Here is a 144,179-nt window from a genome sequence, read left to right as displayed (position 1 = left end):
GGAGTGTCTGGGCGAACGCTGGGTGTGTTTGTGACGTCAAACCAGGAACGACAAGCACTGAACTGATCGCAGATGCCGAGTAAGTCTGAAGCTACTCAGAAACTGCTAAGAGGTGTGTAGTCGCAATTTTGAGAATCTTTCGTTCGCAATTTTACTATGCTAAGATTCACTTCCAGTAGGCGGCGGCTTAGCGTGTGCAAAGCTGCTAAAAGCAGCTTGCGAGCGAACAACTCGGAATGACCACCCATGTGCACAGCAGGTGGGGGGCAGATATAACATGTGCAGAGAGAGTTAGATTTGGGTGGGGTGTGTTCAAACTGAAATCTAAATTGCAATGTAAAAATAAAGCAGCCAGTATTTACTCTGCACAGAAACAAAATAACCCACCCAAATCTAACTCTCTCTGCAAATGTTATATCTGCCACACCTGCAGTGCACACGGTTTAGCCCAACTGCTAATAAATTTGCTGCTACGATCAGGTCTGAATTAGTACCATAGGGGGTGATTCAGACCTGATCGCACGCAGGCTTTTTTTTGCAGTGCTGCGATCAGGTCGTTTTCCGCCTACAGGGGGAGGGGGTACTTGATGTGCAGGGGCGCAAACGCTTGTGCAGAGAGCTGCACAGCTCAGGACTTACTCAGCCGCTGCGATGATCCGGCCAGGAGCTGATGTGAGGAACACCTGCGTTCTCCTGGACACTCCTTAAAAATGGTCAGTTGACACCCACAAACGGACGCTTCCTGTCAATCTTCGTGCGATCGCTATCTTTGTTAAATCCGTCGCTGTCCGGCAATCCCAGTCGCCGGCGGCTGACGCGGAGCATGCGCAGTTCAGACCCGATCGCACCGCTGCAAAAAAAGCTAGCGTGCGATCGGCTCTGAATGACCCCCATAGTTAATGAGGTTGAAAAAAGACAAATTGTCCATCGAGTTCAACCTTTATTTTTGATCTTATACTAGTCTCTATATGGGTATGGGACTTAGGGTCGACAGTGTCTAGGTCGATAGACATAAGGTTGACGCCTATTGGTCGACAATGACTATGTCGACACCAGAAATAGGTCAACACTGCCATTAGGTTAACATGAACAAGGTTGCCATGGAAAAAGGGCGACATGAGTTTTTTATGGGTTTTTTTTGGTGTTGTTTTCTTCGTAAAAGTGACCAGGAACCCCAAATAGTGCACCATGTCCCCTCACATGGCTCGAGAGCTTCGGGCAAGGTGTCTCACTACGCTACCGCTGCGCTCGGTACAGGTTACCGTCAGAGGCATAACTGGGGGTTTTGGAGCCCAGGGCAAGATCAATAATGGCGCCCCCTCCCCCCCCCAAAAATAAAAATAAAAAAAAACTACAAAGGAAAGTATGTGCGCACACTACCGGCACGCACTGAAAAAAATGGTATGAGCCGAAATTCACATACCAGCACACAGTATGAGCCGAAATTCACATTATACCACACGGTATGAGCTGAAATTCACATTATACCACACAGTATGAGCCGAAATTTACATACTAGCACACGGTATGAGCCGAAATTCACATACTAGCACACGGTATGAGCCGAAATTCACATTATTCCACACGGTATGAACCGAAATTCACATACTAGCATACGGTATGAGCCGAAATTCACATTATACCACACGGTATGAACCGAAATTCACATTATAGCACATAGAATGAGCCGAAATACACATTATAGACTGAGTCAATCCTACCCCCTTAATTAACAAGGCCCGCGGGGCACTGTGGTGAGGGAAGCCTACCCCCTTAATTAACTAATCCTGCGGGGCACTGTGGTGAGGGGAGCCTACTCCCTTAATTGACTAATTGCAGAGTTTTGCAGTGGAAGGGTTGCAGCGATTTCTCACCCCAAGCTGCGGCGCTTCTGCCACCTCCGACACTCCACGTCTTCGGCGCCACCCGGGATGCAGAGCACCGCACCAGGGATGCACCCTTTTCAGTGTGGTCTGCTGCACTCCGAAGGGGGATCTTCTCTCCAGCTGCAGGATCCCGATCTGCGCCGTCCTCCCCGCTGTTCCGCGCTGTCTTTTTTAAGCCAGCCTGGTAAGCGGTAAGCGGTAAGCGGGTGTCCTCCGTGATGCCGGTGCTGCCGTCGCTGGTCAGTCTCCTCCCTTGCTGCAGGGTCCCGGTCCGGTGAAGGCTGGCTGGACTCCTCTTCTGCGGCGTCTTCTCCACTCAGCGCGGACGGCTCTGGTCGCTTCGGTGACAGGCGCAGACATGGGTAGCTCCTCCCTGGCGTTGGTCCTCTCCTGGTCCTGCGGCTCGCTCCCTCGTATCTCTTCATCCGGTGTGCAGGTCTCCGCTCCTTCTTCAGTCTTCGGTGTGACCCAGCACTGTTTTCCTGCAGCGGCCAACTCCTTCTTCCAGGGTGAGTCCTCCAGGACCTTCGGCCTCCTTCCTACACGCTGCTGTCTGCACACTGCTAATTACAAAATAAATAAATATATATATATATATATATATATATATACTTCCGGGTCTGTGGAGAAGTGCCGGTATGCCATAGCGCAGCATACCGGCCCACTTCTACCACTGTGTATATGTGTGTGTATATATGTGTGTATATATATATATATATACATACATACATACATACACACTTATACACACACACAGAAAACATACATGGAACACATACACACACACAAATTACACAATTATACACAAACACACTGAACATATACACACAGATAGATGAAAATATACACACACGTAGAAGTCATACACACAAACATAGACAAACACACACACTGTCACTGACACCTGGACGAGGCTGAGGTATGCTGCAGGAGATCACTGGCAGTGCTGTGCTGACTGGAGGCTCGGGCAGGACCAGGGGAATGCTCATCGCTAGGCTCCGCCCCCCCCATGGTCGTCTGCCGTGATTTGCGGGTCAGTGGGAGGAGGGGAGGAGCGAATATGACACCCTTCAATGAGAAACGTCATGTTGGCTCCACCACTCACTGACCCGTGAATCGCGGCATATAGCCGTGAGGGGGCGGGGCTCCAACCGCTATCTGCTGCCTGGACCCTGACGCGGCGGTGGGCGCATGAGGCGAGCGGGCCGCGCAGGTGCTGGTGGCGCCCCCCCCCTCTGCTGGGGCTGCCACGGCGCCCAGGGCACGTGCCCTGCTCGCCCTGTGCTAGTTACGCCTCTGGTTACCGTTCCCAATCGTAGTCCACGTGAATCGTAAAGTATGAAAAAGGTCAAAAAAATGTAAACATTTGAAAAACTCATGTTGACCTTGTTCATGTCGACCTAATAGCAGTGTTGATCTTTTTCTGGTGTCGACTTAGTCACTGTCAACCTAATGGGTGTCAATCTAAGTGCTGTTGACCTAGAGTCTGGATACCCTCTATATAACCATAGATTTACCCATGAGGACAACTAGAATGCATGATTTTTCTAAAATATATTCATTTTAGATGCTATAACCTTGGATATCTTTTTCAGTTAGAAATTTGTTTAACCTGTTTTTTAAATTGAATAACTGAGTCCACCATTACTACCTTCTCTGGCAAAGAATTCCAGATCCTTACTGCCCTTACTATGAAGAACCCCCTCCTTCGCTGGGTATGAAATTTCATCTCTTCTAACCTCAAAGGGTGTCCGCGTGTCCTGTGTAGAGATCTCTCAATAAACAGATCTCCTGTTAGCTCCATGTATTGTCCCTTTATATATTTATAAATATTTACAATGTCTCCTCTTAAGGTTGGTGCTCTATGAGCGTTGTCGTATAGTGTTTCCCCTCCCGGGCCAGGGCGGTCAGTGGGCGGGCATACACACTGAGCGATATGATATTCATATCGCTCAGTGACTTCACGCAGCGGCCGGGCCGTGCAGGCAGTTCTTGGACGAGAGTCCAAATTGAGCTGCCTGCACGGCCGACAGCGAGGGTTGTTAACGACCCGCAGCGCCGCGTATCACTGGTCGGCGGTGGCATACATACTTGCCGAGAAAGTGAGCGACGTTGCTCAGGAAGGATGAAAATGAGCAACATCACTCATTTTCTGGGCAAGTGTGTATGCACCTTTAGATGCCTCTTTTCAAGTGTAAACATATTTAATCTAGTACACCTTTCCTCATAATCCATTGCCTCTAACCCCTTTATCAATTTTGTAGCTCACCTCTGAACCCTTTCAAGCTCTACGATATTTTTTTTATAATGTGGGCCCCAGAATTGTACACAATATCCAAGATGTGGCCGTACCAATGATTTATATAATAGTAGGATTACACTCTCATCCCTGGTCTCAATTCCCCGATTTATGCATGCTAGTACCTTATTTGCCTTTGTTGCTGAAGTTTGACATTGGGTACTATTGTTAAGCTTATTATCAATGAGCACCCCCAAATCTTTTTCTGATACTGTCTCCCCTAAATTCTCCCCATTTCATTTGTAGGTTGCATGATTATTTTTAGCCCCAAAGTGCATGACTTTACATTTTTCTATACTAATCCTTTTAGCTGCCCATACTTCCAGTTTAAATAAGTCGCTCTGTAGGAACTCTGAATCCTTTTCTGAGTTAATTACCCTACATAGTTTGCTATCATCTGCAAAAATTGATACTGTGATTTCCAGACCTATTCCTAGGTCATTAATAAATATATTGAACAGCAATGGCCCGAGTACTGACCCTTGCGGTATTCCACTGAATACAGTGACCCAGTTGGAGTACATCCCATTAACCACAACTCGCTGTTCCCTGTTATCCAGCCAATTACTTTCCCAAGTAGAAATAGTGTTTCCTAGGCTGAGCTCTCATAGTTTGAAAATCAGCCTCATGTGAGGCAGTATCAAAGGCTTTAGCAAATCTAAATAGACCACATCAACTATGTTTCCCAGTCAAGATTATCACTCACTTTCTCATAGAAGCTAACTAAGTTAGTTTGGCATGACCTGTCCCTCACAAAACCATGCTGATTCCTATTAATAACATTGGATGTTTCCAAGTACTCCTGTATGCAAACCCTTAATATTCTGTCAAATAATTTCCCCAATATAGATGTCAAACTAACCGGTCTATAGTTGCCAGGATGAGTTTTGATTCGAGTTCTGAGCTTAGCTCCATAAGAACCCTTGGGCGTAGTCCATCTGGACCAGGAGATTTAATAATCTTAATTTTGTTTAGTCTCTCACGGACTACTTCCTCACTCAAACAAGTACTCAGCAATAGTACATTGTCAGTACTTATGTTATTCACTAACTCCACCACCTGGTCCTCTTTAGTAAACACTGATGAAAAACATTTGTTCAATATTTCTGTGTTTTGTTTGTCGTCATTAATCAATACTCCTAACTCTCCTATTAAAGGTCCTATATTCTCTTTTTTTTTTAACCTTTTACCATTTATATACTTAAAAAAAACTTTTTAGGGTTTGTTTTACTCTCCTTAGCTATTTGCTTTTCATTTTCCGTTTTAGCTGCTCTTACTTTTTTGCATTTCTTGTTACATTCCTTGTAGTAGTGGAGTGACCCCGCCCGCCTATCTGATTTGAATTATTTGAAAGTGCGCCTCTTTTTATCCATTTCTTCCATAACCTTTTTATTAAGCCACATCGGTTTGTATTTAGAACTCCTGTGTTTGCTGCCCATGGGAATGAATTTCTGAGTATATTTATCGAGCAAACTTTTAAGAGCATCCCACATTTCAGCAGTGTTCTTACCATGAAACAAAGTATCCCAGTCAATGTCCCTTTAGTGCTTGTTTCAGCATATCGAAATTAGCTTTTCTAAAGTTAAAAGTCGTTGTTGAACCCTTATAGCGATGCTTTTGAAAACTAATATCGAATGTGACCATATTATGATCGCTGTTTCCCAAGGTCTCCCCTACTTTAGTATTTGATATAATCTCCACATTATTAGTTAGTACTAGGTACAGTATATTCCTGGTTCTAGTAGGCTCCTCGATTACTTAAGACAAGTAGTGATCTTTTAGCATATTCAAGAACCTGTTTCCCCTAGCTAGATACGTTGTTCTAATTTATGTCAGAATAATTAAAGTCCCCCATGATAAGGACCTCCCCCAATCCTGCAGATTTTTCAATTTGCTGCAAGAGTTGTTCCTCCTCAGTCACATTAATGTTAGGTGGTTTGTAGCGTGTCCCTATTAATAACTTTTTTTATCTGTTTCCCCTACTTGAAATTTCAACCCATAATGCCTCCACATTATCTCCAGTCCCCTCGTACATAAGCTCCTTCAAATATGTTTTTAAGAATGGTTTAACGTAAAGACATAAACCTCCTCCCCTTTTGTTAGCCCTGTCTCTTCTGAAGAGAGCATATCCCTCCAAATTTGCTGTCCAGTCATGAGAATCATATTGGTCTTCTAATGCAATAATTTATAATTGCCCCTTTTACAGTACTTGATAGCCTTCTTGCATTTGCAAGTATAAACTTTAGTTTAGTTATTCCCTTTTTCTTTTCTTTTTTTGTTGATTCTTTTTCTTTGCTTAAATTACTCTTTCTTGATTTACCGATGCTGCTTGATTTTCTCTTCCCCCTTCTCCACCCCCAATATACTTAATACACCCCTCATTGCTGCTCTCACTGATAAACCCCGTTAATTCTTTCTAGTTCCTCCCCCCAGACACCTAGTTTAAAATCTCCTCCAACCCTCTAACCATAATGATTTATAATTTTGGATACTTCAATAACAGACAGCTCGTCTGTTCTGCAACAGTGCACACTGAGATTGTGGGCCTGCTGCCAGTGTGTATGGCTAGCTGAAGGCTAATACCAAAGCTACCTCTCTCCTTCTGCCTGTTCCCATCTTGCCCACCTTCTCAATCTCTCCCTCTCATCAGGCACTGTCCCCTCTGCCTTCAAGCATGCTCTTGTCTCCCCTATTCTTAAAAAAACCTACCCTTGATCCTAACACTCTCTCCAACTATCGACCCATCTCTCTCCTCCCCTTTGCCTCCAAACTTCTTGAGCGTATTGTCTATAATCGCCTCACTGCCTTTCTTTCCTCTCACTCACTGCTTGACCCATTCCAGTCTGGTTTCCGCTCTCTCCACTCCACTGAAACTGCCCTCACAAAAGTCTGCAATGACCTCTATGCCGCCAAATCTAAGGGCCACTACTCTCTGCTTATTCTTCTTGACCTCTCTGCTGCTTTTGACACTCTGGACCACCCTTTCCTTCTGCAAATCCTTCACTCTCTTGGTCTATGCGATACTGCCCTCTCCTAGCTGTCCTCCTACCTCTCTGATCGTTCCTTCTCTGTCTCCTCTCATGATGCTACCTCACCCCCACTTCCACTAACTGTTGGTGTCCCCCAAGGTTCTGTTCTTGGTCCTCTCCTATTCTCTCTCTATACGTCCTCTTTAGGTGAACTCATTAGTTCTTTTAATTTCCAGTATCACCTCTATGCTGATGACACTCAAATCTACCTCTCCTTCCCTGATCTCTCCACGGCTCTCCTCACTCGTGCCTCTAACTGTCTTTCTGCTATCTCTTCCTGGATGTCCCAGCGCTTTCTTAAACTCAACATGTCTAAGACTGAGCTGATCATCTTCCCACCCTCCCGCACAACCTCGCCTCCCACAATCTCATTATCCATTGATGGCACGACTATCTCCTCTAGTCCCCAAGTATGCTGTCTTGGTGTAATCCTTGACTCCTCCCTGTCCTTCAAACCACACATTCAGCACCTCTCACAAACCTGTCATTTTCATCTCAAAAACATTTCCAGGATCAGACCTTTTCTCACCCAGGATGCCACTAAGATCATTATTCACTCACTGATTATTTCCAGACTGGACTACTGTAATCTCCTCCTAACTGGCCTCCCTGACAATTACCTCTCTCCACTTCAATCTATCCTCAATGCTGCTGCCTGGCTTATCTTCCTCACCAAACGCACTACGTCCACCTCCCCTCTCCTACAAGCCCTTCACTGGCTTCCCTTCCCTTTCAGAATCCAATTCAAACTTCTCACACTCACTTACAAAGCACTCACCCACTCCTCTCCCATCTACATCTCTGACCTTATCTCCCTTTACACTCCCATCCGTCCTCTTCGCTCTGGTAATGAACGCCGACTCTCCTGTCTTCTGATTACTTCCTCCCACTCCTATCTCCAAGATTTTTCACGTGCTGCTCCCTTCCTCTGGAATTCTTTACCTCTCCCCCTCAGACTCTCCACCTCTCTACAAAACTTCAAACGGGCTCTTAAGACCCATTTCTTTACCAAACCCAGCCAAATCTCATCCTAACCCTCTGTTCCACGCTCTCTATGTACCCCATCTGTGTCACCCCTGTCTGTCTACCCCTCCCCTTAGAATGTAAGCTCTCACGAGTAGGGCCCTCTTCCCTCATGTGTTTATCCTTTTCTTACTTTAATAATCCTCAACTGCCCAAATCACGCAGTTTTGTGGCCACCTGGAACTTATCTCTGTCATTTACTTGTGTAGTTATGCTTAGTTACCCTGTACTTGTTCTAAATTGTCTTCAACTGTAAGTCACTGTTTTCCTGTTTTGATTATGTGCATATGTACTCTGTAATTGGGCGCTGCGGAACCCTTGTGGCGCCATATAAATAAAGGATAATAATAATAATAATAATATGTATGGATATAATAGCATACCTCCCAGCCGTCCATATTTTGACAGGACAGTCCGGATTTCAGAGGCCTACTGTATCTCATCACCTCTCAATCAAAAACGTTTATGATACTTATGTTAATAACACCCACCTAAATTACCATCATCTGAGGTTAGAATTTAGAAAATATATTATTATTATTATTATTATTATTATTATTATTATCATCATCTTTAATTTATATGGTGCCATAAGGTATGTGCAGCGCGGAGTTACGGAGTACATAAACAAAAAAGCAAATCAAGAAAACAGTGACTTACAGTTCGAGACAATATAGGACAAGTACAGGGTGTATAAACATATCTGCGCAAGCAGATGACACTGAAATAAGTATTAGGGTGGCAGAAAACCCAGGTAGTTGGTGCAGTCGAAGGGAGTATGGAGTAGAAGATGGTTAAGTAAGAGAAGGAAAAGCACATGAGGGAAGAGAACACTGCTTGTGAGAGCTTACATTCTGAAGGGGAGGGACAGACAGACAGGGTTGATACAGATAAGGTCGTCAGTAAGCGTGGATCAGAGGGCTTAGGATGAGAGTTGGCTGGGTTTGGTGAAGTCTTGTAGTAGAGGGGAAGACTCTGAGGGGGTGTGGTATAACAGATAGACAGTGTCTAGTTATCTGGTCAATAGATGGACACCACACGTTAGACAGTCAAAAGGTCGACAGGATCAAAAGGTCGACATGAAAATGGTCGACATAAAAAAAGGTAGACACCATTTTGTTTGCATTTTTGATGTTTGTGTGGATAGTTTTGCCATGTGGGAGCCCCAGAAAGGAATCCCCTCACGGGGATCGCCGGGCTTGCCACAAGGTTTATAATCAACTCTATGCCGACATGGATAGAGAAGGTATGAAAAAGTCCAAAAACATGTAAAATTTTTAAAGAGGAGCAACATGTGAAAAATCTTGGCGATAGGATTGGGAAGAGGTAATCAGTAGGCAGGAGAGGCGACGTGCATTAGGCATTAGCAGAGCTAAGAGGATGGGTGGGAGAGTAAAGGGAGATAAGGTCAGAGATGTAAATGGGAGAGGAGTGGGTGAGGACTTTGTAAGTGAGTGTGAGAAGCTTGAATTGGATTCTGAAAGGAAAGGGGAGCAAGTGTAGGGCTTGTAGGAAAAGGAAGGTGGACGTAGTGCGTTTGGTGAGAAAGATGAGCCAGGCATTGGAGAGAGGCATTTGTCAGAGATGCCATATAGGAAGAGATCACAGTAGTCCAGTCTGGATATGACCAGTGAATGGATAAGGGTCTTAGTAGTTATGAGCATCTCTATTTATTTTTGCTCCAAAGAATACGGCCTCATCTAGAATACCGTGTTCAGTTCTGGAGGCCATATCTTCAGAAGGATATTAAGACATTAGAGACTGTAATAAGAAGGGCAACTGAAATGGCCTACATCACAAAACATACCCAGAAAGACAAAAAAATCTCAGTATGTACAGTTTGGAGCAGAGAAGGGAAAGGGGGGACATGATAGAGACTTTCCAATATATCAAGGGTTTTAAAAAACATTCTTCAAATAAAGAGAAGTATTAGAACACGAGAGCAAGCACTGAAACTGGAGGGGGGAAGGTTCAGGGGAAATTTGAGGAAAAATTACTTCACAGAAAGGGTAGTGGACAAGTGGAATAGCCTCCCATCAGAGGTGGCAGAGGCTAAGACAGTAGAGCAATTTAAACATGCATGGGATAGACATAAGGATATCCTTTCAAAGAAATAAGGATCAAATAAGGTTTGAGGTAAGAATATGGTAAAAAGGGGCAGACTAGATGGGCCAAGTGGTTGTTATCTGCCGTCACATTCTATGTCCCAAATGTATTAAGCCTTACAAGAGATAACTTGGATAAAGAGTGACAAATAACCAGCCAATCAGCTCCTAAGTGACATTTTTCACAGCCTGTTACATAGCAGTTAGGAGCTGATTGGCCTGTCATTTATCACTCTTTATCTGTCTCCACTTTGTCTCTTGTTAAGGCTTAATAAATTTGGGCCCATGCTTCTAATACTATAATAACATAATATTCACTGTATAGACAAATGTACTAAGTACAAGTAGCTCCCATTACACTGGCATGGTGGTGAGTGTGTGTCCCATGTAGGCACCCAGATTAGGGCCTCATTTACAGTTGGACATATTTTTGTGGTGTGAATATACGCATCTCCAAACTGAGCATGTGCACCAAACTGCAATAGATTCATTATTCTTGTTTATCTTAGAGGTATATCCTCTTACGCCAACATGCAAGTATACTCATAAGAGTAGCACGCTCCTTGGAGATTTGAGCTAAAATCCAGAAATAGGATGCTTACCCAGAATCCTTGGAGGCATATCTTCTGTGGATACTGAAAGCCTGGTGTAATTATCTGTGGTAATGATGATGACACCGGCTGTACTATCTAGCCATTTCTGATTGGCTGTTTGACCGCTCCATCTGATAGTCCTTCATTCATTAATGTTGCAACTACAGTATAGTATATCAACTCGAGGCTCTGCTTTTAATACTAATTTCTTAGTAATAATTTTATTTAAATATTTACATATGGATTATTGCACCAGTTACATCCAAAACATGGCGTCTGAGTCACTACTGCTGTGTCCAGTCTGCGCAGCCACAGACCAACCCTTAGCTTTGATAGTCTTCGTTTTTGTATAAGGGGCCTAATTCAGAGTTGATCGCAGCAGCAAATTTGTTAGCAGTTGGGCAAAACCAGGGTTGTCATTCCGAGTTGATTACTAGCTGCATTCGATGAGGCAAAAAATCGGCACTTCTGCGCATGCGTATGCTGCGCAATGCGCACGCGCGACGTACTATTACAACGAACTATGTAGTTTCACATAGGGTCTAGCGAAGCTTTTCAGTCGCACTGCTGGCCGCAGAGTGATTGACATGAAATGGGCGTTTCTGGGTGTCAACTGACCGTTTTCAGGGAGTGTTGAAAAAAACGCAGGCGTGCTGGGCGAACGCAGGGCGTGTTTGTGACGTCAAAACGGGAACTGAACAGTCTGAAGTGATTGCTAGCGCTGAGTAGGTTTTGAGCTACTCTAAAACTGCACAAAAAAACTTTGTAGCCGCTCTGCGATCCTTTCGTTCGCACTTCTGCTAAGCTAAAAAACACTCCCAGTGGGAGGCAGCATAGCGTTTGCACGGCTGTTAAAAACAGCTAGCGAGCGATCAACTCGGAATGACCACCCAGGTGCACTGCAGGGGGGCAAATATAACATGTGCAGAGACAGTTAGATTTGGGTGGGGTGTGTTCAAACTGAAATCTAAATTACAGTGTAAATATAAAGCAGCTAGTATTTACCCTGCACAGAAACAAAATAACCCACCCAAATCTAACTCTCTCTGCAAATGTTATATCTGCCCCACCTGCAGTGCACATGGTTTTGCCCAACTGCTAACACATTTGCTGCTGCGATCAACTCTGACTTACCCCCATAGGGGGTCATTCCGAGTTGATCGATAGCTGCATTTGTTCGCAGCGCAGCGATCAGGCTAAAAAACGGCAGTTCTGCGCATGCGTATGCGGCGCAATGCACACACGCGACATACGGGCACAACGAACGATGTCGTTTTGCACAGGGTCTAGTGATGTATTTCAGTTGTACTGGCGGCCGCAGACTGATTGGGTGGAAACTGACCGTTTTCAGGGAGTGTTTGGAAAAATGCAGGCGTACCAGAAAAAACGCAGGCGTGGCTGGGTGAACGCCCGGCGGGTGTGTGACGTCAAATTCGGAACTGAATAGGCTGAAGTGATCGCAAGCGCTGAGTAGATTTTGAGCTACTCTGAAACTACACATTTTTTTTTTACATGCTGTCACAACTGAGGGCCTGAGCTGACGGGAGGCAGCCTCAGTTGTAGGGGCTGAGATGTACCGGAACCTGGGAGGTTGTATCAGACCCCTGGACACAGAGGCGGAACTACCGGCAGTGCAGGCAGTGCACTGCACTGGGGCCCGCCTCTGTCCAGGGGCCCAAGCATGTAATGAGTCAAACTGACTCATTACATGCCGCTGTGCGCTGCAGGCAACCGCTGCCCGCAGCGCACAGCCGCCCGGAGATAGGAGCTGAGCAGCGGTACAGACGGGGGAAGGAGGAGGGAGCCGGAGGACGGAGCCGCAGCAGCGCTTTGTTACTAGTGGAGGCGCTGCTGCTGCTGCTCCTCTGCTTCCCTATAGGCTGTCTTCCGAGAACAGCCTAGAGGGAAGCAGAGGGGCAGCAGCAGCAGCGCCTCCACCAGTAACAAAGCGCTGCTGCGGCTCCGTCCTCCGGCTCCCTCCTCCTCATTCTCTACTGCCCGGGAATCGTCGTCTGACGCAGCTGCACCGAGGAGCCTGAGGGTAAGTATAATTCTTCTTTCTTTCTTCTTTCTTTCTTTCTTTTTCTTTCCTTCTTTCTTTCTTGTGCCTGCCTGCCGCAATGTGTAAAAAGGGGGGACTACTGGCCGCACTGTGTAAAAAGGGGGGACTGCCTGCCGCAATGTGTAAAAAGGGGGGACTACCTGCCGCAATGTGTAAAAAGGGGGGACTGCCTGCCGCAATGTGTAAAAAGGGGGGACTACCTGCCGCAATGTGTAAAAAGGGGGGACTGCCTGCCACAATGTGTAAAAAGGGGGGACTGCCTGCCGCACTGTGTAAAAAGGGGGGACTGCCTGCCGCAATATGTAAAAAGGGGGGACTACCTGCCGCAATGTGTAAAAAGGGGGGACTGCCTGCCACTATGTGTAAAAAGGGGAATCTGCCTGCCGTAATGTGTAAAAATGGGGACGCTGTCTGCCGTAATGTGTAACAAGGGCACGCTGTCTGCCGTAATGTGTAACAAGGGCACGCTGTCTACCGTAATGTGTAAAAAGGGCACGCTGTCTGCCGTAATGTGTAACAAGGGCACGCGGTCTGCCGTTATGTGTAAAAAAGGCACGCTGTCTGCCGTTATGTGTAAAAAGGGCACGCTGTCTGCTGCAATGTGTAAAAAGAGGAATCTGTTCGCTGTAAGGTGTAAAAGGGTCTCTACCTGGTGTAGTGGTGCTACTGTGCGGCGTAATTTGAATAATGGAGACTACTGTGTTGGTATTATTTTGTGGCCACACCCCTTCCCCACGAAGCCACGCCACTATGTATTTTTGCGCGCGCCTACGGCGCGCACTGCCCCCGGGGTGGACTTGGATGGGGGGGGGGGCCCAAAGCATTTTGTCGCACCTGGGCCCACCGCTTGCTTGTTCCGCCACTGCCTGGACATGTAAGTAACATGAATAATAACTGCCCGAAGGCGTGACCACGACAACTTGGATAAAAGTCAATGATGTTTATTATGACAACTCCGCAACACAGCAGCAGTAAAAGAAAACGTAAAAGTCAGCAAAGAATAAATACAGTTCCTGGGTACTACAGGATGGCAGGAGCCACAGGGCACTGGTAGTGTGAGATAGTTCTTATGATCTTCTAGATGGAAAGTCCTTACCAGGCCCGACTGTAGCAATGGAGATAACCCAGGATTGTGCCAGCTGGTGTTCCAGGAAAAGCTGGGTTGCTGAAGATAAAACAGCTGCTGTGGATACTGGCTGGAACCAGACTGTTGTTAGCACGGAGTGGATACTGGCTGGAACCAGTTAAATAATAAATGAACTTGGGAGCGATGAAATATGAACTGAAATGTAGAACTTGAGAGCGGAGAAATAATAATACCGGTGGAGAGTGGTAAAGTGTAGAAAGGACACCGGCCCTTTAAGGGAAGCTGTACTCTGCTGGAAGCTGAGCTGGAAGCAGGTAATGTTGTAGCTGGAAACAGATGAATCCACAATGGATTGGAGAGTCAGGCTACACCGCAGGTGGAATGCTGGTGCGGGTCTCTATGGTGGAAGTCTTGAGACAGGAGCTGGAACCTGGAAGACAATCACAGGAGAGAGACAAACAGGAACTAGGTTTGACAACCAAAGCACTGACGCCTTCCTTGCTCAGGCACAGTGTATTTATACCTGCAGCAAGGAAGGGATTGGCTAGGCAATTATGCAGATTATCAATACTGTGAACAGATTGGTGGAAATGATCAGCTGACAGAATCCAAGATGGCTGCGCCCATGCAGACACTTGGAGGGAAGTTTGGTTTGTAATCCATGTGGTAATGAAAACAGTAATGGCGGCGCCGGCCACCGGAGACATCTGGCCTGACGAGGGTTGAGACATTGTGCGCCCTTCAGGTATAAAAGGTTCTTGTGGTCTGTAAGTATGGTGATTGAATGAGAAGCTCCCTCCAACAGATACCTCCACTCTTCTAGAGCGAGCTTGATGGCTAGCAACTCCTGGTCGCCAATGGCATAGTTGCGCTCAGCTGGGGAGAACTTCCGGGAGAAGAAACTGCAAGGGTGTAAATGGCCATCTTTAGCCCTCTGAGATAACACCGCTCCTACTCCAACGGAGGAGGCATCCACCTCTAAGATGAAAGGAGAGTCGATGTCAGGCTGTTTCAGAACAGGCGCAGAGATGAACCTTTGTTTTAAAAGATGAAATGCTTGCATGGCTTCTTCAGACCACTTGGACGGGTTAGCACCCTTCTTAGTGAAAGCAGTAATAGGCGCCACAATGGTGGAAAAGTCTCGTATAAACTTTCGGTAATAGTTGGCGAACCCTAAGAACCTCTGGACCCCTTTGAGGGTTAAGGGTACCGGCCAATTTTGGATTGCTTGTAGTTTCTCAGGATCCATCTCTAGTCCGGAACCGGACACAATGTACCCTAGAAACGGAATGGACTTGACTTCAAAGACGCATTTTTCTAATTTGCAATAGAGATGATTGACACGGAGACGGGACAGAACCTCTTTAACCCAAAAACGATGTTCCTCTAAATCGTTGGCAAAAATGAGGATATCGTCTAGATAGACCACGACATGACGGTATAGAATGTCTCTGAAGATCTCATTGACAAAATGCTGGAAGACAGCTGGAGCATTGCTCAATCCGAAGGGCATGACGAGGTACTCATAATGTCCGTCACGGGTGTTAAAGGCGGTCTTCCACTCATCACCCTCACGGATCCGGATGAGATTGTATGCACCTCGCAAGTCCAGCTTTGTAAAGATGGTAGCTCCGCTAACTCTGTCAAAGAGCTCAGTAATCAGGGGTAAAGGATAACGGTTCTTGATGGTAATGTCGTTCAAACCTCTGTAGTCGATGCACGGCCGCAGACCACCATCTTTCTTTTTTACAAAAAAGAAGCCTGCGCCGGCTGGAGAAGAAGAAGGTCGAATGAACCCCTTTGCTAGGTTCTCTTTAATATATTCCTCCATAGAATGCGTCTCAGGCAGAGACAACGGATAAGTTCGGCCTCGAGGTGGAACCTTCCCTGGAACGAGATCAATCGGACAGTCCCATTCTCTATGAGGAGGAAGGATATCAGCAGAAGCTTTACTGAACACATCCGTGAAATCTTGATATGGAGGAGGTGGAACATCAGACGACCTGGGGGAGGAAGAACAGACAGGCAATACTTTAAACAAACATGTCTCAGCACAGGAGGAACCCCATGCCAGGATTTGCGTAGTCGTCCAATCAATTGTAGGATTGTGAAGACGGAGCCATGGAAGGCCCAGGACCACAGGATGTGTGGCTCTTGGAATCACTAAAAAAGAAATAAGTTCGGAATGAAGAACTCCCACTCTCAGACGAACTGGTAGAGTCCTTAAAGAAATAACTGCATCAAAAATTTTGCTGCCATCCACGGCAGTTAAAGAAATGGACGAAGGAAGTCTCTCGGTGGGTAGGGACCACCGTTTAACATAGGCTTCGGTAATAAAGTTCCCAGCTGCTCCGGAATCAAGGAGGGCAATGACGTTCCGATAACGTTGAGCAACTTGAAGCGAGACTGGGAGATTACAATCTTGAGGAGATGGAGAGGAGATCATTACTCCTAGCCGGCCCTCTCCTTGGCGAGCTAGGATTTGGAGTTTCCCGGACGTTTGGGACAGGCATTAATGGTGTGAGACGGAGCTGCACAATAGAGACAGAGAAACTCGGAGAGACGTCTTCGGCGCTCAGCAGGAGTTAAACGGGAACGGCCAAGTTGCATGGGCTCATCTTTAGATGGTGACAGTTGACGAGGAGGAGGAGCAGAAGATTTTGGAGCAGATGATCTTCCACGCTCAGTTGCTCTCTCTCTGAAACGTAAATCAACTTTCGTGCAGAGTGAGATTAGCTCATCTAACTTAGAAGGTAAGTCTCTGGTAGCTAACTCATCTTTAATACGCTCAGATAAGCCATGCCAGAATGCAGCATACAGGGCCTCGTCGTTCCATGCCAGTTCGGATGCCAGGATCTGGAACTGTATCAGATATTGTCCTACAGTACGTGACCCCTGGCGTAAACGGAGAATCTCGGATGAAGCTGAGGTTACCCGGCCTGGCTCGTCGAAGATGCGCCTGAATGTTGACACGAAGGCAGTGTAGGAAGATAGCAGGGTGTCGGACCTCTCCCATAACGGTGATGCCCAATCAAGGGCTGAGCCACTGAGAAGAGAAATAATGTAGGCAATTTTTGTACGGTCACTGGGAAAATTGCCAGGTTGTAGCTCAAACTGAATCTCACACTGGTTGAGAAATCCCCTGCAGAATCTTGGAGATCCGTCAAATTTTGCTGGCGTTGGAAGATGAAGACGTGGAGCAGAAATGGGTAAGGTGGGTGGGGTTATAGCTGGAGTCACTGTGGTTGACGCACCAGACGCGCCTGATCCACGGAGAGTTGTCTGAATCCCATCCAGCCGAGTAGAGAGATCCTGGAGACAGCGGATGATGTGGCCCTGTGCAGCCTCCTGATGTTCTAGTCGGGCTGCCAGTTCTTGCATCGGCCTGGCCGCTTGATCCTGGTCTCCGGCTGGATTCATTAGGTCAGTGCTTACTGTCACAACTGAGGGCCTGAGCTGACGGGAAGCAGCCTCAGTTGTAGGGGCTGAGATGTACCGGAACCTGGGAGGTTGTATCAGACCCCTGGACATGTAAGTAACATGAATAATAACTGCCCGAAGGCGTGACCACGACAACTTGGATAAAAGTCAATGATGTTTATTATGACAACTCCGCAACACAGCAGCAGTAAAAGAAAACGTAAAAGTCAGCAAAGAATAAATACAGTTCCTGGGTACTACAGGATGGCAGGAGCCACAGGGCACTGGTAGTGTGAGATAGTTCTTATGATCTTCTAGATGGAAAGTCCTTACCAGGCCCGACTGTAGCAATGGAGATAACCCAGGATTGTGCCAGCTGGTGTTCCAGGAAAAGCTGGGTTGCTGAAGATAAAACAGCTGCTGTGGATACTGGCTGGAACCAGACTGTTGTTAGCACGGAGTGGATACTGGCTGGAACCAGTTAAATAATAAATGAACTTGGGAGCGATGAAATATGAACTGAAATGTAGAACTTGAGAGCGGAGAAATAATAATACCGGTGGAGAGTGGTAAAGTGTAGAAAGGACACCGGCCCTTTAAGGGAAGCTGTACTCTGCTGGAAGCTGAGCTGGAAGCAGGTAATGTTGTAGCTGGAAACAGATGAATCCACAATGGATTGGAGAGTCAGGCTACACCGCAGGTGGAATGCTGGTGCGGGTCTCTATGGTGGAAGTCTTGAGACAGGAGCTGGAACCTGGAAGACAATCACAGGAGAGAGACAAACAGGAACTAGGTTTGACAACCAAAGCACTGACGCCTTCCTTGCTCAGGCACAGTGTATTTATACCTGCAGCAAGGAAGGGATTGGCTAGGCAATTATGCAGATTATCAATACTGAGAACAGATTGGTGGAAATGATCAGCTGACAGAATCCAAGATGGCTGCGCCCATGCAGACACTTGGAGGGAAGTTTGGTTTGTAATCCATGTGGTAATGAAAACAGTAATGGCGGCGCCGGCCACCGGAGACAGGAGGCGCCAGGCTGACAGATGCACATCCAACCACGCGGACACAGCGGAGGCCGCGGCTGACGTAATCGCCACTCAGACACTCTGCATGCAGAAGTTCAGGGACGGCGGCGGAGGCCGCGGGAGACGCCATGCCAGGTGTAATATGGCGTTTACTGTGACAGCGTCCCAGAGTGACAGGAGAGGATACAGGAATGTACACATCAGGATAACAGATGGGATCCGGTCCTGGAGCGCTGAGCCAGCCTTAGGAGGCATCTGATGGGTAAGAAATGGCGTCCAGATACCCGGATCGTGACACATGCGCTCTGCGATCCTTTCATTCGCACTTCTGCTAAGCTAAAATACACTCCCAGTGGGCGGCGGCATAGCGTTTGCACGGCTGCTAAAAACTGCTAGCGAGCGATCAACTCGGAATGACCCCCATAGTCCGCTAATGTGTACACAATTGTGAATGAGTGTGCAATGGCTCCGGTTGGCATCTCTCTTCATTCCTGGACGGCAGCTTCACTCGCTAACATTAGCAGTTCCGTAACCTAGAAAATCGCAATTGCATTTGGGTACAAACATGAATTAGGCCCAGTGCTACAGCAAGGCCTATGAAATTCTTATAGCCCCACCGCAGTGATCATTATGGTTAAAATGAGAAGAACTAGAGTAACAGAAGCACACTCAACATGGTAACATAACAAGACAAATATGTCAAGTATCCTAATAAGTGCAACCTGTGACCCACATGCAACTTATATAAACTAATTGCCTTACTGGAAACACGGATTATTCCTTAATTCTTGCCAAAATGAGGACTGAAACAAACGCTGATACAATATGTTTGTAATTACCTGTCACAAATGATTATAGTTTATTAGTACTTTAACACAAACTAAACACAGTTTTTATTTTCCCTTTGTATTTTTGTATGATGTTTCTGTGGCACAGTGACTGTATGGCAGAGAGAGGACCTGCCCATGTCACACGCAGCCCTAACAGCACGCTAACAGAATCACACGTGCCAACATACTGTATGTCTGACTCCTGTAAGATCAGCACAGTGGTTACAGGTTGTGCTGTTTCCACCTACTTCACAAGTCAGCAGTGTCGTATCTGTAATCAGTGCAGGGTACGCAGTGGACATGGGCCCCTGGGCCCGGGGGAGGGGGGGGGGGGGGGTTGGGGGGTAGCAAACTGCACACACTGCAACCATTTCTTCGACACTTATACCCCTCCGGAGTACCGCTTCAGTGGCATCAGCCCTGCACAAATCGCCAGGAAAATGGATTGACGGACATTTTTCCTGTGTTTCACACATGCGCAGTAAGCAGATCACCTGGAAAATGGCCGCTGCACTATCTTTCCAGAGACCTGTGCATGCGCACTAGACTCTGGAACAGCACTAAGTTCTACCAATTACCCTAGTGCTCACAGTCTACTGTGCTGCCAGCTAGAGAAAGAGTGGGCCCGGACAGAAACTGTGCACAGGCCCCCTCTTTTAATATGCCCCTGCAAGTGAGGGTACCCTGAAGATAAAGACTGAGGGGCAGATTTATTAAGCCTGGTGAAGTGATAAAGTGGAAGGTGATAACGCACCAGCCAATCAGCTCTTAACTTCCCTGTTATAGGCTGGATTTGAAAAATGACAGTTAGGAGATGACTGGCTGGTGCAGTTATCACCTTCCACTTTATCACTTCACCAGGCTTAATAAATCTGCCCCTGAATACAGTGAGGGGTAAATTTACTAAGATTTCTATTTAAAATGGGATGTTGCCCATAGCAACCAGTCAGATACTAGGTGTTATTTTCTAGAAGGTGCTAGATAAATGAGATGTAGATTCTGTTACAGAATCTACATCTTCTGAGTGGTTGTTATGGGCAACAGCCAATCTTAAATAGAACTCCCATCTTAGTAAATTTACTCCTAAAGGCCCATACACACTGGGTGATTTTGAGCTGAAAGCAGATCACTTTTGGTGTGTTGAGCTGCGTTCAGCTCAAAGCCGCCCAGTGTGTATGCCCTAACGATGAGCGCTGATGCGCACTCCCGCTTCATCGCTGGCGCTCGCCGTTCATCTACTGGTATTACCAGTAGATGAATGGCGGGGTGAGCGGCTTTCCATAGTGTCCTGCTATGGAAAGCCGCTCACCCCCGCTGACATCGCTGGGCAGGTGGGAAAAGCGCTCAGTGTGTATGCACTGAGCGCTTTTCAGCCCAGCGATGTCAGCGATCATCACTATGCATACACACTGGGCAAAAACAGTGTGTATGGACCTTAAGTGTCTCATCACATCCTAATCTAATGCATACTTGCCTACTCTCCCGGACGCTGTGGGAGGCTCCCGTTTTTTGGGGTAGCCCCCCACACCCCTGGAAGAGTAGGCAGGTCTCCCGCATCCTGCTCACATACTAGTGATGCGGGCAGGATGGAGAGATACTTCTTTGTTCGCGGGTCCGTGGAGTGGGGAAGGGGTTAAAATGATGCGAATCGCATAATTTTAGCCCCCCCCCCCCTTCCCGCAGACCCGTGAATTGCGGCATTTACTGGATGTGGGGGCGTGGCTTGTAGTTGTCACAGTCTGGCCCCGCCCCCTGAAGCCTCCTGCAGCGTCTCCTCTCTGGGCTTCTCCCGGAGAGGAGAATTTCGGCAAGTATGATCTAATGCACCTTTAAACAAATTCTATTTCCCCTCATAATTATCTCCCAAATAGCAAGACCAGCACTGACTAGGAGATAGAGTGGGATCTCAAAACTGCTTGCTTATGGAACAAGAATTATTGCAGAGGTTCTCAAATGCAGTCCTCAAGGAACCCCAACAGTCCAGGTTTTAGGTTTATCCATGCTTGGCCACAAGTGATTTAATCAGCACCTCAGTTAATTTGATTTAACCATCTGTGCTAAGCCATGGATATACCTAAAACCTGGACTGTTGGGGTGCATTGAGGACCGCGTTTGTAAGCTCTGAATTAGAGTAAATATAATTTAATTTGCACCTGGTGAGACGTCTGAAATCCACGTGCGTTATTGTAGCCCTTGGAGAAGTGTCCTGTTTCGGCTTACACAAATCTTGAAATACTGTATGTTAACTATGAATTGTAGTATGAACTGGATGCAATTTTTGAGGTGTCAATGATAATTGAGGCATCTTTGCCCCAAGCGCATCTACTGTATGCATTTGATTTAAAGCTGCACATACAGTATATTAAGATGTGTGCAACTCCATATGCCAATGTGCGAGTGTTCAGTTACACATATGTGCTGTACATAGGCTTACTATGCTATCCCTTTAAACCAGGACACACATGAATTACACAGGTTCTCTGACATTTACAACCAGGTAAAACGCAGACTTGAAGTCAGCCAGCCACAGAACCTGTGTAATTCATGAGTGTTCCAGTTTAAAGGTATAGCATGGTAATCCTACTCATACACAAACCGAGAATCTTTGTTTCCAACTGTGAATCAAGTCCAAAATACTTGTAGTTCTGAATTCTTCCTCCCAAACTAGATCCATGCTGTTTGATCTATTGTCCCATGGTATCTGCACTAGATTATTGCTTAAATCTAAAGCTACTGTAAACACACACTATACAAATATTGGGTCAATTTTCTAATAATCGGGACATCGGCCGGTAAATCGGGAAAATGTTGGCCACAAACACGAACGATCGATTTTCCGATGTCTTTCCAAAGCAAAAATCTCGGCCACAATCTCCACATATTGGCCAGTGTGTGCATTTTCAATAATCATACCATATGTCTTCTGATTTTTCCATTGCCCAATTTCTTGAGAAAGCACAGATATTGGCCTCCCCTCTAGGCGAATAATCTTAGAAAATTTGCAATCCAGATGAGAGTCAGTGGGGGAGATTCAAATGTTTGAAAAGTCAGTTGGGAGTCTGTTTTTTCCTATCTAATAGCAAAAAACAGACACCCAACCGACTTTTCAAACATTTGAATTCCACCCAGTGAATGTGTCAAATCCAGATAATTGGCATAACAGTAGCAAAGTGCTGCAGATCATTATGTCTGCATTATTCATTAGGGAAGCGGTGAAGATCCCGCTGCACGGGATCCCGGCGATCAGAATGCCGGCGCCAGGATCCCGCACAGCGGTACAATTCCGGCACTGAAATACCGGCGCCACAGGCTTTTCTCCCTCTATGGGTGTTCCTAATTCTGCAGATAAATGTGAATATACAGTAGATCACTGCATTAGAAAATAAGGTTATCCCCTATCCCTAAAGTGGAGGCACCAAACACCAAGTTCTTTAATTTTGACATTGACAATTAGTTGTATATAATAAATATAGAATTGTTCAGATTTTAAAATCTAACTAGATCAGTTTTTCATAATGACCTTTTTGTAAGAGAGAGAGAAAGAATTGCACAGACGGAATAAAATAATCACCAAGAAGTAATTGAGGACAGCTGACATTTGTGCTTTAGATTACGTCTGTTCCTCGTGGTTTGGAGAATTCCATCCGTTTGGTCCCTCTCCAGAACATCGCTCTAGAATCACATAAAGCTGTATAGACAGACAGAGATTTGCTCTGGTGGGGACGACATTTTCTGAGATCACAGACATCTAAAGCTTTACTCATGACTACAAATCCATATTTAAGTACAGGCAGAACCTTATATTCGCAGACACTGGTATCTGATACATTGATGGACACTAACACCCTCAAAGGATTAGTGAGACTGAACTCTGTCAGTCTGGGTTCTGAACCGGGAGTCAGACACAAGAGATTCTCACTTACTAGTGTAATCTCTATTAAGTAGTACAGTCCTTCACCGAGATAACTTTCATAGTATGGCTGGGCTTAATGTCCACTTTCTTCATAGCTGCCAGTTACCATGACTTGCATCATGTATTAACAATATTTAGTGGCTTCTAACACCTATGTTTGAATTGAGATTTCTTACCTGCTGTAGAATCCACATCACTCTGTGTGTTATGCTATGGAAGTTCATTTACTGATGAGAACATCTTGATTCATTTATTGATATCTCATGAGAAGATGTTTTTGTTTTAATAAGGGAGCACAAATGAAAAGTAGCTTTGCTGATACATACACTCAGGGCAGGGCTTTGGTGATACATACACTCAGGGTTGGGCTTTGGTGATACATATACCCAGGGCTAGACTTTGGTGATACATACAATCAGGGCTGGACTGGTCCACCGGGGCACAGGGGAAATCCCCGGTGGGCCCCACTGCCTGGAGGCCCACCTTCTCCTCTAGGGATCAGGTTCCAGACTGTGCACTTGAATTATACATATGATGGCTGGCCACACCCCCTCTGGAGATTAGCCACACAGATTGGCCACACCAATCATACACCAGTAACAACCAGTACATCCATTAGGCAGTACAAAAATTCTAATATCATCAGCGTATGGAACCGGCCAGCATTAATATGATGTTAGTCTACTAAAACACATAAGCAAAATGATCCCATAAAACATAATAACGTAATAAAGGTGGTTACGCCCCAGCACCTGCTTTACAATGACGGTAATCACATCATCACGCTCCTGCACCACCAACTTCAGCAATACCATGGTCCCCTTCTTGCCCACCTGGCTGCCATCCTCCTCGAGTAAAGTTCCGCTCATATGAATCATGGTTCTGATACAAAAAATAGACATTAAAAAGATAGACAGTCATTAGGACGACAGTAAAAGGTGGACAGTCAAAAGGTCGACAGGGTGAAAAGGTCGACACACGCAAAAAATGTGGGTGTTTTGTGTATTTATTTCTTTTTTTATCCCTTCGCGGGCTCTCTCTCCATGCTTTGGGCGCTATGGTTCACTCCGCTTTGCTTGCAATAAGGTTACTAATAGTGATAATTGTGACATGGATAGTCAATTTTATGAAATGCGTCCCCTCGTGGGCTCACTTCGCTCGCCACGCTATGGGGCTCGGTAGCTCGCTCCGCTCGCCACAAGGTTACTGAAGGTAATAGTTTGTGACATGGATAGTAAATGCAGCAAAAGTTGTATACATTTTAAAAAACACTAAAAGAAGTCTACATTTTGACCCTGTCTACTTTCCTATCTCCATCCTATGCAGCAGAGGATGTGTCCTGAGCAAAAACTATGTATTAGAGAAAAAGACTCTGGCCTGACCACTGGCTATATATGTACAGTATATTCACAGGTGTTTGCTTCACTACAAAGCACACAACCAGCGATAACACCACATATTCCTGGCTGGATCTGTTGCACCTGTAGCATTCCTGCATTGTATACCTATTGCATACCACAATTAATCCTGTGTTATCCTGCAGCCTGTTCTGCCTGGTGAAAAATCAAAACCTAGTTAAGTTGTTCATCATGTGACTTGCCCTCCCTCAAACACTGCTGACACCTATACCAACATCTATAGGTTCTGCCAATAGGAAATGGGCCCAGACCACCAGTGTGAGAAGAATAATGACAAAGAGAATGCAGCTACAGCACTTGGAATAAAATGATCTGAGTGAGTACAGAAAAGTACTTTATTCATATTTCGGGTGCAAATGTCCAGTGCAGATGCTAATAAGAACTTAGCCAAGTTAATGGGATCAGTGAACTATGCTACATGGAAAGTCAACGTGGAGATGCAGTTAAAGAGATACTAGTGATAATCCCTACCCAGATGATGTAGATAGAGTCAGGGGGACCATAGACTTAGCTGTTAAGCAGCACGTCTATTCCATCATTCATGGAAAGGTGAAAGCACCCAAATTGTGGGTGGCTTTGCAGATGTACTATCCAGACAAAAGCTTAATGAGAAGGATCAACCTGAGTTGCACTCTGTGCGGCATGAATGTGCAATGAATATATAGATAGAATACTGTCTATCTCTCAGCAGTTGACATCAGTAGCCATCCAAGTGGACAATGAGGAGGTTGCAATGACAATGCTGCAAAATCTTACACAAGAGTATGATTTTCTAGTAGCAGCTATATATCCATGCGCTGTAAAGCTATCAATGGAGCTGCTGCAGTTTCAAGAGTGCATTGCTTTGGGGACCAATGAACAGAATTCTGCCTTGCTAACAAAGGGTATAAAAGTCCAAGTACAAGTGTTTCAAGTGTCACAAACAGTAGCACCAATGGGGGAGCGGACTATTTATTCGGGCCCATGCCTGTTGGAGGGGCCCAGCAGGGGTCTGGGACCTGCCCATGCTACCCCCCCATGCCACCCTATTGCAGGGACTGAGAGAAGACTGCTGCTATAGCTGCCTCTCTCCCCAGCTCAGCACACGCTGCTGTGCACTGGGCTGGGGAGAGACCTCAGTCAGTCCTCTCTTTTCCTGCGTAATGTGCTGGGGGCCCTGCGGCTACACATAAAGTGTCATTTTTTTATATTTTATAAGGATGGGGCCTGGTTACACTTCCCTGAGTTGGTCATGCCCCCTCTCAGTACCGGAGCCTGGCGGAGCTGGCGGTAGCCCTGGTCACAAAATGTGATATAGGACTTCAGAATGCAGAGCAAGTGTACTGAGTGTTACTTCATTATGGAAGCATGACAAAAAGAAGGAGTCAGCAATAAATGTAGCTTACAGTCACCACAAATTTTGCTGGTACATGGACTTAGGAGCCATGAAATACCTCAGCTGCAATGAGAGTTGATTTAAGCAGTGCCAGATTAAGGTCCACATGGGCCTGGAGCTGAAATTCATGAAGGGCCTATCTTGTGCCACTGCAGGAGGTACAAGAAATGCGGTACAAGTGCTGCAGATATGTGTGCGCTATATAAATAGCGGGCCATCAAGATAGATACAGTACATGTATTATGACGAAGACACTGTCTATTTGGGACTGGTTTTTGTAAATATTGACACCTCATGAGAGGTACTGTCATGGTTTTGTGCACAAGATTACCTGGGTCAGGTGATGACCGATGTCCAGGGTCTGAGGCTTGGAGCTGGAGTCGAGGAGGCTGAATATAGCTCTTTTGCATGGGATTTGGGTAGCAGTGAAAACTGCTTTTGATATGAGTTCAAGGTTATGTACCACACAGTGGTAATATACCGGACTGGTTAGCGGCTGAAGAAAGCTGGACCAGACTGGCTACCTGCTGAGGAATACAGCTGGACCGGACTGTCTACCAGCTGAAGAGATGCTGCTAGACCAGACTAGTTACCAGCTGAGGATATGCAGGACCAGACTGGTTACCAGCTGAGAATATGCAGGACCAGACTAGTTACCGGCTGAGAATATGCAGGACCAGACTAGTTACCGGCTGAGGCTATGGAGGACTGGACTGGTTACCCGCTGAGGAATATAGCTGGACCGGACTGGCTACCAGCTGAGGAATACAGCTGGACAGAACTGGCTACCAGCTGAAAAGATGCTGCTGGACCGGACTGGCTACCGACTGAGTAATACAGCAGGACTGGACTGGATACCAGCTGAGGAATACAGCAGGACCGGACTGGCTACCGACTGAGCAATACAGCTGGACTGAACTGGCTACCAGCTGAAAAGATGCTGCTGGACCGGACTGGTTACCAGCTGAGGATATGCAGGACCAGTCTGGTTACCAGCTGAGGATATGCAGGACCGGACTGGTTACCAGCTGAAGATATGCAGGACCGGACTGATTACCAGCTGAGGATATGCAGGACCGGACTGGTTACCGGCTGAGGATATGCTGGGCCACATGGAAGAAACAAAGCACTTGTTACACTAACTAACTATGTGAGTAGTTGCACTGGCACTGATTACTGCACCTTGACTTCCATTAAGCCCCCTGCTTGACTGTGATTGGCTGCAGGGCAACTGGCTGACCGGACTGAGACTTAGGTTGGCGAAGAGATCAGCTGGAAATCATGGAAAGCAGCAGTGTCAGGGAATATCATAGACTGCACACAGGAGCTTGAATAAACCTCAGGCACACAAGTAGTTAACAATTGTTCTCAGAACACTGCTGGGATCTGAAGTCTGTGCTCCTGTGCAATCAGTCTGGGAAGGTGCTGTAGATTGGAAACTAGCATGCACAGTAGAGATGAGCGGGTTCGGTTCCTCGGAATCCGAACCCCCCCTAACTTCAGCCTTTTTACACGGGTCCGAGGCAGACTCGGATCTTCCCGCCTTGCTCGGCTAACCCGAGCGCGCCCGAACGTCATCATCCCGCTGTCGGATTCTCGCGAGGCTTGGATTCTATCGCGAGACTCGGATTCTATATAAGGAGCCGCGTGTCGCCGCCATTTTCACACGTGCATTGAGATTGATAGGGAGAGGACGTGGCTGGCGTCCTCTCCGTTAGAATAGATAGAGACACTTGAGTTGATTACTTAGTAATTTTGGGGAGCATTAGGAGTACTCAGAGTGCAGAGTTTTGCTGATAGTTACTAGTGACTGACCACCACCAGTTTTATTTATTATTTAATATAATCCGTTCTCTGCCTGAAAAAAAACGATACACAGTCACATACCATATCTGTGCTCAGCCTCAGTGTGCTGCATGATAATATCATCTATATGTATATCTGACTGTGCTGAGTGCTCACTGCTCACACAGCTGAATTGTGGGGGAGACTGGGGTGCAGTTATAGCAGGAGTACAGTGCACACTTTTGCTGCCAGTGTGACTGACCAGTGACCACCAGTATATTGTCTGCCTGAAAAAGTTAAACACTCCTGTGGTGTTTTTTTAATTTATTCTATAAACGCATTCTGCTGACAGTGTCCAGCAGGTCCGTCATTCATTATATTATATAAATATTTACCTGCAGTAGTGTTATATTTTTTTTGTTCATCTCTATCATCTTTATCATCTCTATATTAGCAGACGCAGTACGGTAGTCCACGGCTGTGGCTACCTCTGTGTCGTCAGTGCTCATCCATAATTGTATAAATACCTGTGGTGGGGTTTTTTTTTTCTATCTTCTTCATACTAGTAGTTTAGGAGTCTGCTGACAGTGTCCAGCAGGTCCGTCATTATATTATATATACCAGCAGTAGTGATATATATATATTTTTTATATCATTATCATCTCTATACTAGCAGACGCAGTACGGTAGTCCACGGCTGTAGCTACCTCTGTGTCGTCAGTGCTCGTCCATAATTGTATACCTACCTGTGGTGGGGTTTTATTTTCTATCTTCTTCATACTAGTAGTTTAGGAGTCTGCTGACAGTGTCCAGCAGGTCCGTCATTATATTATATATACCTGCAGTAGTGATATATATATATTTTTTATATCATTATCATCTCTATACTAGCAGACGCAGTACGGTAGTCCACGGCTGTAGCTACCTCTGTGTCGTCAGTGCTCGTCCATAATTGTATACCTACCTGTGGTGGGGTTTTTTTTTCTATCTTCTTCATACTAGTAGTTTAGGAGTCTGCTGACAGTGTCCAGCAGGTCCGTCATTATATTATATATACCTGCAGTAGTGATATATATATATATTTTTATATCATTATCATCTCTATACTAGCAGACGCAGTACGGTAGTCCACGGCTGTAGCTACCTCTGTGTCGTCAGTGCTCGTCCATAATTGTATACCTACCTGTGGTGGGGTTTTTTTTCTATCTTCTTCATACTAGTAGTTTAGGAGTCTGCTGACAGTGTCCATCAGGTCCGTCATTATATTATATATACCTGCAGTAGTGATATATATATATTTTTTATATCATTATCATCTCTATACTAGCAGACGCAGTACGGTAGTCCACGGCTGTAGCTACCTCTGTGTCGTCAGTCACTCGTCATCCATAAGTATACTAGTATCCATCCATCTCCATTGTTTACCTGAGGTCCCTTTTAGTTGTGCCTATTAAAATATGGAGAACAAAAATGTTGAGGTTCCAAAAATAGGGAAAGATCAAGATCCACTTCCACCTCGTGCTGAAGCTGCTGCCACTAGTCATGGCCGAGACGATGAAATTCCATCAACGTCGTCTGCCAAGGCCGATGCCCAATGTCATAGTACAGAGCATGTAAAATCCAAAACACAAAATATCAGTAAAAAAAAGGACTCAAAAATCTAAAATAAAATCGTCGGAGGAGAAGCGTAAACTTGCCAATATGCCATTTGCCACACGGAGTGGCAAGGAACGGCTGAGGCCCTGGCCTATGTTAATGGCTAGTGGTTCAGCTTCACATGAGAATGGAAGCACTCAGCCTCTCGCTAGAAAAATGAAAAGACTTAAGCTGGCAAAAGCACAGCAAAGAACTGTGCGTTCTTCGAAATCACAAATCCACAAGGAGAGTCCAATTGTGTCGGTTGCGATGCCTGACCTTCCCAACACTGGACGTGAAGAGCATGCGCCTTCCACCATTTGCACGCCCCCTGCAAGTGCTGGAAGGAGCACCCGCAGTCCAGTTCCTGATAGTCAGATTGAAGATGTCAGTGTTGAAGTACACCAGGATGAGGAGGATATGGGTGTTGCTGGCGCTGGGGAGGAAATTGACAAGGAGGATTCTGATGGTGAGGTGGTTTGTTTAAGTCAGGCACCCGGGGAGACACCTGTTGTCCGTGGGAGGAATATGGCCATTGACATGCCTGGTGAAAATACCAAAAAAATCAGCTCTTCGGTGTGGAAGTATTTCAACAGAAATGCGGACAACATTTGTCAAGCCGTGTGTTGCCTTTGTCAAGCTGTAATAAGTAGGGGTAAGGACGTTAACCACCTCGGAACATCCTCCCTTATACGTCACCTGCAGCGCATTCATCATAAGTTAGTGACAAGTTCAAAAACTTTGGGCGACAGCGGAAGCAGTCCACTGACCAGTAAATCCCTTCCTCTTGTAACCAAGCTCACGCAAACCACCCCACCAACTCCCTCAGTGTCAATTTCCTCCTTCCCCAGGAATGCCAATAGTCCTGCAGGCCATGTCACTGGCAATTCTGACGAGTCCTCTCCTGCCTGGGATTCCTCCGATGTATCCTTGCGTGTAACGCCTATTGCTGCTGGCGCTGCTGTTGTTGCTGCTGGGAGTCGATGGTCATCCCAGAGGGGAAGTCGTAAGACGACTTTTACTACTTCCACCAAGCAATTGACTGTCCAACAGTCCTTTGCGAGGAAGATGAAATATCACAGCAGTCATCCTGCTGCAAAGCGGATAACTGAGGCCTTGTCATCCTGGGCGGTGAGAAACGTGGTTCCGGTATCCATCATTACTGCAGAGCCAACTATAGACTTGATTGAGGTACTGTGTCCCCGGTACCAAATACCATCTAGGTTCCATTTCTCTAGGCAGGCGATACCGAAAATGTACACAGACCTCAGAAAAAGACTCACCAGTGTCCTAAAAAATGCAGTTGTACCCAATGTCCACTTAACCACGGACATGTGGACAAGTGGAGCAGGGCAGACTCAGGACTATATGACTGTGACAGCCCACTGGGTAGATGTATTGACTCCCGCCGCAAGAACAGCAGCGGCGGCACCAGTAGCAGCATCTCGCAAACGCCAACTCTTTCCTAGGCAGGCTACGCTTTGTATCACCGCTTTCCAGAATATGCACACAGCTGAAAACCTCTTACGGCAACTGAGGAAGATCATCGCAGAATGGCTTACCCCAATTGGACTCTCCTGTGGATTTGTGGCATCGGACAACGCCAGCAATATTGTGTGTGCATTAAATATGGGCAAATTCCAGCACGTCCCATGTTTTGCACATACCTTGAATTTGGTGGTGCAGAATTATTTAAAAAACGACAGGGGCGTGCAAGAGATGCTGTCGGTGGCCAGAAGAATTGCGGGACACTTTCGGCGTACAGGCACCACGTACAGAAGACTGGAGCAACACCAAAAATGCCTGAACCTGCCCTGCCATCATCTGAAGCAAGAAGTGGTAACAAGGTGGAATTCAACCCTCTATATGCTTCAGAGGTTGGAGGAGCAGCAAAAGGCCATTCAAGCCTATACAACTGACCACGATATAGGAGGTGGAATGCACCTGTCTCAAGCGCAGTGGAGAATGATTTCAACGTTGTGCAAGGTTCTGCAACCTTTTGAACTTGCCACACGTGAAGTCAGTTCAGACACTGCCAGCCTGAGTCAGGTCATTCCCCTCATCAGGCTTTTGCAGAAGTAGCTGGAGACATTGAAGGAGGAGCTAACACTGAGCGATTCCGCTAGGCATGTGGGACTTGTGGATGGAGCCCTTAATTCACTTAACAAGGATTCACGGGTGGTCAATCTGTTGAAATCAGAGCACTACATTTTGGCCACCGTGCTCGATCCTAGATTTAAAACCTACCTTGGATCTCTCTTTCCGGCAGACACAAGTCTGCAGGGGTTCAAAGAACTGCTGGTGAGAAAATTGTCAAGTCAAGCGGAACGCGACCTGTCAACATCTCCATCTTCACATTCTCCCGCAACTGGGGGTGCGAGGAAAAGGCTCAGAATTCCGAGCCCACTCGCTGGCGGTGATGCAGGGCAGTCTGGAGCGACTGCTGATGCTGACATCTGGTCCGGACTGAAGGACCTGCCAACGATTACGGACATGTCGTCTACTGTCACTGCATATGATTCTCTCACCATTGAAAGAATGGTGGAGGATTATATGAGTGACCGCATCCAAGTAGGCACGTCAGACAGTCCGTACGTATACTGGCAGGAAAAAGAGGCAATTTGGAGGCCCTTGCACAAACTGGCTTTATTCTACCTAAGTTGCCCTCCCACAAGTGTGTACTCCGAAAGAGTGTTTAGTGCCGCCGCTCACCTTGTCAGCAATCGGCGTACGAGGTTACTTCCAGAAAATGTGGAGAAGATGATGTTCATTAAAATGAATTATAATCAATTCCTCCATGGAGACATTCACCAGCAGCAATTGCCTCCACAAAGTACACAGGGAGCTGTGATGGTGGATTCCAGTGGGGACGAATTGATAATCTGTGAGGAGGGGGATGTACACGGTGATGAATCGGAGGATGATGATGAGGTGGACATCTTGCCTCTGTAGAGCCAGTTTGTGCAAGGAGAGATTAATTGCTTCTTTTTTGGTGGGGGTCCAAACCAACCCGTCATTTCAGTCACAGTCGTGTGGCAGACCCTGTCACTGAAATGATGGGTTGGTTAAAGTGTGCATGTCCTGTTTATACAACATAAGGGTGGGTGGGAGGGCCCAAGGACAATTCCATCTTGCACCTCTTTTTTCTTTAATTTTTCTTTGCGTCATGTGCTGTTTGGGGAGTGTTTTTTGGAAGGGCCATCCTGCGTGACACTGCAGTGCCACTCCTAGATGGGCCAGGTGTTTGTGTCGGCCACTAGGGTCGCTTATCTTAGTCACACAGCTACCTCATTGCGCCTCTTTTTTTCTTCTTTGCGTCATGTGCTGTTTGGGGAGTATTTTTTGGAAGGGCCATCCTGCGTGACACTGCAGTGCCACTCCTAGATGGGCCAGGTGTTTGTGTCGGCCACTAGGGTCACTTATCTTAGTCACACAGCTACCTCATTGCGCCTCTTTTTTTTCTTTTTTGCGTCATGTGCTGTTTGGGGAGTATTTTTTGGAAGGGCCATCCGGCCTGACACTGCAGTGCCACTCCTAGATGGGCCAGGTGTTTGTGTCGGCCACTAGGGTCGCTTAGCTTACTCACACAGCTACCTCATTGCGCCTCTTTTTTTCTTTGCGTCATGTGCTGTTTGGGGAGTGTTTTTTGGAAGGGCCATCCTGCGTGACACTGCAGTGCCACTCCTAGATGGGCCAGGTGTTTGTGTCGGCCACTTGGGTCGCTGAGCTTAGTCATCCAGCGACCTCGGTGCAAATTTTAGGACTAAAAATAATATTGTGAGGTGTGAGGTGTTCAGAATAGACTGAAAATGAGTGGAAATTATGGTTATTGAGGTTAATAATACTTTGGGATCAAAATGACCCCCAAAGTCTATGATTTAAGCTGTTTTTTAGGGTTTTTTGAAAAAAACACCCGAATCCAAAACACACCCGAATCCGACAAAAAAAATTCGGTGAGGTTTTGCCAAAACGCGTTCGAACCCAAAACACGGCCACGGAACCGAACCCAAAACCAAAACACAAAACCCGAAAAATTTCCGGTGCACATCTCTAATGCACAGCAGATACTGGAGTCAGAGAGTGAAGCAAGGCTGAGCAAACTCTGGAATACTGTAGGATATCCTGGCTTACGCCGGAGCCTTCCTGTCAGAGGACCCGACGGACCCCGCACCGCACCTGCAGTGACATTGGTGAGTGTTTTGGGTGCTGATACTGGTCGCACGTCATGACAGGTACATCTACATACTCCATTAAGATCAATGGTCTCCCACATGTGCATACTGTCCCTCCATCCTACTCCACCCTCCTCAGCTGGCTCCAGTGTATTTTCTGGTCATCTTTATTGAACTGAGTGTGATGAGAATACAAATATTTGGAGCTTCATACACTATTTGCGTGATTTGTGTGTTATAGTGGGAGTTTGAAGTAGCGGGTATAGAAAATTTAAAGTAATTTTTTAGTAACTGCAATGGCAACCCAGTGCCAACAACTGTATACAGGGCCGGTGCCACCATTAGGCTGCTGCCTAGGGCGCAAGCATCTTGGGGACATTGATAAGGCCTCCGACAACAAAAACATATTGGGTGAACAACATATGGGAACATATTTAGCAATATCAAATATTTCCTTTTAGATTAGAACAAACTGGAATAACAGCTTTGCTGGGAAGGGTGGGGGGTAGTGCCTGGAGCTTTGTGAGGAAGAACCTTGCACCAGCCTTTAGTGTACTGTATATCCTGGACTCTGAGGAGTGTTGTGCGATGGCATCTTCTGATTCCAACCAGTCCATGGAACTTTGGTATAGGAGACTAGGGGATTAATTAACTAAGCATTGGAGGGAGATAAAGTGGACAGCAAGTTTGAAAAATGACAGGAGCTGGTTGGTTGGTACTTTATCTCCATCGACTTTCCCTCCATCCAATGCTTAGTGAATATCCCCCTATGTGTATAAGCGGCACTACTGTGTGGCGTAATGTGAATAAGGGACACTACTATGTGGTGTAATGTGAATAAGATTGTGCTACTGTGTGGCGTAATTTGAAATGTGTGTATTTTTGTGTGGCCATGCCCATTCCTTGTGAGACAGCACCCCTTTTTTGAAGCACATTATCCTTTTGCAAAGTATGGGAGGGAGGGCGAAAATTTATAGTTTTCAGGGGGGCACCGAACACCCTAGCACCGGCCCTGCCAACATCTATGGGTTCCACCAATACAACCAACTAAGGACACACAAAAGTCGAGTACAAGGATCAACACTGATTACAAGGGACGGACTGGGGCTGTTTAGCAGCCCTGGCATTGAAGTATGGGCACACTTTTCTCAAGCCACTGGGGCCTGGCTTCGCGGCACGTGCCTGTGTTTCTGTATGCTGGGTGGCTGAGCAGAGCGCTGGGAGGCCGGCTGTTTTCTATGTGGGCCGGACCGCCGAGTAGAGTGCTCGCCCAGGCGCGGTCTCTCTGCATGACCCGATTAGACCATCAAGCCATTGGCCCTTCGGCACTGTCAGATGGGCAGTTCGGCCCTTCCCAATTAATCTGTTTTGATTGACAGGGCGAAGGAGGATGGGCTTGCAGCTGTTAACGATATTGAATAAATCCGTATTGATTAGAGATGAGAAGAGAGGTGTGAATTTACATTTCTACAACAAAGCAGAGTGTTACACATCTGAGTTCTGTCCAGATTGAATGGCTATTGCACGTGTTTCTCAGATCTTTAAGCAAAACAAAACATCATTCTCACATGATCAGATCTTGCAAAGTTTCCACCAGCCCCGGTTTATGAGCTCATGCGAGCTGAAGCAGGTCTCAGGTCTCTGAATATATTTTAATTTTGATTGATTTATTGCAACTCGGTTTCATGTGTTTGATGTCCCATTTGTTTGTATGGTTTGCCATGCCCTGGTACTGTGACCAATGTTTGTTATGAATCTGTTGTTCTAAACTGTACACTCCTGGAAATTTAAGGGCTTTTACTTTTAATTTTCCATATACTGTCTGTAATGATGACACTACTCAACAGCCATTTGCATCTGACATGATATATAACAATTAAACTCTCCACGGCCGCTGCACTCACACTCCATACACACCCACTTAACTAAATAAATAAATACATGGACCACTGTAATTGTGGTGAAATGGTGTCAGCTTTTTATTGAAAGGGTTTAAACTAACTATTTAAGTTTTAAGCTAACTAAAGTATGGTGGCAGGATAAGAACGGCCTAGCATAAGCAAACACTTAACATTAACTGTAAGAACCAGGGCCAACTGCCCGACAGGCAAGGAAGAGCCAACTGTCACCTTCCTTGCCTATCCGACTCGCCAAGGCAGGGCCATCTGCCCAAGCCTTCTGGGACAACACCACAAACCGATGAGGCCATCTGCCCACATCAGCATCGACTTGAGGCAGCAGTTCAGCCATATAGAAGGAAAAAGGACGGCCCACCTGGTCCGGTGATGCCCTCAGGTCGGCCACTGATTGTCCATGCCCAGACTCCTCTATGACTGAACTGCCCCCCAGGGAACAATTTACCTATCCTAACAAGAATTACACATAAGCCGTTCTGAGACCAGTCACTCCTAAACCCATTCAACAACTAGCCGACACATAACAACAAAACCAAGAACCAAGGGAGGGACGGGAGGATAACGTCTCAGGAGAAAGAGACTGATTCTCTAATAACACCCTGGCTTAACTTTACACAAGTACAACCCCTTCTAACTGAACCAATTAAAATTCCCTAGCAACTTGTTTATTCCCTCCCAATAAAAATGTTAACCCCTGGTGTGCCTAAAGGAATCATGAGTACACATAGCCGGGAGGTTTATGACACTCCTGTCATATATTAATGCCCTCCATGTTCTTTCCATGTAATTTTGTGAGTAGAACCCAAATATACCATGAGAAAATTGTAAGTGCTCGGCAAGACTCCTTTCTGCCTGCGCTATGGAATACACAAACTACCCAGACTCCTCATCCACTATGTCATCACAATCCCCCTCCTCATCTTCCTCATTCTCCTCCATGTGCTGGTCCTGGGGCAGAACCCTCCTCTTAGCATTGGGTGCCATGTTGCTTGCTGGCTCCTGTCCCATAAAGAAGTGGACACAGAGTGAACACTATGCTGCTGGAGAGAAAAATCCCAGGTTCACTCCATTGGTTGAGCGGCACAAAACCATTTTATGTCCACTTCACATTAAATTAGGCCTAATGAAGAGTTTTGTGAAAGCTCTGGATAAAGAAGGCCAGGCTCTCAGTTATCTGAAGGAAAAGTTTCCAAACAAACCAAAGCTAAAAGAAGGCATACAGTAGTTGTAGTCTCCAAAATAAGGAATCTGCTTACAGATGAAATAGTATAACTAAATTGGCGGAAATGGGAGTCTGCTGTTTGGTCCTCCTTTAAGGCTGATGTGCATGGAGTGGGGTGTGGATCATAGGGTCAACCACACATAGGTCGACAGTGTCTAGGTTGACCACTATTGGTTGACACAAGCATTAGGTTGACATGAACAAGGTCGACATGGCAAAAGGTCGACATGAGGTTTTTTTTGTGGAAAATTGGTGTCGTTTTCTTTGTAGAGTGATCTGGAACCCTAATTAGTGCACCGTGTCCCCTCTCATGGCTCACGAGCTTCGGGCAAGGTACCTAACTGCGCTCGGCACAGGTTACCTTTCCCAATTGTAGTCCACGTGGATCGTAAAGTATGAAAAAGTTCAAAAAATGAAAAAAAAATAGTGAAAAACTCATGTCGACCTAGAAAATGGCAAACTAGTAACCATGTTGACCTAGAAACCATGTCGACCTAGTGCATGTCGACCAATAGTGGTCGACTGAATGCATGTCGACCTAAGTGTGGTCGACCTAAAGACTAGATACCATGGATTGTTAGGGAACAGAAAGGGGCCAATTACGTGTCCATTGGTAATGAACTATTAGACAACTACAGGAATATGGGTTTTAGATTGTCACTTAAAATTCACTTTTTACATTCCCATCTAGACTTTTTTCCTGACAACCTGAGTAATGTAAGTGATAAACAGGGAGAACGCTTTCACAAAGACATTCTGGCTGGTTATTGTTAAGGCAGGGGGGCCAGGGCCATCTTTTCATATGGACTCAATGGGCAGTTGCCCAAGGGCCCCAGGAGTATAAGGTCCCTGGACTGATAGCTGAGGGTCCCCTTTTTCCAGGGGAACAAAAAAAAATTAAATCGGCCCTGGGGACCCGGAGATACCGGACTTCAAAGCAGTGGTCACCATCGAAGCCTGTTAATTGCTCTTCCCAGACAGATATCTTGGGTTCTGTCTGACTTTGCTGGGACTCTCCCCTTTCGGTGGACAATGGCAGCTTGTCTCTACTATGCCCAGAACCAGAGATATCAGCCTTCCAGCAGCTGCTCCCTGCTCCAGCTCCACACGGCTGGTATGCAGTTTTATATTTTCGTTGGTGGATTGTTCTGGCTCCTGAACTCTGATCCCCAAGTCCCCAGTACCTACTGAAAGATGAGATTGTCTTGCTTTGATATCTGCAGTCAAGCAAGCTGCCCTCCCACTGGAAAATTATAAAGATAAATCCCACTCCACTATCCACCCCTCCCCTGCATATTAAACACCCCCTACCACCCTGAAAGTCATCTACCGGGGCCCCTTCATTCAGTCTCATGCCCCCTTCTACAGTTTAGTGTTCTCCCTGTCGCCCCATCTCCCACCATCTGTGCAGTAAAGGAGTAATTAGCAGAAATTGCTGCTCCAGGTCCTACATGCTGAGCGGAAGATAGAACACCCCCGCCCCCCCCACACGCACACACACCGCCCGCATGGCTATCAAATCGGCTGCTGATAGCACCCCCCTCCCCTACCGCTGGATGATGGGTAGAGGCCCAGGTGCATTGCATTGCCCAGGGGCCTACACTGCTGTTAAGACGGCCTTGAGGGGGACCCCTATACTGTGTGTCTCCTTGTGAAATACATAGGAGGTCGGCAGTCAGGATGCTGGTTGTCAGAAGACCGACATCGGCATCCTGATGCTCAGAATCCTGATAGGGGTGCGGTAAGTATACTCACTGTCTCCCTGTACCCCCCTCCCCAAACCTTAACCCTCTCTACCCGATGCCTAACCCTCCCCACACCCCTGTAGCTTAACTCTAACCCTCCCCCTTAATGCCTAGCCCTCCCTCCCAGCAGTCTAACCCTCCCATCCCGCAGCCTAACCCACTCCCTAGTACCCAAACCTAATCTCCCGCCACCCATTGGCCTAACCCTGACCCATCCCGGCATCCCGCTGGCATTGAGATTGATGTCAGTGTTCCCACATCCCCTCCCTGCTATTACATTATGCCCCTGGCTGGATCAGCCCGGCGCTGGATATTGGAGAGTAGGGTGAACCCAACCCCCCCCACACACACACACACACACACACACACATTTTCCAATACCAGCCCAGGCTGAGAGGTCTGGGGCTGGTTATTGATTTGGTCAAGGACATTTTTTTCGTTAACCATGTACTTCCTGTGTTCCAGAACAAAGCCTTGCAGAACAGTGTGATGTGTGCAGTGCTTCAGGCAAACGCAGCTCACAGCCACACCTAAACGTCAGCTGTCATGTTTCTGCGGCTTCTATTGGGTGTACTCATCTGAGGGATAGTAAAACCGGGGTTTGTATTACAGTACTTTCTATTGGAATTAATTGATGTGTGTATCGACGGTCTATTGTTGTCTAAAGTCATTTTTTTTAGCATTTCCCGTCGGTGTTGCCTTTAGTAAATCTTTGTTTTGCAAAAAAGGCGGAATAAAAAATAACCCAAAACTCACAAATGAACACTTAGTAAATTTAGCCCTGGGATTTGATAGGGGTGTGTACTAACTCAAATCTAAATTGCAGTGTAAAAATAGATTAGTACTACATGCGAAGCAGCCAGTATTTACTCTACATGCAAAACATGCAAAAAATAAAATAAATGTATTGTCGCCCTTTGCACGGCAACATGGTTTATTTCAGATACAAAGATATTTGCTTTTGGGGTTTTTTTTTTGTTTCATCTCAGAATCAGCCCATCCATGTGCAGTGCTGCAAAAATATAGGGGTAAATGTAATAAGGTACGAGAAGCCGGAGGTCATTATCAATATCACAAATCATTGACCTCATAATATCCATACATCATGATCACACCCATATCAGGATCATATATAAATATACAGTGCCAATCTCCTTTATAACTGAGATGTTCACATAACATCCAGACACGACTAACAATAATAATATTATCATTATCTATCAATATCATTCATTCTACCCAGGGCCGGATTTACCACAAGGCAACCTTAGGGCCCGGCGGGGTCCCAATGGTCCCGTGGCCGGGCTCCACAAATTCTGGTACGATCATCACATAGACTGGTTTCTGGTTGTCTAGAGCCACCATCTTGGCTGAGCAGCCTGCAGTCGCCACCTGGACTGGACTGGAGACCGTACCGGAGGTAGAACGGGGCTTGATGAGCCTAGCCTTGCTGGCAGATAACTCTTCCCCCCCCCCTCCACCCCCGCCCACCCATCGTGATGTTCCCACCCCAAGCCCAGCAGAGGATGAGCTTCATCACCCAGCTCAACTCCGGCCTAGTGCAGCGCCGAAGGACTGGTTGGAGACAGGGAATGGGAAGATCATGAAGATGGGGACAGGACCGGTGGACAAGGAGGCCAGGCTCACCCGCATGGAGGAGGCGCAGCTGCTGAGGCTCAAAGACGGGTGATTATTATATATACACTGCATGTTAGTATTATTACTGTCATGTGGCTCTAGCACCTTTATGTGTGAGGAGCACTGGACATTATTATACTGTCTAATATTATTTTTGTATTATTATTATTAATGTTAATTTTATATTGATGGTATCCCTTTTCACATTATTTTAGTATCACCTGAATGGATCAAAGGGCTTTTGGAGCAGTTTTTTTAGTGACCAAGATTACATTTCCTATACTTATAATATGAAATGCGATCTGGCCGAATGTACTATAAAACAAAATGAAGAAAAAAAAACTCCACAGTAAGCCCTGCGATAATTACGCCAGCTTCAGCTGGCATCATCACAGGGCTCATTGCGGATTGTGTACTTCTGCACAGCTTTGCAGGACGCCGGGAGTGTGATCAGCTCTGTGTGTCCGATGGATACACAAGCTAATCACTGTGTAAAGAAAACAAACAAATGAGAGTAAAATAAGACAGAAAAAATATATATACCTACCCAAAGTCCGGTGATCGGTGCAGGACGCCGGGAGTGTGATCAGCTCTGTGTGTCCGATGGATACACAAGCTAATCACTGTGTAAAGAAAACAAACAAATGAGAGTAAAATAAGACAGAAAAAATATATATACCTACCCAAAGTCCGGTGATCGGTGCGGGCTGCCGGTCATCGGGGCTCATCGGAGCGGTGATGCCGGCGGCGGCGCATGCGCAGCATGACATCAGGGTATTTTTCACAAAAAATACCCTGATAATGCTGCAGAGTGACGTCGCAGGGTCAGAGCTTGCTATGTAATCAATGATTGCAGTGCGGATTGGGTCGATTTTATCACATTCCATCCACATTCTCGGGTGTGAATGGTGATAAATTGGCCCCTTAGGGTTAGTTTAAGGGGTTGGGTTAAGGTATTAGGGATAGGGTGTTAGGGTTAGTGTAGCAGTTTAGGTTAGGGTATTAGGGTTAGTTTAGGGGGTTGGCTTAGGGTATTAGGGTTGGTGTAGTGGTTTGGGAATTAGGGTTAGTTTAGGGATTTGGGTTAGGGTATTAGGGAGAAGGGTATTAGCGTTGGTGTATTGGTTTGGGTAAGGGCATGAATCTCAATCTATACCTCATCTCCTGGTAAACTAATCAGCTCTTTTGGATTTCATGTACACAGATGATACTCAAATCTCCCGCATTGATTATTGCACTAGTCTCCTAACTGGTCTTCCCAAAACGAGACTCTCACCACTACAATCCATTCTGAATGCAGCTGCGAGGCTAATCTTCCTTATAAGACGTTCATCGTCTGCAGATCCGCTCTGTCAGTTCCTCCATTGGTTACCTGTATTCTAAAGTATTCAATATAAAATACTTTCACTCACACACAAGGCCATTAACCAAACTACACCAACGTACATCACTTCGCTTATCTCAAAATATCTCCCAACCCGACCTCTTTGCTCTTCACAAGATCTGCGTCTCTCATCCACACTCATTAATCGCTCCCACTCACGATTGCAGGACTTTCTTCGGGCTGCACCCACTCTGTGGAATGCCCTACCGGGCACAATAAGACTCTCCTCTAGTCTACAAACCTTCAAGTGTTCCCTGAAAACTCACCTCTTCAGGCAAGCTTATCAAATTCCAGAACCACCCACATAACCTTCATAAACCTTCCTATCAAATTGCATCCACTCTGCACAGTCCACACATATCCTCACATGTCTTCTCATTTTTCACTTTCCCTTCCTCCAGACCCCAGGTTCATCATTGCTGTGTGACCATATCATTCAGCCCACCAAGAACCTTTGTAATCTGGTGGACAACTATGCAATAGATAGGCATGGATACTAGAGATGAGCGCCTGAAATTTTTCGGGTTTTGTGTTTTGGTTTTGGGTTCGGTTCCGCGGCCGTGTTTTGGGTTCGAACGCGTTTTGGCAAAACCTCACCGAATTATTTTTGTCGGATTCGGGTGTGTTTTGGATTCGGGTGTTTTTTTCCAAAAACACTAAAAAACAGCTTAAATCATAGAATTTGGGGGTCATTTTGATCCCAAAGTATTATTAACCTCAAAAACCATAATTTACACTCATTTTCAGTCTATTCTGAATACCTCACACCTCACAATATTATTTTTAGTCCTAAAATTTGCACCGAGGTCGCTGTGTGAGTAAGATAAGCGACCCTAGTGGCCGACACAAACACCGGGCCCATCTAGGAGTGGCACTGCAGTGTCACGCAGGATGTCCCTTCAAAAAAACCCTCCCCAAACAGCACATGACGCAAAGAAAAAAAGAGGCGCAATGAGGTAGCTGTGTGAGTAAGATTAGCGACCCTAGTGGCCGACACAAACACCGGGCCCATCTAGGAGTGGCACTGCAGTGTCACGCAGGATGGCCCTTCCAAAAAACCCTCCCCAAACAGCACATGACGCAAAGAAAAAAAGAGGCGCAATGAGGTAGCTGTGTGAGTAAGATTAGCGACCCTAGTGGCCGACACAAACACCGGGCCCATCTAGGAGTGGCACTGCAGTGTCACGCAGGATGGCCCTTCCAAAAAACCCTCCCCAAACAGCACATGACGCAAAGAAAAAAAGAGGCGCAATGAGGTAGCTGACTGTGTGAGTAAGATTAGCGACCCTAGTGGCCGACACAAACACCGGGCCCATCTAGGAGTGGCACTGCAGTGTCACGCAGGATGTCCCTTCCAAAAAACCCTCCCCAAACAGCACATGACGCAAAGAAAAAAAGAGGCGCAATGAGGTAGCTGTGTGAGTAAGATTAGCGACCCTAGTGGCCGACACAAACACCGGGCCCATCTAGGAGTGGCACTGCAGTGTCACGCAGGATGTCCCTTCCAAAAAACCCTCCCCAATCAGCACATGATGCAAAGAAAAAGAAAAGAAAAAAGAGGTGCAAGATGGAATTATCCTTGGGCCCTCCCACCCACCCTTATGTTGTATAAACAAAACAGGACATGCACACTTTAACCAACCCATCATTTCAGTGACAGGGTCTGCCACACGACTGTGACTGATATGACGGGTTGGTTTGGACCCCCCCCAAAAAAGAAGCAATTAATCTCTCCTTGCACAAACTGGCTCTACAGAGGCAAGATGTCCACCTCATCTTCACCCTCCGATATATCACCGTGTACATCCCCCTCCTCACAGATTATCAATTCGTCCCCACTGGAATCCACCATCTCAGCTCCCTGTGTACTTTGTGGAGGCAATTGCTGCTGGTCAATGTCTCCGCGGAGGAATTGATTATAATTCATTTTAATGAACATCATCTTCTCCACATTTTCTGGATGTAACCTCGTACGCCGATTGCTGACAAGGTGAGCGGCGGCACTAAACACTCTTTCGGAGTACACACTTGTGGGAGGGCAACTTAGGTAGAATAAAGCCAGTTTGTGCAAGGGCCTCCAAATTGCCTCTTTTTCCTGCCAGTATAAGTACGGACTGTGTGACGTGCCTACTTGGATGCGGTCACTCATATAATCCTCCACCATTCTATCAATGTTGAGAGAATCATATGCAGTGACAGTAGACGACATGTCCGTAATCGTTGTCAGGTCCTTCAGTCCGGACCAGATGTCAGCATCAGCAGTCGCTCCAGACTGCCCTGCATCACCGCCAGCGGGTGGGCTCGGAATTCTGAGCCTTTTCCTCGCACCCCCAGTTGCGGGAGAATGTGAAGGAGGAGATGTTGACAGGTCGCGTTCCGCTTGACTTGACAATTTTGTCACCAGCAGGTCTTTCAACCCCAGCAGACCTGTGTCTGCCGGAAAGAGAGATCCAAGGTAGGCTTTAAATCTAGGATCGAGCACGGTGGCCAAAATGTAGTGCTCTGATTTCAACAGATTGACCACCCGTGAATCCTTGTTAAGCGAATTAAGGGCTGCATCCACAAGTCCCACATGCCTAGCGGAATCGCTCCGTGTTAGCTCCTTCTTCAATGCCTCCAGCTTCTTCTGCAAAAGCCTGATGAGGGGAATGACCTGACTCAGGCTGGCAGTGTCTGAACTGACTTCACGTGTGGCAAGTTCAAAGGGCATCAGAACCTTGCACAACGTTGAAATCATTCTCCACTGCACTTGAGACAGGTGCATTCCATCTCCTATATCGTGCTCAATTGTATAGGCTTGAATGGCCTTTTGCTGCTCCTCCAACCTCTGAAGCATATAGAGGGTTGAATTCCACCTCGTTACCACTTCTTGCTTCAGATGATGGCAGGGCAGGTTCAGTAGTTTTTGGTGGTGCTCCAGTCTTCTGTACGTGGTGCCTGTACGCCGAAAGTGTCCCGCAATTTTTCTGGCCACCGACAGCATCTCTTGCACGCCCCTGTCGTTTTTTAAAAAATTCTGCACCACCAAATTCAAGGTATGTGCAAAACATGGGACGTGCTGGAATTTGCCCATATTTAATGCACACACAATATTGCTGGCGTTGTCCGATGCCACAAATCCACAGGAGAGTCCAATTGGGGTAAGCCATTCCGCGATGATCTTCCTCAGTTGCCGTAAGAGGTTTTCAGCTGTGTGTGTATTCTGGAAACCGGTGATACAAAGCGTAGCCTGCCTAGGAAAGAGTTGGCGTTTGCGAGATGCTGCTACTGGTGCCGCCGCTGCTGTTCTTGCGGCGGGAGTCCATACATCTACCCAGTGGGCTGTCACAGTCATATAGTCCTGACCCTGCCCTGCTCCACTTGTCCACATGTCCGTGGTTAAGTGGACATTGGGTACAACTGCATTTTTTAGGACACTGGTGAGTCTTTTTCTGACGTCCGTGTACATTCTCGGTATCGCCTGCCTAGAGAAGTGGAACCTAGATGGTATTTGGTAACGGGGGCACACTGCCTCAATAAATTGTCTAGTTCCCTGTGAACTAACGGCGGATACCGGACGCACGTCTAACACCAACATAGTTGTCAAGGACTCAGTTATCCGCTTTGCAGTAGGATGACTGCTGTGATATTTCATCTTCCTCGCAAAGGACTGTTGAACAGTCAATTGCTTACTGGAAGTAGTACAAGTGGGCTTACGACTTCCCCTCTGGGATGACCATCGACTCCCAGCGGCAACAACAGCAGCGCCAGCAGCAGTAGGCGTTACACGCAAGGATGCATCGGAGGAATCCCAGGCAGGAGAGGACTCGTCAGACTTGCCAGTGACATGGCCTGCAGGACTATTGGCATTCCTGGGGAAGGAGGAAATTGACACTGAGGGAGTTGGTGGGGTGGTTTGCGTGAGCTTGGTTACAAGAGGAAGGGATTTACTGGTCAGTGGACTGCTTCCGCTGTCACCCAAAGTTTTTGAACTTGTCACTGACTTATTATGAATGCGCTGCAGGTGACGTATAAGGGAGGATGTTCCGAGGTGGTTAACGTCCTTACCCCTACTTATTACAGCTTGACAAAGGGAACACACGGCTTGACACCTGTTGTCCGCATTTCTGGTGAAATACCTCCACACCGAAGAGCTGATTTTTTTGGTATTTTCACCTGGCATGTCAACGGCCATATTCCTCCCACGGACAACAGGTGTCTCCCCGGGTGCCTGACTTAAACAAACCACCTCACCATCAGAATCCTTCTGGTCAATTTCCTCCCCAGCGCCAGCAACACCCATATCCTCCTCATCCTGGTGTACTTCAACACTGACATCTTCAATCTGACTATCAGGAACTGGACTGCGGGTGCTCCTTCCAGCACTTGCAGGGGGCATGCAAATAGTGGAAGGCGCATGCTCTTCACGTCCAGTGTTGGGAAGGTCAGGCATCGCAACCGACACAATTGGACTCTCCTTGTGGATTTGGGATTTCAAAGAACGCACAGTTCTTTGCGGTGCTTTTGCCAGCTTGAGTCTTTTCAGTTTTCTAGCGAGAGGCTGAGTGCTTCCATCCTCATGTGAAGCTGAACCACTAGCCATGAACATAGGCCAGGGCCTCAGCCGTTCCTTGCCACTCCGTGTGGTAAATGGCATATTGGCAAGTTTACGCTTCTCCTCCGACAATTTTATTTTAGGTTTTGGAGTCCTTTTTTTTCTGATATTTGGTGTTTTGGATTTGACATGCTCTGTACTATGACATTGGGCATCGGCCTTGGCAGACGACGTTGCTGGCATTTCATCGTCTCGGCCATGACTAGTGGCAGCAGCTTCAGCACGAGGTGGAAGTGGATCTTGATCTTTCCCTAATTTTGGAACCTCAACTTTTTTGTTCTCCATATTTTATAGGCAGAACTAAAAGGCACCTCAGGTAAACAATGGAGATGGATGGATTGGATACTAGTATACAATTATGGACGGACTGCCACGGTTAGGTGGTATAAAAAAACCACGGTTAGGTGGTATATATTGTAATACAATTATGGATGGACGGACTGCCTGCCGAGTGCCGACACAGAGGTAGCCACAGCCGTGAACTACCGCACTGTACACTGGTTGATAAAGAGATAGTAGTATACTCGTAACAACTAGTATGACTGACTATGACGGTATAAAGAATGAAAAAAAACCCACGGTTAGGTGGTATATATTGTAATACAATTATGGATGGACGGACTGCCTGCCGAGTTCCGACACAGAGGTAGCCACAGCCGTGAACTACCGCACTGTACACTGGTTGATAAAGAGATAGTAGTATACTCGTAACAACTAGTATGACTGACTATGACGGTATAAAGAATGAAAAAAAAAACACGGTTAGGTGGTATATATTATAATACAATTATGGATGGACGGACTGCCTGCCGACTGCCGACACAGAGGTAGCCACAGCCGTGAACTACCGCACTGTACACTGGTTGATAAAGAGATAGTAGTATACTCGTAACAACTAGTATGACACTATGACGGTATAAAGAATGAAAAAAAAACCACGGTTAGGTGGTATATATTATAATAATACAATTATGGATGGACGGACTGCCTGCCGAGTTCCGACACAGAGGTAGCCACAGCCGTGAACTACCGCACTGTACACTGGTTGATAAAGAGATAGTAGTATACTCGTAACAACTAGTATGACTGACTATGACGGTATAAAGAATGAAAAAAAAACCACGGTTAGGTGGTATATATTGTAATACAATTATGGATGGACGGACTGCCTGCCGAGTTCCGACACAGAGGTAGCCACAGCCGTGAACTACCGCACTGTACACTGGTTGATAAAGAGATAGTAGTATACTCGTAACAACTAGTATGACTGACTATGACGGTATAAAGAATGAAAAAAAAACCACGGTTAGGTGGTATATATTATAATACAATTATGGATGGACGGACTGCCTGCCGACTGCCGACACAGAGGTAGCCACAGCCGTGAACTACCGCACTGTACACTGGTTGATAAAGAGATAGTAGTATACTCGTAACAACTAGTATGACACTATGACGGTATAAAGAATGAAAAAAAAACCACGGTTAGGTGGTATATATTATAATAATACAATTATGGATGGACGGACTGCCTGCCGAGTTCCGACACAGAGGTAGCCACAGCCGTGAACTACCGCACTGTACACTGGTTGATAAAGAGATAGTAGTATACTCGTAACAACTAGTATGACTGACTATGACGGTATAAAGAATAAAAAAAAAAAACCACGGTTAGGTGGTATATATTGTAATACAATTATGGATGGACGGACTGCCTGCCGAGTTCCGACACAGAGGTAGCCACAGCCGTGAACTACCGCACTGTACACTGGTTGATAAAGAGATAGTAGTATACTCGTAACAACTAGTATGACTGACTATGACGGTATAAAGAATGAAAAAAAAACCACGGTTAGGTGGTATATATTGTAATACAATTATGGATGGACGGACTGCCTGCCGAGTTCCGACACAGAGGTAGCCACAGCCGTGAACTACCGCACTGTACACTGGTTGATAAAGAGATAGTAGTATACTCGTAACAACTAGTATGACTGACTATGACGGTATAAAGAATGAAAAAAAAACCACGGTTAGGTGGTATATATTATAATACAATTATGGATGGACGGACTGCCTGCCGACTGCCGACACAGAGGTAGCCACAGCCGTGAACTACCGCACTGTACACTGGTTGATAAAGAGATAGTAGTATACTCGTAACAACTAGTATGACACTATGACGGTATAAAGAATGAAAAAAAAACCACGGTTAGGTGGTATATATTATAATACAATTATGGATGGACGGACTGCCTGCCGACTGCCGACACAGAGGTAGCCACAGCCGTGAACTACCGCACTGTACACTGGTTGATAAAGAGATAGTAGTATACTCGTAACAACTAGTATGACACTATGACGGTATAAAGAATGAAAAAAAAACCACGGTTAGGTGGTATATATTATAATACAATTATGGATGGACGGACTGCCTGCCGACTGCCGACACAGAGGTAGCCACAGCCGTGAACTACCGCACTGTACACTGGTTGATAAAGAGATAGTAGTATACTCGTAACAACTAGTATGACACTATGACGGTATAAAGAATGAAAAAAAAACCACGGTTAGGTGGTATATATTATAATAATACAATTATGGATGGACGGACTGCCTGCCGACTGCCGACACAGAGGTAGCCACAGCCGTGAACTACCGCACTGTACACTGGTTGATAAAGAGATAGTAGTATACTCGTAACAACTAGTATGACTATGACGACGGTATAAAGAAAGAAAAAAAAATACCACGGTTAGGTGGTATATAATTATACAATTATGGATGGACGGACTGCCTGCCGAGTGCCGACTGCCGACACAGAGGTAGCCACAGCCGTGAACTACCGCACTGTACTGTGTCTGCTGCTAATATAGACTGGTTGATAAAGAGATAGTATACAACAATATACTACTATACTGGTGGTCAGGCACTGGTCACCACTAGTCACACTGGCAGTGGCACTCCTGCAGCAAAAGTGTGCACTGTTTAATTTTAAATTAATATAATATTATGTACTCCTGGCTCCTGCTATAACAACCTGCAGTGCTCCCCAGTCTCCCCCACAATTATTATAAGCTTTTATACATTGATGTGCAGCACACTGGGCTGAGCTGAGTGCACACAGACTGAGTCACACTGTGTGACTGCTGTGTATCGTTTTTTTCAGGCAGAGAACGGATATAGCAGAGAACGGATATATTAAATAAAAGTTAACTTAACAACAACTGCACTGGTCACTGTGGTAAACTCTGTCTGCACAATCTCTCTCTCTCTCTCTCTCTTCTAATCTATTCTAATGGAGAGGACGCCAGCCACGTCCTCTCCCTATCAATCTCAATGCACGTGTGAAAATGGCGGCGACGCGCGGCTCCTTATATAGAATCCGAGTCTCGCGAGAATCCGACAGCGTCATGATGACGTTCGGGCGCGCTCGGGTTAACCGAGCAAGGCGGGAAGATCCGAGTCGCTCGGACCCGTGAAAAAAAAAGTGAAGTTCGTGCGGGTTCGGATTCAAAGAAACCGAACCCGCTCATCTCTAATGGATACACCAGGATAGGTGCTATTTCCCTATAGATTGTAAGCTTGTGAGCAGGGCCTTCCTACCTCTATGACTGTTTGTTATCACCCAGTTTTGTTATATTATTGTTATTTCCAATTGTAAAGAGCAACGGAATTTGCTGCGCTATATAAGAAACTGTTAATAAATAAATACAGTGCTATGGATTGTTTGAGGGGCCTCCAAACCTGTATCTTTCCTAGGGCCCCATGAGGTCTAAATCCAGCCCTGATTCTACCACATACCTTAACCATGAGAAGGAGTGCATACACGTAGGTTCCAAGAGGAGAAATGACACACACTTCAGAAAGATGTTAAACCACTGATAGAGGTAAACTCTCTACAAGGGGTTCACTACGATATGCCGGTGGTCGGGCTCCCGGCGACCAGCATACCGGTGCCGGGAGCCCGACCGCCGGCTTACCGACAGTGTGGCGAGCGCAGATGAGCCCCTTGCGGGCTCGCTGCGCTCGCCACGCTACGCGCACCACACTATTTTATTCTCCCTCCAGGGGGGTCGTGGACTCCCACGAGGGAGAATAAGTGTCGGTATCGGTATGCCGGCTGTCGGGCTCCCGGCGCCGGTATGCTGGTCGCCGGGAGCCCGACCGCCGGCATACTGAAGACCACCCCTCTACAAGGTATGCCAATTATACAGTACATATTGTAACATAACATATATTGGATGAAGATTTTAACATTTTCTGCAAGATCTGGTATCCATCACCTCACATCAGCGTGTTCTGAATATGATGAACAAAGAATAGTGTTTGGCATTTTCAAGATATTGTCTTGAAAGATTCTATGTAAGTGCTGACAAAGCTACACAATTCAGATGGTGGATAGCATCTAATGCTATGCAGGGGTGCGGTTCATCAGACCATGAGTATTTTAGGGTCGGTGGCCACTTCCACAGAATCAGGAAAGAGTACACATGACATGAAAGAGCTATAAATAAATCTACTGCGCAAATGGTGCAAAATGATTGAGTCACTGGGAAATCCGGTGCAGGTGTCGGCAGATAGAAGATAGCCTCAGATGGTGGTGGCCCTCAAGAGCACACTCAGGAAAAGGCACATATTGGCCTCAGTAAGCTGTACCAATAGCAGATGTGGTCTCACTGCGTTCACTACAACTGAACTCACTGCCACTGGTCGGCCATAGTTCTCTGTCATTCATTATACATCAGAAAACTGAAGGTGCTAAGGAACTATTTCACCAATATTACTGAGCAAAGTGATTAAAATGCAATGCAACTACAATAGCACCGTCTGTTGCCTGTACAAAGAGAAATGTGTTTATTTTATTAACAGTTATTTATAGCGCACACATTTTCCGCAGCAGTTTACACAATATTTGTCTAGTCACATTAGTACCTGTCCCAAAGGAGTTTACAATCTATATACAAGTATACAAGTACACACTAAGGTCAATTTTTGTCAAAAGCCAGTTATCCTACCAGACTATTTTTGGAATAAGCACTGGGAGAACATACAAACTCCACATAGATAGAGCATTGCTGGGAGTCAGACATGCAGCGTCGAGTTCATGACAGAATGGGAGAGACCATGAACTAGGCATAATATTACTTACTGTTGATCTCAGATGTTCACACAAAACATAGGTTAGCCAGTGGCTCAATTATGACAATAGTAATAATATATAAGACAATTACTAGAGCTGCCACCGCAACATGCAGTTTTAGAGACAGATTGGAGCTGCTGTTCATGTCCAGTGACAGCAGCTTCTTCTACCAAATTTGCTGTGTGTGTGGATCTGAGCGCTCAATCGGCGCACTGGACCAGAGCGTAGCTGCCAGGAAGAAGAGACAGGAGCCTCACCATAAGGTGGGAGAATGAGTGCTTAGAAAATGCAGTTCTGTCTCCTACCTGTTCTAATATGTTTGAGTATTTTTTTTTATCTATTTTATACAGCTTATACCACAGACCATCTATAGTGTAATTATTAATACTGTCGTGTGTGTGTGTGTGTGTGTGTGTGTGTGTGTGTGTGTGTGTGTGTGTGTGTGTATATATATATATATACATAGATAGATAGATAGATAGATAGATAGATAGATAGATAGATAGATAGATAGATAGATAGATAGATAGATAGATATAATCTATATATCTATGTTCAGGGTCCGTATAGGTTCTTCTACCACTACACCAGATGTCCGCACTCCAATGTTCCGCAGAGTGGGAGATTGTGGATTGCATTTGGAACCCCCCACCACCCCACCCCCTAGGATCCCCCCGCCACGCCACCCCACCTTACGTTTGCCCCTGCAAAAGGGGAAGAAAACAGAATGTAGATACTCTGAGCAGAAGGTAAACTTAGATTCTTTTGTGAAGCTAACAAATAGGGATTGCCATAGATAGGCTTGCCATAATACACCTACTGTATGATTTACACAAATTCTGTGTCTTGCTAAATTCAAGCCTGCTTTCCTCCTGAGGATGTCCCGCCACTTCCCAATTTCTTTGCGCATACACTACCAGAATCAAAGTAAGATCTCATGGTTTTGAGAGTGCCTGCTGGGAGACATTCTGTATCGCATCAGCACTAGGCGGTGAGGTGAGTTATTGTACCACCACTTAAGTGACTTCCCTTGTAATATACCTCAGCTCTAAGTACAGTAGTAATGCAGGATGTCTCTTAGCACTGAGTAAAGGAGTCAGAATAATATATTTGTCCCTTAGACTGTAAGCTACACTGGGGCAGGGAATGAATGATGCGTCATATGTGTGCACCGGAACTCACTGGCAGTAGGTGTGGCCCCCCCTGGTTCGAATTTTGAACTACGCAGCAGCCCAACCTTTGGAGCTGCCACTGGCAAGGAAGTCCAGGGACAGAGCGTTTTGTACCTAATGGAATGGGTCATGTTGGAGAGTATGAGACTCCTCCAAAACAACTGCAGAATGTAAAGCTATCGACCATTAGAGATTGAAGCAGATGACATTATTGATGTTCCCATCTAATAATGAACCAGAACCACCCCCTTTATCCAGAAACGTCATCTGCTTCAGTAACTCCTGTCCAATGGCATTAAATCAAGTGATCGGCAAATCCTTTAAATGTCACAAGCTATTTTTTTTTTCACAAATGAAATAATGCATTGTAGATTATTCTATTGTAATTATTAAACCAAGAAGGCATAATTTAAAACCCAATGTTAACATGATGAATTATGTTTTTCAGAATTTGGTGACATTTATTGATTTATGCATCTTTTTGCATTTTATTTTTGTATTTTTTACTTTTGTAACACTCCTTAGAATGAAATAACATGGTGTTTTTCTTTAATCATATTGGGTATACAGCCTGCACGGTAAAATATATGGTCATTCTGCTTTGTCACATTTCATTGACACTACGAGCCGCTGCCAGAAGGTTTCAGGGTAAATGATACAGCCGGGATAATCCAACTAACATCCAACTCTGAAGACATGTGTTTGATAGATATGAATGTTACATGGAGCCACAAAGTCCGCGTGGTTTTATGTCTGACATTGAGGCAGAACATTTCAGTTTAGGATAGTCATACTATGAAGAAATGCTAAACTACATTATATCACCCTATACGCCCTTGATGCAACCCTTCGGCGTGAATTAAAACTCTTACGTCAAATTTCTCAAATCTATATTTGATGTTTTAGATATATTGGTATTGTTCAATTCTGTAATGATAAATTCAATATAATAACCCACATGCTTTATGCAAAAAAGTCATAAAACCGTAAGCAGTAAAACTAAACACCATTGGCTAAATGTAAGAGTTGCGGGAATTTTGTGCGAATCTGCCCTTTTTTTTTAAAGCAGCAGTCATTTACAAAGCAAACCAACCTTGTTTTGCCGTGTAAATGTTTGGTGCTTTAAAAAAATTGGTAGATTCGCACAAAATTCTCGCACCTCCGGAACTTGCTGGCTATTCCATTTGGCCGCTTAAAGGAAATTGACCCAACAATAATAAAAGAGAACTGATCGAAAGTAAGTAAAAGGATAAAAGCATTACACAAAACAAATATGGTCCATATTTCTTTGTGTGTAAAAAAAAAAAAAAAAATGATAATAACTAAATACAGTACCTTCAGCAAACCTTCTTTCGGGATACCGACACAGGGATTCAGAGCAGTGTCAGGATCCAGTGTCAGTATTTTGACTGTCAGTATCCCGAATGCCGGAACCTGACAGGATCCCTAAATAGGCAACCAGCCCCTGTGCTTACATTATATAATAAAAATTACTTAATTCGCAAATTGTTACCAATGATCACCACAAAATACTCTGTCATGTAAAATAATATTTACAAAAAAACTCTAAAGCTTTCACTTAATCATTATAAACTACAAAACTGACTATAACTGCTTGTGTAAGAAATGACCTACTTTGCTAAGATACACTATATACATCTTGTTGCAATGTGTTGAGGGCCGTCCTAACAATTGAAGACCTTGAGCAAATCAGTGCACTGGGGCACCTACACACCCATTCATGGGAATACATTTAAAAAATAAATCTGAACTTACTCGTACCTTCTCGTACCTTCTCTCTACCGAATGGCTGTCGACACTCTGATTGGTGGATAGCTTCCGCCGTCCACCAACCAGCAAGCTGACAAGCCATTCGGTATCTTGCTGCAGCATGAACTGAAGGTTGTGAATGCTACCTAGCCGCTCTGATTGGGTGTAATTCACAATCAGAGCAACAGAACAGCATTCTCTACCTGTCTCCCAAGAAGCTTCAGATGCACCAGCCCAGGAAGCAGATGCACTCTGGCCAACCCAACCCCACTCGTAGGCCCCTAGAATCGTGGGGTCCAGGGCATCTACCCAATATGTTTATATGTTAAGATGGCCCAGATGTGTTGGCTTTAGAAGTTACAAAATGAATTGAGTGGAGTTCAGTTGCGTACATTTGATTTTTTTATTTTTTAAATACACTTGTCTGCGGGATATTGATGCGGCATTGATGCCCCTTTCCCATCCCCCTCCAGGTCTTAAACTACGTTCTGAAGTTTAGGATCTTGCACATGCGCATACCAGCGTACATGCATGCGCAGATGTGCGGAAATCACTTCATAGCAAGTTTTGCACATCAGCCTAAATGTCTGAATCGGACCCTGTGTTTTCTGCAAGCCTAACACTGCATCATCCCATTGACAATATATCTGCAGTGAAACTTGTTTGAGGGATTGAAAATGTCATAATAGTTGGTGACATAGATGGAGAAAAATTTTAGCATAAAATTCGCAGCACTCTGTGAGATTTAGGAATAAAGAAATATACCTGTCAAACACAATTATAGCAAAAAAAAACAAAACATTGTAGGGTCTGAAATACTGTGTTGTATCTATAGAAAGTAGTGCACATGGGCCTCTGTGTCCTACCGTGTACTGAAAACCGGCCCCACTGTGTGTGTGTGTGGAGAATTAGGCCCTATACCTGCTGGTGATGGCCATGTTTTGGGCGATATTTCTAATAGATGGCCGCCAGCAGCAGGCACGGTGGTGGTAGTGAAGGTGTGCGTGTGTGGGGCGGGATGATCAGGGAAAGGGGACAGTTTCTGCACACAGGCCCCTTCAGCATAAATACATTTCTGCTCAAATACTATATATATATATTTAGCTTTTTTCAATTCTCATTGAATTGCGTCATCCAAACTCCGTCTCCACAATTATGGCACCACGCCCCCGGCGATTGGAATGGATTGTCCCCTCTGGGACTCTCCTAGTGGGGGTTTAATGAAAGTCAGCAAGTATGACACAAATTTAACAAGTTATCTGTTTATTTGTAATTAATAAAGAGAACATTTTAGAAATGGAGAAATTTGTGTTGTCCAGTGTGTAACATGGTTGTAGAAATGAGGATTCGCGACAGGCAAGTTCACAGTGAAGCAGTGTCTTTAATAGACATAAGCCTGGACAAACAGGTACATCAAATTAAACAGACTGGTGCAAACAAATGCCCCAGCGCTAAAGTGCTTAATGGTCAGACTGCTACAATGGCATGATGCAGCCCCAATCCACTGTGCTTCTCTGGCATAGCTAATATCATCAGACCCTGACACTAAGGAGACTCTGGCCTACTAACTGGTCGCTGCCGGCATCAGTGCACAGAACTCTGGGTGAATGGGAGTTTTAAACTCCTCCTGTTCTATATGTAGAAATATCAGGAGCTTTAGGGGCAAGTACCCCCCTCTCCTCGCCTCCCCCTTCCTGTCCTTGCCGGCTGCAGGGCATCAGAATTTAAGCACGTGACATGGGTACTGCATTTCAAATACTACTTTCCAATAAATAATTTCCAATAATTATTAAGAGGCATGTTTAACATGTTTAACGATATTCTTGTTATCACTCATTATGAATGTTTAATGGTGCTCCAGCAAATTGGATCCTGTCGTTTCTCAAGCACATGACAGTTGGGAGCTGATTGGCTGGAGCACCATTTAGCATTCATAACGAATGATAGCAAGACTATCACTCATTGTTAAATCTGCCCCTAAGTTCAAAAACCAATAAAATGTAATAGCCAGGGATAATCGCATTAGAACAGATGTGTACTTATACATTGTTGCTACCGGCTCGTCAAATAGCCCCTCCCGGGTGACTCGGTTGCGCCGAGCATCTTTCTGACTCAAAATGTACATTTGATTTGATTAAATAAAACAAATGGGAGCCACAAAACTACATTGCTAGAATGCACTGATCAATTTGATGTGTGACACTTGTATGTCCGTGTGTGAGTCTGAGTCTGTATACAAAGTGCTACGATGCAGTGGCCACGGCTTTTTCTCACTTCAGGTTCTGTTGGGCTTCATCTGTGACTTTGTACATGTGTAAAACATTCCTGTGTGGTTACAGGGGCGGCTCTAGAGGTGGGGCTGCAGCGCAGTACAAAATTCAAATAGGGGAGCCACACCTACTGCCAGTGAGTCAGTTTGATATGGCAGTTGGTGGCAGTTTGTGTGGCTCCCCTATTTGAATTTTGGACTGCGCCCACACACTCTGGAGCCGCCACTGGTGGTTAGTGTCGCAGACTCGCATCTGTAGTACTCTATGAGCAGCTTTTTGCTGATTCTGTGATGCATATAAGATGCAACATTTTATGAAAAGAGTGGTACGCTTCTATTCTCCAAGTGTCCCACTCATGCCGGGCGTCTTGCACTTTGGGGGCCATTCCGAGTTGATCATAGCTGTGCTAAATATAGCACAACCACGATCATTCACACTGACATGCGGGGGGACGCCCAGCACAGGGCTAGTCCGCCCCACATGTCAGTGCCAGGCGCCAAACCCCCCCCCCCCTGCAACAGCGGCGATGCCTTTGCACTTCAAGAGTAGCTCCCGGCCAGCGCAGCTTTAGCGTGCTGGCCGGGAGCTACTCATCGCTTCCCGGCCCGCAGCGTCTGCGTGTTACGTCATGCAGCCGCTACAGCCCGCCCTCCGTTCAGTCCAGCCACGCCTGCATTGGTAGGACCGCTCCCACGAAACGGCGACCAAACGCCGCCGTTCTGCCACCTCCCGCCCAGCGATGGCCTCTGCCTGTCAATCAGGCAGAGGCGATCGCAGCCCTGCTACGGCCATCGGCCGTCTGACATGCGCCGGCACACTACGATGCTGGCGCATGTGCAGTAGGGACCCGTTCGCTCGGCTGCAACAAAAAGCAGCGAGCGAATGGGTCAGAATGACCCCCTTTATCTTGTATAGATGCTAGGTGTATAAGGACACATCTAGATACTATTGAAATAGATAAATACTACAATGAATTTAGTCAATTAGAAAAAGGAAATGACATTGTTTCTTGACATTAGGTATATCAGGCAATTATGGTAAGGATGTAGGAGGAAGGCCGTCCTGAGTACATCACATTTACTGGAACCTTTGGTGGGAAGACTGTGATAACAAGATAACAAAGTTATCGTACCTACCTACTAGGTGTAAGGATGAAGCCATGGGGCTGTCAGACTGTCTGCACCCCCAGGTAAGTTCTAGGTTTTCTTTGCTGAAGCCACACCACACAGTCTTTTTCATTCCAGTTCCTGTACGACTTGGCTTGCACTGAGCGTCATTTTTACCTGAATGTGGCCATACACCTTAACATTATCTGTCCAAGCATCCAACCAATTTGCTAGCTGGAATGAAAATCTGGAAAATGGATGGGTGCAAATGGCAATCACCTATTTACTCCCAGATTCTGGAAAATGGACAAAAATGATAATTCAGACATACTGGTTAAATCAAACGGAGTTAACCAATTTGTCTGAATGACCGTTTCAGTCCACTTTCCAGCGTTTGGGAGCAACTGGTTGATTGAAGATTGTCATCTATTAAGGGGCCTGGTGCTTGCCAAGAAAAATTCCCCACCCCGTTACCGTACACCAGCACCTGCCTCACTGCTATCACAAATTCATTGTTTACAGCAAATTCTGACGCTACCGTCTGCATGTCGTAGCAGACTTCGAGATTCATCAGACCAGGCATGGTTTTTCCAATCTTCAGCTGTGCAGTGTTGGTGAATCTGTGAACCCTGTAGCATCAGGTTCCTGTTCAAAGCTGACAGTAGTGAAACCCGGTGTGGTCTTCTGCTTCCGTAGACCATCCACTACAGCGTTCAACGTGTTGAGCTTAGAGAGATACTCTTCTGCATAATACTGTTGTAACATATGGTTATTTGAGTTACTTGCTGTTAGTTTAAATCAGTCTGGCCATTATCCTCTGAACTCTATCATTAAAAAGGCATTTTCACCCACAGAACTGACACTCTCTGGATGTTTTTTTTTTCTTGCTCTGCGCTTTATTGTCTGTAAACGTGAATGTAGTACATAAAAATCCCAGGAGATCAGCGGTTTCTGCAGTGCTCAAACAACCCCATCAGACACCAGTAATCATTTCACAGACAAAGCCATACAGAGTAAAAAAAATTCCCACTCTGGTGTTTGGTGTGAGCAACAACTGTACCTCTTCACCATATCTGCATGCTTTTATACATTGAACTGCTGCCACATTAGTTTATTAGGTACTTGCAATAACTAGCAGTTGAATGGGTATACCTCATAATGTGGTCACTGGTCCTGATTTGGATTTGGAAGCAAAGCAGAAAAAACGCACGTTAAGTTTGTATCTGGAACAAACCATTTGCAATGCAAGGGGAGGAAATACATTCATATTTTTTCTGTGCAGGGTAAATACTGTCTGCTTTTGGATGTAGGCCACAAATTCTAGATAGCTTTATTTTTACACTGCAATTTATATTTCAGTTTGGACACAGCCCACCCAAATCGAAATCTGTCTGCATAGTTGGATATTAAGGTACTGTACAAGTCCTACATTCCAGTCTCATAACCCTTTTTCACTAGCTAAATTTACCCGTGTTTGTGTTTTTGCACGGGGGCGCGCATCAACAAGGTTTTTTAGTAAGTGGAAACGGCTCAACACGGGTTGAGTGACCCTGGAATCCTACCCGGGTAGCTACCTGGGTTGAACACAGTAACACGGTAATAACCCAGGTAACTGTGCAGTGGAAACGGTCATTACCCGTGTTTCAGAACCGAGTAACTAGTGACATCAATAGGCTTTTACAGAGCTTACCCGGGTTAAGTGGAAACAGATCCGAACCGGGAATAACCCACGTCGAAGTGCAGTGAAAACGGCGGGGCCGAAGCGGGTTGTAGCCGGGTTAAACATCCCAGATCGGACCCGGTACTCAGGTGGAAAAGGGGTATAACAATAATAAACTGTGTATTGTACAATAGTACCGTCTTTACAACTGGGAAAGTTAACAGAGCCTGTACTAACATGTTAAAATGTAATACAAACAGATAAAAAATGAAAGACACTGTATTTTGTGACCATTGATCCAGTTTATAGGTTAGACTGTAACCGGTTGTTGATGTCTTAAGATAAAATGTGTCTTTTGCTTAAAGTGCTAATTTAACCAAATCATTTATTTGAATTACATAATGTGATTTTAAATGTAACTTTTCTTTCCCCTAATCAGTAGCAGCCATTTGAAAAGTATTTATGGTAGAAATATAAAACAAATCTCCGATCACTGGAAACTACTACGGAGGTCTTCTATGTAGGAGAACTCCTTCCATTTTTCTTCTTTCACACAACATAAAATACATCAATACAGTGTCTTAAGAAGTAAGGAGTAGATTCCTATCACTATAATATTTGCTCATGATCCTGCCACCCCCGCTAGCATAATCCAGGGGAGGTCATTCAGCTGTAAATCAAATTGTGGTATTCTAGAAAGCTGCTCAGGGAATTTCTGTGTAATCCAGCAAGTGGCAGATAATTATGGCTCTGTATAATCACCGTTGTTCTTTAGATATGTGTATCGATCATTAATGTAACATTTTGCATCAACTTGAGATTCACTTTCATTTATTTTAGATTTTCCACTAAAACATATTAAAAAAACAACAACTTTTTAACATTTTATTGTTTGGACATCACCAAGGGAAAGCCAATTGCTAATTATTGGATATATAAGAAATGTTGTTGCTTTGCTTGTAATATGTTCATTGGTACTAGATGGCGCCCGACGGAGCAATTCAAGTGTTGCTCTGTTTGGGCGTGCACAGCCGCTGGCGCTGACATTACTGTTATGTTGTTCCGTGATTTTGACGGGCTGGTAATTAGTAATAGCTTTAGAATGTAAGCTCTCACGAGCAGGGCCCTCTTCCCTCATGTGCTTATCCTTTCTCTTACTTTAATAATCTTCAGCTGCATCAACTTCAGTAGTCCTCTGCCACCTAATACTTATACCAGTGTCATCTGCTGATGTAGTTATGTTTATTTACCCTGTACTTGTCCTACTGTATATTGTTGTCAACTGTAAGTCACTGTTTTCCTGTTTGGCTTATGTGCATATGTACTCTGTAGCAGAGCCGGCCCTAACCAATAGGATGCCCTAGGCAAGATTTTGGCTGGTGCCCCATAGCATCACCACTAGTACCGCCTCTGACCCTGCACCCCTTTCCAAGCACCATCACCCCTCACCCATAGCAGTCCTCATTTTGGTGCTTCTATTTTAAATATGAACAGTGAGCACATTTGGCTCACAGCTCAAATAGGGGCGTGTTCTTGCTGGGAAGGGGTTTGGCCACACAATTGTACCCCCAATTCAAATTAGGCCACACAGTAGTGAAACGTTATTCACATTTTATGATCATGTGATAGTGTCCCTTATTCATGTTAGATCACACAGTAGTACCACTTTACCTTATATATGTTATTCCTCACAGTAGCGCCTCTCATTCACATTACATCACACTGAATTGCTCCTTATTCACATTACACCACACCATAATGCTCTTTATTCACATTAGACCACACAGTAGTGCCCTTTCTATATGTTACGTCACACAGTAGAGCACCTATACACATAATGCCACACATTAGTAATGCATTTATACACATAATACCACACAGTAATGTCCCTTACACATATGACACACATTATTAATGTCATTATAAACATAATGTGCCTTACACATTATGCCAACCTTTTTTAATGCCATTATACACATAATGCCCCTTACACATATGCCGGACACTACTGCACAACCAACCCACCCGCACACAGCACTCACATGGCCACTAACACTGTGACCCCTGCCTCTGCTTGGATACAGATGTGTCATCATACATTCTGCCTCAACACACTACAGCAGATGCCTAGCGCAAGTCAGCTGCCAGCTCCCAGCCAGCTATGCTAATGCCGGGCTCCTTGTTTGACAGTGTAATGTAGCATTTTGTATGCAGATACAGCCGCAATCACACACAGAATACAGGCATGCCACATATCATTTTAATCAGCAGAAGCTGCTTGTGCCCCTAGGCATACCAAATGCCCTAGGCATTTGCCTAGTTTGCCTATGCCTAGGGCCGGCTCTGCTCTGTAGTTGGGCGTTGTGGAACCCTTGTGGCGCCATATAAAGGATAATAATAATAATAATAATAATAATACTACAAAACAAACGTACTCACAGAACACAGACTGTAGAACCATAACGGTACCTGGGTTTACAGAGCTTAGTAGGATAAACTACAGAGTATGGGGCAGATGCACTAATCCTTGGAGAGAGATAAAGTGGAAAGAGATAAAGTACTAGCCAGTCAGCTCTTAGCTGTCATTTTACAAACACAGCCTGTAACATGGCAGTTAGGATCTGATTGGCTGATACTTTATCTCTATACACTTTGTCACTCTCAAAGGCTTAGTACATAGGGGCTGATGCAGCATCAGCATTTTGTTGATTTCCGCACTTCTGCTCATGTTTAAGAGCCGAAGGCATCAATGCTGCGTTTTGTGGTCGTCCAAGCACCATTAAGGGGGTGCGGTCCAGACAACACACACAGGGCTCGTATGTTAGCGGGGAGGGGCAGGATCCGGCATGCGGGGTGGCTTTGCCCTGTGCTGTACTGCCCCCCACATGCTACTTTTAGAAAAACTACAACTCATGCTGAATTAGGCCCTTAGACCGCTATATTTAAGAAAAGATACATTTATTTTCCTATTCCTTGATTTTTCAATAGATGTAAATGCATAGTACAGCAAATTAATGAAATCTGCAAACACTGAGAAAACCCATTCCCAGATGGTATACCAATGCCTTTACTACTGGAAATGTTTCTATGCATAACATTGGTGGCATGAAAACACAACCTACTGTACATAGTTACACCACCACCGTCCACCACTACTACTGCGATGTTAATACCTGGAAAAAACATACTGTACTTGGTCTGTGTCCAGTTTACATGCTGCTTAACCTTCTGCAACCTAACTGTCCTGCTTTTCACTGACAGGAATAGAATTTGGTGGCTGCTGTTGACAGAGCATGAAATGGGGGATGTATCAAGCCCAGGAGAGAGATACATTGGAGAAGAGGCCTATGGCAGAAAATCAGCTTCTTCCATTTATCTAGCACATTCGAAATTACAGGAGCTGATTAGTTGCTTTGGGCAACTGCTCCACCTTATCTCTCTCCAAAGCTTGATACAACTCCCCCCATAGAGTAAGTTTTAATACAGTATGTCACTTTTGGTGCTAGATATAAATTAACTGACTATAGTCCCCATGTTGTTCAATACAAATAATCACCATAACTCCTCACAGCAAATTTCTGGGGGACCCTGCTACGGTATAAACCAGAGCTGGCCAAACCAGTCCTCGAGATCTACCAACAGTTCACATTTTCCAGACCTCCTAGCTGATGCACAGGTGTAGTAATTACTAATTAAGATGTGCTGCATTCATTCCTAACTGACAGTTCTACAGATCTCCAGGAGGCCTGGAAAACATGAACTGTTGATAGATCTCGAGGACCGGTTTGGCCAGCCCTGGTATAAACAGTAGGCATTGAATGCGGCACATCTGTGGACAGCCAATTCATCAAGTATCACATTCACTGCACTTGTTCTTTAGAGTTTCCGTTCTGGCACACTTAGCTGCGTGTGACAAAAATATAGGGGCGTGGCTTCATGGCGAAGGGCCGTGATCACAAAATACCAATTCATATTACGCCGCACACTAGCACCACTTACACACATTACACCAGGTAGAGCCCCTTTTACACATTAAGCCAGGTAGAGCCCCTGTCACACATTACGCCAGGTAGAACCTAATTTTACACATTACTCCAGGTTGATCCCCCTTTTACACATTACGCCAGGTAGAGCACCCTTTAACACATTATGCCAGGTACAGCCCCCTTTTACACATTACGTCAGGTAGAGACCCCTTTTACAATGCCAGGTAGAGCCTCTTTTACACATTGTGCCAGGTAGAGCCCCTGTTACACATTGCGCCAGGTAGAACCCACTTTTACACATTCTGCCAGGTGCAGCAATCTGCCAGGTATACACATAACACCAGGTAGCCCATTATATACATTGCACCATGAAGTCTCATACTCATTGCACTAGGTAGCCCCTTATACACATTGCACCAGGCAGTCCCTTATACTCACTGCGCTAGGTAACCCCTCATACACATTGCACCAGGTAGCCCCTTATACACATTGCACCAGGTGACCCTTTATACACATTGCACCAAGAAATCCCTTATACTCATTGGTCTCGGTCAGCGATGGCTAACCTTGACACTCCAGCTGTTGTTGAACTACACATCCCAGCATGCCCTGCATCAGTTTTAGCAATGCCAAATAGCAAAACTGTAGCAGGGCATGCTGGGATATGTAGTTCAACAACAGCTGGAGTGTCAAGGTTAGACATCACTGCTCTAGGTAGCCCCTTATACACATTGCACCAGGTAGCCCTTATACACATTGCACCAGGACCTCCCTTATACTCATTGCGCTAGGTAGCCCCTTATACTCATTGCACCAGATAGGCCCTTATACATATTGTGCTAGGAAGTCCCTTATACTCATTGTGCTAAGAAGCCCCTTATACACATTGCGCCAGGTAGCCCCTCATACACATTGCGCCAGGTAGCCCCTCATACACATTGCGCCAGGTAGCCCCTTATACACATTGTACCAGGTAGCCCCTTATACACATTGTGCCAGGTAGCTCCTTATACACATTGCACCAGGAAGTCCCTTATACTCATTGCACCAGATAGGCCCTTATACATATTGTGCTAGGAAGTCCCTTATACTCATTGTGCTAAGTAGCCCCTTATACACATTGCGCCAGGTAGTCCCTCATACACATTGCGCCAGTTAGCCCCTTATACACATTGTACCAGGTAGCCCCTTATACACATTGTGCCAGGTAGCTCCTTATACACATTGCACCAGGAAGTCCCTTATACTCATTGCGCTAGGTAGCCCCTTATACACATTGCAGCAGGTAGCCCATGATATACATTGCATCAGGTAGCCCATATTCACATTGTGCCAGGAAGTCCCTTCTACTCATTGTGCTAGGTAGCCCCCCTTATACACATTGCACCAGGTAGCCCCTTATACACATTGTGCCAGGAAGTCCCTTATACTCATTGCACCAGGCAGCCCCTTATACACATTGCGCCACATAGCCCCTTATACACATTGCGCCACATAGCCCCTTATACACATTGCGCCAGGTAGCTCCTTATACACATTGCACCAGGTAGCCCCTTATACACATTGTGCCAGGTAGAGCTTGAGTGTGGGCAGCAGCGGGCAGTGCGGGCAGCAGTGGCCCGGCTGGGGACAGAAGTGCAGCGCTGTAGCGGCAGGAGGTGGGTGGTGGTGATTCAGCGAGCAGCCATGAGGGTGGTGCTGCCAGATTGTGCGCCCACCCCAGAGTGCATATGCACTGTGTGGGCAAGGCACCACTGGCACACACCTAGTTACGGCCCTGCTAGAAAGACACTGAAAGCGTAGGAGTCTGTTATTGATATGATCTATTGGTGGAATCAGGGTGATCTCAATGGGTGCACAGCAGAATGTGAAATGGAGGTTGGTCCACACAGAGTCCTTAACCAGGCTTGCAGGTTTATTGGTAACAGCGGTAACACAAAGCATTAACAGCAGTATGCACTCAGTGATACAGGTTAAACAGCGGTGGCTAGTACTAGTGGTAATGGTGGTGGTGACAGACGCTAATAGAAGATAATATGGGTTTCACCTCAGGATTGTGTTGACACTTAACAGAATGGCGTGTGCCCGGTCACTTATGTGCTGTGACATCATCCTACCGGGGACACTGCAGGATAGAGAGGAGGAGACAGTGCAGGAGCACACTGCCCTCTAACACCTGTGAGCTTATGTGCTATGACATCATCCTACCGGGGACACTGCAGGATAGAGAGGAGGAGACAGTGCAGGAGCACACTGCCCTCTAACACCTGTGAGCTTATGTGCTATGACATCATCCTACCGGGGACACTGCAGGATAGAGAGGAGGAGACAGTGCAGGAGCACACTGCCCTCTAACACCTGTGAGCTTATGTGCTATGACATCATCCTACCGGGGACACTGCAGGATAGAGAGGAGGAGACAGTGCAGGAGCACACTGCCCTCTAACACCTGTGAGCTTATGTGCTATGACATCATCCTACCGGGGACACTGCAGGATAGAGAGGAGGAGACAGTGCAGGAGCACACTGCCCTCTAACACCTGTGAGCTTATGTGCTATGACATCATCCTACCGGGGACACTGCAGGATAGAGAGGAGGAGACAGTGCAGGAGCACACTGCCCTCTATCACCTGTGAGCTTAGTAAAGTACATCTACTGCTGGGGGTTGGTTGATCAATCTTGCTCATGTTACCAAATGAGCAGGTAGATAAAGCGATGTATAGAGTCCTTCTTAGCTTCAAAGACCTTCATTACGATTTATCCACCTGCTCTTAGCTCACAGCTCCAACTTCTACTGAACATGTAAAATATAAGAAACTATTAGATGAAGACATGTAATATGCAACCACTTTAACTATTGTATATCTCAAATTTACATTTTACATTGGCGAAAATAATGCAGATTGGCTTTCATAGTAAAATAAATTAATAATAATAATAAATCAGTAATGGTATCTGATACGGCAAAACATATGTGATATGCCATAATAATTGCTTGACAATAATCATGCTTGCAATCAAAGAAGACAGTATTTGTTACTAGTTTCATCCAATTAGCTTCTGGACTGTAGCCTTTAAAATAAAATACTATTTATTTGCAAATAGAAGAAAGCACTATCTGTTCCAATTTCTAAATACTAAAAAGGACAACATCACTTGAATTCTGATACTCAGATAATAGATAGAAAAGTTATTAGTGTTTAGCCAGGACATAGTAAAAACGCTACAAAGTACTCCAGTCGTTAAAGGGTTAAATAACTTTTGTATCACTTCAAAATATACTGTACATCATGGGGAGTTCCATTCATAAGTCCTGGGCATTTACAAAGGGGACAGAGCTAGACTGTGATAATCCACAAGTCATCCAGCATTAAACACTGGATGAGGCACAAATGCTTTCCAGGCTCTGTATGAGACAACAAAATGTGAATCCGGCAGATATAGGGCTTAATGGGATAACGCTTTCTTTTCCAGCTTTGTAAATGGTCTCATTATGCAGCATGGAATAGATTCATTTAGTTTGCTAATTCCATAGAGAATATAAAGTGAGGTGACGTGTGTCTCTCTCCTGATCTCCCACTACTCCTGCAGTCACACTGGCTGTGTTACTACCGTATACCAAGACGTAACCAGCAGCTAACCTGCCCCTAACACTAACTAGTACTTACTAGTGCCAAACTTTCACCTAACTTACACTAATGGCTACTACAGCCCTACCCTATACACAGCCACTGACACTAACCAAGCAACTGTTACCCGAAAAGGAATTAGGGGTCTATTTACTAAGCCTTGGATGGAGATAAAGTACCAGCCAATCCGCTCCTAACTGCCATTTTTTTTTTCAAACGCAGTCTGTGAAATGTTAGTTAGGAGCTGATTGGCTGGTACAGATGGAGCCGCGCTCTTCTGAGGCGGCTCCATCGCAGGCGTGCACTCCCGGCGTGACTAGGCGATCCGTCCGCCGAGTCACACCAGGAGTACACAGAGACGCACCCATTGTGAGCGACTCTGTCCGGCCGCGCGGAAGGAGATGCTCTCCATTCAAGTGGCGCACCTAGTCACAGACGGAGCCACGACTAGCGTGGCTCCATCTCAGTGACATGCGGTGAGGTCAGTGGCTGCTGGGGAGGCACTTGCTGATGAATACTCCCCCCCCACTATATATATATATATATATATATATATATATATATTAGAGATGAGCGGGTTCGGTTCTCCGAGATCCGAACCCCCCCCAAACTTCACCTATTTTACACGGTTCCGAGGCAGCCTCTGGTCTTCCAGCCTTGCTCGGTTAACCTGAACGCGGACGAACGTCATCATCCCACTGTCGGATTCTCGCGAGATTCATATTCTATATAAGGAGCCGCGCGTCGCCGCCATTTTCACTCATGCATTGGAGATTGAACGGAGAGGACGTGGCTGCGTTCTCTCCCTGAAAAGCTCCGTAATCTGTGCTCAGTGTGCTGCAAATATCTGTGCTCAGTGTGCTGCAAATATCTGTGCTCAGTGTGCTTTATTGTGGGGACTGAGGACCACCAGTATATAATTATACTTATAGTAGTACAGTACAGTAGGCCATTGCTGTATCTTGCAGCTCTGTGTCACTGCAAGTATCCATTCCATATCTGTGCTGCATTTTTGTGAGCAGTATATATAGTATTACAGTGCAGCATTTTGGTGACACAACAGTATATAGTTGTGTACAGTAGGCCATTGCTGTATCTTGCAGCTCTGTGTCACTTCTAGCATCCTGATCAGTGCTCAATATCTGCTGCATTGTTGTGACCAGTATGTATACTGTACTATGCGACGTGTGTTATACACTAGAGATGTGCACTTGAAATTTTTCGGGTTTTGTGTTTTGGTTTTGGGTTCGGTTCCGCGGCCGTGTTTTGGGTTCGACCGCGTTTTGGCAAAACCTCACCGAATTTTTTTTGTCGGATTCGGGTGTGTTTTGGATTCGGGTGTTTTTTTTCAAAAAACACTAAAAAACAGCTTAAATCATAGAATTTGGGGGCCATTTTGATCCCAAAGTATTATTAACCTCAAAAACCATAATTTCCACTCATTTTCAGTCTATTCTGAACACCTCACACCTCACAATATTATTTTTAGTCCTAAAATTTGCACCGAGGTCGCTGGATGACTAAGCTAAGCGACCCTAGTGGCCGACACAAACACCTGGCCCATCTAGGAGTGGCACTGCAGTGTCACGCAGGATGGCCCTTCCAAAAAACACTCCCCAAACAGCACATGACGCAAAGAAAAAAAGAGGCGCAATGAGGTAGCTGTGTGAGTAAGCTAAGCGACCCTAGTGGCCGACACAAACACCTGGCCCATCTAGGAGTGTCACTGCAGTGTCACGCAGGATGGCCCTTCCAAAAAACACTCCCCAAACAGCACATGACGCAAAGAAAAAAAGAGGCGCAATGAGGTAGCTGTGTGAGTAAGCTAAGCGACCCTAGTGGCCGACACAAACACCTGGCCCATCTAGGAGTGGCACTGCAGTGTCACGCAGGATGGCCCTTCCAAAAAACACTCCCCAAACAGCACATGACGCAAAGAAAAAGAGGCGCAATGAGGTAGCTGTGTGAGTAAGCTAAGCGACCCTAGTGGCCGACACAAACACCTGGCCCATCTAGGAGTGGCACTGCAGTGTCACGCAGGATGGCCCTTCCAAAAAACACTCCCCAAACAGCACATGACGCAAAGAAAAAAAGAGGCGCAATGAGGTAGCTGTGTGAGTAAGATAAGCGACCCTAGTGGCCGACACAAACACCTGGCCCATCTAGGAGTGGCACTGCAGTGTCACGCAGGATGGCCCTTCCAAAAAACACTCCCCAAACAGCACATGACGCAAAGAAAAATTAAAGAAAAAAGAGGTGCAAGATGGAATTGTCCTTGGGCCCTCCCACCCACCCTTATGTTGTATAAACAGGACATGCACACTTTAACCAACCCATCATTTCAGTGACAGGGTCTGCCACACGACTGTGACTGAAATGACGGGTTGGTTTGGACCCCCACCAAAAAAGAAGCAATTAATCTCTCCTTGCACAAACTAGCTCTACAGAGGCAAGATGTCCACCTCATCATCATCCTCCGATATATCACCATGTACATCCCCCTCCTCACAGATTATCAATTCGTCCCCACTGGAATCCACCATCTCAGCTCCCTGTGTACTTTGTGGAGGCAATTGCTGCTGGTCAATGTCTCCACGGAGGAATTGATTATAATTCATTTTAATGAACATCATCTTCTCCACATTTTCTGGAAGTAACCTCGTACGCCGATTGCTGACAAGGTGAGCGGCGGCACTAAACACTCTTTCGGAGTACACACTTGTGGGAGGGCAACTTAGGTAGAATAAAGCCAGTTTGTGCAAGGGCCTCTAAATTGCCTCTTTTTCCTGCCAGTATAAGTACGGACTGTCTGACGTGCCTACTTGGATGCGGTCACTCATATAATCCTCCACCATTCTTTCAATGGGGAGAGAATCATATGCAGTGACAGTAGACGACATGTCCGTAATCGTTGTCAGGTCCTTCAGTCCGGACCAGATGTCAGCATCAGCAGTCGCTCCAGACTGCCCTGCATCACCGCCAGCGGGTGGGCTCGGAATTCTGAGCCTTTTCCTCGCACCCCCAGTTGCGGGAGAATGTGAAGGAGGAGATGTTGACAGGTCGCGTTCCGCTTGACTTGACAATTTTCTCACCAGCAGGTCTTTGAACCCCAGCAGACTTGTGTCTGCCGGAAAGAGAGATCCAAGGTAGGTTTTAAATCTAGGATCGAGCACGGTGGCCAAAATGTAGTGATCTGATTTCAACAGATTGACCACCCGTGAATCCTTGTTAAGCGAATTAAGGGCTCCATCCACAAGTCCCACATGCCTAGCGGAATCGCTCCGTGTTAGCTCCTCCTTCAATGTCTCCAGCTTCTTCTGCAAAAGCCTGATGAGGGGAATGACCTGACTCAGGCTGGCAGTGTCTGAACTGACTTCACGTGTGGCAAGTTCAAAGGGCAGCAGAACCTTGCACAACGTTTAAATCATTCTCCACTGCGCTTGAGACAGGTGCATTCCACCTCCTATATCGTGCTGAATTGTCTAGGCTTGAATGGCCTTTTGCTGCTCCTCCAACCTCTGAAGCATATATAGGGTTGAATTCCACCTCGTTACCACTTCTTGCTTCAGATGATGGCAGGGCAGGTTCAGGCGTTTTTGGTGTTGCTCCAGTCTTCTGTACGTGGTGCCTGTACGCCGAAAGTGTCCCGCGATTCTTCTGGCCACCGACAGCATCTCTTGCACGCCCCTGTCGTTTTTGAAAAAATTCTGCACCACCAAATTCAAGGTATGTGCAAAACATGGGACGTGCTGGAATTTGCCCATATTTAATGCACACACAATATTGCTGGCGTTGTCCGATGCCACAAATCCACAGGAGAGTCCAATTGGGGTAAGCCATTCCGCGATGATCTTCCTCAGTTGCCGTAAGAGGTTTTCAGCTGTGTGCGTATTCTGGAAACCGGTGATACAAAGCGTAGCCTGCCTAGGAAAGAGTTGGCGTTTGCGAGATGCTGCTACTGGTGCCGCCGCTGCTGTTCTTGCGGCGGGAGTCCATACATCTACCCAGTGGGCTGTCACAGTCATATAGTCCTGACCCTGCCCTGCTCCACTTGTCCACATGTCCGTGGTTAAGTGGACATTGGGTACAACTGCATTTTTTAGGACACTGGTGAGTCTTTTTCTGACGTCCGTGTACATTCTCGGTATCGCCTGCCTAGAGAAGTGGAACCTAGATGGTATTTGGTAACGGGGGCACACTACCTGAAGAAATTGTCTAGTTCCCTGTGAACTAACGGCGGATACCGGATGCACGTCTAACACCAACATAGTTGTCAAGGCCTCAGTTATCCGCTTTGCAACAGGATGACTGCTGTGATATTTCATCTTCCTCGCAAAGGACTGTTGGACAGTCAATTGCTTGGTGGAAGTAGTAAAAGTGGGCTTACGACTTCCCCTCTGGGATGACCATCGACTCCCAGCAGCAACAACAGCAGCGCCAGCAGCAGTAGGCGTTACACGCAAGGATGCATCGGAGGAATCCCAGGCAGGAGAGGACTCGTCAGAATTGCCAGTGACATGGCCTGCAGGACTATTGGCATTCCTGGGGAAGGTGGAAATTGACACTGAGGGAGTTGGTGGGGTGGTTTGCGTGAGCTTGGTTACAAGAGGAAGGGATTTACTGGTCAGTGGACTGCTTCCGCTGTCGACCAAAGTTTTTGAACTTGTCACTGACTTATTATGAATGCGCTGCAGGTGACGTATAAGGGAGGATGTTCCGAGGTGGTTAACGTCCTTACCCCTACTTATTACAGCTTGACAAAGGCAACACACGGCTTGACAAATGTCCGCATTTCTGTTGAAATACTTCCACACCGAAGAGCTGATTTTTTTGGTATTTTCACCAGGCATGTCAACGGCCATATTCCTCCCACGGACAACAGGTGTCCCCCCGGGTGCCTGACTTAAACAAACCACCTCACCATCAGAATCCTCCTTGTCAATTTCCTCCCCAGCGCCAGCAACACCCATATCCTCCTCATCCTGGTGTACTTCAACACTGACATCTTCAATCTGACTATCAGGAACTGGACTGCGGGTGCTCCTTCCAGCACTTGCAGGGGGCGTGCAAATGGTGGAAGGCGCATGCTCTTCACGTCCAGTGTTGGGAAGGTCAGGCATCGCAACCGACACAATTGGACTCTCCTTGTGGATTTGTGATTTCGAAGAACGCACAGTTCTTTGCGGTGCTTTTGCCAGCTTGAGTCTTTTCATTTTTCTAGCGAGAGGCTGAGTGCTTCCATCCTCATGTGAAGCTGAACCACTAGCAATGAACATAGGCCAGGGCCTCAGCCGTTCCTTGCCACTCCGTGTGGTAAATGGCATATTGGCAAGTTTACACTTCTCCTCCGACATTTTTATTTTAGATTTTTGAGTCCTTTTTTTACTGATATTTGGTGTTTTGGATTTTTCATGCTCTGTACTATGACATTGAGCATCGGCCTTGGCAGACGACGTTGCTGGCATTTCATCGTCTCGGCCATGACTAGTGGCAGCAGCTTCAGCACGAGGTGGAAGTTGATCTTGATCTTTCCCTAATTTTGGAACCTCAACATTTTTGTTCTCCATATTTTAATAGGCACAACTAAAAGGCACCTCAGGTAAACAATGGAGATGGATGGATACTAGTATACTTATGGATGGACGAGCGACTGCCGACACAGAGGTAGCTACAGCCGTGGACTACCGTACTGTGTCTGCTGCTAATATAGACTGGATGATAATGAGATAAAATTAAAATATATATATATATATATCACACTAGTACTGCAGCCGGACAGGTATATATTATGTAATGACGGACCTGCTGGACACTGTCTGTCAGCACTGCAGACTCCTAAAGTAAGCTACTAGTATCAAGAAGATAGAAAAAAAAAATAAACCACGGGTAGGTGGTATACAATTATGGATGGACGAGCTACTGCCGACACAGAGGTAGCTACAGCCGTGGACTACCGTACTGTGTCTGCTGCTAATATAGACTGGATGATAATGAGATAAAATTAAAATAGATATATATATATCACACTAGTACTGCAGCCGGACAGGTATATATTATGTAATGACGGACCTGCTGGACACTGTCTGTCAGCACTGCAGACTCCTAAAGTAAGCTACTAGTATCAAGAAGATAGAAAAAATAAATAAACCACGGGTAGGTGGTATACAATTATGGATGGACGAGCGACTGCCGACACAGAGGTAGCTACAGCCGTGGACTACCGTACTGTGTCTGCTGCTAATATAGACTGGATGATAATGAGATAAAATTAAAATATATATATATATATATATCACACTAGTACTGCAGCCGGACAGGTATATATTATGTAATGACGGACCTGCTGGACACTGTCTGTCAGCACTGCAGACTCCTAAAGTAAGCTACTAGTATCAAGAAGATAGAAAAAAAAATTAACCACGGGTAGGTGGTATACAATTATGGATGGACGAGCGACTGCCGACACAGAGGTAGCTACAGCCGTGGACTACCGTACTGTGTCTGCTGCTAATATAGACTGGATGATAATGAGATAAAATTAAAATATATATATATATCACACTAGTACTGCAGCCGGACAGGTATATATTATGTAATGACGGACCTGCTGGACACTGTCTGTCAACACTGCAGACTCCTAAAGTAAGCTACTAGTATCAAGAAGATAGAAAAAAAAAAATAAACCATGGGTAGGTGGTATACAATTATGGATGGACGAGCGACTGCCGACACAGAGATAGCTACAGCCGTGGACTACCGTACTGTGTCTGCTGCTAATATAGACTGGATGATAATGAGATAAAATTAAAATATATATATATATCACACTAGTACTGCAGCCGGACAGGTATATATTATGTAATGACGGACCTGCTGGACACTGTCTGTCAGACTCAGCACTGCAGACTCCTAAAGTAAGCTACTAGTATCAAGAAGATAGAAAAAAAAATTAACCACGGGTAGGTGGTATACAATTATGGATGGACGAGCGACTGCCGACACAGAGGTAGCTACAGCCGTGGACTACCGTACTGTGTCTGCTGCTATTATAGACTGGATGATAATGAGATAAAATTAAAATATATATATATATCACACTAGTACTGCAGCCGGACAGGTATATATTATGTAATGACGGACCTGCTGGACACTGTCTGTCAACACTGCAGACTCCTAAAGTAAGCTACTAGTATCAAGAAGATAGAAAAAATAAAATAAACCACGGGTAGGTGGTATACAATTATGGATGGACGAGCGACTGCCGACACAGAGATAGCTACAGCCGTGGACTACCGTACTGTGTCTGCTGCTAATATAGACTGGATGATAATGAGATAAAATTAAAATATATATATATATATATCACACTAGTACTGCAGCCGGACAGGTATATATTATGTAATGACGGACCTGCTGGACACTGTCTGTCAGACTCAGCACTGCAGACTCCTAAAGTAAGCTACTAGTATCAAGAAGATAGAAAAAAAAATTAACCACGGGTAGGTGGTATACAATTATGGATGGACGAGCGACTGCCGACACAGAGGTAGCTACAGCCGTGGACTACCGTACTGTGTCTGCTGCTAATATAGACTGGATGATAATGAGATAAAATTAAAATATATATATATATATATATATATATATATCACACTAGTACTGCAGCCGGACAGGTATATATTATGTAATGACGGACCTGCTGGACACTGTCTGCAGAATGCATTTATAAAAACACCACACGACGAGTGTTTAACTTTTTCAGGCAGACAATCACAATATACTGGTGGTCAGCAGACAATCACAATACTGGTGGTCAGTGGTCACTGGTCAGTCACACTGGCAGTGGCACTCTGGCAGCAAAAGTGTGCACTGTACTTAAAATATGTACTCCTGCTATAACTGCTCCCCAGTCTCCCCCACAATTAAGCTGTGTGAGCAGTGAGCACTCAGCAGTCAGATAATGATATACAGTATATGATGCAGCACACTGGGCTGAGCACAGATATGGTATGTGTGACTGTGTCACACTGTGTATAATTTTTTTTCAGGCAGAGAACGGATTCATTAAACTGGTGGTACTGGTCACTGCCACTGGTCACACTATCAGCAGCAAGTAGTACTCCTCCTATATTATGCTCCCCAAAATTTGTGTCTCTCTCTCTCTAGTACTATTAGTCACTCTAAACGGAGAGGACGCCAGCCACGTCCTCTCCCTATCAATCTCAATGCACGTGTGAAAAATGGCGGCGACGGGCGGCTCCTTATATAGAATCCGAGTCTCGCGATAGAATCCGAGCCTCGCGAGAATCCGACAGCGGGATGATGACGTTCGGGCGCGCTCGGGTTAACCGAGCAAGGCGGGAGGATCCGAGCCTGCTCGGCACCGTGTAAAAAAAGCTGAAGTTCGGCGGGTTCGGATTCAGAGAAACCGAACCCGCTCATCTCTATTATACACCTGTTGATTATACATCCTGTAATCAGTACTGAACGATGTGTGAGATACACCTGGGGATTATACACCCTATATACTGTACTGTGCGATGTGTGAGATACACCTGGGGATTATACACCCTATATTATTATTATCCTTTATTTATATGGCGCCACAAGGGTTCCGCAGCGCCCAATTACAGAGTACATAAATAATCAAACAGGAAAACAGCAACTTACAGTTGATGACAGTATAGGACAAGTACAGGGTAAATACACATAGTTACATCAGCAGATGACACTGGAATAAGTATCAGGTGGCAGAAGACTGCTGGATGTGGTACAGTTGAAGATTATTAAAGTAAGACAAAGGATAAGCACGTGAGGGAAGAGGGCCCTGCTCGTGAGAGCTTACAATCTAAAGGGGAGGGGTAGACAGACATGGGTGACACAGATGGGGTACGTAGAGAACCTGGAACAGAGGGTTAGGATGAGATTTGGCTGGGTTTGGTGAAGAAGTGGACCCCCAGAAGGCACAAGTCAATACTTAACATTGCAACATTTTACTGGGCTAAGCAGGAGAAAATTAAAAATAGGGGGGGGGGGAAAGAATCGATAACTTCTACCGCTTTCCATAAGGTCAATGGAAGCTGAAATAATGGACAACTACCTCATGGAAGCCAGATACAGTATACCAAACAGTACTTAGCAGAGTTAGGAATGAGTGCTTATGAAATACAGTAAAAAATTTTCATAATGTTTCAGAAACTGCATGGCTGGTCTCTTGCACTCTTTTGCTCTAATACACCACCTGCTTTAGGATTTATATTCAAAAACATTTTGGGGTATATTTACTAACATTCGTAATTCTCCCGATTTGGTGGGAGAATAATCACGAATGACATCGAAAGTGTAAAACTGCAAATTTTTGAATTTGTTACGACGGATTTACTAAGCTGTCGTATTCGGGTTTTTCTTTTGTTCCGATGTCGATGTCATTCGTGTTTTTTTTTTACATTTTTACGGCAGTGATTAGCAAAACACTGCCGACTTTTTTACAATGAATCTCGGCCGGATCTGTGTGATCCGTGCTGGGGTTCATTTTTTTTTTTTTTTTTTTTAAATTAAACACTGTAAAATCCCCCAAAAAAATTGCGTGGGGTCCCCTCTCCTAAGCATAACCAGCCTCAGGCTCTTTGAGCCGATCCTGGTTGCAAAAATATGGGAAAAAAATTGACAGGGGTTCCCCCATATTTAAGCAACCAGCATCGGGCTCTGCGCCTGGTCCTGGTTCCAAAAATACGGGGGACAAAAAGAGTAGGGGTCCCCCGTATTTTTAAAACCAGCACCGGGCTCCACTAGCTGGACAGATAATGCCACAGCCGGGGGTCACTTTTATATAGTGCCCTGCGGCCGTGGCATCAAAAATCCAACTAGTCACCCCTGGCCGGGGTACCCTAGGGGAGTGGGGACCCCTTCAATCAAGGGGTCCCCCCCCCAGCCACCCAAGGGCCAGGGGTGAAGCCCGAGGCTGTCCCCCCCCATCCAATGGGCTGCGGATGGGGGAGCTGATAGCCTTTTGTGATAATGAAAAGATATTGTTTTTAGTAGCAGTACTACAAGGCCCAGCAAGCCTTCCCCGCATGCTGGTACTTGGAGAACCACAAGTACCAGCATGCGGCGGAAAAACGGGCCCGCTGGTACCTGTAGTACTACTACTAAAAAAATACCCAAAAAAAGACAAGACACACACACCGTGAAAGTAAAGATTTATTACATACATGCACACAAACATACATACATACTTACCTCATGTTCACACGAGGGTCTGTCCTCTTCTCCAGTAGAATCCAAGGGGTACCTGTTGAATAAATTCTACTCACCAGATCCCGGGTCCCAGGGTCCTCGGGGCAACCATTTGTAATCCAGGTACTTGAATAAAATAACAAAACGGAGAGCCGAGCCACGAACTGAAAGGGGACCCATGTTTTCACATGGGACTCCTCTCCCCGAATGCCAGAAACCCACTCTGACTGATGTCTAAGTGGGTTTCTTCAGCCAATCAGGGAGCGCTACGTTGTAGCACCCTCCTGATCGGCTGTGTGCTCCTGTACTGTCTGACAGGCGGCACACGGCAGTGTTACAATGTAGCGCCTATGCGCTCCATTGTAACCAATGGTGGGAACTTTCTGCTCAGCGGTGACGTCACTTTAGGTCAACCGCAGGGCAGAAAGTTCCCACCATTGGTTACAATGGAGCGCATAGGCGCTACATTGTATCACTGCCGTGTGCCGCCTGTCACTCAGTACAGGAGCACACAGCCGATCAGGAGGGTGCTACAACGTAGCGCTCCCTGATTGGCTGAAGAAACCCACTTAGACATCAGTCAGAGTGGGTTTCTGGCATTCGGGGGGAGGAGTCCCATGTGAAAACATGGGGCCCCTTTCAGTTCGTGGCTCGGCTCTCCGTTTTGTTATTTTATTCAAGTACCTGGATTACAAATGGTTGCCCCGCGGACCCTGGGACCCGGGATCTGGTGAGTAGAATTTATTCAACAGGTACCCCTTGGATTCTACTGGAGAAGAGGACAGACCCTCGTGTGAACATAAGGTAAGTATGTATGTATGTTTGTGTGCATGTATGTAATAAATCTTTACTTTCACGGTGTGTGTGTCTTGTCTTTTTTTGGGTATTTTTTTAGTAATAGTACTACAGGTACCAGCGGGCCCGTTTTTCCGCCGCATGCTGGTACTTGTGGTTCTCCAAGTACCAGCATGCGGGGGAGGCTTGCTGGGCCTTGTAGTACTGCTACTAAAAACAATATCTTTTCATTATCACAAAAGGCTATCAGCCCCCCCATCCGCAGCCCATTGGATGGGGGGGGGACAGCCTCGGGCTTCACCCCTGGCCCTTGGGTGGCTGAGGGGGGACCCCTTGATTGAAGGGGTCCCCACTCCCCCAGGGTACCCCGGCCAGGGGTGACTAGTTGGATTTTTGATGCCACGGCCGCAGGGCACTATATAAAAGTGACCCCCGGCTGTGGCATTATCTGTCCAGCTAGTGGAGCCCGGTGCTGGTTTTAAAAATACGGGGGACCCCTACTCTTTTTGTCCCCCGTATTTTTGGAACCAGGACCAGGTGCAGAGCCCGATGCTGGTTGCTTAAATATGGGGGAACCCCCGTCATTTTTTACCCCATATTTTTGCAACCAGGATCGGCTCAAAGAGCCCGAGGCTGGTTATGCTTAGGAGGGGGGACCCCACGCAATTTTTTTTAAGAAAATAACCACTTTCCCACCCCTTCCCACTGATATACATGCACGGATCTCATGGATCCCTGCATGCCTATACAATCACGGATTAAAAAAGCAGGTCTGTTTTTTTTTAGCACTTTTTTACGAGTTGTAATTTTTCACGGCAGTGTTTGTTTTTTTTTTGCTTTGCACTTCTTAGTAAATTACCGAGATTCATACTTAAACAGCCGCGTTTTGACCGATGGTGTATTCATTTGTATTTTTTTTGTTGGACTTCCATAAAATTACGAATGCCCTCATCACTGCCGTGATTATTGCGTAGTAAATTACCGAGATGACACTTTGATGAAAAAACGGCATCTCGGTCAAAATCGGGACCTTAGTAAATATACCCCTATGTCTCCATAATCCCAAAAACGTCAGTCTTCTTGGAAAGTGGTTTGTTCCTTTGTAAAGGAAAGAGAACAAACGTTCTTAAACAACGGTTTCTCAATTTCTTTTTCCTCTGGGAAGGGATTGTGGATTTGCAGGAATATCTGAGCATTTCTGTAATCAGAAAGCAGCGACTCTCTGGAAATGTTTACGAATAATTCCAGTGATTTTGTAATTTTCTTCCAGTGATTTGGACCAATAATACCATTGATTAGAACAATAATTCCAGTGATTTTGTCATTTTCTTCCAGTGATTTGGACCAATAATACCATTGATTAGAACGAATAATTCCAGTGATTTTGTCATTTTCTTCCCGGGATTTGGACCAATAATACCATTGATTAGAACAAATAATTCCCGTGATATTGAGGTGTTTGTGTCGCTTAGCTTAGCCATCCAGCGACCACAGTGCACCTCTTTTTCTCTTTTCTTTGCATAATGTGCTGTTTGGGGCCAATTTTTTGAAGTGCCATCCTGTCTGACACTTCCGTATATGTCCAGTGGTACTGCCATTTGATATAATTCCCGACATTACTGCCATTTAATTCCAGTGATTTTGTCATTTTCTTCCAGTGATTTGGACCAATAATACCATTGATTAGAACGAATAATTCCAGTGATTTTGTCATTTTCTTCCAGTGATTTGGACCAATAATACCATTGATTGAACGAATAATTCCTGTGATTTTGTCATTTTCTTCCAGTGATTTGGACCAATAATACCATTGATTAGAACGAATAATTCCTGTGATATTGAGGTGTTTGTGTCACTTAGCTTAGCCGTCCAGCGACCACAGTGCACCTCTTTTTCTCTTTTCTTTGCATCATGTGCTGTTTGGGGACAATTTTTTTAAGTGCCATCCTGTCTGACACTGCATTGCCACTCCTAGATGGGCCAGGTGTTTGTGCCGCCCTCTTGGGTCGCTTTGCTTAGTCATCCAGCGACCTCGGTGCAAATTTTAGGACTAAAAATAGTATTGTGAGGTGTGAGGTGTTCAGAATATACTGGAAATTGTGGTTATTGAGGTTAATAATACTAAAGGATCAAAATTACCCCCAAATTCTATGATTTAAGCTAGTGATGAGCGGGTTCGGTTCCTCGGAATCCAAACCCCCCCGAACTTCACCCATTTCACACGGTACAAGGCAGACTCGGATCCTCCCGCCTTGCTCAGTTAACCCGAGCGCGCCCGAACGTCATCATCCCGCTGTCGGATTTTCGTGAGATTCATATTCTATATAAGGAGCCGCGCGTCGCCGCCATTTTCACTCGTGCATTGGAGATGATAGGTAGAGGACGTGCAGCGTTCTCTCAGTTGTGTTCAGTGTGCTGCAAATATCTGTGCTCAGTGTGCTTGCAAATATCTGTGCTCAGTGTGCTGAAAATATCTACGTTCTCTGCCTGAAAAACGCTCCATATCTGTGCTCAGTGTGCTGCAAATATCTGTGCTCCGTGTGCTTTATTGTGGGTACTGGGGACCACCAGTATTATATAGTAGGAGGACAGTGCAGATTTTTGCTGACCAGTGACCACCAGTATTATACGTTCTCTGCCTGAAAAACGCTCCATATCTGTGCTGCATTGTAGTATATAGTAGGAGGACAGTGCAGATTTAGCTGTGACCACCAGTGTATATATATAGCAGTACGGTACAGTAGACCACTGCTCTACCTCTGTGTCGTCAAGTATACTATGCATCCATAACTGTGGTGCATTTTAGTTGTGCGCAGTATATATAGTAGGAGGACAGTGCATCATTTTGCTGACCACCAGTATATAATATATAGCAGTCCGGTACAGTAGTCCACTGCTCTACCTACCTCTGTGTCATCAAGTATACTATCCATCCATACCTGTGGTGCATTTAAGTTGTGCGCAGTATATATAGTAGGACAGTGCATAATTTTGCTGACCACCAGTATATAATATATAGCAGTACGGTGCAGTAGTCCACTGCTCTACCTACCTCTGTGTCGTCAAGTATACTATCCATCCATACCTGCGGTGCATTTTAGTTGTGCACAGTATATATAGTAGGAGGACAGTGCATAATTTTGCTGACCACCAGTATATAATATATAGCAGTACGGTACAGTAGTCCACTGCTCTACCTACCTCTGTGTCGTCAAGTATACTATCCATCTATACCTGTGGTGCATTTTAGTTGTGCACAGTATATATAGTAGGAAGACAGTGCATAATTTTGCTGACCACCAGTATATAATATATAGCAGTACGGTACAGTAGGCCATTGCTATTGATATATTACTGGCATATAATTTCTTTCATTTTTCTTTGCATCATGTGCTGTTTGGGGACTATTTTTTTAATCTGCCATCCTGTCTGACACTGCAGTGCCACTCCTAGATGGGCCAGGTGTTTGTGTCGGCCACTTGGGTCGCTTAGCTTAGCCATCCAGCGACCTTGGTGCACCTCTTTTTTTCTTTGCATCATGTGCTGTTTGGGACTATTTTTTGAAGTGCCATCCTGTCTGACACTGCAGTGCCACTACTAGATGGGCCAGGTATTTGTGTCGGCCACTTGGGTCGCTTAGCTTAGTCATCCAACGACCTCAGTGCAAATTTTAGGACTAAAAATAATATTGTGAGGTGTTCAGAATAGACTGGAAATGAGTGGAAATTATGGTTATTGAGGTTAATAATACTATGGGATCAAAATGACCCCCAAATTCTATGATTTAAGCTGTTTTTGAGGGGGTTTTGTAAAAAAAACACCCGAATCCTAAACACACCCGAATCCGACAAAAAATTTCAGGGAGGTTTTGGCAAAACGCGTCTGAATCCAAAACACGGCCGCGGAACCGAATCCAAAATCAAAACACAAAACCCGAAAAATGTCCGGTGCACATCACTAATTTAAGCTGTTTTTGAGGGGTTTTTGAAAAAAAACACCCGAATCCAAATCACACCCAAATCCGACAAAAAATTTTCAGGGAGGTTTTGCCAAAACGCGTCCGAATCCAAAACCAAAACACAAAACCCGAAAAATTTATAATAAAAAAAGTGTAGGGTCCCCCTAATTTAACTACAGCCAGCACCAGGCTGAATCAGCCAGGATGGGTAATGCAATAGCAGGGGAAACACTCAATTTGGGGTCCCCCTGCCATCACATTAACAGCTGCCAAACCAGTCAGTCCAGGACTGGAATTCCTCGGAAAGTGGGGGACCCAAAAAATAAAAAATGGGGTCCCCCCCTCCCAAGCAATAACCGAGCAACAACCAGCACGGGGCATAGCACTGGGCTGAAAGCCCAGTACTATGCACCGCACCCCTGGTGGCGGTTGATGCTATGATAATATTGTTCTTTACAGTTGGCCTACAGGTCCCAGCATGCAGGCATTTGGAGAACCAGAAGTGCCTGCATGACCGGACATTAAGGGCCCGCTGGCACCTGTAGTCCTCCTATAAAGAAAATATTAAAATAAAAACATGACCCTTTTTAAAAAAAAAAAAAAGTTTATTGTACAGCATCTTCACCTGGGTGCGGCGGCCTCTCAGCTCTTTTTCATGGCCGCCGCCTTCCCAGGGCTTCCACGGCATCTTCCTCTGGCATTTTCACCAGGGGGGCGACGGCCGTTAAGCTCTTTTTCATGGCTGCCGCCCATGCAAGACTTCCACAGCGTCTTCAGTTTTCAGGAGGTCTTCTCTGCTCCTCCTTCACCATCAGACTGACAGCTGCTGCCTCGCACTAACTTATAGGTCAGTTAGAGGGGGTGGGGCGATGATGTGGAGAGCCGTGATTGGATTTAAAAAATTAATTTAAAAAATTACGCTGAGGCACCATTTTTTAAATTGGCATCAATGCCAAACACAAAACTCTGAATTGCAGGCAGGGACTGGATCCTCTCGGATACAGACCTGCCGCTAATGCCCGCACCTCCACGCATCTCCACCGCCACCAACACCCACACCGCCACCGCATATGCCCGCACCCACCCAGTAATGACAGCGGATCCAGTGATGGATCCGCTGGCCAATCACATCCTCCTCACTGACAGGGTCATGCTTTTTGGGTGAAAACACATCCCTGTGTCACAGAGGCACTTTAGTAGGTGCCGCTTCTTCATTTATTTTCATTGGGCTCTTACAGCCCACGGCATGGCCCAGCCCCCCGCTTTGGCTCCTATCCCATTGACAACATGAGACAACACTATCGGTGCCTCCCAAAGCCAATTTAAATGTTAAAATGTCTGAAATAATATGAAGCAGATACTTATGACACAGAATATGAGTCATAAGTATCTTCTTTGTATTATTTTAATCATTAATGGCAGGGGAGTGTCAAAGTCGGAAAAATATCATGCTACACGTTGCCATATATTCACCCCATGCGCTTGCCCGCTGCACGTGCACATTCTCTCCCGTGCGTGCGCATATTCGCAGTTGCGTAATGAAGCTTCTACGGCCATGCGCATTGACGCGTGGTATGTGCATTTACGGTAGAGTTTGTGTGCGTCTAGCGGGTGACTCAAATGTTACATAGTAAATCCAAATAGTATGTTTTATAGGTAATGTTCCCCTTAATAATAACTGTAAGTTTGTTTATTGTAACTGGTCGCTGGACAGGGGAATTCCTCTTTGCATGATACGAAGGGTCAGACAGGGTTTGAGCAGTGGTGTTTGGTACCTAACTAAAGAACATTTTATTAGAAACAATCCGGTGCTGGTTAGGTAAAGATTAATCGCTCCTGCGTATAGTTATGTCTATTAGTAGTTTCTGGACATTTACTATATTTGCGGTTCATTGTCCATGTGGTGAGAATCCTGAGATTCCCTCCCACCTGAGCAGTCTGGAATAGTCACAGCCCACCTGTTCAAACAAACCTATGACCTTTTCTTGTAATGTGAAGACAGATTCCTGTGTCCAATGAACAATGAGATATAGGTCCCTTTGTAGTATACTGTATGCAGTGTATATAAGGAACAGCCAGTTTGGGCCAGCTTAGTCTTCTCTCCACAACGGTTTTAATCACTGATTAACTGGGAGCTGGATATCCAGATAGCGCAGGCGATTCATTCCCATGTGTGTAAGTTATTCTCTGTAACCAACTTATTTCCCTGTTTGTATTTGCCATATTCTCTCTCTCTCTGTTAGTGTTAGGATTGTGACGCTATTGTATATTTATGTGTAGTTATTCTGCTTAGATATTGATGTTAGTCTGTAGTGTATGAACTGTTAACTGTTTTCTCCTTTTTACATAGCTAGATATTGTTAGTAAAGGTGTTGGAACCTCAGCAGGGTGTCTGTGTTTCTCTAACTAGTACAAAGGGTTTCTGAGTATCTCAATTGCTCAAACAGCTTGCATACTCACAAAGGTTCAGTGTTACACCATTATAGGACCACGGTATTAAGGTTTACAGTGTAAGCATATTCTGTGTTTAAAGTTTATAAAGGTTATTATCTGTGTGTACGCTCGCTGTGTGTATTCCGTACACCCAGCACAGCGTGTGTACTTAATTTGCGTACCACGTGCGAGGTCTTCATACGCAAATAGCGTACGGAGTGCGTAGCACGTGCACGTGGTTTTGCAGCTATTACGGCTACACGGTATTAGTATATAGCTAATGTTAAAAGGTAGATAACTGACTCTACCAATTGGGGGCAAGTCCGGTCCATCTCATATCCGCAGTCAGGCGAAAGCGTGCAGACTTTATCGATCAGCAAAGGGAGGTAAGGTAGTATCTTGTAGTGCTGATCAGATGAGAGTCTGCGTCTGATTCTTTTGGTCTGTAGGGATGCTGGTGGAATCCGAAGAAGGTAGGAACATTAAGCTATTGTCTTTTTAAATCTGGTTTTTATTTCTATTTGGTGCCAACTGCACACGCAGATTGGATTGCTTGTCTGTTTAAATAGGTTTAAAAGTATTTTTTTGGTCGCTCTGCATGGCTTGATAGTTTTATTTTTTTTAGCTCAGGCCTAGAATAACTTAAGGGGCTGGAATGATGATTTTCTTTGTGACAAAAGAAGCCGCATGGTCTGTCCTCCATTTTGTGTAAACCTCATGGATATGGAAGGGGGAGGAGCAGCGGCCATTTTGGGAAGGTCAAAAAAAAATTCTGAATGGCTGATTTTCAGTTGACTCAGGAAATAATCAGCCATCCAGTGTCAAAAAGAAATCATCATTTAATGAGTTTTTAATGCATTTATCTAATCCATATCATAAATCAATTATAAATAGTTCAGATGGGGATTAATATAAGTTAATAGTAAAATGAATATTTGATTTAGGAAATACACAAATAAAACAAAGTTTTGGGGTTTTTTTTGTTTCTTTTCTCTTTCCCCAGTGTAGCCTGTTTAACTCTGCTACTTGTGAGATGGGCCATTGAAATGCAAATGAACCTGTGTAACTGGGTTTTGTTTTGTTTTTCTCTCCCAGCAGTGAGAGAAATCACGTTCACAGATGGTTAAAAAGCACATTCATATGCAAATTAGAAGCACTGAATAAGGTCTCATATATGTAATAGTGATTAGTACATATATGTAATATCTATATGTGCGTGCTTACATCAATGTATGTTATTAGATTAATTTAGAATTGCATTTTTTTATTTGTGTATTTTCACGTCTCACCTTCCTGCTTGCCATTTATCATTGATAACGTGCTGAGAAAGATTTGTTGCTATTGGTAGTTAAAAGTAATATTAATACGTTAAGGAGTAATTTGTAAAACACGCGCACGGCTTGCCTAAGATACAAGGAAGTTCTGTGTGGTGCTCGGTAGATGATTACAGTTAAAGATCATTTACATTGATATAAACGTGTTAGTTGTATTTCTGTGGATATACCTGGCTTGCGTACATGTGTCTCTAACAAAAGGCGGGACTAGCGTACGCGACACAAGGGCCGACGCACGGAGCGTATATTACGCAACGGAGCGTCTGGGTACTCCCACATAATACAAATCACACGATAGTATTGTTTTAGTAGGCGATATGGAGGCAACGAGATAATAGCGCAAGTCAATCTCAGTGTCCTAAATTTTAAGCTAATAGATCCTTCTCTAGTTGTAACTCCTTTCGGGATTAGCCTGCGATAATGAATGAAAGGGATTTCTGCGCAGAAACGAAAGTAAAGAGTATATGAGGTGAAAGTGTGTGTATACATATATATAAGTTTTTAATTTTTGGGTGGAACCACAGGAAATCATCGAGTTCTCGAGAGGTACATACGTGTAAGTGACGGCACGGTGGCTTGGGAGGCATCCCTTGTTATACATATTAAAAGAAGAGCATTAGAGTATAGCAGACCAGGAGGTCTACTGTAGACACAGACCAGGAGGTCACGGACCAGGAGGTCCAGAAACAGACCAGGAGGTCTAGGTACAGCAGACTAGGAAGTCCGCTATAGATAAAGAGTAAAGAAGCACAACACCAGGAAGGGTTGGTGCGGTACCCATATAGGGCATTAAGCTCTGGCTGAAGGAATTCGCAGCCACAATTTTCGATTCCACTGGTCGTTCCGCACATAAGATTAGTTGCTTATGTGCAGAACGATTGTACCGCATGTAATTGTGTGCATTAGTTAGTAACTTGACCCAGTACCATTTGCGTACGCTAGAGTGGTCATAAAAGCTATTTGTACATTCTAACGTGATTTGTGTAATTTTTTTTATTTTAAGGGAGGTTCGCTGGTCACTCGGGAATTCTCTAACAACCAATAGTTACTGGGAAGGGTTAAGTGCTCTTCGGATCACACCCACATGTTCCAGTAAATAGAGGTTCAGGTCGCAGGGGCCCTAGTTTGAGTACGCCAGCGCTAAGGCAGTGTGTGGGCGTATTGGTCGACGTGGGCGAGTGAGTGGAGGTACTCGGTAAACTTCCGCCGCCGGCCTACCCCGGACATCTTGGTTTTTGTAATGGTTCGCTGAAGACCCTGATTTGAAGGTCAGAGGTAGTGAAAGCAACACCTGCAAAGATGGGGGCCAGTTGTTCAGGTAGGGGGCGATCAACCTCGGTTCAGGTTGACTTAGTAAACCGACCAATCGGGTCGGCAAGGTATATCATGTGTGAGAAATACGGTTCACACACAGAGGTTTTGTGCGATGAATGGGAAAGAATGACTGTGCATGACGGGGAAAAGTTCCCACGGGTAGGCAGTTTTAGTCCCGAGGTGTTACAAAATCTAAGGAGAAGGATGTGTCTCGTTAAATCTGCAAAGAGACGGATCAAATATTATGATTGTTTACAGTTATGGCAACGGGAAAGTGAAATACAAGGAGAATTAGCTTATACAGCTGACTCTCACTTTGGTAAGAAAAATATGGCAACGGGAGAGAAGGTGGTTACAGAGAATGGCACACTGGTGTATGATAAAAATGCACTTAGCAACTGTATTAATAATTATGGTAGTAGTAAATGTAACAATGATAAAAGTAAAACTGTTAAATGTACAACTGTTAACCTGTGCAAGTTGCACTCCATGTTAAACTTCCCTCAGGATTACAAGCAAGAAAGTGAGCCCAGCACGAGGTCGGCACCTTTTCCAGCAGCCATCATACAAGACATCCAGGTGGACGCGACCCAATCGGTAAAGGCAGTAGTCGAACCTCCTAACGGAGGGTCAGGTGAGGTCGTGTCCACAGGTACGTACGGTGTTATATATCACGCACAAACAAATGTACCTCATATTGTAGAACCAACACAAGATGATGTAGTTGAACTTAACCCTGTCGGGGTGATCGCAGTCCCAGATGGGAAGACTGACGCTCAGGGAATCATTCCCGCCAGGAGCAGTGCAATGCCCTGCCCCTGGTCCCGGACAGAATTAAGGACAATTATGTCTGAATTCCCTGATCCTAGGAAAGATCTAGTTGCATGTCAGAGGTTTATTAAAGAACTAGGAAACTCCACAGAACCCACCAACAAAGAGTGGCGGACAGTGCTGAGGGCATGTTTGCCTTCCAGTGTTGACCCTGCAGAATTTATTACTGATTGTAAATTAGACACAGAAGTACCTCGTACGGAGGAACACAATCAGGAATGTATTAAGCAGATCAACCGACAGTTAGGAGTATATTTCCCAGCCGTTGTCGAGTGGAAATTTTTTTTCTCCATTTGACAAAGGGAGGGGGAAAGTACTTCTAATTATTTCAATCGAGCACTGCGAGTAATGGCTAGAGATACTAGGATCACGGACATTGAGAAAAATGCACAGCATAGAGATATAGCGGTTAAGGTATTAATGGATGGTTTACAGGAAGTGTTGAGAACAAGGGTACAGACCTCTCCACCTAACTGGAGAGGTGTCTCGGTGGCTGTCTTGAGAGAGTCTGCTATTGACCATGAATGGAACATCAAAAGACACCTGGAGTCACAGGGCAGTAAGCAAATGACAATCAGTAGACAAGCCCTGACAACGAAGCCACACCAGCTTAAGCCCCAAACCCCTGTGAGAAATTCAAATGTGATAGTTTGTTATCATTGTCACAAAGAGGGACATTTTGCAAGAGATTGTAGATCAAGAAATATACAAAAGTCATATCAACCCCCTAGACAACGACATGACCATGATATCCAAAGAAACAGGGAAGCACAGGGAGGTAAGAAGCCTCAGATCCCTGTGGGTAAGTCAAAGGTGATAAGGTGTTATAATTGCCAGAAGGAAGGTCATTTTGCACGTAGTTGTAGGTTTAAAGATCCACAGAAGGTATATCAACCCCCTAGACAAAAACACGAGCAGAGTTATGACACACAAAATTGTAATCAGGGATCACATAAGAAGAATTTTGGGTCGCACCTGTAAGATGCAGTCAGGAAAGGTGATCATTAGGACTGATAGTAAGCCTGAGGTTATAGTTAATGAAATTGGGAGGTCAGTTCCTTGTAGACACAGGAACGGCCGGGTAAACGTTGTAAATTTATCCATAAATGTTTCTTTTTCCCCATCTCTGACGTTCATCGGCAGAACTCAAACATCACATAGCTACTTGATCTTTGCAGAAGTCTATCTAACCCCAGTGTGACCTACCGACATTGGTGTGTCCTGGCCAGGCACAAAAGGGTGAAGTGTGGAAATACTGGTGGGGAGGGGACTGCGCAAAGATACCAGTGGATGTGCTGGTGTGACAGCCTGATGGTGAACGGAAGATCTGACAATGTTTTTTTTTTTTTTTTTGTTTAATGAAAAATGTGATGAATTGTTCTCTCTCTCGTTTGTTTTTTTCCCCCCTCTTCTCTCTCATGTTCTTATGTTTTAAAGATGGTATGTTACACATCAGTTAGACAAATGGTAATGCAAGATTTTTGCTCCTTACAGAAAGATCGCAGATTTGGAAGGAATATTGTATCACCAGAATGTTCGTTTGGAAGATTGAGAGACAGCACCTTTGAGATGACAACAGAGCAAGAAGAACAACAAGACTAGAGGACAAAAGCATCGTAACATTTTTCTTTCCCCTAAAAATTATTTTTTGTACCCCCATTACAAATTTCTCCTTTTCCTCCTATAAGATGGACTTGCCCCAAGAGACTGTGATCCGGATTTTCCTGTTGACCATGATGTTGACCAGAGCAGTCTGTTTCGGCGAGAGTACCATGGAGGTCGAGAAAGGATCTGGAATGGGTTCTGATGACCAGGATGGAGGCGTAGTTTTCCAAGAGCAACATAATCTCAGAGTAAAGGCGAGTATCAGAAAACGATCTGGTAGCATTGACAATAGAAGGAATTGTGAAGGATTGTTAGCTTAAGAGAACTGCATGTGTAGGCATTGTGACAATATAGTTGAGGATGGGTGCATCAAGAAATGTCAGTCCAGTTTTAATGTCCACATGGACCGGCATCCATTGAGTGACTATCACTCCTTAGTGGGTAAAGTGTTAAATCAGACAGACTGTTGGGTATGCTCTCAAGTACCTCAAGGTCATAGCAAATCAGGACTAGTACCATTCCCTTTAACTGTAGGAGAGGTACTTGAGTTAAGTGGTGGGAGGCCGGTGGACAAGAGGTTTAATATCTCTAGTCCTCCTAGTTTGAAGCTCCACCAGTATCATGTGGATAGGTCTTTAGTATGCTTTAACATTTCCAATCCCCGAAAGCCGGGAAATTGGGAAGTGTCATGGAGTAATCAAACCATGACATTTTCATATAGAGCCGACAGAATGCCCATAGACACAGAACTTATACGCCAGATAGCCGACCATGGAAGATTTTTCCGGTATAAGTACACTCTAGGAAGTAGGACCATGCGAGTTGGAGTAGTATCACCAGGATACTGTGCACATATCGTACAACCAGATATGTGTACTAGACAGATGGGAGAATTAGGGTTAGAAGAGTTCACATGGAAAGTTTGTAACATGGTTATGTAATACTCAGTCCCATATGTTCTCCCCGATGATGCATATTTCATATGCGGGAGGAAGGCGTATAGGTTCCTCGCCCCAAACTCAGAGGGATTGTGTTATGTTGGAAAAGTACTGCCTGAAGTAATGACTGTATCCCATAACAAAATGAAAGACATTCACCGCGGTGCCCAAGCTCCTTATACTCACACTCATTACGAGCACATCGTTAAAAGGCACCTGATAGAGAGGACAGAGCACTCGGCCTCTGATCTGATCCATGAATCCACCGAGATTCAATTCCTACTCGCGTTAGATATCACTCGTATCGCCAGAGGAGTGATAAATTATAAATATATCTGCGCTAGCGAACTTGTTAGACAATATCACCGAAATGTATGATGACACGTTCAGGTACACTGGGAAAGAGTTACAAGCCTACAAAACAGAGCTGGTTCAGCATAGGATGATTCTCAATTATCTCACAGCTGTGACAGGCGGGTATTGTGTTACCCTAGCAACTCAATATGAAATAAAGTGCTGCACGTACATTACAAACAGCACGGAGGACTCAGCCGAGGTCATAGACCAAAAGATGGATGACATTTTACAATTAAAGTGGGAGTTTCGAAGGAAACACAATCTCACACTCGCTGCTGTGGGTAATGAGCTGACCAGTTGGGTGTCATGGTTGAACCCACGAAATTGGTTCTCTGGTTTAGGAGAATGGACCCAAAGTATTATAATGGACGTAGGGAAATTTCTCTTGTGTATTCTGGGAGTCGTCATATTGGTTGGCCTGATATTTAGATGCGTTCGGGCTTTAACGAAGTGTAAAGGTAGTACCAGAGTGATGAGTCTGAGGAGCGAGGACACTGAAATAACAACAACTAATTTGATTTATGACCCAACGATAGAGACAATGTTGTGATGAAAATGTGATTCCACGGTCCGTTTCTTTCACCCGTTTCTCCTTTGTTTTCCTCCAAGGTACAAAGACATCCGCTTGGAAGAAGAATTTGACAACCTCTTTTATACAGACCATTGATGAACTATGCTACAAGCCCCCAATATCCCTAGTGACTTTAACTTTTACGATAGCCCAATACTTTAGAGACTGTAATTTTATGGACAATGGAACAACTTTTGCTTGCTATTTATAGCAAAAGCACCGAGAGACATCAGACAACATGTACATCAAGACAAGACATCAGACAAGACCTCAATCGGCGACTGTTTATTTAAACTCACATAGTTTACAACTGCATTTATAACGATTGTTTCTTATCTTCATCTCTACAACCTCCAGGTAATGACACACATAGTCGACAGGGAATATAGACACATATATCAGTACTCATATGTCCCCCCCTTCATGTATCATCAACTAAATGTGCTCCCCCATTTGTTGCAACCAAAAGCCGAAAAGAGCTCGGTAGAGTTTGACAGCCCATCCACAGACCCTTGATAAGGGATAAGAAGGATTAAATATATACTTCGCAATACCTCGAAGCTTGATTTAAAACACGTACGGCACGATGATACATGACCCCTCAAACATGGATTCCTACACACATGCTTTTACTATCTCACTAGGTCATGTTTTTCCCACCTTCTCCTCTCCTCCCTTTACCCAATCATAAAAAGGTATTTACATGATGACATATATTTTTCTTTTTTTTTAACTGTTTTAGGAAGTGGCAGTTATTGATGACTGCCAAAGGGTGGACTGTCAAAGTCGGAAAAATATCATGCTACACGTTGCCATATATTCACCCCATGCGCTTGCCCGCTGCACGTGCACATTCTCTCCCATGCATGCGCATATTCGCAGTTGCGTAATGAAGCTTCTACGGCCGTGCGCATTGACGCGTGGTATGTGCATTTACGGTAGAGTTTGTGTGCGTCTAGCGGGCGACTCAAATGTTACATAGTAAATCCAAATAGTATGTTTTATAGGTAATGTTCCCCTTAATAATAACTGTAAGTTTGTTTATTGTAACTGGTCGCTGGACAGGGGAATTCCTCTTTGCATGATACGAAGGGTCAGACAGGGTTTGAGCAGTGGTGTATGGTACCTATGGGCTCCACAGGGAATGACATTGGGGATGTCCTAAAGCAGTTGCTCATGGGAGGGGACGCACTGTAGTGGGCACAAGAACCCGGCGGCCAAAGGAAGCATCCTGGGATGCGGAAGTATTGAAGGCATAGAACCTTATGAACGTGTTCACTGAGGGCCACGTAGCCATCTTGCACAATTGTTCAAGGGTCGCACCACGGCGGGCCGCCCAAGAAGGTCCAACAGACCGAGTAGAATGGGCCTTCATGGTATCAGGAGCTGGAATGCCAGCCTGTACATAAGTATGTGCAATCACCATTCTAATCCATCTGGCCAGAGTCTGCTTGTGAGCAGGCCAGCCACGTTTGTGAAAACCAAACAGTACAAAGAGAGAATCCGACTTCTGAAGGGATGCAGTTCTCTTCACATAGATACGGAGAGCCTGTACCACATCCAAAGACCGCTCTTTGGAAAACAAGTCAGGAGAGGCAAAGGCCGGAACCACAATCTCCTGATTAAGGTGGAAAGAAGACACCACCTTAGGTAGATACCCAGGACGTGTCCTAAGAACCGCCAGGTCACAATGAAAAATCAGATACAGGGAACTACAAGACAAAGCACCCAGATCCAGTACCCGTCTAGCAGAGGCAATAGCCAGCAGAAACAATACCTTAAGAGAAAGCCACTTAAAGTCTGCCGATTCAAGAGGCTCAAATGGAAACCCTTGCAACGCCTCCAGAACCACCGACAAGTCCCCAGGAGCCACAGGCAGGACATAAGGAGGTTGAATCCGCAACACACCCTGAGTGAACGTATGAACATCAGGTAAAGTCGCAATTTTTCTCTGGAATGAAACCGACATGGCAGAAATATGAACCTTGATGGAGGCCAGACGAAGGCCCAAGTCCAGGCCTTGTTGTAGAAAGGCCAAAAGTTTGGACGTACTAAACTTGTAAGCGTCATGATTATTAGAGGCGCACCAAGCAAAGTAAGAATTCCAGACCTTATGATAAATCCGAGCAGAAGCCGGTTTCCGGGCCTTCAACATGGTTTGAATGACCGCCTCAGAAAATCCCTTGGCCCTGAAGACGGAAGCTTCAAGAGCTACGCCGTCAAAGCCAACCGGGCTAAATCCTGATATACACAGGGGCCCTGAACGAGGAGATCTGGGCGCTGCGGAAGTAGAAGGGGACGCTCTATTGAGAGACCCTGAAGGTCTGAGAACCAATGCCATCTGGGCCACGGGGGAGCGATCCGAAGTAGAATTCCTCCTTCTTGCTTGAACTTCCTTATTACTCTGGGCAGGAGTGACACCAGAGGGAACATGTATGGCAGCTGAAAGTCCCATGGAATTGCCAGTGCGTCCACAAACGCAGCTTGAGGATCCCTTGTCCTTGCTCCGAAGACCTGAACCTTGTGATTGTGTCGAGACACCATCAGGTCCACATCTGGAAGGTCCCACTTGTCCACGAGGAGTTGAAACACTTCTGGATGGAGGCTCCACTCTCCGGCATGTACGTCCTGATGACTGAGAAAGTCCGCTTCCCAGTTGAGGACCCCCGGAATGAATACTGCCGATATGGCTGGCAGATGGCGTTCCACCGATTGAAGAATCCTGGATACTTCCCTCATTGCCATGCGGCTTCGAGTGCCGCCTTGATGATTTATGTACACCACTGTGGTGGCGTTGTCCAACTGTACTTGAAGAGGTCTGTTCTGTATTAAATGCTGGGCCAAGTTCAGCAAGTTGAACACCGCCCGCAATTCCAGAATGTTTATTGGGGGGGAGAGACTCCTCCCTGGTCCACCGACCCTGAAGGGAGTGTTGCTCCAACACCGCGCCCCAACCTCTCAGACTGGCATCCGTCGTCAGAAGGACGCAGTTGGAGATCCAGAAGGGACGACCCCTGCTCAATCGATGGTCCTGCAGCCACCAGTGTAGTGACAGACGGACCTCCGGAGACAAGGAGATCATTTGCGATCTGATCCGGTGAGGCAGGCCGTCCCACTTGGCAAGAATCCGTTTCTGCAGACGGCGAGAATGGAATTGAGCATACACCACCATGTCGAAAGCCGACACCATGAGACCTAGCACTTGCATTGCCGAATGTATCGACACTTGCGGATGAGATAGGAAGCATCGAATCTTGTCCTGAAGCTTCAGGATTTTCTCCTGAGACAAGAACAACCGCTGGCTGTGAGTGTCCAACAAAGCCCCCAGGTGCACCATGCTCTGAGCAGGGACCAGGGAAGATTTCTTCCAGTTGATGAGCCACCCATGGGCATGCAGTAACCGGATAGTCAGATCCAGATGGCGTAGGAGAATTTCTGGGGAATTTGTCAGGATCAACAAGTCGTCCAGATACGGCAGGATCCTGACCCCTTGACGGCGGAGTACAGCCGTCATTACCGCCAGGGCCTTTGTGAAGACTCGCGGAGCCGTGGTCAAACCAAAAGGTAACGCCCAAAATTGGTAATGGAGGTTGCCAACCGCAAACCTCATGTACTGCTGATGTGACATTGCAATGGGAATATGCAGGTAAGTATCCTGTATATCCAGGGAGACCATATAATCCCCAGGTTTCAAGGCCAGAACAATAGAGTGAAGAGTTTCCATACGAAACTTGGAGACCCTCACAAATTTGTTCAAGGACTTGAGGTTGAGAATGTGCCAAGAGGACCCATTCGGTTTCGGGACTAGGAACAGCGGTGAATAGTACCCCCTGCCCCTTTGAACCAGAGGCACCTGTACTACCACTCCTGTGTCCAGCAGGGACTGTACCACAGAATGAAGAGTTTTTGCCTTCACCGGAAACTGAAATCTAAATGACAGTGTAAAAATAAAGCAGCCTGTATTTACCCTGCACAGAAACAAAATAACCCACCCAAATCTAACTCTCTCTGCACATGTTATATTTACCACACCTGCAATTCACATGGTTTTGGCCATTAACTAACAAATTTGCTGCTGGCCTGAATTAGGCCCCATGTACCCTTCTGCGACACTGCCACTGATTGCTTGCCCATCTGTGCCAAATTAAGGGCCACATTGAAAAAGTTCAAGGGCCTGAGAAGTGGAGGAGCTGAGACCAGTACTGCATGGGTGCGGCCAGTGTCATGGGCAGGGCCGTATTTTTGTATGGGCTCTTGACCAAGGGCCCCAGGAGTAAAAGGGCCCTATGCTGATAGCTGAGGGTCCCCTCTTTCCAGGGGTACCAGATTTTTGAAAATCAGCCTTGGGGAACCGGAGATATCTGTTTTGAAAGCAGTGGTCCCCAACCAAGCCTATTAATTGCCCTTCCCAGTCTGATATCTCGGGTTCTGTCTGACTTAGAGTATTTCTGAGGGTATAAGCCAAAAGCTGGGACTCTCCCCTTTTGGTGGACACTGCCAACTTGTCTCTACTATGTCCAGAACCAGAGATATCAGCCTTCAAGCAGCTGGTCCCTGCTCCAGCTCCACACGCCTAATATGCAGTTTTAGATTTTCGTTGGTGAATTGCTTTGGCTCCTGAACTCTGATCCCCAAGTCCCCAGAACCTTTTGAAAGGTGCGACTCTCTAGCTTTTTATCCCACTCAAAAGCTAGATATATCTGCAATCAAGCAAGCTGCCCTCCCACTGGAAAATGATAAATATTAAGCCCACTCCACTATCCACCCCTCCCCTACGTATTAAACACCCCCTACCACTCTGGAAGTCATGTACCAGGGCTTCTTCATTCAGCCCAATGCCCCCTTCTACAGTTTAGCCCCATCTGTGCAGTAAAGGAGTAATTAGCAGAAATTACTGTTCCAGGTCCTACATGCTGAGCGGAAGATAGAACACGCCCTACCGCCCGCAGGACATCAAAGCTGCACTGATAGCACCTCCCACCCCTACCGCTGGAGAATGGATTGGGGGCCCAGTGCATTGCTGTGCCCAGGGGCCTACACTGCTGTTAAGACGTCCCTGGTCATGGGAGCGTGTGCACTCCTTACACTGTTAACACCACTGTCTCCCTAAATACTGAATATTAGAATGATTTTGATTTACAGCCCACTGTGTGGCCAAGTAGGTCATTGTCCTGCTGCCAGGATGATGGGCCTATTTTTATGTGGAGGCCTAGACCTGTCGATCTATCTGCCCCATTGTTAATCTGACCCTGTGGCTCATGCGATGGGTGCTGGATCACTGAGAGCTGAGTGCATTCACCGCTGACTGCTCCAAGAGGCTACAGCTTGTAGGAACCTAAAATGGGGTTAAAACAAAATCTATAGAAAACTTAAACATTTATTTACCAGTCCAAGAACCAAATATTGAGTACACTGATACTCGTGCCCTAGTGGAAAAAAAAAGGTAGAACTATTCTAGGTAATGTCAGTTAATCTCATGTATACTGATGGCAGGTTCTGAACATGATTATAATAACAGTAATCAGATTCAAAGTATAGGTCCCATCTGGGTTACAAACTAATGCAGTAAAATCACGATCGCTGAATGTGTTTTTAATTATTTTACTGCAGCAGATGTATCCCAATAATCTTCTGTGCCTGGGAAATACCAGTTTATACTGTACTATGGGGGTCATTCCGAGTTGATCGCACCGAGCAACTTTTTGCTGCTAGTGCGATCAACTAATCTTCGTCTATGGGGGAGTGTATTTTAGCATAGCAGGGCTGCAATCGCTTATGCAGCCCTGCTATGCTAAAAAAGTTTCACGTAAAACAAGACTAGCCCTGGACATACTTACCCAGTACAACGATCTCAGCGATGATGGTCACGGCTTTGACGTCAGACATTGCCTTCCGTTCTCCTGGACACGCCTGCATTTTCCTTACCACTCCCCGAAAACGGCCGCCAACGGACAGGTGACGCCCCGGAATGCCTTCCTTCTGACAATCTTTTTTGCGGTCGCCGCTGCGATCACTTTCTTCGTAACCATCGTCGTTGCTCGGCGGCCCCTGTCGCTGGGCAACGACGCGCGTGTGCAATGTGCACGCCGCGCATGCGCATTCCAGACCCGTTCGCACCGCAGTGTGCGAATGGATCGGAATGACCCCCGATATTCATTATACATATTTTGCTACAGAATGCTCTATTAAATTAATTATTAAATGTATAGCAGTCTTAATATGCAGCAGTGTCAGTATTTTGTCCTAAACTTTCAAACTATAGTTATTATTTAATTTCCAGATTAATTACCATGTTTCCAGTTGTAAAGTGCAACGGAACTTGCTGCGCTAGATAAGAAACGGTTAATAAATAATAATAATAATAATAATAAATGTTTCTTTAATCTATTTAATTGTTTTGTTTATTCCCACAGTTATACGTCTTTTTTGCTCTTTTTCAATTGTAATACTTTTTTTGTCACTTTTGAGTTTAAGGGGCAAACTCTGTATTTATTATTTATCAGGTTCTAGACTACGCATGCATGGGTGTACCGCCCGGTAACGGCAGCGGAGTGTAGCCCATAGGCTACAATGGCTAACACTATGGTTACTGCTTTTGTGATTGAAAACGGGGGACTGCAGTAGATATAGGTGATATTTGCTGCTGTCCCCTGAATATATAGTCAGGATTTACTTAATATTTGCAGATACCCCCTGTAAAAACAGGCCCGAAGCAGAACTGGATTGAGCATTCAGGGGGCCCTCTCCCTCCTGTCAGCACCGCATCCCTGCCTGTGGTCAATGTGACTCCTCCTCCCCCAGCTCTAATATTCCAATATATTATAAATATACTGTGTGTGTATGTATATATATATATATATATATATATATCCTATACAATAGCCCAGATCTGTGACTTTGTGACTCATTTGCTAACGCTGGGCGGAGTCACAACACTGGGCGGAGTTAGTCAAATGAGTCACAGATCTGGGCAAATCTATAGGAGACTAGGAGCAGAAGCAGATAGTATGGGCATGACACAGGCAGTGGTGCATACCTCCCAGCTTTCTTCAGGCAGACAAGGGTGCATACCTCCCAGCTTTCTTCAGGCAGAAGGAGGGACACACGTGCGTCGAAAAGGGGGCGTGGCCAATGAAAAGGGGCGTGGCTTCACAGGACCGTTTTCGTCAGTGAGGGGGCATGCCCAGTGCTCTGTGAGCTGCTGGCATGCCTCCAGGGGCGGATTATGAGTCCGGGGGGCCCAGGGCACTTGAGACAGGGGAGCCCTCAGCTGTTAACAATGGGCAATTAGCACAGCCTTTAAAAAGGGCACTTCTACAGCAAGCACACATACCTTGATCAAGCTGTTGGTACAGCGAAACGCGTTGGTTAAGAGAAGTTGGGCACTACAGACTCCACTACCTTATATCTGGAACAAGTCTAGAAGTCCGTATACAAGCCAAAACGGGGATTCGACAGACATCCACTAACAACATAGGAGACCAAGCTTCAAATAGGACTGGGTTGCTGCTCGGAACAAAGCAAAGGTCTGTCCTAAGAAATTTTGTGGACTTTCATCTGTCAGCACTGTAAATTGCCCCCAGGACTGTGGCACAAGTTCCTTGGAGTATACACACCAACTGACTGCTCACCTTCTTGCATGGTAATATACCAGACTAATTGCTGTGCTGTGCTTGCCCAGATTTTTTACATATATATATATATATATATATATATATTTCTTTTATGCATAAAATTCTTTTATATATCTGATGTACATCTATGAAGTTTTAGATTAAGTGTTGCAACAAATTCTATACAATAAAATATATTGTTTGGTTTTTCCATATCCAGTTTCCTAAGCGCTGTATATATTGTTTTTTCTTGTTACTCTCAGGGGCTAACTACCCCTTTCTAACAGCAGCTTTAACGAGAAGCATCCCATCTTAACAAGCGCCGAATTTATTACCTTGGTAATTCCCTTCTCCACAGCTATCTCATTGCTGTGCCTGCTGTGGGGCTGGGGGCGTGGTCTAATCGCGGGACGCGGGACCACACACCCTTATGCAAATTCCGGGATATTTTTTTTATATGGAATTTTGGCCCCTCAGCTAGGGCTAAATCCAGAGGAGGTGGTCGCTCCCCCCTACACACTCGCACAGGCAGAAGAAAGCAGGGAGACTGCTGCCTCCCTGCAACACCACAGACCTGCCAACACGCAGCAGCGTGTGCTGACTGTAGCACAATGCTGCTGCTGTTGCTGGCAGAACGGGGGAGCTTCTGAGCTGGGACAGAGCTACTCCAGCCGGGGGGCCCCCTAAAACTGTGGGGCCCACGGTACGTACCCCCTGCCCCCCCCCCCCCCTTAATCCGGCTCTGCTGCCAGAACCCCGGGACAGACGGGCACCGGCTCACTGTGTGCTTGACCCCCCACATCAGCATACTCAGCAGGGTCTCTCTGGCGTGGAGGAGCGTCACTTTCTAGCACACTCCATGCTTCTTAGCTGCAGTTTTCTGGGGCACCTGCTGCTGTGCAGGTTCCGTACTGCCTCTGTTATCTCCAGCCCCGGCAACCCCACCGCTAGCTGCAGCGCTGCCGCCCGCAGTGAGATGCGCCCAGCTCCTTCACACACTTTAGCCAGTGGGTAGCGCTGCAGAAGTCCGAGCTGCTTGCAGGCTCCAACCCCCTCCTCCCTTCAGCCGCAGCGTCTCCTGGGAGCTAACCAGTCACTCCCAGTCTCCCCTTACCACAGTGCCCAGCAGCCGCAAGGTCCGCGCCATGTGCATGCTATGACCCCCTCCTCCCTCCAGTCGCAGCATCTCCTGGGGGCTAACCAGTCACTCCCAGTCTCCCCTTACCACAGTGCCCGGCAGCTGCGCGAGGTCTGCAGTGTGTGACTGAGGAGGGGGGGAGGGATGCTGACGGGCAGAGGAAGCAGGACTCCAGCCTGAGAGAGTCAGCCATGCCAAGTCTCCACCAGCAGCAGATCCCAACAGGTTGGAGTGGAACAGCAGCAGCCAGCAGCAGTGACTCCGGTAAGACACATCTGTCTGTCACCACTGTTTTGTCCCTAATACCAATCTCTCCCGTGCCCTGTGTTCTGTCATGTCCCTGTCACCCCTGGCCCTGTCACCCTTATCCTGGCCATCCTGGCCTTGCCCTTTCACCCTTATCCTGGCCCTTTCACCCTTATGCTGGCCCTGTTACCCCTATCCTGGCCCTGTCACCCCTGTGCTTGCCCTGTCAACCCTATACTGGCCCTGTCACCCCTGTCCTGGTCCTGCCGCCCCTACCCTGGCCCTGTCACCCCTATCCTGTCCCTGTTATTTCTGTCCTAGCCCCGTCGCCCCTGTCCTGGCCCCGTCACCCCTGTCCTTGCCCTGTCACCCCTGTCCTGGCCCCGTCACCCCTGTTCTGACCCTGTCACTCCTGTTCTGACCCAGTCACCCCTGTTCTGGCCCCATCACCCCTGTTCTGACCCTGTCACTCCTGTCCTGGCCCTATTACTGCATGCCCTTCAACTACCTTTTTGGCAGGTACAGTACCCGCAGCGCCTCCAGACCCCTCCTCAATGCACCACACCTCCACACCTTCCCCTCCACCACATGCGGAACTCCACCCCTCCCCCACACGCTGTGCCTCCAGACCCCCTACACCACCCGTGGCTCCCACTCCTCTGCCTCTCCACCATCCACCCCCCATATATGTCTCCCCCCACACCTGCCCCCCTCCACCCGCAGCATCTGCAGACACCCTCCTCCATCTGCGGTCCCCCCCCTCCCCCACCCCTCCCCCACCCATGGCACCCCCGCACCTGCCCCTCCACCACCTGCAGCGCCTCCAGACCCCCTTCCCCATCTGCCGCACCACCCTTACCTGCCCCTCCCCTACCCACGGCGCCTCCGGACCCCCTACCCCACCCCCAGCACCCCCGCCCCTTCCCATCCCACAGCACCTACGGAACCCTTCACCCATCTGCAACATCCCCGCACCTGCCCCTCTCCCACCCGTGGCACCTAGTGATGTGCACCTGAAATTTTTCGGGTTTTGTGTTTTGGTTTTGGGTTCGGTTCCGTGGGCGTGTTTTGGGTTCGGACGCGTTTTGGCAAAACCTCACCGAATTTTTTTTGTCGGATTCGGGTGTGTTTTGGATTCGGGTGTTTTTTTCAAAAAACCCTAAAAAACATCTTAAATCATAGAATTTGGGGGTCATTTTGATCCCATAGTATTATTAACCTCAATAACCATAATTTCCACTAATTTTCAGTCTATTCTGAACACCTCACACCTCACAATATTATTTTTAGTCCTAAAATTTGCACCGAGGTCGCTGGATGGCTAAGCTAAGCGACCCTAGTGGCCGACACAAACACCTGGCCCATCTAGGAGTGGCACTGCAGTGTCACGCAGGATGGCCCTTCAAAAAAATACTCCCCAAACAGCACATGACGCAAAGAAAAAAAGAGGCGCAATGAGGTAGCTGTGTGAGTAAGCTAAGCGACCCTAGTGGCCGACACAAACACCTGGCCCATCTAGGAGTGGCACTGCAGTGTCACGCAGGATGGCCCTTCAAAAAAATACTCCACAAACAGCACATGACGCAAAGAAAAATGAAAGAAAAAAGAGGTGCAAGATGGAATTGTCCTTGGGCCCTCCCACCCACCCTTATGTTGTAAAAACAGGACATGCACACTTTAACGAACCCATCATTTCAGCGACAGGGTCTGCCACACGACTGTGACTGAAATGACTGGTTGGTTTGGGCCCCCACCAAAAAAGAAGCAATCAATCTCTCCTTGCACAAACTGGCTCTACGGAGGCAAGATGTCCACCTCATCATCATCGTCCGATTCATCACCCCTTTCACTGTGTACATCCCCCTCCTCACAGATTATTAATTCGTCCCCACTGGAATCCACCATCTCAGGTCCCCGTGTACTTTCTGGAGGCAATTGCTACTGGTGAATGTCTCCATGGAGGAATTGATTATAATTCATTTTAATGAACATCATCTTCTCCACATTTTCTGGAAGTAACCTTGTACGCCGATTGCTGACAAGGTGAGCGGCGGCACTAAACACTCTTTCGGAGTACACACTGGAGGGAGGGCAACTTAGGTAGAATAAAGCCAGTTTGTGCAAGGGCCTCCAAATTGCCTCTTTTTCCTGCCAGTATACGTACAGACTGTCTGACGTGCCTACTTGGATGCGGTTACTCATATAATCCTCCACCATTCTTTCAATGGTGAGAGACTCATATGCAGTGACAGTAGACGACTTATCAGTAATCGTTGGCAGGTCCTTCAGTCCGGACCAGATGTTAGCATCAGCAGTCGCTCCAGACTGCCCTGCATCACCGCCAGCGGGTGGGCTCGGAATTCGTAGATGGATGGATAGTATAGTATTATATTACTTATGGACGACGAGTGACGACACAGAGGTAGGTACAGCCGTGGCCTACCGTACTGCTGCTTATATATATAATATACTGTATAACGGACCTGGTGGACACTGTCAGCAGACTGCTAAACTAGTATGAAGGAAAAAACAACAACACAGGTATACAATGTAGATGGATGGATAGTATAGTATTATATTACTTATGGACGACGAGTGCACTGACGACACAGAGGTAGGTACAGCCGTGGCTTACCGTACTGCTGCTTATATATATAATATACTGTATAACGGACCTGGTGGACACTGTCAGCAGACTGCTAAACTAGTATGAAGAAAAAAAAAACACCACAGGTATACAATGTAGATGGATGGATAGTATAGTATTATATTACTTATGGACGACGAGTGCACTGACGACACAGAGGTAGGTACAGCCGTGGCCTACCGTACTGCTGCTTATATATATAATATACTGTATAACGGACCTGGTGGACACTGTCAGCAGACTGCTAAACTAGTATGAAGAAAAAAAAAACACCACAGGTATACAATGTAGATGGATGGATAGTATAGTATTATATTACTTATGGACGACGAGTGCACTGACGACACAGAGGTAGGTACAGCCGTGGCCTACCGTACTGCTGCTTATATATATATAATATACTGTATAACGGACCTGGTGGACACTGTCAGCAGACTGCTAAACTAGTATGAAGAAAAAAGAAAAAAAACACAGGAGTGTTTTTCAGGCAGACAAACGTATACTGGACTGGTGGTCACTGTCAGCAAAACTGTGCACTGTACTCCTGCTATAACTGCTCCCCAGTCCCCACAATTAGGCAGTGTGAGCAGAGCAGTGCACTCAGCACAGATATATCATGCAGCAGTGCAGCACACTGAGTGAGCACAGATATGGTGGAGCGTTTTTTTTTCAGGCAGAGAAACAAACAAAGGATTAAACTCACTGGTGGTATAATCAAAACCCTGCACTGTACTCCCTAACAGCTGCTCCCCGTCCCCAATCCTCCCCACAATTATAAGTAAGTCACTCAGTCTTTATACTCAGTCTTTTTCTACTATAACGGAGAGGACGCCAGCCACGTCAATCCTCACCCTATCAATCTCAATGCACGTGTGAAAATGGCGGCGACGCGCGGCTCCTTATATAGAATCCGAATCTCGCGAGAATCCGACAGCGGGATGATGACGTTCGGGCGCGCTCGGGTTAACCGAGCAAGGCGGGAGGATCCGAGTCGCTCGGACCCGTGTAAAAAAAAAGGTGAAGTTCGGGCGGGTCGGATTCCGAGGATCCGAACCCGCTCATCACTAGACTGGCACCCCTGCCACTCCCCCACCTACAGTGCCTTCGGATCCCTCCCCCATCTGCAGCCCCCACTCCTCTGCACCTCCCCCACCCGCAGCACCTCCCGACCCTTCCCCATCCAGGCCCCCCCCCTCCACCCGCAGCATCTGCAGACACCCTCCCCAATCCGCAGTCCCACCCACACCCGCTACATTCTGTACATCGTGCCCTGCAGGTGCTGTTCACGCCGTCGCAAGGGGCTGCGCCTCCTTCACCATCGCACGCCCTTTCATTGTGCAATATTTAACCACTAACAAAGGAATGCAGGTAATACTCCATATAATACAAATATTGAACCCCAGAAAGGCATGCAAGGGTTAAGGGGGCGTATCCACTTGCGACGGTGTGAAGAGCGCCCGTAGGGCGCGATGAAGCACCTAATATATAATATACACACATACAGGTTGATTCAAAAGTCGCAGTACACCCATTTGTTTCAAAAACTGTGCAGGAAATGGGAAAACTGAATTCTCCAGTAAGGTATGTGTGAGGTGGGCTATCTTTTAGGGTATGTATCAAACATGGATGCCTTCTTGAAATCGGCCATATTGAATCTAAGTCAGTTTTTTCAAATGAAAAAGTGGTCATGTAACATGTCAAACAACATCAGAATTAGCTGAAAAGTGTATTGCTGCAAACAGATTTGAAATAGCAGTTATGGTTCAAACGTTACAACACTTTTTTGTTGGAATTACAGGCTGACTTGTTCTCCATAAAGGACAGTCATTTAATGTGTTCAACATGTTGTCCCTCTTGGTCAACACAAACTCAAAGGCGCTGGATCCAATCGTCGTGCACTTGCAGAAGGATTTACGAAGAAATGCTGACACACGCTTCTTCAATGCGTTGCTGGAGATGATGTCTGTTTCTTATTTTCTCGCATACACGAGTTGCTTTAAATGACTCCACAGATAAAAGTCAAGTGGTGTGAGGTCAGGTGATCTGGGTGGCCATTCCACAGAACCACGTTGGCCAATCCACTGACCAGGAAATTGACCATCTAACCACTGACGAACAACTGCTCTGTAGTGTGGTGGAGCCCCATCCTGTTGAAAGTAACAGGGAAAGCTGCTATCTTCATTCAGAACTGAGGGGAAGACCACTTCTTGCAGCATTTCGAGGTAGCATTGTGAATTTAGGTTCTGGTCAATGAAAATGGGTCCAATTACACGGGTACCCCATATCCCAACCACACCATAACCTTTACGTCACCAACAACCTTGGAATGTTCCATCCAGTGTAGATTCTGGTCACTCCAGTACCTGTGTCTGAATTTGTGTTGACCAAGAGGGACAACATGTTGAACACATTAAATGATTGACCTTTATGGAGAACAGTTCAGTCTTTAATTCCAACAAAAAAAAGTGCTATAACTTTTGAACCATAACTGCTATTTCAAATCTGTTTGCAGCAATAAACTTTTCAGCAAATTCTGATGTTGTTTTCCATTTGAAAAAACTGACTTAGATTCAATATGACCGATTTCAAGATGGCGCTCATGTTCGGTACATACCCCATACCCTAAAAGATAGCCCACCTTACCCATACCTTACCGGAGTATTCAGTTTTGCTCTGGTGCCCTCTTACAGGGGAGAGCACCCCCACACATGTAGCAACGAGGAATGAAGCGGTACTCGGAGTCTCCAATCAGTGCAAAACAGCAGTCAAGCCTTTATTTTTCATGCGGGCGGTAGAAGCCACTGATCGGACTGGTGATGGTAAGGTATATATTGTTGTTTATGTGTTTTGTTTGTTATCCTGATGAAGGGGTGACCCCGAAACGTTGACAAATAAAGGCATGACTGCTGTTTTGCACTGATTGGAGACTCAGAGTGCCGCTTAATTCCTCGTTGCTATATATATATATATATATATATATATATATCAGAATAGAAAAGAGATTATTGCGCCACTTGTGTACAACAACAGCAATTTAAGAACCAACGGTATAAATATATCCAAAATAAATTACACTCCCTAAGGGTTAATACAGGGCGTCAGCTGTCCCCCAAAAACAGGGATGGTGGTTCCCTGTAGCAAGAGATTAATAACACACAGGGGGGTGGGGGATATAGCGACCAATTGTGTCTTAGAGAGATTCAATAAAAGTAAGTAGATCTAAATATATATATATATATATATATGTAATATGATAAAAGAATAATCAAAATCAGTAGATCTAATAAATTTATTAACACATTAAACAGAAATAAAAAATGGATTAACAGCTATAATAAAATTTAATAAAATTTGAGCAGCAAATCTCCTTAAAAAATGGGATAAAAACAGTATACACAATATAATATAATACCAGTTAAAATATGTAAAAAGATTTTAGCTTAACTTGGTATGAGGTCACTGCCAGGTTGTCCAACGCGTTTCGTCACTAAGACTTCATCAAGGGGTTATATATGTATGTATATATATATATATATATATATATATATATATATATATGTATATATATATATATATCCTCCATCAACCCCATATCTTATTTATTTAATGATCCCCCATCCCTTAAATATTTAATGACCCCCATCACCCCAACCTTCATATATTTAATACACCAGCGGTACAAGAACCCTGCCGCAGCACAAGAAGACTGATTTGTGCTGTGATTGCTGTTGGATGTCCCCACTCTCCATTATTAATAGTTGTGAGCTGTGCATCTGTGCCTCTCAAAACAGCACCAAGAAATTTGGTAACTGCTCAATCCAATTAGTAATGTCATCAAGGTGCATGAAAGAGAGGGGTTATTCTGAACAAGAAACAAAAATTACTTCTGCTTTCTAATATTCACTAACCCTTTAGCCGTTCACTGGTGTGCTGCCCTGGGGTGTCTGGCTCTTGCCGGTTTGTAGGGTGCCCCACCCCAGACTTAGACTTAATGTTAGGTACCCCCAGTACTCAGAGACGCCTTGAAGTTGGCCTGTGGGCTTACCATATCTTTGCAAATATATGCAACTGAGATCTCTGAATTAGCTACCGCCATGTCGTTTTCAAATCCTGTTGCTGATGTCATCCCGTGTTTTGGGGGATACTAGTGTTTTTGTTTCTTATTCAATAAACAGTCCTGAAATATATTTACTTACAGAGACTATTTACAAGTAACATAAACTCAGGAAAGGGAATTTCTGCAGTTCTCTTACAGAGCGGATGTTGTGCATATTGACAGTGTTGTGTATACATACGGATAGAGCGTGTACCGGTAGTCACCATTACTCACAGCATATGAAATGCAGACACAACATGTCAAGCCCTCAATCACTAAAAAATCCGCCCCAGGACACTTACTGTTTGTGCAAAATAGAGCTTTAAAATTATTTCAATTTTGATGGATGTAATATTTATTGCATAAATAAAAGCTACAAATAAAGATATTAACATTATTATAATTTTTTTTTAACAAAAAATAAAACAGGCTTTTTAAAAAATAATTTGCCCCCGGTATAAGCTAAATAGGGCTCTACTTTTATCGTCTGTTACCTGTGATAAAAGGACTTGTCACAGCTTTGTGCTATTCAAGGAGCGTGCTACTGCAAGAGAGATCTCTGATTACTACTGTGGCCACCCCAAGCTTTTGATTCTCTGTACACAGTTTTGGATGAAAACATAAGATGGAGCCCTCCCCCTAAATTATCAAAACTGCTACTGTTTGCGATCGCTTGCTGAGGGCCGCCCAGCACCGGGCAAAGCCGCCCAGCAGTCTAATGGAGGCCGGCGATGTGATGCATTTCTAAATAAGGTAAACTCTCCCCTGCCTCCGCAACTTGGCTGTGAGGGCACTTTGGCCGCCGCCATGTTTCCCCTCGCAGTGGCTGCGTGTGACGTCACGCTGCTGCCTCAAACCCACCCCCATTTCTAATAACACGCCCCCGTGATGCCGAATCGATGCCCCTGCAATGCTGCGTAGACACCCTGACCTCCCCAGGAACGCCTCAACCTGTCAATCAGGCAGAGGAATTCGCAATACTGAGAAGCGATCGCATTTCGCCACCCACGCACAGCGTGTGATGCTGGAAGAATGCAATCGCTTCTCAGTAGCAATGGCTACTGAATAAGGTCTATGGTGTGTATAGTGTGGATGGGGAAGCATGATGAAATTTGTTCTTCACAAAGGGGATCCAATTAACCACAGAGGAAGGGTTTCCAGAGGAGCGGGACGCACAATTTACCTCAAAAAGCATGCTGCCATTGTGCATCTAATTCTAATAGCAGCGAGTATTAAGATGTATTCAGACGTCCGTGGAGCCCTCCCTCTTGGAAAAAAAGTGGTGCAGCTGCCTGCACATTACTTAACAAAGACTCTGCTTATGAGCCCTATGTATGGGGCAGGGCCAGTTCTAGACCTTGTGGCGCCCAGTGCGAAAGTTTCCTTTGGCACCCCCCCCCCCCTCCCCGATAGGTAAAATAGGGTTAGTGCGTGCAGTAGGCGCACGGCAAAAATAGGGGTGTGGCTTCATAGGGAAGGGGCGTAGCCCCAGTTATGCCTCCTATAGTTGTGCCCCCAGTAGAGTTATGCCCCCTGTAGCTGTGCTCCCAGTAGATTTGGCCCTGTAGTTTTTCCCCCTGTTGCTGTGCCCTCAGTAGTTTTTCCCCCTGTTGCTGTGCCCTCAGTATTTTTGCCCCCTGTTGCTGTGCCCTCAGTAGATGTGCCCCCTGTTTCTATGCCCTCAGTAGTTGTGCCCCCTGTTGCTGTGCCCTCAGTAGTTGTGCCCCCTGTTGCTGTGCCCTCAGTAGATGTGCCCCATGTTGCTGTGCCCTCAGTAGATGTGACCCCCGTTGCTGAGCCCTCAGTAGATGTGCCCCCTGTTGCTGTGCCCTCAGTAGATGTGCCCCCATTGCTGAGCCCTCAGAAGTTGTGCCCCATTGCTGTGCCCTCAGTAGGTGTGCCCCCTGTTGCTGTGTCCTCAGTAGATGTGCCCTCAGTAGATGTGCCCCCTTTTGCTGTGCCCTCAGTAGATGTGCCCTCAGTAGATGTGCCCCCTGTTGCTGTGCCCTCAGTAGATGTGCCCCCTGTTGCTGTGCCCTCAGTAGATGTGTCCCCTGTTGCTGTGCCCTCAGTAGATGTGACCCCTGTTGCTGTGCCCTCAGTAGATGTGACCCCTGTTGCTGTGCCCTCAGTAGATGTGACCCCTGTTGCTGTGTCCTCAGTAGATGTGCACCCTGTTGCTGTGCCCTCAGTAGATGTGACCCCTGTTGCTGTGCCCTCAGTAGATGTGCCCCCTGTTGCTGTGCCCTCAGTAGATGTGCCCCCTGTTGCTGTGCCCTCAGTAGATGTGCCCCCTGTTGCTGTGCCCTCAGTAGATGTGCCCCCTGTTGCTGTGCCCTCAGTAGATGTGCCCCCTGTTGCTGTGCCCTCAGTAGATGTGACCCCTGTTGCTGTGCCCTCAGTAGATGTGACCCCTGTTGCTGTGCCCTCAGTAGATGTGACCCCTGTTGCTGTGTCCTCAGTAGATGTGACCCCTGTTGCTGTGCCCTCAGTAGATGTGACCCCTGTTGCTGTGCCCTCAGTAGATGTGCCCCCTGTTGCTGTGCCCTTAGTAGATGTGACCCCTGTTGCTGTGCCCTCAGTAGATGTGACCCCTGTTGCTGTGTCCTCAGTAGATGTGACCCCTGTTGCTGTGTCCTCAGTAGATGTGCCCCCTGTTGCTGTGTCCCAGGTAGCAGCTCTTACAAAAAAATATATATATTCTCCTCGGATCTATAGGAGAGACGTCATGACGTCTCTCCCATAATGCTGCACACAGACACTAGAGGTCAATTATGACCTCTAGCGTCTGACGCCACTCCCACAATGGCGTGCGGTGTGCAATGACGTCAGGCGCACCGCACGGCTCCAGTGGGAAGGGACAGGCGGCGGCAGCGGCGGTAGCGGCACCCCAAGGACTGCGGTGCCCCAAGCAAAAATCACATTTGCCTGCGGCAAGAGCCGCTACTGGTGTGGTGATTACTTTAAAACTGTGGTTCTGGCTCCATATCGCTGAAGATATCTACTGGACAACGCTGCAGGATGGGCTGCACCCATTGTAAATACTCCATTGCAGCACTGTGTAGTGTACTTTACCATCATCAGCCAGGTCTGGTACGACCTGTTGACAGTCATCAGGTCAACAGTCATCATGTGGACATGAGAACGTCGACTGGATCAAAATGTTGACATACAGCATGTCAGCATGCTCATTGTGTTGACAGTTACCATGTTGACATTTATCGCGTCTTCCCGGATATGTCGACACGATGAACTGTCAACAAACCAACTTTGGTGGTTAGTTTGCTGACAGTTTCCCCCATTTTCTCCCCCTATCTCTAATCCTCAGTACCTAGCCTCCCCCCCCCCCCCCCCCCCTCCTGCAGCCTCCTCCTAGGGCCTAACCAAATCCCCCAGCCTAACCCTAACCCTCCCGGCAGTGCCTAACCCTAACCATCAACATCCTCAGTATGTCAATGTTTCACTGGACTACATTTCAGGTGCCGACATTGTGTCAGCAGTTTGAGGATATTGACCTGGTACCTGTTGACAGGTCGAACCATGTCAGCATTCTGATGTTGACATTGCAGTGTTGATGTTATGAACACCAACATGGTTACTGTCAACTATTCAACCGAATTCCCATAGGTCAGGTCTGCTGATGTGTGCTGTTTCCCCTTCCATTACACAGGAAAGCTGATTCTTCACAAATAATTCACCAAATTCATTTCAATTTACAAACATTATGTACTGGCTGAGGTACCCGGCGTTGGCTGGGATTACATTTTCCAGCTATTAAGTTATCAATGAGTTTGATGTACTATAACTGTCAGCATATTAAAAATAATTAGCAGCTTAGCAGCTCTTCCAAAACACCCATGAGGGGCTGCCCAGTGTCGTCTTTGTTTGTGTGGTGTCGCCGGTAGCCCTGATCCCCAGCTTTCCTTTCTGTTCATTCATCACTTTTCCATTGTGAGATGGATTTTAATTTTTTCTTCTGTTATCAGTGTTGCAATTCCAAGGCTTTTGGGTACACAACATGTTTTGTCTTCCCACCTGCATTTCTGTCAGTTATTTTAGCTCATTAATTTATAGTTATTTCTGTCAGTTATTACAGTTCATTCAAGTTTTCATCCAATCCTAACCAGTGGAAGGCCCACAACAGGCTTCCCGGGTCAAAGTTCTTCCCATTGTACACCAACATGAGGTCTGACTGGGACCCTAATCTCCTAGTACATTTTCTGGAATCTAATGTTACCACTCGGTAAAGTTTTCCTTAAAATCCATTAAGTGAAAGACCCAGAACAGGCTCTCCAGGTCAAAGGTCTGCCCAGCGTACACCAACGGTAGGTCTGACTGGGACCCCAACCCGCTAGTATGTCTTCTGGGATTAAGTGTTACCACTCTGTAAAGTTTTCCTAAAAATACATCCAGTGCAAGGCCCAGAACAGGCTCCCTGGGTCCCAGTTCTACCTAGCGTACAACAACAGGTCCGACTGGGCCCCCAATCCCCTAGCATGTCTTCTGGGATCCAATGTTACCACTCAGTGAAGTCTTCTTCCAAATCCATCCATTGGCAGGTCCAGAACAGACTCCCTGTGCCAAAGTTCTGCCCAGCGCATTCCGCTGTGCAGTCCGACTGAGCCCAACAGTATGTCTTCTGGGATTCAATGTTACCACTCTGAAGTTTTCTACCAAATCCATCCAGTCGAAGTTCCAGAACAGGCTCCCTGGGTCAAAGTTCTGCCCGGCGCATTCTGCTGTGAGGACCCTAATCCCCCTAAAACCCGTCCGGGATCCAACTGGATCTGGTTTCATCCCAGTCGGTGCAGGGGTGTCCGAATACATAACCGGTCAGACAAACAGACCAATTAATTTTATATACTGTATATGATTATTACGGCTGTGTTTAATCTGATCAGTTACAAGTCATTGCTTCCTAACGGCTTTGAGCTGTGCCATTACTTTTCAACAGATGATAAAACATTTCATGAGCCAAATATTTTCATTGGAAATGCATGATCAATGGGCAATTACTGCCACTTTAAATACTAAAAAATGAATAATACATATTTGACATAAACTATTTTTTGTGTCCCTTTCAGGAATTTTAGGAATCAGCTAGACAATGATGATGGTTTTGTAAAATTAACCAGCTATAACTTCATTGTGTTGACAGGAGAACTCTGGGAGACCATTAATGAATTGGAAAGGATATAATGGAACTGTATTGAATAATGAGCTCTGAAGACTGACAAGTAACACTACAACAGAAAACAGATGAAGCTTCGCAACATTACAAAAATGTTATACAAGCAATTATTAATATTTATATTAGACAAAGAAAAAAAAAACACAAGGCCCCATTCATTTCAGTACAAAAAAGTAATAATGATGTATTCAATTATAAGTATTTGATAATTAAAAAAAAAGGCTTTGCGTTTTAAACAACCAGGAAAAGAAAAACCATGGAATGTTAAATTAAATTAACTCATGTTTGTGGGGGTTAGCTGTGCAGGCTAGGGGTTATTATCTTATCATTACTGTGGCTGGATAAATTGGGAGTTGTGTTATACTTTAGTTTCAGAAATCCCGTATGTGAAGGAAAATTGATACCTACTGTACTGACTTCTTATTTGACTTTAGAAACACATTGATGAGAATGGGAAACCTTAAAGTTGGGCCTTGCCATTCATTAATAATGGGAAGCAGAGGGTGCTCAGCTGAAGGTGGCCTATTCATAGAATTAATACAGACACTTTCCTATTGTCATGATGGAACTGTTTGCTGCATCAGGATAAAGATTGTAAACCTGCGAGCAGGGCCCTCTTACTTCTTTGTCTGTTATTATCCAGACTTGTTTTATTACCAGTGTCGGACTGGGGCATGTGAAGCCACACCCCCTTTCATATAGGTCACGTCCCTTGTTGGGTGGGTGCGGCTTCAATGCGCCATTTCGTCCCTCCTTAGCATCTCCCAAAGTTGGGAGGTATGCCAATGAACTCAGTGCTTTTTACTTGCATTAAACACAATGGGGTCAATCCAATTAACCACCAAGGGGGTCAGTTGACATTTCAGCGGTATGAAATGCTGGCAATTCAACCCCCTGACGGCTCGATCTCACCCCGGAATCGCAGACTTTTGTACGCTGCACTATGGAACTGTGAGCAAGAATACACAAGTCTGGAGGTACTGTAAGTGTGGCATACAGCCACACTTACTTGAACCACAGTGAATTTGCAGTTAATATCGCCAAGATTTTTCACGTGCTGCTCCCTTACTCTGGAATTCCCTTCCTCTCCCCCTCAGACTCTCCACCTCTCTACAGAACTTCAAATGGGCTTTTAAGACCCACATCTTTACCAAACCCAGTCAAATCTCATCCTAACCCTCTGTCCCACGCTCGGTCTACCCCATCTGTGTCACTCCTGTATGTCTGCCCCTCCCCTTTAGAATGTAAGCTCTCACGAGTAGGGCCCTCTTCCCTCATATGCTTATCCTTTTCTTGCTTTAATAATCCTCAACTGCCCAAATCCTGCAGTTTTCGGCCACCTTGATACTTATCTCAGTGTCGTCTACTGATGTAGTTATATTTTGTTACCCTGTACTTGTCCTATATTGTCTTCAACTGTAAGTCGCTGTTTTCCTGTTTTGATTATGTGCATATGTACTCTGTAATTGGGCACTGCAGAACCCTTGTGGCGCCATATAAATAAAGGATAATAATAATAATAATAATAATAATAATAATAATAGGATTGATCTTTTATAATGGAGCAGACCTTATCCATAAATTCAGTGTTCTTTAATGAGATAAAGAGTTGTGTTCTTTAAAGTTATAAAGAGTCATTGGAAACAATGGTTTCCATATTCAGACCCATTTTCATGGATTCTCATAGTGTTTTTTTTTTTTTTTTTTTTTTAATATTTATTTATTCGAATTTTCCATATACATCAGAGAGTAAACATTGCAGAACAATCAGACATTGTACAATAACCATTACAGCCCTGGTGGGCGTGAGATCACAATAAAGGTAACCATTAATAAAGGAAATATATGCGTAGGACACCGTCATTCCGCGTATCATTATATGTTCCCATGTGGTTTAGCAGGAGCCTGAATTGTGATCGCTCCATCGTCTGACCATCCATAACAGTTGAAATGTTACAGTATAAAACATAATATACCAATTGGACAGAAAAAAAAAAGACAGAAGGGTGATGGTAAGACAAAGGGGAAAGGGAGGGGAGGGAGGGGGGAGAGAGGTATCCTAGACTTATGTTGTAAGGTACAGTCTATACCAGTGCAAGCGTATTAATCTACTTTTGTCGCCTTTTTGGTTGGATAGGCTCATAGTCGTTGAAAACTTTAGTTATATGTTGCTGAGTCTCCAAGTCAAGAGTATTTATGAATGGAGCCCATTTAGTAAAGAATGATCTGACTCCATGCGCAAGGTCCTGGCAAACATATTTCCTTTCATAATACAATAATTGTAAAAGTTTGCATTTAACGTCTCCCAGTCTAGGAGCAGTTTTTTTAATCCAGTGGAGCAATATACATTTCTTACACACCGCTAGTAGAGTGATTAATAAAGGTAAGATATTTTTCTTATTCCTGCCCAGGTCCCAATTGGAGAAATTAATACCCAGACAGGCAGCTGGGTCTGGACAGAGATGGAGATGAAGCATATCATTAGTAAATCGTATGACTTTACACCAAAACTGCCTAAGTTTGTAGCAATCCCACATACAATGCATAAAATCTGCTTTAACAGCTGTACATTTTCCACATTCACCAAGTTCTCCCTTGACCATATGTCTACGTTGATATGGGGTGATATATGCCCTATGTATAGTGCGAATATGTACCTCTTGCAAATAAGCAGATTTTAATATTTTCAGAGAGAGGGAGGAGGAAGCTGTCAAATCTTGTAATGTGGTCAGTAGAGGAATATCTGTTTTCCATTTTGATACCAATATCTCCCATTGTTTACGGCTATTAAAGGTAATAAGCAGGGCGTATAAATGTTTCACTTTATAGTTAGTGTTTAAAAGAAAGTAGAACAATTTCTCCAAAGAATCGATCTGGGCTATTGTGATTTGTGTTGTATGTAGTAGGAAGGGGGTTACTTTCTTTTTCATCAAGAAATGGCGGACTTGTAGGAACATGAATAGATGTGAGTTAGGTAACGAGAAGTGATTAGCTAACGTTTCAAAAGAAGCCAGATGGCCTCCCGGGTCAAAGACCTTGTAAGATAGATCCAGCCCCTTGGAACGCCACATTTTAAACCAAGGATTTGTTAGCGATGGGGAAAAGGAGGGATTACCCCATAAGGGGATGAAGGGCGTAGTGTATGAGTCACTGTTGCAATGTTTATTAACTGCGATCCAAGTCTTGTGTGTATCTGCAAATAAGATATGAGTGCGTATTTCTGTGGGTATAAGGGAGGGTGGTGATTGTAGAAGGGCACTAGGTGAATAGGGTGCGAAAACTTCCATATCGAGAGATAGGTCAGTGTAATGAGATTTGGATAATATCCAATCTTGGATGTATCTAAAGATAACAGCGTGTGAATACATCTTTAAATCGGGATAACCCATCCCCCCCTCCTTCCTGGGCAGTATAAGTTTGGCCTTCGAAATCCTGGGGCGCTTGCCCTGCCAGAGAAATTTGGAAAATAAGGCGTCTATTTTTTGCATGTCAGACTTTACCAACACAGTAGGCAACATCTGCATACAATAGAACAGCTTAGGGAAGAGAATTGAATGTATAACAGTTAGACGGCCCAGAAGGGATAGAGGAAGGTCTCTCCATGCCTCCATTTTCGTTGCTAATTTTGCTATTATAGGGTGAAAATTAGCCGAGTATAGCTTTTTTAAATCAGAACAAATTTGTATGCCCAAATATTTAATCTGTGACAATGCAATTGAAAAGGGGAAGGAAGGATCGGTCTGCAAGTCAGGGGGTATCTTACCCAGAGGTAGTATCTCTGATTTGGACAAATTGACTCGGTATCCTGAAACCAAGCCAAAAGAGTGTAGCAGATGTAGTAGAGCTGGCAAAGAGCGTTGGGGATTAGATAGAAAGATAAGAGTGTCATCTGCAAACAAGCTCACCCTCAGTTCCTCAGCTCCTACTCCTATACCAGTTATTAAAGGGGACGATCTTATTGCCACTGCTAATGGTTCTATTGCAATGGCAAACAAAAGGGGCGATAAAGGGCATCCTTGTCTCGTGCCTCTTTGTAGAGTGAATGCAGGAGAAAAGAGTCCATTGCAGACTACCTGGGAGTTAGGAGTAGAGTAGAACAGGCGGATAATATCAATGAATTGAGTAGGGAAGCCAAATTTTTCTAAAGTGCGGAACAGGTGAGGCAATAATACAAGATCGAAGGCCTTTTCCGCATCTAACGTGATTAGAATTGAAGGGGAAGAAGATGGGGTTACGACAGTAGCTTGATGTATTGCAGCTAGGACTCTTCGCACGTTCACTACTGAATGCCTCCCAGTTATAAACCCCGTTTGGTCTTTGTGGATTATAAGGGGCAAAATGGGTTTCAATCTTTCAGCTAAAATTTTTGTAAAAAGCTTATAATCAGAATTTAGCAGCGAAATAGGTCTGTATGACCCGGGGAGGGCTAGATTTCTGCCTGCTTTCGGTAAAATTTTAATAAAGGCATCCGAGAAGTGAAGAGGAAGAGACCCAGTACTGATTATATGATTAAAGCATGCAGCTAAGGGTTGGGCAACCTGTGAGTCCAACATCTTGTAAAATTCGTTAGTATAGCCGTCAGGTCCTGGGGACTTGGCAAGTTTCAATTGTTTTATAGCTAATAAGATTTCTGCAGTGGTAATGGGTGCAGTTAAGGATGAACAAAGAGAGTCAGGGAGCTGAGGAAGTGAGAGCGAGTCCCAATAGGCAAAGGGAAATTGAGAAGAGGGGGAGGGAAGAGGGGGGTCAGTAGTAGTAGGAGAGGAGGTTAGATCAGGATTCTCTGCTGGTACAGAATAGAGGGTTTCATAGAAGGACTTCATGACTTCTGCAATTTGTTTATCTGAAGTGGTGAGAGATCCATCCGCTTGTAACAGCGGGTGGACCACAGACTGGCCCCTTGAACCCTGTAACAGGTTAGTCAAAAGCCGTCCTGTTTTATTACCAAATTTATAAAACTTAGCGTTAACTTGAAAGTGGTGGTGATCACCACTTTTTTGTAATAATTCACTGAAATGCAATTTGGCTGATAGGTAGGAAGTTTTATGTTCTGGGGAAGGGGATAATTTATAGGTCTGAAAGGCATTAGATAGATTAGCTTGCAGTTCTAGGTAGGAGGCATTACGTTGTTTTTTAAGGGAAGACACATAGGCAATCAATTTACCCCTAATTACAGTCTTGGCAGCCTGCCAGAAGACTGTGGGATTGGAACTCGCATATGCCTCATTCTCACTCAGATACTCCCCCCACCAAGTCTCCAGTTGAGACTTCAGATATTGAGATTGCACTAAGTGGGAAGGGAATCTCCAAGTGGGAACAGAGCTCCCCGTCTTTCCAAAACTCACCACCATGTGAACCAAACCATGATCCGCTACAACAGGGGGCTCCATTTCCACCGATTCTATTCTCGGAAAAAACTGTTCCGCTACCAGGATATAATCAATTCTTGACCACGTGTTATGAGTCAGAGAGAGGCATGAATATTCCCTCTCTATAGGGTGCGTAGCCCTCCAAGTGTCTATTAAGTTAAGTGTCTTAAGAAAAAAAGGTATACCAATTTTAGGCAGTGTCATTTCTCGTTTCGGAGGGGGAGTCCTGTCCAGGAAGGAAGATGAGAGTAAGTTAAAGTCACCGCAGACTACCAATGTGGCAGGATCCAAAACATGCAATCTTGCTATCAGGGAGGTGAAGAAGGTTTTGCTATATACATTTGGTGCATAGATATTGCATATATGAAAGACCACACCTCGGAAATCTAGCTTCACTATTAAAACCCTGCCCTCCGTATCAGAATCCATATTAGACACATTGATATTTAGGGATTTCTTAGCTAATATCACCACACCCCGTGATTTATTATTATAGGATGAAGAACCCAATACTCCCCAGCCCATCATGTTCAATTTTTTAACCTCTTCGGGCTGTAGATGTGTTTCTTGCAGGCAGATTACATCTATCATATGTTTATTTAAATATGTCAAGAGACGCCGCCTTTTGGCAGGAGTGTGTATACCCCGTACATTAAGAGACCCAACCTTAAGAGACATCATAACACAGGTAGGGAATCATCACTCTAAACACCAGCACTTTTAAACCTAGTCTAGGAAGGGATGGGGAGGGATCACACATGAGGGACAAGCAGACATTAAAAATAAAAACATATAAACCGATAAAGAACATAAGAAAAACAGATACAAGCCACCATGAGCAGCAACTATTCATCTTCCACTTAGACTTCCAGTGGGAATCCAGGCCTCGTGCAGCCAGTGCTCCGAGGGCTGAATTCTGTAGTAACGACAATGAAAATAAGACCCTACGGCTCGGTCTCCGCTCAGAACACCACCCCTTGTAACTATTAACCATTTGTCCCTATCTACTCAGGGCACGGACTTAAGCACATTGAAACTCAGGGATACAACATATTGCTTTAGATAACAACATAAAGGAACAATAATGTGTCAGCATATGAGCAGTAAATTTTACTGGTGCGTTATTACTCAGGGGACAGTTTGTTTGTTTGTTGGTTTGTTTGATTTCTCGTTATCGCCCCTTATAGACAAATGCAGCCTGACTTGACTCAGTCATCTGGGGCCTGGGACAGATCCATATTATTTCTCCCCTCAGCTTCCTCTTTGAGAAATGCCTCCGCGTCAGCAGGTGTGGTAAACTCGGAAAATTCTGCACCAGTGTAGATGCGTAGGCGCGCCGGGAATAGCATCATGAATCTTCGGTTAGATTTAGCAAGCATGGAACAGATTGGGGAAAAGGCACGTCGCAGTCTCGATAGCTCGACAGAAAAGTCTTGGAAAATACGTAGAGAATGCCCATCCCATAAAATAGGGTTATATTTGCGGGACGCCTTCCAAATCGCCAATGTATGCAGATAGTTCAATGTCTTAAAGATCACCACTCTTGGACGTTGAGAAGAGTCTCTGGCCAGATCTCCCAAACGGTGCACTCTTTCAATCACCATGTCAGCACAGTCCCTGTCTATCTTTAACAGAGCGGGGAGTGTAGTATGGACAAAGTGCTCTAAGGCGGCCCCTTTAAGTGTTTCAGGCAGGCCAATGATTCTTAAATTATTTCTTCTGGTTCTGTTTTCGATGCTATCTATCTTCTCTGATAGACGTTTATTATCTAGAACCAGAGCGGAGATAGTTTTCTGTAGCCCTGTTACATTGTCAGTGTTGTCACTAATGCGCTGCTCAGCTTCAGTCATCCTGCCAGCCAAGTTTTTTATCTGTGTTGTTATGTCCACCACAGCTTTTTGCAATAATGGCGCCATTGCCTCCTGCAACGCCAGTACCATGTCCTCATGTGCAGAGGAGTGTGTAGGTATACTAGATTTAGAGTCCCCCGTGCTAGCCGCCGCTGCAATGGGTTTTTTACTGACCGGAGTTCCAGGGGCTGTATCGGCGTCCGGCGCCATGTTGTGTTCCCCCCTGCGCTTCTCCTGTCTCGGTGGCTGTGGCGGAAGGAGCGTCTTCGGGGCGGCTGGTGACGCTAAAAATTTCTCCATAGTCTCCTCTGTCCGTCGAGGGGACCGGGAGCGGTGTTTCCCCGATGCTGACAGCGTGTTTGCGGTAAGGGGTCAGTGTTGAGAGCGGAGCCGCGAGGAGAAGCTGCTCACTCTCCCATGCCGGAACCGGAAGTCCCTCATAGTGTTTTAATAAACACTTGCAGAGCACATGGAATTGACACCAGTCTGTGTGCAGCCTAAGGCGGAACCAAGAACGCCTGGTGTTTATGATACCTGGCTGCATTGTCTCTGAGTGTAAGGAGTTTACAAGGCACTAGTTGTCCCAGTCTCCGTGTTTGGATAAGGAGGATGAAGCAGTGAGAAGACTTAAACAATGCATGACCCTTGTACCCCGCATACCTTACACACCGCTTCTCAGCTATCACCGTCATGCACTCTCGTTATGCAATCACTGTACCCCATTATTTCATTCTCATGTTTTCATATATTTCATAATGTCAGTGCTGAAACAAAATAATAATATTGTGACACTGTTAATATGGGTAAAGTGCACCAATGAGTTAATTATTCATTCATTTAATTCAGAAAATAGTCTTATATTTCACTTACAGGAAAGTGAGCTGCCGCAGGCATTACAACTTGAGAAGGCACAATGTCCAGAACTGGCTACATTAAACTGGAAAAATACTCAGCTAATTATGTCTGTGGCAAGGCCCATAAGATAAGTTGGTAGTTATTTCTTTAAAGAAAAAGTAAACAAATTACCCGCATACTGCAATAAACCAGCAAAAGAGACGGGTGTGGTTCATCAAATCGACAGTGTCTAGGTCGACAATGTTTAGGTCGACCACTATAGGTCGACAGTCACTAGGTCGACATGGATGGAAGGTCGACAGGGTTTCTAGGTCGACATGTGCTAGGTCGACAGGTCTAAAGGTCGACATGAGGATTTTTTATTTTTTTTGTGTCGTTTTCTTCGTAGAGTGACCGGGATCCCAAATTAGTGCACCGCGTCCCCTCGCATGGTGCCTTCGCTCCACTACCGCTTCGCTCGGCACACTTTACCGCTCCAATCGTAGTCCACGTGGATCGTTAAGTATGAAAAAATTCAAAAAAAGAAAAAAAATGGTAAAAACTCATGTCGACCTTTAGACCTGTCGACCTAGCACATGTCGACCTAGAAACCCTGTCAACCTTCCATCCATGTCGACCTAATGACTGTCGACCTATAGTGGTCGACCTAAACATTGTCGACCTAGACACTGTCGATCTTCAGACCGGATCCCAAAGAGACATACATCCTACATGATAATGGGATTTTAGTACCTACCGGTAAATCCTTTTCTCCTAGTCCGTAGAGGATGCTGGGGACTCCAAAAGGACCATGGGGTATAGATGGATCCGCAGGAGCTTGGGCACACTATAAAGACTTAAACTGGGTGTGAACTGGCTCCTCCCTCTATGCCCCTCCTCCAGACCTCAGTTAGAAAACTGTGCCCAGGAGAGACGGACATTTCGAGGAAAGAATTTATAATTTAAACACAGTAAGTGTTATACCAGCTCACACCACGAACATACCGCAAGACATGGCCTTCAACAGAATACCAGCCCACGGTATGAAAAACATACAGCCATATGCTGAGAGAATATGTAACACAACCTGTGTGTCAACCCAACCAATAATAAGATACCACCTGCCATGGCATGAACAACGTCAGCAATAGCCTGACAGAGAAGAAACACCAGAAAGTGCAACCAAAATCAATAACTGCAGACACAGTACGCACTGGGCCGGGCGCCCAGCATCCTCTACAGACTAGGAGAAAAGGATTTACCGGTAGGTACTAAAATCCCATTTTCTCTTACGTCCGAGAGGATGCTGGGGACTCCAAAAGAACCATGGGGTCTATACCAAAGCTCCAGAACGGGCGGGAGAGTGCGGACGACTCTGCAGCAACGATTGAGCAAACATGAGGTCCCCATCAGCCAGGGTATCAAACTTGTAGAGCTTAGCAAAGGTGTTCGAAACCCTACCAAGTAGCCACTCTGCAAAGTTAACCCGCTGAGACACCTCGGGCATCCGCCCAAGAAGAGCCCATCTACCTAGTAGAATGGGTCTCCCCCGACTTCGGTCACAGCAATCCAGCCGTAGAACTAGCACGCCGAATGGTATCACAGATCCAGCGTGTAACAGACTGCAGAGACGCAGGTGCCCCAAGCACGCTGGGAGCATACCGGACAACCAGAGTCTCTGGTACCCCAAACTGAGCCCAATTGGCGACATAAATCTTCAAAGCCCTGACTACATCGAGAGACTTTGAATCAGCCAATGCTGAAGTTACCACAGACATCAAAATAGGCAGGTTTTTGAGAAACACCGAAAACCCTTTTCGGCAGAACTACTATCCGAGTTCTCAATTCTATCCACTTGGAAGATCAGACAGGGGCTCTTGAGAGCCAAAACCGCTACTTCCAACAACCGCCTCGCAGTCGCCCACAAGGCAAAAGCGTGACCACTCTCCAAGAGAGAAATGTTAACACAACCTTTAATAAAGTGTCCAATCAGTGAGACACAAGGAACGCAACACCACGCCAAGATCCCACTGTGCCAATGGGGGCACAAATGGAGGTTGGATGTGCAGTACTCCTTTCACGAAAGTCTGAACTTCCGGAAAAATGGCCAATTCTTCTTTTTTTTTTTTTTAAAGAAAATTTATAAGGCCAAAGCTGCCCTGAAACGGAGCCTAACTCTAGGCCTGCATCCACACCTGGTTGAAAAGAATGAAGAAGAACGACTCAGCTGAAAGTCTTCCGTAGGAACCTCCTTAGATTCACACCAAGACACATATTTACACCAAATACGGTGGTAAGGCTTTGCCATCACTTCTTTTCTAGCCAGAAGAAGTGTGGAAATGACCACACTGGGAATACCCATTCGGACTAGGATATGGCGTTCAACCGCCACGCCGTAAAACGCAGCCGCGGTAAGTCCTGATACACCCCTGGATCTTGTTGTAACAGTTCCTCCCGTAGAGGAAGAGGCCAGGGATCTTATATGAACAAAACTTGAAGAACTGGATACCAACCCCTCCTTAGCTAGACCGGAACAAGGAGGATCGCCGGAACTTCCGTTCTTCTTACGTTTACCACTTTCAGCAGAGTGAAAGCGGAAGGAACACATAGACCGACTGAAAACACCCAAGGTGTCACGAGGACGTCCACTGCTATAGCTTGATTGTCCCTTGGCCTGGAACCATATTCCTGAGGTCTCTCGTTGAGGCGAGACGCCAACATGCCCAATTGAGGCACTCCTCGAAGACTTGTCACTTCTGTGAAACTTCTCGATGACGACAGTCTTTCTCCCGGATGGAGAGCGCGTCTGCAGAGGAAATTTATTTCTCCGTCGTTTACGTCCGGAACGAAGACTGCTAATATATAACGTTTACCAGTCTTTCCACCCAGCGGAAAACTATTTCAGCTTCTGCCATTGCCGCTTTTCTCCTCTCGGAGATCTGCATACATGAACACCAGGACCTAATTCTGGATCCCGAACCTTTGTCCCTCTAGGAGGTGAGAACTGAGCAGACACCACAGGAGTGATATCCTGGCTATTAGAACCATATTCCGGTGCATGTGCCAGATAGACCCGGACCACATTCCCAACTGGTCCCGTGAAAACCACTCTGGCATTCGACCTGCTCACCGAAAAGGCCTCTTAGGCCGCACCCAACTTCTTCATCAACGGAACATATTGATGGAGTGGCACTGCAAATCTGATCCGACTCAGGATCCTCAGACCCCTATCCACAGGAAAACACAGAACCTCAACCGTTCAGTATCTACCCTGATACCACCTCCGACATCTGCGTCGTTGCGAATAACAGCCCTTCCCTGTGTTGAAGAACAGTCAGAGAGAAACAACGATTTTCACCACTTGTTTCTTGACCTAACCTCAAACAGGCGAACATCTCAGTACAGAATAACAATGGCTCCTACCACTGAAAGAAAACCATCATACTACCATCACTCCAGTGAAATGGCCAAGAGAATCCTGGCTATCTCTCCAGGTAATCTGAATGTGTAGAACAACGCATGTAAACTCCTTTTTTTTTTTTTTTTTATAACCGGGATAGGAGGACAAGGCCCTGAACCTGACGCACCTCTGGTATGGCGTCGCGTACTACCTCCCCTTCCAGAGGGGAAACCGGTTCTAGTCTATTCCCGGACTAACTGATAGTAGTGACTGAGTCCTCACCGGAGCGGGGTCCCGCCATATAGACTCTGCGACATGTGGTGTATGTGGTAGAAACAGAAACGACATCCTCTTCTGCGCACCTAACAAGGCTGCAGAACTCTTACCTTTTCACCTTTCACAGGCTGTACAGAAAGGGAAAAACATAAACTGTATTTAACCGATTAAAATGACTGCATCCCCCAAAAGAATGCGTCACCAACTGTTGCCAGGAAATCTAACTCCCGAAGTTAGACTTATCAGGAATATCCACCAAGATTGACTGAACTGAGACATCCCCCCAACCAGCGGTACACCGTCCCAGGGAAAAACTCCAGTAACTCTCGGAGTCAGCCTCAGCAGTCCCCCGGCCACACTACCTGTATACGTACGTCAGCCTGCCGCACATTTATAGAAAAGATCCAACATAAGGAATCTCCCCTCTCTCTTTAGGGTAAATCTATTGTATGACTTACCGAACACAAACACTCCCTCATGTGCCTGTAATGCAAAAAGCCCACAGCATAGAAAAATAATATCATCACTTAGCTTTCCTGTATACGATCCTTTGAGACAGGGCCCCGTGTCGACCAGGCGTTGACTTTCACAATATTCCATCCGTGGCGGAAATTCTGGAGAGGGTGTGAGTCACAGCCAACCTAGAGCTTTATCAACAGAGCGACCAGCACATGAGAAGGAATACTATTACTCCAGTATTCATCATAAATCATAATATGAATATTGTACATATACATATACATATTGTAATACACATATAGCCACATATCCTAAATATATATATAACATACATATAATTGGATTGTCCGGAGCCTTCTGGTCCCCAGTGACATTAATGTGTTCTGAACCTGTATGACCATGTACTGAACAGCCCCAGTTGTGGATCTACCAGGAATCAATATAGTCGACAGAAAAACCCCAGTATTCGTCGACAGCAGGGATTAGTAACCAGGCAAAATTACCTTCTTGCGACCCCAATCGGTCCGAGGGAAGTAACGTACAACTGTATATACACAGGTATAAGTCAGATACAGCATATCCATTTACCCCCGGTGACAACAGTTGGTGCCGACAGGGTCACCCACATACCATTGTGCCTCCCATATAATATTTACTTTTTTAAACATATCACTACAGCCCTGTTGTAGCAAGTACCCACGTGCGTCGGCGATGCCAACAGTGAACCCCATAGGTGTTTATAACAGAACACTCACGCCTGTCGACACAAGTGTACTAAAATGGGTATATGTGACAGGGAGCACTCAGAAAATACACACAAGAACGATTTCATGCTCATTCCTAAATCAACTAGTGTTATATCTGTGTAATATAATACTAAAACACAGTGCCCCCCCCCCCCCCTTGTTTGTGTATCACATACTTCTTGGAGGGGACAGAGAAAATGGCACAGACCCTGTATGTGTGAGGGCTAAGCCCCGCCCCCCTCGGCCCGCTTTAGCTCCTTTATATTATCTCTACAGGTCGGGCACCGTATATAGTGTAAAGACATTATATACCACCTGAAACTAATGCTGCTCAGGGCGCCCCCCCCCCCTGCGCCCTGCACCCAAGCAAACCGTCGGCGTGTGGGTGCACCGGCGCGCAGCGCGCCCGCAGCTATGAAATGGCGGGGGTATCGCCCGGGCCCATCGTATGCACTGTTTTCCAGTGAAACTAGCCCTCAGTAACTGCTGCCCAGGGCGCTCCCCCTCCAGCGCCCTGCCCCCATGGAAGCCGGCAACGCAGGAGAAATGGCGCGCAGTGCGCTATAACATGCTGGCGGGGGTCTGGGACACGGAGCCCCGGCACCGCAAAAGCAAAACATTACAGCCCTTTAAAAAAAAACCTGTAACTTGCTGCCCAGGACGCTCCCCCCCCCCCCCCCCCCCGTGTAAGCCGGCGGCGGGGAATCAATGGCGCGCACCGCGCTATAACATGCTGACGGGGGTATGAGACACAGTGCCCTGGCACCGAAAATGCTTTCAATGCCAGCTTTATCAAGAAATCAGTAACCTGCTGCCCAGGGCGCTCCCCCCCCCCCCCCCCCCCAGCGCCCTGCACCCTGTGAGTGCCGTTGGTGTGTGGGAGCATGGAGCGCAGCGCGACCGCTGTACCTCCGTTACTGAAGTCTTCTGCCGTCACTGAAGTCTTCTGTTCTTCACATACTCACCCGGCTTCTTTCTTCCGGCTTCTGTGAGGGGGGTGACGGAGTGGCTCCGGGAACAAGCAGCTAGGTGCACCAAGTGATCGAACCCTCTGGAGCTAATGGTGTCCAGTAGCCGAGAAGCAGAGCCCTTAACTAAGAAGAAGTAGGTCTGACTTCTCTCCCCTCACTCCCACGCTGCAGGGAGCCTGTAGCCAGCAGGTCTCCCTGAAAATAAAAAACCTAACATAAAGTCTTTCAGAGAAACTCAGCAGAGCTCCCCTAGTGTGTGTCCAGTCACTCCTGGGCACAAAGTCTAACTGAGGTCTGGAGGAGGGGCATAGAGGGAGGAGCCAGTTCACACCCAGTTTAAGCCTTTTGTAGTGTGCCCAAGCTCCTGCGGATCCGTCTATACCCCATGGTCCTTTTGGAGTCCCCAGCATCCTCTAGGACGTAAGAGAAAATAGAAATGCAGAGATCTTGGTTACGTACATTTGCATACATATGGTACTGCAAGACACCAGCCACGGCAAGGCGTCTCTGATTTTCTGTTTCTGAGAGCTGTCTCACTTAGAGACACCCCAGGATCCTTCAGTACGGCACTGCAAGGATCAGCAGACCCTGCAGCTACTAATTCTGTCCATGTCCCTCAGAACAGTGATAAGCAGAGTGGAAGTCGCTCAATTTATTGGTCACACAGGTGCATGTAAGGGAGGGGGTTAATCTAGTCTAGAAAAAAAACAAATTCCCCCAGCACACCACAATGGATCAACTTGGGGGAGCTGCCCCTACATCATAATCCTAAGGGGCATATTTGAAATGCGGAAATGGTTTCCACATGTTTAATGGCAGAATTAAGTATACCTTAAATGTGCCAATGTACCTTTAATTTTAACACGATCCACAAAACTAACACCATAATTAGATGGCATTAGCCCATGCACTGCAAGAGGTCTCCCGTTGCACTGCTGACTTCTCCGCATTGCGCAGTCGCAGCTGGGAAGCCACGTATTCGCAGTAGCCACAGGGTATCCATAGGAGGAAGTAAGGTGATTGCATACTGTATGTGAAGAACTTGTGCGCTCTGGACCTCATTTAGGGGTATATTCAATTGAAGTCGGATCCATTACGACATTAATTTGTCGGAATGGATCCTACCTGGGCTATTCAATTGACATCTCAATTCGACTTTTAAAAAAGTCGGACTGAGATGCGGAAGGGGAGACGGGGGAGAGCCGCGGGCAGATGGAGGAGAGCAGCGCTACAGCAGCGGCTATGTAGCCGCGACTGTAGCGCTGCTCTCCCCCGTCTGCCCGCGGCTCTCCCCTGTCTGCCCGCGTCTCTCCCCTGTCTCCCTCCCGGCCCAAAGTCCCTCCTCTCTCACAGCCGCCACTTCCCGTCCCCCCTCTCACAGTTGCCGCTCCCCGTCAGCCGCTGAAAAATGTAGGGTTCTATTAGGGTTATATTGAATAGGTCGCATCACTATTCGACCTTAAAAAGTCGAAAACTGCCGTCTTTTCGACAGACGCCAGCTTTCGACTTTAATTGAATATACCCCTTAGAGTTGGATGCAAACACAAGTTGTGGGTTATATCTGGACATAACGCGCTCCTCTTTTAGATGGCATGCGTGCGTCTTTTTCAGGCAACTTCCAATTGCAACTCCCTGGGGTTGACGGGGGCAATGTATATGTTGCCTAAGAACTTTATGGGTGTGTTGTGGGCATGCTGTCACTTCTTGTGACCAAGGGCGTTGCTAGCATAGGTGCAAGCAGTGCAGCTGCTATGGGGCCCAGAGCTGAGAGGGGTCCACCTTCCTTGTCAAAGTTCTATGTGTTATACACATTTTTCGCCATTGGGTGGTACACAGGGGTCCTTTCAAACTTTTTCCTTGGGGCCTGCAATATATCTAGGTATGCCCCAGAACCTGCTCATTGTAGTGTGGCAAAAAAATAATTTTAATGTTATATAATATGAACCGGGGCACTGTAATGAGGCACAATGTGATGAACGGGGAGCACTATATATCATAATGTGAATTGGGGTTACTGTGCAGCATAATGTGTACTGGCAGCTCTGAAATGTGACATAGGGTGAACTTAAGCACCACTGTGATTAGTAATAGAAACTAGGGCACTGCTATGGGGCATAACATTAACAACTGCTACAGAGAAGTGTCTCTCTAGAAGCATTGAGATGGGGGCCCCTTCAAAATGCTGCTATGGGGCCCACAAAGTTCTGGCTACGCTCCTGCTTGTGACAAAGATGCCCATCTAAAAGATGCAAATGCATCTGCTCCGAGGATAATGCAAATGAAGCAACGGTGGTCCTGATTCAGAGGAGGACGCAAATGTCGCCCCCGCTGCATAATCGTAAGCAGCGGCTGTGTGAAAATCTGCAAATGTAACAGGAGGCATCTTGTGAAAAAGACACCCACTGCTGGCTTCTCTGATCCACTCCCTCCACCCGAAGACGCAACATCGGATCAACATTGTGACCATCGTTCACACTATCAGACCTCTAGGATTGCTTTGAATGGCCGACACAACTACTGTAAGATCTGCTGCACTGGGCATGTGCAGCAGCTCCATTCCACCCTTTATACTGGAGTGTTGGCTATGGGATCCCGGCAGCCAGGGTGCTGGCAGTCAAATTACCGACCGGTGCCACCACTAATGCTGTCAGGAACGCTGGAGTAGAAGACCAGACCATCCCCTGAATACTAAAGGCTATTTACCAAACTTTGAGAGAAATCCAGCACTTATTTGCACAAGGAGAACTAATTGCAGTGTATTGCATGAGGAGCTCATCCATAAGGACCCATTGGAGTTCAAGTTCCTCTAACGGTGAAGTGCCCACTTACCTCACACTGGACTCTCATTCATACAGGAACATTGTTGTTTGGACACTTGTTCACGTCACAGGGGTTATCATAGGAACGGACTCCTCCAGTCGAATACTACCTAGTTCCTGACTTATATTGGGTAATAACATTCTAAATATGTTTGTATGAATTCATACTTTTCAATACATGGCATGCGTACAATTTATTGCTTTTTATATATACATTTTTTAATATTAAATTGTCAAATAAGAGAAATCTAATTCGCTCTTGAACATTGGGGGTCATTCCGAGTTGATCGCTCGCTAGCTGTTTTTAGCAGCCGTGCAACTGCAAACGCTATGCCGCCGCCCTCTGGGAGTGTATTTTAGCTTAGCAGAAGTGAGAATGAAAGGATCGCAGAGCGGCTACAAAATAATTTTGTGCAGTTTCAGAGTAGCTCCAGACCTACTCAGCGCTTGCGATCACTTCAGACTGTTCAGTTCCTGTTTTGAAGTCACAAACACGCCCTGCGTTCGCCCAGCAACGCCTGCGTTTTTCCTGGCACGCCTGCGCTTTTCCGAACACTCCCTGAAAACGGTCAGTTGACACCCAGAAACGCCCACTTCCTGTCAATCACTCTGCGACCAGCAGTGCGACTGAAAAGCTTCGCTAGACCTAGTGTGAAACTACATCGGCCGTTGTGAAAGTATGTCGCGTGTGCGCATTGCGCCGCATACGCATGCGCAGAAGTGCCGTTTTTTGCATCATCGCTGCGCAGCGAACATTTTCAGCTAGCGATCAACTCGGAATGACCCCCATTGTTCTTTATATTTGTCGTTATACAGCGCAGCCTCCATTTTTGTATATTGTGGGAGTGACTTCCCCATTTCAAGAGGCAGCTGCTAAGTAAGACATCTCATGTCATAAGTGCCTGGGTATACCTTGGTATAACAATTTCTTGGTCAGGTTACCGACACCTGAAATCCCGACTGGGTTGCTAGTGCACAGTAACCCTAATTCTCCTCGTAACCAGAGCCGGCCTTAGGCATAGGCAAACTAGGCAAATGCCTAGGGCATTTGGTATGCTTAGGGGCACCAGCAGCTCCTGCTGATTAAAATGATATGCGGCATGCCTATATTCTGTGTGTGACTGCGGCTGTATCTGCATACGAAATGCTAAGTTGCGTGTATTCCTGGAAATCACTGTAATGTAGCATTTCGTATGCAGATACAGCTGCAGTTGCACAGGCATGCTGGATATCATTTTAATCAGCAGAAGCTGCTTGTGCATTCTAGCGACATAGTAATGCAAATAAGATGCATTTTCATAAACAAAAGGTGCCCGATGTTAGCAGAGCTGCCAGCTGACTCATGCCAGGCATCTCTTGAAGAACTAGCGGCGGTGCTAGGGGGCACCAGCCAAAATCTTGCCTAGGGCATCATATTGGTTAGGGCCGCCTCTGCTCGTAACCCTCCCACCCTGCAGCCTAACCCTCCCTCCCCGCTGCCTACCCCTCCCACCCTGCAGCCTAACCCTCCCTCCCCGCTGCCTAACCCTCCCACCCTGCAGCCTAACCCTCCCTCCCCGCTGCCTAACCCTCCCACCCTGCAGCCTAACCCTCCCTCTTCGTTGCCTAACCCTCCCACCCTGCAGCCTAACCCTCCCTCTCCGCTGCCTAACCCTCCCACCCTGCAGCCTAACCCTCCCTCCCCACTGCCTAACCCTCCCACCCTGCAGCCTAACCCTCCCTCCCGCTGCTCCCGGCTGCCTAACCCTCCCACCCTGCAGCCTAACCCTCCCTGCCCGCTGCCTAACCCTCCCTCCCCGCTGCCTGACCCTCCCAGCATACTTACATTCGGGATTCCGGCTGTCAGGATTCCGGCGTCAGCATTCTGACAGCTGTCGGCATTCTAGCGCTGGTATTCTGACCGCTGGCATCCCGTATGCTGGGATATCAACGGTATCCGTTCACATGGTCGACAGTCATTAGGTCGACCACTATTGGGCGACATTGACATGGTCGACATGGACACATGGTCGACACATGAAAATGGTCGACACATGAAAGGTCGACACATGAAAAGGTCGATATGAGTTTTTTAACTTTTTTTTCTTTTGGGGAACTTTTCCATCCTTTACGATCCACGTGGACTACGATTGGAACGGTAATCTGTGCCGAGCGAAGCGGTAGCGGAGCGAAGGCACCATGCCCGAAGCATGGCGAGCGAAGCGAGCCATGCGAGGGGACGCGGTGCACTAATTGGGGTTCCCAGTCACTTTACGCAAAAAACGACACCAAAAAAAGTAAAAAAACTCATGTCGACCCTTTCATGTGTCGACCTTTCATGTGTCGACCATTTTCATGTGTCGACCATGTGTCAATGTCGACCAATAGTGGTCGACCTAATAACTGTCGACCATTCATACCGGAACCGATATCAACTACATCCCATAGTAGCCGCTGGCCAAGTTGTGGGAAAGGGGGGATTCTGGGCAACTGGAACCCCCCTGTGTTTGCCTATAGGAGGGGTTACATAAATGTTAAAGGAAAGGCATTACCAGCCTAGAAACTACTCACAATTGTCTAATCAAAAGTCACTCATTATTTTCATATATTTTCAACTGAGGCCCTGTGTTAAGGGATTTTATGTAAGGGTCCAATTTTTTTTGTAGAGTTTTGTGACATTGGGGGTCATTCCGAGTTGTTCGCTCGTTGCCGATTTTCGCAACGGAGCAATTAAGGCAAAAATGCGCATGCGCATGGTTCGCAGTGCGCATGCGGTTAGTATTTTAACACAAAACTTAGTAGATTTACTCACGCCCGAACGAAGAATTTTCATCGTTGAAGTGATCGTAGTGTGATTGACAGGAAGTGGGTGTTTCTGGGCGGAAACTGGCCGTTTTATGGGAGTGTGCGGAAAAACGCAGGCGTGCCAGGGGAAAACGCGGGAGTGTCTGAAGAAACGGGGGAGTGGCTGGCCGAACGCTGGGCGCGTGTGTGACGTCAAACCAGGAACGAAACTGACTGAACTGATCGCTATTTGTGAGTAAGTCTCGAGCTACTCAGAAACTGCTAAGAAATTTCTTTTCGCAATTCTGCAAACCTTTCGTTCGCTATTCTGCTAAGCTAAGATACACTCCCAGAGGGCGGCGGCTTAGCGTGTGCAATGCTGCAAAAAGCAGCTAGCGAGCGAACAACTCGGAATCACCCCCATAGGGCCTAATTCAGATCTGCTTGCAGCAGCAAATTTGTTAGCTAATGGGCAAAACCATGTGCACTGCAGGGGAGGCAGATGTAACATGTGCAGAGAAAGTTAGATTTGGGTAGGGTGCGTTCAAACTGAAATCTAAATTGCAGTGTAAAAATAAAGCAGCCAGTGTTTACCCTGCACAGAAACAATATAACCCACCCAAATCTAACTCTCTCTGCACATGTTATATCTGGCCCACCTGCACTGCACATGGTTTTGCCCATTAGCTTACAAATTTGCTGCTGCAATCAAATCTGAATTACCCCCTTCGAATATAGAATATACAGAGGTTCTAAGAGATTGATTGTTAGGGTTTCAGGGTGAGGAAGGGCTGAGGACACCCACAAATCACTAGCCAACAACAGTTTTGTCCCACCATACAGTACACATAGCATCACACTGACCGCCATACAGCAAACACAACATCATACAGTTCACTCAGTATACACTATTTTTTAGAACTTTGATAGCTACGTAAACAGATACAGTGCCTGAATCAGAGATGGAGTGCTGCAGCATGCAGATTCCTGATTAGCAAGACCGTTTTGCATATGCGCAGAACAGGCTTTGTGATGTTGCCCGTAGTTCCCATCTGCTGCTGCCTGATTGACAGACAGGCATTGAAGGGGTAGAGAGGGAATCGTGATGTTGGATCCCAGCTTGCGACGTCGGTCACAGCGCTGGAATCGCGGCTATATGTAGGAGGTGTCTCTTCTACTGAGAGCTCTCCTGCATATTCCTCCTTCATATAGGACAGCTTCCGTCCATCTCTGAATCAAGCCCGCAGTTAGAAACATCATACAGATACAGTTAAATCATACAGCATTTTATAATCCTGTTTGGCCAATAAACTTTGGTGCACATATTGGCCCTCAGTTGATCGCTAGCTGGTTTTGGTCGCAGCGCGGCGATTAGTTGAAAAAGCGGCATTTCTGCACATGCGTACGGGCCGCAGTACGCACGCGCGAAGTACTTTCACACAAAACTATGCAGTTTTACACAAGGTCGAGCAACGCTTTTCAGTCGCTCTGCAGATCGTTGAGTGATTGACATGAATGGGGTGTTTCTGGGTGGTAACTGACCGTATTCCGGGAGTGTACTAAAAAACGCAGGCGTGTCAGGTAAAAACGCAGGCGTGCCTGGGGAAACGGGGGAATGGCTGGCCAAACGCAGGGCGTGTTTGGGACGTCAAAGCAGGAACTAAACTGACTGAGGTGATCGCAAGGTAGGAGTAAGTTTTGAGCTGCTCAGAAACTGCATGCCAATTTTATGCGCACTTCTGCTATGCTAAGATACACTCCCAGAGGGCGGCGGCCTAGCGTGTGCACTGCTGCTAAAAGCAGCTAGCGAGCGATCAACTCGGAATGAGGGCAATGTACTGTAGCTGGGGTTTGCAAACCCAGTATGGAGATTTAACGGTGAGAGGGATATCCATCAGATAAATATTAGTTTTATCTCAGTAGCTCCCTATTGATCCACAATCCTCTGAGTAAGTAATGGAACTGTAAATTAGTCAAAATCAAAGGTGGTATTTATGGAGTTTTTAACCTCCAGGAGGATTTTTACTGAATGCTGGACCTTTCCTGTGTGTATAGCATCGCTGAACTACCTGAGTGACTTTCCTCCTAGTCATGCATGTATTCATAGTCTATATGTAGACCATATGCATAGTCAGGTTAATGTCTCACTAGGAAATGGCAGATGAAATTCTCTCTCTGTCTTGACGGGCAGCATTGAGACGTAAAGATTCTAATGCATTGCTTCCTGACTGATGGCTGTCACTGAGAAGGGTACTAACTCAAAATAGTGAGAGCTGCTGCCTTTCTAAGGCCCAGATTTATCAAGCCTTGGAGAGTGATAAATAGCACGGTGATAAAGAACCAGCTCCTAACTGTCATTTTTCAAACACAGCCTGTGACATGGGAGTTAGGAGCTGATTGGTTGGTACTTTATCACCGTGCTATTTATCACTCTCCAAGTCTTGATAAATGGGGGCCTAAGCATTTAGATGTTCACCCCTATAGCCAGGTAAGTAGTCCTGCTTAGAAAGTCCCTTCCAAGTAGCTAAATTGAGCTTAGGGAAGATCCCATTAGAAGCCTCCCCTTACAGGACAATACAGCCCCTTGCAGTATGGTCGGCCTCCTGTGACGCTTTCCATCGTCCGCCCACACAGTGCTGAATAAGCTCTATCAGCGCTATCAGCGCTACCACATATGAGATGACCCACCTTATATACCGACAGCCAGCCACACAGTAGCAGTATGTGCAGGTTCACCTCCTGACTAGGTACGTCAGACCAACCACCTCCCTAACCGCTCTTTTTCATTATTCTCAACTGCCTCAAGCCACCTCCTCTCCTCTCAATCATGCTACTGTCAGAACAGGGTTTTTTGTGTCCCCTGGGCTCCGGTTGCCAGGGACAGCTCCAACATTGCTGCAGTCATGACTACTATGCGACTGCAGTGTTGGACTGGGGCATGAAGGGCCCACCAGGGGAATGCAGTGGTAGGGGCCCATGTTTAGAGGCTTAGCTAAGCATAATATATAGTAAATACTGCTAGTTCATGCATGATAATGTACCAGATTAATAATAGCGATGCACTGTAGGATTTACACTATAGTCCTGTGCAGTATAATGTAACATATGTATAATATATAATTCAAGAGCACAATCTGGAACCTGATCCCTAAGGAAGGGGTGGGCCCACAGGCAGTGGTGCCCACCGGTGGTTTCCCCTGTTCCCCTGTGGGCCAGTACGACCCTGTGCGACTGCAACCTTTTAAATATGAGGAGCTCTGTGAGTGATATCTTGTGCATCGGGGTATCACACATGCACCACTTATTCAGCACTAACCCCTACCTAGAGCATCTACCTTTATCTCAGCCGGTTTCCGGGGAAGAAGCAGCCTCTTTTTGAATCCAAGAATCTAAGATAGACTATGGGGACTATGTACTAAAGCCTTGGAGAGAGATAAAGTGGACGGAGACAAAGTACCAGTCAATCAGCTACTAACTGCCATGTCACAGGCTGTGTTTGAAAAATGACAGGAGTTGGATGGTTGGTACTTTATCTCTGTCCACTTTATCTCTCTCCAATGCTTGTCAACACTTTTAACCAGCATTTTATAATAAAAATGGTTGTACATTAGATATATGTTGTGGTATATCTTAAATTACTTATGAAATTATTATGAAATTACTTTACCATCGTTTTTAGGACCATTTGCCTCCACTTCTCGTTAGCCCAATCTTACAGAGTTCTTCTGTTTCATTTATCCTTTGCTGGTCCTCAATAAAACTTTACTATGAACTAACTTGTAAGACTATAGGCGTAACACCCGCACCAGCGGGGCTTCCCATTACACATGTGTATAAGGATTCGGTTGTAAGAGAGAATTTGTATTATTTCTGTTATGTTATTTCTGTTAGTGAATACTCCGCATTCCTGTTATATTTCTCTGCAGGTAACAAACACATTGCTGGAGGTTGTTTAGAGCGTAGACTTTAGCCCCTATGCCAGGTTATTAGCTACACAGAAGATTAAAGGATGTCAAATAATACTTTTCAATTCCTTTCAAACAAAGTGACGGTTCTTGAAAGCCTCCCTGTGAAATACATAAACAGATGCCAATGTAAAATAATGGCACCTGACCTGTATTACGTCCAGTCTTTAACTGGTGAAGCAGAACATGGCAATTACTGACAACTAATTGTAATTATGATGGTAGAAACATCATGTTAGCACCAAGGGTCAGTTATGGAATGTTGTGTATGTCTAGTCTTCCCCAATAAATAATAATACTCCATTGTCTAAGAAATATCCACTCAGATGTATCAGTGAGCATTGTACCATAGTCGATAATAAGTTAGTCACTACACTGATTATTTAAGAACCCGAACGCTTACTGTATTTTATTGCCGCTGTGTCTGTGAGTCACGTCACATTTGCAGGATTTGTGTTCATGAAACAAATGTGCATGTCCTGAGAAAGTACCAACATCAGTTTCTAATCTAAGAATCCCAGTGATGACAGTAGGGAACACCCTCACAGCTGTGAATCGTGACTTTGTATAGTGGTGGTCGGGCTATGATGACGCGACTGTGGTGCTAAGCCCCCTGTACCTCTCACCTCCTACAAGTATGTGTCAGATGTAGGGTTGTCCATCATCAAAGTGTTAATCAACAATTGTTTTTAACCATTGGAAAACATCTAAGATTAACCTATCAATGGTTCAGGTCTCCAGAATGAATGGTGACATACAAAAAAAGAGATGGGCTTTTGCCCTCGGATGAGCCCCATTGATGGTAAACTATAATTCTTATGAGGAAAACATAGATGGTTGCTAGCTATTGAAGATCAATGGGCAACCTTAGCCAATTGACCCATCCCCTCCCCCATCATCACCACAGTATCTTGAACTAAGGGGGTCATTCCGAGTTGTTCGCTCGTTGCCGATTTTCGCAACGGAGCGATTAAGGCAAAAATGCGCATGGTTCGCAGTGTGCATGCGGTTAGTATTTTACCACAAAACTTAGTAGATTTACTCACGCCCGAACGAAGATTTTTCATCGTTGAAGTGATCGTAGTGTGATTGACAGGAAGTGGGTGTTTCTGGGCGGAAACTGGCCGTTTTCTGGGAGTGTGCGGAAAACGCAGACGTGTCAGGGAAAAACGCGGGAGTGTCTGGAGAAACGGGGGAGTGGCTGGCCGGACGCTGGGCGTGTGTGTGACGTCAAACCAGGAACGAAACGGCCTGAGCTGATCGCTGTTTGTGAGTAGGTCTGGAGCTACTCAGAAACTGCTAAGAAATTTATTTTTGCTATTCTGCGAATCTTTCGTTCGCTATTCTGCTATGCTAAGATACACTCCCAGAGGGCTGCGGTTTAGCGTGTGCAATGCTGCTAAAAGCAGCTTGAGAGCGAACAACTCGGAATCACCCCCTAAGTTCAAACCACATATCTTTAACCAATGTTCCCATGTTCCCCATTCTAGTGGAGCGACCAAACAGGGGCGCCACCCCATAGAGGGCACAGTGCATCCCGGGTGGTGCAGTGTACTCCCTGCAGACAGAAAAGCATCATTGCTATACAGCACCCATGCTGTCCGCTGGCCACTCCCTGTCCCTCCAGCAGGACAACACCTCCAACCAGGGTGCCAGAATGTTTTTATGTTGGGGGGGGCAAGATATAATTTCATTTTGGCACCCCTAAATTGCTGAATGTCACCTCAGGTGTAGTTGGACTTACCCATCACACCACCTACCTGACAGAGATGTATATATATATATATATACATATATATATATATACTGTATGTATATGTATGTATGTATATATATATATATATCTTTCTATCTATCTATCTATCTATCGAGGGGGGGGGGTGCTATGAGGTGGCAGAGAAAGGATGAAGGGGGAACGGAAAAGGAAGTGGTGAGGAACATATGAAGTGGGAGGTGAGGAGGGCGCAGAGCTGGTCCCAGAGAAGGGACCGGCCCACAGGTACTAGCCACACCCTGTAGGGACTGGAGGTGGGCAGAGAAGGGCTGTGGGAGGGCGGGGGGGGGGCGGGGGTAAGGCACCAGAAGGGGGATTATCTCCATCCTGACACTGCCCATGGTAAGCATTGATGGTGGCCACACTGCGCCCTGCTACCCAGTACATTGATGGACATCTCTTGAATATTTGGGTGGGGGTTGCAAGCCATCTCCTTGTCCCCCATTCAACACCTATGACTCTAACGGTGAATGGCTATGGCTGTCCCTCCTGCTTCCCTGCAACAGCTGCCCTAGATCTTAACCTTTCATGTTTTTCCATGCAACCCCTGACTCGCAGTCTGCTTTGGAGTGGAAACAGCTGGGCCAAGGTGAAGTGGCACGCAGGGTCAAGTAACCAACCAAGGTTTGAGGTACTGCACCTGTGCCACTAAAGACTGACTGCCTGCTGTGCTGCTTTTCTACCTGCTCTGCTTCTGTTTTTCATGCAGGTATTCTGCAAGGAGGCCAAGGAGGGGGTTCTCACAGTATCACCAGCAAAGGGGGTACTCCCACCATCATCACTACCATCATAAGCAGCACCTAAGGAGGTACACCCATTAGTCAGCAGCAACAGGGGTACTCCCATTAGCAACAAAGGGTATTCCTAGCTGCAGGGCCCTTCTCCAACCACAACCAGCACCCACTGCAGGACCACATGCCCTACAACTGACTGCAGCAATCACTGCTCACTCTCTCAGTTTACATGCACTTTATTTTTCCATGTGCGTTTTTTCCCTGGAGGAGCACTATGTGCGTTTTTTTCTGTGGGGAACCATGTTTTCTTTTAAAAAAAATCTGGGGGGGGTGGGGGGGGAAGAACACATGTGTCTTTTTTCCCTGTGTGGCTAATATTTGTGGTTTTTTTCTCATGTGGTGAACCATGTGTTTTTTTCCCTGTGGGGGCCAATGTGTGTGGTGTGTAGCTTTTCCCCTGTGGGGGCCAATGTGTGTGTTTTTTCCTGTGTGGAACCATGTATATTTTTTTTCCTGAGGGGGACATTGTGAGTTTTTTTTCCCCTTTGTGGAGGGGGCAATCTGTGGGTCTTTCGTTTCTGTGAGGAACTATGTGTTTTTTTCATGGGGGTGAGCAATGTGTGTGGTTTTTTCCTTGTGGGGACCAATGTGTGCAAGAGTGCCAGCCCTGTTAACAACATTGTAATTTTGCAACTGCACAAGCAGTAAACCCAGCACTGCAGCAGGGTGATTTTCTGTCCTCTACCGCCCCTGAACATGTAATGTCATGTCATCGGCACCAGGCAGTAAAGCACTCAAAATGATGGGTAGAATAGTTAGAAGGTTAACCTAGTGTTTCTAGAATTTGGAGTAATAATGCAGAAAATGGCAAAATTTACAAATGGATAACAATATATTGTTTAATGGGACGGAATATTGGGGGTCATTCCGAGTTGTTCGCTCGTTATTTTTTTCTCGCAACGGAGCGATTAGTCACTAATGCGCATGCGCAATGTCCGCAGTGTGACTGCGCCAAGTAAATTTGCTATGCAGTTAGGTATTTTACTCACGGCATTACAAGGTTTTTTTCTTCGTTCTGGTGATCGGAGTGTGATTGACAGGAAGTGGGTGTTTCTGGGCGGAAACTGGACGTTTTATGGGTGTGTGCGAAAAAACGCTACCGTTTCTGGGAAAAACGCGGGAGTGGCTGGAGAAACAGAGGAGTGTCTGGGCGAACGCTGGGTGTGTTTGTGACGTCAAACCAGGAACGAAACTGACTGAACTGATCGCAGATGCCGAGTAAGTCTGGAGCTACTCAGAAACTGCTAAGAAGTGTCTATTCGCAATTCTGCTAATCTTTCGTTCGCTATTTTGATAAGCTAAGATTCACTCCCAGTAGGCGGCGGCTTAGCGTGTGCAAAGCTGCTAAAAGCAGCTTGCGAGCGAACAACTCGGAATGACCCCCCATTGTATTTCACTTCAAAGAATTGGAATTGACTTTTTGTGGGAAGAGTTCCCAATTTAGCATGGTTTGGCAAAGCCCTTTATGGCTGGAGAATACACAGGTAACCACCTAGGACCTACTAACCACAACCTGCGTGTGTTTTCAATCTGTTTTTTTCATTGTTCAATGACCAATCATGGAATCTAGGTGGGCACGGAAGAGGTGTTTCAAATGCTGCAGTACAATGATGGGTGCATCAAGGGTTGATGAAGAGGGGTACAGGAGGTCCTGGCAGAGCTGACCTCCCTGTGATTGCTGAGTCAATCGCAAGGAGGTCACTAACAGTGTTCATCTAGGGAGGTCTGATATGTAAATAAGGGGCATGTGTGGACATCTGATAGGGATAAAAAGTGCACGTGTGTTCTAACCGCATGTGGAGGGGGGCCTAATGTCATGAGTAAGGGGTCTGGTGGCATGTAAGGGCATATAGGAAGGTTGGATAACATGTCAAAGTCATGTTAGGAGGTCTAGTGACATATAAGGTGAATGTGGGAAGGTCTGTTGTACGTGTAAGGGGCATGTGGGGAGATTTAATGACACGTACTGTAAGAGCACAAGGGGAGATCTGATGGCATGTGAATGGATTTAATGGGTATGTAAGGGGTAGTTAAATGGCCACCACACATGTGCAGTACAACATGGCGGGCACCATGTTTCCAGAGACCTGCACATGCGCAATAGACTCCGGCACAATGCGCCGTGGAGAGGAGATGGCCTACCTGGAGAGTGCACACACGCCCCCTTCTCTCTTAAAATGCCCCTGGGTAGCACCATGAGTGAACACAAAGAGTCAGACTATTTGGACACTGGAAATTGCAGAGAGAGGAAGGGTGAGAGAGAGAAATACGAAAATCTACGTTTGATCTAAATATTGCTTTTTCCAATGAAAAAAGTGCTACAACTAGGGAGAATCGGTCACCGTATTCACCTGATGTCATCAGTTGATATAACGCAATAATGATACTGCTACATTTATTTGGAATTGTTATGAAAACTGTTATTAATATTTAGTAATTTATCTATAAGATAGTAACCCTGTCCACTTTGTAGAATTGGTATTGCTATCTTCCTAGTCATTATGCTGAAAAATGTCCTGAGAAAAATACAAGCAAAAAAAAAATACAAAAAACAACAACTATATGATGATCAACTTTTTTAGTTTTTTTTGTTTTGCTAGTGAAATACAAGCAGCTCATGTGAACAAGCAGTGAGCCGGAGCCTAGGTGTGTGACTTCTCAGTAACACTGTAAATGGCGTTATTATGGAGCTGAGATATACTTTTCCAAGCAGATGGGACTCGACAGTCTTTTTGCCATGGGGTAAAAAGTTGCGTTGAGGAATGCATGTGTCCCGCTCAGCTCAGTCAGAAGCTCGATGCTTTATTCTTTCATCAAATTTCATTCATCTTCAGAGATCACAGAAGCTGCAATGGCCCCTTTCACTCTTTTCATACCAGAGTCTTCAGAACATATAGAAAGACATATTCTTTCCAACACAGAGATGAAGCCGATCGTGTTACGTACCTCTTTGTGCTCACTGTAAGAATGGTGCCATACTTAGAGAAGCAGTATGTATTAATAAAGCAATGTCATGTCATTGTTCTATGGACAGGTTGTTTTTGCACAGACCTAAGTCAAGGTTGATAGACACAATTTCACTTGTAAAAAAAAATATATTTAGCCGTGTACGTGAACAGTACTGAGCAATTAAAGTTAACAGGACGCTAAACGCAAAGAGGCTGGTGCGGAGTTAATGGTAAAATTGACATAATAGCCCCCCACCACCCCCCAAAAATAAGTTCACACAAATATAGTGTATTTCTGCATATATACAGAGACATACGCTTGGCCAAGTTTACTAAAAGTCACTATCATCATCAGTGTGCAGTTGCAATGCCGTCTCAGATATAAAAGCTACACTTGAAATGCCCCTTCCCACCTCCGTTCCAACCAGTGCTGTAGTAGAGCACTTTCATGCCCTGGATAGTCCCCACCACCCTCCGTCACGTGCAGTGGCGGCTGACGAGGTGGGGCTGCAGGTCAGTTCAAATTTTAAATAGGGGAGCCACACCAACTGCCACCAACTGTCATTTCCAACTGACTCACTGGCAGTTGGTATGGCTCCCCTATTTGAAATATGAACTGAGCTGCAGCCCCACCTCTGGAGCCGCCCCTGGTCACATGTGACCTGATGATCTCACAGAGAAGGGGGTCACGAGCAGGGAGCTTGCTTAGACAAAATATATTGCACCACTGCATCCGACTCAGAATCGGTTGCTATATGTTGTATCATTATTGCACCGAAATGATTTGTTAGTCGACTTGGCCTACATTAATTATTCTTAACTGGAAAACTAATGAAGATGACCAACGTAGCCAATCAGGAACATGCATACATCTAGTGCAAGCTGAACAATGAAAGCCATGATCTGGTTGGTTACTGTTATTGGTTACAAATGTTGCACCTAAATGCAGAGCTAGGTAATAATCCCTGAAGCTTTGCACTAGCTATGAACTTGGTCATTGCCTGAGTCAAGCTTCTTATCATTTGATAAAAATAAACAAGCCAAAAAGGTCTTCAAAACTGTTTATTTTCTGATAACTTGAATAAAGGGAGAGATTGGTTGTCACTCAACTGATGAGCACAACCGTTACATTAAATAAATACCTCCTGCAGTTATACAAACTTAATGGGTTAACTGGCTGAAATTTGCAATCAGTATATTAGTTTAATAAATCTCCAGATATGATCCTGTTGACTCAAACACTCTACATCACCTCTCTCTCCAAGTAATGTGTTATCCTATTGCAGAAAGCTCCCAGCTGCTCCGTCTGAGGCGATCACGGAACTGCCGATTTCAGTCCAAATGATAATTGAAGTCCACCTGGAAGTGATTACGGAAACACAGCCGCGCCGCTTTGAACCACGACCAACTCAATAAAACACAGGGAATTAATTTCTTGTTAATCTCCCGCAGTTTCTTTTATTTATTGTCATTTTAAAATCCAATTACTCATGTACTTAGATGACTGCACAGCAAAATAATTACTTTGTAAAGAATTACAGAGTGACTTCGTATCATTTATTATTAATATTCTGCCATGGCTGTTAGACTGGCATACTCAGAGGATAGAACTGAAAGGTTTATAAAGAGTGTCAACCTCCAATTAGATATGACGCGAAACAATATATTATGTCATTATAATGGTATCATGTGTCTTTTACTTCACAGATATATAGAAAATATAAATGACTTTCCTTTGACGGTGATTAACTTTAAAAAGCTCCATAATGAAATAGTCCGTCATACTCAATACCGTATTTCAACATCGTTTGCAGTTTGATATTTGCATGCTAAAAGACACCAAGTGTAAAGCTTCAGTACAGCAAACAGTTATCACTTCCACATCACACAATGCTGTAACCCTACTCTGGAATGAACTTTGATGACTAGACCCAAATTTGCTCGGAGCTATAATGGGATGCCAATAATTGTCAAAAGTATTTCTTTATATGTGAAAGGAAAATTCTGAGTCCATTCGAACAGTTTCATCATTCTTAGGCCCAGATTTATCAAGCCTTGGAGAGTGATAAATAGCACGGTGATAAAGTACCAACCAATCAGCTCCTAACTGTAATTTTTCAAACTTAGCCTGTGACATGGCAGTTAGGAGCTGATTGGTTGGTACTTTATCAACATGCTATTTATCACTCTCCAAGGCTTGATAAATGGGGGGCTTAATGTGTCCCTGGAGATGTTTCCTGATTTAATTTACAAAACTTTCTTCATTCGGTAGAATTTCTTCTCATTAATATGTTACTGCTAATGAACATATTAATTCCTGAGAGGGATTGTGTGTGGGGGCTCCACCACTCCTCCTGGCAGTAGAACCAACACAAATTTTCGACAGTGAGTGGCACCGTCTTCTGTTTGATAGTTTCACAAGATGGTGCATGCCCAGTGCAGGTGTCCAAAAGACCGACCTGCCCCAGATTAGGGAGTGTCCCAGATGTCTCTAGAGAGTTAGTAAATATGTGTGGATCTTGGCAAGTGGGAGGATGTCTGCTCAGGTAGCAGAGGTACTGTATTTACTCAAGCTAAATGGACTTCTGATTTGGTAGCTCCAGACCATGGTTGGTGAGGCCCATAGTGGAAGTAACTTTGGAGGTCACCTGAAAATAAAATTGCCTGCAGTTAGATTAAGTCATATCATAGACACCCACCGGGACCTGCCAGCTATTCACAGCCGATGTCGGCCGAGGGTGTCTAATGAAAGCTAACAGCTTCGCAAACATATAGTAGAAGGTAGGTCAATGATTTTCAGCACTTAGGGGAAGTGTTACAAAACCAGAGTGACAACAACACTGTTATGTCTCTCAGATAGGGGCATGTCCAAACCAGATAGGGGCAGTGGGAATAAATTGTGCAAGCCTCACCTACAATACAGCCCTTGTGTGTACACCCATTAGATTGTTACTTATACACCTTTTCCACTGCCTAAAAAACCTTGGTAATTGGCATGTCTACCCAAGA

The sequence above is a fragment of the Pseudophryne corroboree genome, chromosome 1, assembly GCF_028390025.1.
Source record: "Pseudophryne corroboree isolate aPseCor3 chromosome 1, aPseCor3.hap2, whole genome shotgun sequence".
NCBI classification, from domain to species: Eukaryota; Metazoa; Chordata; class Amphibia; order Anura; family Myobatrachidae; genus Pseudophryne; species Pseudophryne corroboree.
The sequence above is the reverse complement of the archived record's forward strand: the minus strand, read 5'-3'. Positions refer to the sequence as shown.